General features: G+C 44.8%; 3 long non-coding RNA genes across 10 annotated transcripts; all 3 read left to right on the top strand.

Annotated features, from left to right (window-relative positions):
- Nucleotides 1-25,243: 25,243 nt before the first annotated feature.
- LOC110352192 (uncharacterized) lies at nt 25,244-27,158 on the top strand. The gene is made up of 2 exons (XR_002400788.4): nt 25,244-25,631; nt 26,256-27,158. It is a non-coding gene; the product is annotated as an uncharacterized lncRNA (long non-coding RNA).
- A 23,222-nt stretch (nt 27,159-50,380) lies between these two features.
- On the top strand, nt 50,381-66,755 carry LOC106016170 (uncharacterized). 8 transcript variants are annotated; one of them, XR_002400761.4, is made up of 7 exons: nt 50,381-50,505; nt 51,271-51,420; nt 51,522-51,646; nt 52,537-53,561; nt 59,845-60,079; nt 60,307-60,383; nt 61,704-66,755. It is a non-coding gene; the product is annotated as an uncharacterized lncRNA (long non-coding RNA). The 8 variants fall into 8 exon arrangements; XR_002400760.4 differs by having other exon boundaries at nt 60,304-60,383; XR_002400765.4 differs by lacking the exon at nt 61,704-66,755 and adding an exon at nt 60,540-61,113 and having other exon boundaries at nt 53,002-53,561; nt 60,304-60,383.
- Nucleotides 66,756-67,953: 1,198 nt separating this feature from the next.
- Nucleotides 67,954-83,815, top strand: LOC110352188 (uncharacterized). The gene is made up of 2 exons (XR_002400759.4): nt 67,954-68,220; nt 82,668-83,815. It is a non-coding gene; the product is annotated as an uncharacterized lncRNA (long non-coding RNA).
- The last annotated feature ends 60,364 nt before the right edge of the window (nt 83,816-144,179 follow it).

Here is a 144,179-nt window from a genome sequence, read left to right as displayed (position 1 = left end):
AATCACATCCATATTCCCGGGTCTTTGTTACGAGTGATGGTGCAATAAGTGTAAAGAATGCAGCTTGCAGTTTGAGATCCCAAGATGAATTTGCAGTGCTGACAGCTAGAGAAATCATCTCTTGATTTATAATCAGAGGAAATTTGATACAGGAGTCTCTGTGAGAGGATAAATGTGTCATTTTTAGAGTCGCTTTGACTATAACCCCACTTTAATTGCAGAAAATACAAAATAAGTGCCAAATGGAAGTATGAGAAGCAATTTTTTCTGTTCATTACTGACACAAAATAAGCCGTGAGCTTATCCTTTCAGAGACTGTAAATTCAAAACACCCTCTACATTTTAAGCCCTATTTCCCTAGAATGAGAAGTAAAACATATCTGCATACTGTAACAGTTATAAAGCTGTAGAAAAAAATCTTTCTTTTCGCTAAGTAAGATTGATAGGCATTTTCCACTAAAACTTAATTTCAAATGAGAATATAAATTATAATTTTATATATCTGCCATGCAGTAGGAGCCTGAATATTCTTAATCACTATGGACATATTTGAGATTGTTCAGGAGAGAAAAAAAGAAGACCCCAGCATTTAACAATAGTTTTGCTAAATAGCAATCCTTCCAACTGCATTTTGGCAAGCAACTACAGCTTGCAGAAATCAAGTAACCATGGTGTCTTAGTCATCTTTACATCCTCTGGGATCAAATGCAGTTTAAATAACCAGAGTTAAAATAACTGGCTTTGGAAAAACAGTACAATCCAGCAAACATACCTTTCTGTCAAGACTTTTTTTTTTCTTTCTTTTTTTAAAGAAAAGCTGCTGTTTCTTACTTCTGTAAGGGAATTTTAAACACAGAAACTATATCTTCAGTAATAAACTTTAAGATACTATCTAGACTACTCAAGTTTTAGACTTGTTTGGATTAGGAAAATTGGAAGCGTATGGATCAATTAAGAATGAATTAATGTGACATTCCAGCATGAAAGAGATGCTCAGAAACCAATTGCAAAATAATCAGTTTAAAATGTCACAGAAGTTTAAAATGGCTCATAAAAGAACCAGTGGTGAAACCTGGCCTTCAATGAAGTCAGAGAGCTTTAAAACGAGCTTCAGTGAGGGCCAGGTTTTCAACCTCAAATATTTTGACTTCATACCACATTTGCCCCAGCTTGAGCAGCAGACCTCCAAGGAAAGCTAAATCCTGGAGCTGCTGAAGTTTCAGCGTGGTGTTAGAAAATATAATCCATCTGTAAGTGGAACATTTAAGGGAAATTACAAATAAGTGGATATGTGACTGAAGATCTCTATTCACCTCCAGTTCACTTTGGCTGAGTCCTGCCTTCCACTCTTCTGCCTGCTTCTGCTCCTTTGCTTGGGGCAGGATTCAGCAGTCATGGGACTGTTGCCTCTTTAACGTGATACATTTTTTCAGATAACTTCAGCCTCCAAAATCCCTGAAAACTTACATTTCAAATATACGTGTTTGTTCTCCACTGTTCTCTGACCTTCTCTTCCCTCCCCGTTTTAGCTCATCTTTCACAAGCCAGTTTTCAAGGAAGCTCTGTCCCTGCAAACACACACACACACATTTGCAAGCTTTGCAGACAGACTCTGTAAGGCCAGAGCCATCAGTTAACCATACACGCTCTTCCCTCCTCCCAGCCCACCTCTCCCCACTTGTCTCTGTTCCACTTTCCTTCCTGACACCCTAATTGGGGGCTTTAAACTGTTAACTCTTCAGGATATAAATTATATCATCTTGCGTGTTTGTACATTGCCAAGCAGAAGAATAGTAACTGCTCGCCTTTGCTGGCAATCCTGTGACACCTTTTGTAAGAGGGTGGAAGCTCTGGAGGTCTAATTAAATTTCAGTGTGGATGATCACATTCTGCTTTTCTAAATTCCTTCTGCTTATCTAAATTCCTCCTGTAGTTACAACCTGATACAATATTTCTCTTCACTTCCCACTCCAGCATGCTGTGTAGTGTGACTGTGTGCTTTTAAACAGCTGCTGCCGTCCTTCCCAGAGCTCCACTTCATTAGTGGCTAACACATCTTCTGTTTATATAGTTTGCGATGTGAAACACACATCTCCCTGGATTTGTATGCATGTGTGTGAGAGAGATGGAGTACTTTATTAATATGGATTTCTTTAAAAATGGAATAAGACACTGATTCTTAAACTACGCTCCACGGAGCACTTGGGGATGGCCCATTAAGAGCTGGTATGTCACATGGTGCTGATTTGCTCTGTGTTTCCAGCTGCTAAATTGCACTGTGACACTGCTAAATATACGTTAAATACTTTCCTAATGTTACTTAAGCAAGTAAATTGCTTCCATCGCCTGAAGGAAGTTCTGCAACTGCAAGCATTGGGGAAAGGAAGGGAAATGGTGATCAACAAGACCCTCCTGCGGTTTGGGACAGCCCTCTGAAAGCATCCAAAGCATGGGGTGTGTGGCACTTCATCACAACTGAGCCTCTTCAGGGGAGGGGATCAAGATGGGCAGCCTCAGGCTGAGGTATACAAGGTGATGGGTCGCTTGGAAGCCTTGTGGGGGACCTTCAGGGGCCCTCTACCCAGACGAACGGCTCACCATGGTGCAGCTGAAGCCAGAGGTTGTGCACAGGGCCAGTAAGTGATGTATGAAATCATAGCCTCTTGTATCACCATAATAAAGAATCCATGCCTGTTTATTTAATGGATTTGAGCATTTTCAACAACTGCTGCCACTGTCCATTTGCCATTTCTTTCCTTCCTTCTTTTTTTTTAAAGCAAACCAACACAAAGGAAAAAAAAAACTTGCAATTCATGCTCTGCTCAACCTGCCCTGACCCTACAATAACGTGGAAAATGCAGACTAACTATATAGTAAGTGGAAGTGCTTTCTAAACACATGCATCTCTCCCCATCCATTTTAAAAGGACCAGTCAGAGACAGAAAATAAGGAACTTATTGCTAACATCTAGCCTATCTTCTTTGTCTCCAGCCAACTCCCAGTATCTACAGGGAGTTTCTACTGTTGTAGAAATAAGCCTGTGCAAAGAGAATGTTTGTTATACAACTGTACAAATACACACACATAGCTCTGCGTGGACATGCCATGGTAGCCGACCAACTGCGTGCTTGTGTGCTGCATGTGCTTGGGCAACCCCTAACAGATTTGGATGCCCAGTCCATGCACATTTTCCTGCTTTTGGTAGGCTTGTGCCTCTTTGCTTGCACTAACATCACAACATGTACTAGGGCTGTTCAGAGTAGCAGTAGAAGTTTTGTTGGCTTTAGCTTTCTAAGTGAGCAGTTGGGTTTTGTGTCCTGTTACAGAACAAGGACCACAGATCGCTAACACGAATGTTTGAATCTTGTACACTTCCACTCTCATTATGGTGTTTGTCACAAAGATGAATTAATGTTGTGCCATTTTCAGTTCTCATTACAATCTTTGTCATGAGATGAAATATTAGACTCTTAAAGTCTCTATGAATCATAGCAGCATGCTCTACTATGTTGACCTTTTCAATATTCTGTGTTTGGACTGGTTGGCATTTCCTCTCCTCTTCCTCTGCAATAGCCGCACTAAGCTGGTGGGCAGGCTGCACTGGGCTTGCCAATGAAAATGCAGAATCCTGATGAAGTCAGCATTGCACAGACTGTGCATGTTTTGAGGAATTCATTGCAGAACGTGAAGTCTAATCACATTGCAAAAGGAAGGACCGAAGAAATGGGCCCATGGGAAGCCCTGCTTGCTGCTCCTGTAAAACACATGCACATGCTCAATGAAAAGAAAGTAGCTACGGAATAGTTGTAATGAAAAAGAAAAACAAGTCCCCAACTACCAGCTCTCGTTCGAAAAATAAAAAAGATCACAAATCTGTTCTTAAATGGCCAGAAAATTGTCATCCAAGTTCTTTATTTTCCAGTGCTAGGTGTGGAATTTCCTGCTTTCTTTACACTAGCTGATGGTATCAACACCACGCAAACAATGGCTCGACTGGGATATTGCAGTGTTCTCCAGTGTCCTCTCATAGCTCCTGGATGAAATCAGTCCAGCAGAAACACTTTTAGCAGCTTGTCACTGCTAAAAGGAGGCTTTCTTCAAAGAAATTAAAACATTGCCAGCAAGCCAGGGCAAAATGCATAGCGTCCTCGTGATATGGTCAGAATATCTCCTGCAACAGCACAAGGATCCTCTTAATGCATGTTTGTACAGGGGAAGGGAGGAGAGCAGAAGAGAACTGGAGCAAATGTCCCATGATGTGGTGAACCTAAGATAGAATCTGATGTAGTCTAGCTGCTCTACAAACAAACCTCCCACGTGCTGCAGGTGGAGGAGGCTGCCACATTAATGCTATCAGTGCATGAAAAGAAAGATGCTTGTACAGGTACTCAGGGAAGAAGAAAGCCCAAACAAATTCCCACCCCTCAGGCAGGTCACTTCAAAGGTAAACGCCACCACAGTCTCTCTCCATTCCTGACTCTTCCCTGCAATCACAGCTCAAGACATGCATGGCTGCAGAGGGCCCTCAGGCCCTGAGCAGAAATATTCAGTGCTTCTGGGGAGGGCACAGTTGCAGAAACACAATCCCACTGCTTGCTTGGTTTTGGGGCCACTGTGGCCCATGTTAGCCTGTCCTCATCAGGGCATGCAATCCATCCCTGATCTGTTCTCGGTCACACGCTCACTATAACGAAGCCTATCTTTCAGTGAAGATTTTCACACACTCATTCTGGTGGTATAACCCCAACTGTTTGTATGATATGCAGGACCTCTTAGGAAAACACTGGAAATTATTCCGTCCCTTAGCTGTCATAGAGGAGGTCAAAGGGTTCAGATGACAGTCAGCTTAACAGCTCAAGACGCTGCTAAAAAGCCCCCTCTTCACTGCAAATGTGCGTTTCATCCTTGCTGCCAAGTGGTGAGACAAATATGTGACTAAGGACCCCAACCAACCCCACATCCCTCATAATTCTGTGCACATTAATGGGCGTTTTAACCCATGTGCACTGCCAAGGGCCTACGGACCAGTGCGCAGCTTGCATGAACCCAGCCTGGAGTGCAGGAATGTGACCATCTCTGGGGGAGGCCATGCAACACATCCCAGAGCCTCAGGCTGGGATGTGTAGACAAGAGCCTCCTCTGAGCGGCTGACATGCTCTGGCCACACAGAGGAGTGGTAGGGCCGCAGCATCTCTGCTGCAGGGTGCAGCAGCCACCTCGGGCCCATCCTCAAGGTGGGGGCAGGGGAGAGCTGCTGCCCCATGGCTGTGAGGGAAAGACCAGACTCGACCCAATATAGCAAACTTTGGGATCTTAAGTGTCTTAAAACAGTCAAGGGTGCATGCAGTGTGCTGCTCCTGTCATTAAATATCATGCACGCCTGTGGGTTTTGGTCCATTTGTCATGTTTGTATAGCTCAAAAGCCTTTAAAAATAGGACGATTCATTTATAGAACTTAAAAACTGTGAGCCTGCCAAAATCCCACTATTTTAAAACATTCTGTGAAGTAAAAAGTTAAATGGGTTGGAAAATGTATGATTTTAGTCCCTGTGAAGGATCGTAAGAGCAAGAAGGAAGGGCCACGTGGCATCCCAAGGCGGCAGCAGACAGCCCAGGCCGGAGGCCTGCCAGGAGCGCGGCCTAGCCCTGAAATGGCTCTGGCAGCCCCCTAAGGGCCCTCCTGGCACTTGCCCTCCCGGGGGATCACCTCCCCTGCAGTCCAGCCAGAACCAGGCTGTTCTAGGGCTGAAATGAACTACACACAACTTCAGTAGCAGGGACGTCTCTTTTGACATGAGTGGCCCGAATCAGATCAAAAGAGCAAACTCTTTTTAGATTAACTGAAATCGGAGTTCAGTGTCTTTCCAGAAAGGCCACAAATCTGACACAGAGACTGACATGTCACTGGGGAGCTAAATTAAAGGTCATGCAAGCTTTCAAAACAAAACCTGAATGTTTGGTTCAATGTAATATGCTCCATATGAAAGCTCATGAGACCCCTGATTGCCAGTGAGACCGCAGCACTTGGGCATGCAGGTGATGCTCTGCATTACACTTGCATCCTCAGAATTAAAATCCCCCCGCACCTTCCTTCTCTGCGTTAACCCAGAGGCTGCAGGACAGTGGTTTCACAGTAACCGGCTTTAGCACATAAAAACAGCCAGGCTGTGCCCTCTGCCCTGCCCCAAACTGGGAAGCATTCACCTACAGGAAGGTAAACGTATAAAGCCGCCCCTAGCCTGGGGAAGGCCCATCCCTGCAAGTCACAGCTCCTGTTATGCGAATAACATAAAACTAATGGCTGCCTGAAATGGTTCCCGCCCTCCTGCATGCCTCCTGCCCTGTCTGGGAGCAGAAGAGAGACTGCCCCTTCCTGCAGGCTCTCACCCTCCTTCTGGGGTACAGCCACTAAATGCATTCTCACCTTAAGACTCCACGGAAATTTCAAACTTATTTTCCTAAGCTCAGCCCCCCTCCAGATGGGATGTAGGGCTCTGATAAGAACTCTGGAACAGCTGGAAGGGAACGCCAATCTCTGCCTCTGCCATTTAATTTCTTGGTCCAGCAGTGTCACGCAGCCCTGACCTTGGTGGTCTGACAGTACACGTTCCTTTCTGCCAACTCTGCTGTGAACCGCTGCGGTGTAATAACAAACAACTGGGAGGTGATAACCTCTTAAACCAGCCCAGCTGAGCAAACATGAATAAGAGTATTTACTTCTTCCAGCTGAGACCTGCACACTGGTATCAAAATGCAGAAACTGAATTAAAGTGCAAAGCAGCACTGGAAGCAATGCCATCAGATAGCTGCACAGAAGATACGAGTGCTGTGTGTAGGTACAGGCCTAGCCAGTCTAAGTCTTTCACACTGGTTGCTCTCCTTGAAATAGTTATGTCAATACAACCTCTCCTGTGGATGAATTCAAGCAAGAGGCACCTTTGATGGGCAGCACATTCCCCTTTCTCCTCAGGAAAGTGTTCCTGCAGAATAGCTGCATCAATACACACACATACCCCCCAGCCAGAATCCTTATCCTACAGATCTAATTCATATGTATGGCCCAGGTTTTGAAAAAGCAGACATTTCTTGTGCTGGTGGTCTCTGTGGCTGCTTCTGCCTCCCAAGGAGGTCGCTGGCTGGGCTCCTTAGCAGTCATTGCTATCCACAGGGCTGGCCTTAGAAACTGGGGTCCACCAGTTCATAAGACTGACACACATGACAAAGTTAAATGCTTAAACAATATATCAAAGCTACATATAGGAAAGCTGTGCTAACCTCCTGCTGTCAAAGCAGAGCCAGGGGCTGCTCGCTGGTAGCCTACAGATTGGTTTATAGAAGTTCTTTCAGCACAGAAAAGAACACTGACTTCCTTACCCCCAGCTCACTGCTCCCTAGATACAGCAAATGCTGAGATCCTCCTGCACCAGCCTGTAGGACTGGCAGTGCTAACAAGGGGCTCACACAAGACCCTTCCAGCTCCACAGCAATATTTTTTATTTAAAATCCAAACACACAGCTCAGTGCAGCGCTAGCTGTGAAGTAATTCTTCCCCCTTAAGCGAGCTCCGTCAGTGTTTTCCCTGTTCTGCAGTAACAGACCTGAACATATAAACAACCTCACGGCACGCTCTGGGTGAGTCGGTGCCAGTCAGTAAGAGCCCCCCTCCGAGAAGACACTACAGAAAGGAATACTTCTAATTTAAAATCCTTGTAAGTGCTAGAGACATTTAAAGCATTAATCAGCAATTAATACAAATAAGAAACTCAATCTCTCACATCATTAATACTAATTATGCTTTATAGTTGCATTTTCTGAGTAAGATGACAGGCAACATGCATATGGAGGAGGCTGTTTGACAGAGGTGTAGAAATGGGAGGCAGCTAAATTGAAGGAGAAAGCAGAGTGTCAGACGTATTAAAAGGCCCTCAGTTTCCTTGAGCAGGGGAAGGCATTTCTAAAAGAGCTGGAGTTGGGTCCCCAGGAAGTTCAGGAGCTGAGTGAGGGCAAAGTGAGACTCGGCATGGGTGTCTCAGGTGCTGGGCAGCTGCTGCTGGGAGAGCTCCTCAGCTGTGGGTGTTTGGTACCTGTTGGACACAGACCCAGGGCATCGCCAGTTGGATACCAAGCATCAGAGTAATTCTCAGAAGTGTTGGCTTCAGCTTTTGCCACAAGGAATGTGACACTGGTGGCTCTGAGGACATCGGTGATGATGCTGGGAACAAATGATGTGCAACTGATCCAGTATTTTCATACCCTGCCTCTTTAGCAATGGATTTCCTGTCCTTTGTGGTGAACTTCACCAAATACCACTGAGTCCCTGTAGAAAGAGCTGCTACCTTATGCTGGGAAGGTGGGGTTTTTATCTCTCAGTGTGTTTACACACAAAATGATGAGCAGGACAAGGACTGCTGGAAAAATCGATCCCACATTAATGTGCTCGTTGACAAGTTCCTACTGTGCTACAGTGGGAGACTCTGGAGGGAATTTCCATCTAAAGCAAACAAAACACAAACTAAAGATTGCATATACACCACTCCTCAAGTTAGGACTACTCCTAAACACATACTGCCCCCTCTTAATCTCATTATCTGCTCTCACTTTACACCTTGTACTTTCCATGTAGTCAGTTCTTGTTGCTGCACCGCTCTGGTGCACCACACCACATGTAGCTTGTAAGCAAGAATGAGAAGGTCCAGACATCAAATCAGTGATGATATGCATAAAACCTCAGCTTACTAGTCAAAGGCAATCTGAACTATACTTGTTACAAATGCCTTCTATCTGGATTCCCTGTTGCTTCCTTTGGCCTGGCTCCAGCTGCTTGTACTGACAGGAGCAGACTTCATTCAGGAAAGCTAGTGAAAGCTGGAGAAGTCATTAGACAGGTTGTCTCTGCCCTGCCCAGTGTTGTGCTAAATTATACCTGTGAGGCTGCAGAGGCATTTGGTTTGATTTATTTTACCCCAGCAGGGAAGCCAATTCTGACCTGGATTAGCGGTGGCAGAGCGTCTTAACTATAAGCTCTTGAAAGATGGCCCTACACAAACATATTTCAAGTTCATATGCGGTCTCTGGCCTCCCTATGCAAAGGAAAGATATTCTTTGCATCATGAATAAGTACTAAAGAAAAACACAATGAGAAAGACATTTTGCCAACCAATAAAACATAGCTAGTCCAGATAAGGGGGAAGGAAAACAGGAATTACACCTCAAGCTTGGCAAATGCTGTGTCTAGTAGTGATGACTCAACCCTTCAGAGAACATTGTGCAGGCAGAGCCTGTCCTGTACCAGGACTGTGCTTACCTCTTGGTGTGACAATAGGGTTGTCAGATCAGGGATGAGGCAAAATCAGGGCAGCCAAACAGACGCACACAGTGGTGCCCTGTGCTCAAGCTTCACGAAGGCATTGCAGAAAAGTAACATCTACGGTTCCACATCACAGCAGCACTCTGCTGCTGGCAGCAGCCCTGCAGAAGACTGAGAGCATTTCAGCCTGAGAGAAATTCTGTACACTAGCTTTAGGCAATGGACATCATGCTGGCAAGAAGTAGCAAGGCTTCTTATACTTGGCTCTGTCACCGACCTGCTGTGTGACCTCAGGCAAATCACTTCACTTCTGTGTGCCTCTTCTACTTCCCGTCTTTCATCTGTCTTGTCTGTTTGACTGTAAGCTTTGGGAGGGGGATTATCTCTTACGATGCGATGAGTATGCAGCACCAACCACAGGAGAGCTTTAATCTCTGTTGGGACTCTGAGGCACAGTGCAAAACCTACAGCTATTCTGTAGTCCAGACTGTCTACATTACCATTTTGCACAGAAGTGTTGCAGAGTGGTCAGAATGGGCGACTGCTCCAAGATTTGCCAAGCCAGCATTTTTCAGATCATCCAGCATGTACCCTGGCACTCTGCCTACTGAATGGGCAAGGCATGCCTCCCAGCAGACCTTCTATATTTTCATTTGGGTTGTTGACTCTGCATGAAAAGTCAGATTATGAACTGGCTGCTTTGCCTTGAAGATATGCTTTGAATGTGCTTTCCTAGTACAATGGAAGAGCCATGCTGTAAGAGGGCTTCCTCTCCTACATATGACCATGCCAAGTGCAAAAGAAAATGAGCTTTTATATTTCTCAAAAATAGTTATAAAGAAAAGGATTACTGGTAATGTGATGAGTACACCCCACATATACAAAGTACTGTAGAGATACCTAGTCCAAGAAAAGATCTGACTTGTAGATGCCCTAATGGGACAGGCTTTTATGAGCAATAGAAGATGCACACTGACCACAAATACAGCTCTGACCATCAATGTGAGTGAATGGATGTCCATGTGTGTGTCTGTGAGCATGTGTGTACAGAGAGAGAGGAAACAAGAGAACAAGACTGAAGCCAACGTGACAAAGAGAAGTCAAAAAGAGGGGTACCACAGGCAGAAGAATCCAGTTGCTACCTTGGCCTGTTGTGTCCCACTTTTTTTTAACAAATTATTTCTATCAGGTTTCCTTGCAGAATCATTGTTCAAATCCCTTACTCTTAAGCATTCACCTCTACTTAGCCTTCCTTCCAGTTTTCTAGAACAAAGAATGCGATATGCCTCTTGAAACTGCTCCTTTATGATCCAGAGCTGACTGAAAGTTCAAGCTGCCCTCAGGCAGCTTGGATCAGCCCCATGACACCTGTAACACTCCCCTTGAAGAAACTCACAGGAAGGCAGAACTTTCTCCTCTGTTACTGTATGCTTTTTGAACTTTCCATACAAAATACCCTTCTACAAACTGCAAAGCAGCTTTGGGCTTTGCTAGAACCTGTAAAGAACAGCTGTCAGCAAAGACAGCAGCTTGTGTTATCACACAGCACAATACTCTCCACTGTTATCATTTTGCAAGATGTGCTGCTTCCCGTTGTCCCATTTGTGAAGGTGCTTTCTGGCTTTCCCTCGCTCTGTTGTGACAGCTTTTGTCTTTGCACCACTGGTGCAAAACTAAAGAGATCTCTGAACGAGGGAGCAGTTTTGTTCTCCTGCAACAGAGAGATATGCCAGGCTTTTCAGCTAAAAAATAAAATATAGGCATGTTTTTGAATCCCCTTTTGTTTTTCCTAAGTTTTACAACCTTACTTATCTGTAAATAAAATCACTATATATATTTTTTTTTTCATAGCATGCTGCATAAATATAACTTCATGCATCTGGGAAGCTGACAGCTGCCCTATGAGATAGAGTGTGACAGTTTAAAATCAAGGAATCAATCACTGAGATATAGCGCCTGTATGCCATTTCCACCAGGATGTATTGCAGGATCCAGGAGCTCGCTATTTGAGATATGCCATCATAACTCTGATAGATTAAAGCACCACATCCAGGAAACAATTGTGCAAGAAAAAAATGGTGTCATAGATCTGCCAGGTTACAGCACAGACTCCAGGAGCCAACCAGTGGAAGGCAGGGCTGTATCTCTGCTCCCAGAAGCCGCCAGAGCAGCCTGATGACAGTTCTGTTCTCAAACAGCCCCATTATGACCTAATTAGCATACATGAATTGCAGATTTAAAGCATTAAAGTGATGTACAAATCATTAATTTTTTGTCAAATCCATGTCAGCCTTGTGTATGCCTTCCTATTTTAATGTTGCATGACAGAGAAAAGAAGTCTAATCCTCTGTATATAAAGAGGAGAGATTTGGTGTAGCTGATATAATGAGATCTATTTAAACAGGGGATGTTTTGCAGCTTTGAGTGTTTCTGCTCAGAGAAGAAAAAATGCCATATTTGTCCCATTAGGGTTAATTGTGAAAGGATGTAAATATATTCAAAGCCCCAAGGGCAGTTCTACATGTTGTCTGTATGAAAGAGAAGATATAAAGCTTGTTTTCTATCAAAACTTCTTTTTAGTTTTGCGACAAATAAAAAGAACCACATGCTCACATAAGATGGACCCGATTTTCAAAAGAGATGAGCGGCGACATCTCCACTTGAAGTCAACAAGAGCTCTGAGCACTCAGAAAAATCAAGCCCTCACTTTGAAAAACAAGTCTGAGCCATATTGTCAGGAATGGCATACAAAAAAGTCAAGAAATCAAAAATACCAAAATCAAGCCCACATTGACTCCAGTGCAGGCAGAGAATCACTGTAAAAAGTGAGAAGGACTACTTTAAAGTGGCTCTTCTTAAAATATCTGTGCTTCATGGTGTCCCTGGGAACCCAAGATATCATATGCAAGCAGTCTGTGTTTAGCTGCTCTCTGAACCACCAAATAGTGTTGGCTCCTGTTTTGGGGAGGGTGTCCATCTGTTCTGGCCTCAGGGGCTGGATACCTGTTTACTATTCCACTTCATATCCCGCCCTCCTATTTTGTCTCCTTGGCTTTAAAAGGGGTCTTGCATCATATGCTCAGAACAGATGATAAAGTCCCTGTTTTGAGCTGAGAGCACTGTTCACACCTCGGGGCAAATCCTCCTGCCACCTCTTTAAAGTATCATCCAAGTCACCTCTCGCTGAGCCAATGCCACAAGTGGCATTTCACAGGCAGGACCAAACAGCAATATTCTGCAAAACAGGCATTCATATTGGACTGACTGCAATCCAGATGCAACAACAGAGGTCTTCCGTGACTGTCTACTCATTTCTCACACAGGCTGGCCTGGGGATTGATTAAATTCTGGGGAGTTGCACAGGAGTTAGGTAAGAGGGATAGTCTGGGCAGCTATGGTCAAGTATTTCACATGTCTATACAAAAGTATATTGGTGGCATAATTCTGACAAAGCATAGACCTCCATATGCTGGCTGGGAGTTTCATAAAGTATAACACTATTAGGCACCCAGTTCCAATTTATCTTCCATGGGTACTGGAACTCTCACCCTTAAGCCCCTTTGAAATCACCTACAGTCCCAAACCAGCAGATCTGGCCAAGGTGGGGGGGGGGTGTGTCTTTGTTTTAGATCTGTGCATTTCTGCAGTCGACAGCACTCCTGGGCAGATGATTTCTCTTACAGTTCACTAGAATGACTTTCCCAGCAGCAAATAATCAGCAGTATAGCTCATCTTTTCTGACAGGAGTTGAGCAGAGAGATGGCTCTCCTCGGGCTAGCAAAAAAGGGATATAGAGGAATGAAAGTGCCATTGAGAAATGTGTTGAACAGAGAGGCAGCCTGTGTCAGCTCTGCACCTGGGCAGATGTTCAGCACTTACCTCTGAGTGTCACTTCAGTAGCTTACATGTCTGTCCGCTGGCCTGCTATCCCTGAATGACTTGTGTAGACAGCCTCAGGACAGTTTAGGACAGTTTCATTGTCCTCGTGTTCTGGAAAATAAAAAGAAACAAGCCCATGAATTAAATACACCATTATTTTTCTGCATTGAAATGCTGGACGTTTGCAAAAAGATGAGGATGGCTTCCAAGTGCACCTCCTCACATTCATCTACATGGCAATAGCCCAAATCAGCTGAGTTTGGAGCCAGACTGTTTTCCAACCGCCATGGCAGCAGCCAGAAGAGATATATGAGGATGGAGGAAGCTGGTGTGGGTTAAAGTTAACTTTGGGATTAACATGCTGGACTGGGTTTAAAAAACTGAGACAGCATACAGTTTCATTAATTACTTTTGCCAATGTTTTAGGAGTCCCACAGAGAACAGGTTTTCTGTGGACCTGGGAAGAGCCTTCATCTGTTAATGAGGAATCAGCACATGGGGATCGTAATCACTCATCCCCACACTTAATTTACATTTTTCGGAAGACTTAAAGAATGTGTTGTGTGTGTTGCAGTGATACCTGGTCACTCTTGTTCAGGAGAAGAATATTAGCAACCTTCGGGGTAAGGACAAGAGAGCATGCAAAAGGCTCTGTGAGGAACCAGAAATGGGAAGGAAGCATTTGGATTTCATTTTCTCTTCACTTCTTGCCAGAATTTGGGGAGCTCCTGAATACGGTGCAATTCCTCAACAACATTCCACATTTGCTATGCAGGAAGGGTTATTTGAGGAATGGCTGGCAAAGCAGGGAGCACTTTGGTAAGGAATGTGTTTTACAGAATGGTGTTTTGCGCTCACTCAAAGTGAAAGATTTTATTTTGTGTAGGAACGCTCCCTGCCTGTGACGTTGATGTGTTCCCGTTCATTTGCAGTCTGCACACCGGTACTGTCCTTTAAAGTGAAAGGGGGAAATGGAAATCACACAAATTGAGAGACTATGGGGAGAGCAGAGGACATCTCTGACAGAGCCAGTGCTCAGCAGTGTGCATAAATGCGAGAGATGAAACTAAAGGAGTCTCAAGGTCCTTGTGAAATTAATCGCTGCGCAAAGGGCCAAGGCAACTGGGCAAACACTTTTGTGACAGCCTTCCTGCAGCCCCGGAGGGACTCTGGGAACACACGGGGCTTGTTCTGGCCTTCTTTCACAACCTGGAGTCCAGGGGAACACAGTTGCAGGCACTGTCTCCTTGAGGAAATACCAGTTTGAAAGTTGACTGGCAGAATGTAAATGAACTTCTGAGCCTTGCAGACCCAGCTTTGGCCTCCCTCCTGCTGCTAAGGACAGGCTGCTTGGCCTCTGCACAGCAGTGGTTTCGTTGCTGCTTGCTGAGCTCCCTGCCCTGCTCATCATTTTCTTCTCTTCGCTTGCTCACATGGAGCACTGTCCAGGACCTAGCCATGCAACCTGAGGGAGCAGCTGCAATGCCTTTCAGGTGCTTCTATCTCAGGGGGAACCTGCACCTTCTCCAAAATCTCCAAAATGGCTCCTTGGCTGGTAACTCCTGAGCTCAGGATCTCGTGGAGCTACAGGAACAGGATCAGAATAAAAAATCCTCTAATGAAGCAGCAAAATCAGGAGTTATGTCGGCTGACTCCAGGGGCTTGTTTAATTTCATTAACTTGATAGTAGATGCAATACCTCCTGCAGTAATTGGTATGTTGATCTAGTCCCTGAGCTCTTGTATGAAAGAGGAGAGCATAAGATCTCCATTTCATCCCAGGGCTCAGATGAGCTAGCCCTGTGCTGCACTCTGTTAGTGATCTTCAAAAGGCATTATTTATAAAAGTCGCTTTCTGGGACGCTGTTCAATCCATGCCCATTATCCATGCAAATTCCTCAAGCTGTATCGGGTTAGATAGCTGCTGGTATCATAGTTGGAAAACCAACCAACCTGCAGAAATCTTTGCTTAGTTCTTTACCGAGCACAATGAGGCCAGGATTAGTCAGTCAAGGCACTGGATTAGCACTGCTGGTAGCCATGGCAATTTCCATTTGTGTGACAATCCATGTCACCTTTCCCATTAAAATTCAGCTTAAAATACCTATGAGAATCCCACAGTCCTCTCTGAATCCCAGGAATATCACATTGCATCATTCAAGCTAGAATAAATCCAAACACATCTGAAGCTTTATTCAAATGAGGTGAAGCCACAGTCAGTCCAATTAAAGAAGAAAAGCATTAAAAGCCTGAGAAACGAGCTGAGTGCATTCTAATTCTGTTCCCGGTCCACCAAATGGCTTGCCATGATTCATTTTGTTTCTAAGTCCTGCAGGTGCTTTAAATAAATAAGGATGTTGTTCCCTCTGGTTCCTGTTTACTCAGTAGTTAAGCCTGGAAGCCAAGCTTTCACCTGAACAGAGAGCATTTCTGGCGAGGTCATCCGCCTGGCTGCTCAAGATGCTGCATGCAGCTGCGGAGAAACCAAAGGCCGAAGCACCTACCCTGGCACCCCAGCCTGCTTATAGCTCCTTCTGAATTCCACATTCAGCTTTTCAGATAAAAATCAGAGTTGGATAAAAATCTTCACCTCAAGCCCGTTGAGTTTTGCCTCATTTTGCATAGTCACCAGCCAATTATTTTAACTGTGCTGCCGAAATTACTCGCGCAGGGGTGGAATTCAGACACACTGAGCTTGCAGGGTGTTAGCGGGGTGAGTATGGAAGTGGAGCAGGAGATGACGTCTTTCTGCATAACCTCCAGTCCTCCGCTCCGTGGTTGCTGACCCCCAGCTGAAGGGCAGGCACAAGCAGCTGGAGCCTCCTTACATCTTGATCTCATGCAGCTGTTTGCAGCTGACCCTGTGCGGCTGCATCCTTTTACAGCCAACGCCAGGTAGAGAGGAAAATATGAATTGTTGCTTCTGTATGTCCCACGGGCATTACTGCTTTAATTCAGTGCGAAAGGCCTCTGCTTCTGAGCCCTGCCCCACCAAAAGATCTCCGTTTTGAAATTCATCAAGTACCTCCTGCTAAAAGTCTGCACACGGGAGCTTCATTAAAAGATTGGAAGCAGACTAATAGGATTGGCTTGATCAAAGCGTGTAACAAGCAAACATGGCGCAGGCATTTTTATTCCATTATTTTGTGTGTTGTAATATCCCAGTTTTCCACACTGGGCCTCTTTCAAGGAAGTGACTGTTTGGCATGGTGAATTTTTCTGTGTGGAGATATACCCATTAAAATCTAAGCTAAGGTTATACGTTTGTTATCTACCTCTGAGTTATATCTTAGGGTCACCAGAGGGGAAGAATGAACCTGAACCCTGAAGAATGAGCCTTTCACATTGTTCCCTCCCCCTTCTGAAACACTTTTGCTCAGCCACCGTTGGATTATAATGCTTAGAGATGCAGCACATGCATACTAAAAAAAAAAAAAAAAAGACATAAAAAGATGCCTGCGCACTTGGGGACTGAAATGATTTCACACCTGAGCTGGGGACTCCTTTTTCTATAGCAAGGAATGAGAAGATGCTGAGCATCTCCAAATGCCACGGCAGCCGCCTGCCCTTTGGACAATGTCACCGCTTCTGCAGGGGTGCCTGCAGCCAGCGGCACCACCGGCGCCTTAGCCTGGAGCAAGCCAAGGTGGCCTCTTTGGAAAAGCTGCAACTGTCTGTGCCGTTCCCCAAAACTATGGCAGATTTACTCCTGGAAGTGGAATCATAGATGAATTCGTCAGGTTTTTAGATGTGTCCATCTCAACCCATAGCCCCCTCGCTTCTCATGCACAGCCTGCACCTGCCACAGTGCAATTTGCTCTTGTTTTATGTCTTGAATGTCGCTTCTCCTTCTCTGTGTCAATAGACAGCCTTTAGTTCTGTGATTCAAACATTTTCCCATGCTGTGCAATTGTGCATAAAAACCTTCTGCTCCAGATCTTTTGCTGAGATTATTTTTGTAGTTACATTGTTAGAAGAGTCTCACTCTCAACTATAAGATAAATAAAACAATTTTCTCGCCATCAAATACCTAAACCTTCTGCCCTGACATGGGTGGAGTGAAATATGGACAATAAAAAAATTGTAAGACCAAAAATCTTTATCCTACATGCACTTCCATCAATAACTTAAATTATTCAGCTGTCCTCACATAGATCATGCTCACAAAGAGTGCAGCTCTCAGATGAAGAGAGAACCTGATGAAAATAAATTGATTTGAAAATATAATTGCTTCGTATATTCTCCAATATTTTCTGAAGCCCAGGACTGTCTGGACCACTGTGAGAGGCTGCAGAGCTGTGAATGGTTTTCCTTAAATCGCTTGTGAGGTAGTGGGGAAGTTAGTTGATATGTTATGTACTCAAATGAAAGGCTTTTTGAAACGGAGCTCAAGCGAACTGCAAATTCAGATCAGCAGGGTGCCGATGCCCTCTGTGCTTGCTGTCTGCCTCCTTAAGAACACAGAGTCAAAGACTTCCAGCAGAGACATATGATCATCATCTCCGCACTGCCTCCTGCACTAGCAGACACAGTGCCCCATTGCAAAAGCCGTGTGTGACTTTGCAGGACACTGGGACGCTCTCAGGCACATCACCTCCCTCCTCCAACACAACCACAGCCGCTGCCCATGGCCCAGGAGCACTGCGCTGCCAGCAGCCCCAGCGGGCAGAGGTTCAACCACTAAATGCAGGTTTTAGAGCACTGAGGGGCAGCTCCCACCTGCAGCAAGGCCAGAGCACAGCCACAATGTGCCAGGCCACCTGAACCCCTGGTCTAGGTAGAAGCCAGCCAGCAGGCATTGCTGGGCCAGCAAAGAATTGAGATGGAGTGATGGAGTAGTGAGACTTGGCCCCTTCCCTGGAGCCCATCCAGGACACCTCCCTGCTCTTTTAGGCAAGGGGGTAGGTCTAGTGGCTCCTGACCATAGGACAATCTGACAGGTGACTTGCAGGGTTGGTTCACCTATCACCAGGTGCTGTTCAACCCTGTTTTAAAGGCTGTGAGAAGAGCGGAGACCACACCAGATGTGTCTACGTGATTAAATTCAGGTTAAATTCAGTGACTACCTATGTCCGTTCGGTAGTCACTGAGACACATTAGCTCAAGTTTGCAAGTTGTCATTGACAACCACGATGCCTGAGGTTCTTTTCTCTGCAGTGTGCCAACTAAGGGACAAGGAGAAAAAGCACCAAATACTGTAAATCTTCCCCAAAAACGGCAAAGGCTACAAATACTATGGGGGAATAGAGATGCAGCTCACAGAGGTGGAGATACAGAGATGAAAGAAAACTCATGGCTTGCCTTCTAGTGTTTTGTCAGATAAATTAATGTTGGTCATACACAACTGCACATCGCTTCTGAGTTTAGCCATATGATTTAGTAGCTTTTTTTAGTGATGCCATATGCACAGTCTGAAAAAGAAAGGCCTGGCACAGCTTCAGGAACAGTGTTTGTTTTGTGTGTGTGTGAGGGAGGGGTGGGTGGCATCCCTAGAAATTTTTATTGGAGCTGGGTAAATGATACTATTGTATACTGAAAATGGATAGGAGATGATATGCATGGTCTTAATTTGAAGTGTCTGTTGAGGCTCTGTATTACAGAAAGCTTTAGTTACTTCTTCAAGGAAGAATTAGTCTGCTTAAAAGGACATAACAAAATCTCACCTATCACCGTTTACAGACTGAACATGTCCAGAGCCAGATTCACTGGCAAGTATGTTTTGGCTATTTCACCCCTCCTTTGGTGACACAAAGCAGGCACGAGACTTTACAGCTGCTTTGTGTCACCAGAACAGGACACGTATGCTGTGCACAGGCCAGCGCACGGGCCAGTGAATCTGGCAGTCTGTGCGTACAAAATAATGCTCGGGAAAATAATTTTACAAATGATAAACTATGCCAAACTCTCTTCTTTCTGGCATTATTAATATCTGTGTAGTTATCAGACTGCAAATAAGTTTGAATCAAACGCAGCAGCACTTTATGAAAATAGAGTGTATATATCACTGTACATTGTGTATAATTGGTGCCATTTGAAATGATGAAGTGCTACTAACTGATCTTCATAAAATAATACTTTGCATTTATATAGTGCCTTCCATCTGAGATCTCAGAGCACTTTGCAAACATTACCAAGTTAACTCTCTCTGAGCCCTCTGAGTTCGCTGTTGTTCTCCCCCGTCTACAGATGTGGAAAGCAAGGCAAAGAGAGATGAAGACCATATGAGAACTGGGGCTCGGAGGGCAGGCACTGCCTGGCGGATAAAAACACACACACAACCTTTCTGTTCTAACAGAAGCTGCAAGCTTTCAGCACCTCTGAAAATCAAGCTACTTCAGTTGTTCTTTTGGATGCAAATGACCAATTAAGCTTAAATGATTTCTTCAAAGTCCTTCAGGAAATGTGTAGGAGAACTGACAAAAAAGATCCAGAAAGCTTGGCTCGGGGCCCTGTGCTTTGGCTGAGGGACTGTTCTCCGCATACCGCCTGACCACTGCGACCACAGCTTGTGAAACCTTGTTTTGCATTCTTGTGCTTCCCCCCCTCCACAGTCTCCAGCAAAAAAATAAAAGCAGAAGATGCCTGCAGCTTGCCAGGGAGTGCTGGAGACACTTCAAGGGCATAGGGCCTACTGCAAATGGGCAAGTTAGATGGTCCCAGCCTCACCAGATTTCTGAGGAGCTTCTGAAATCAGATCTAGTTGAATTAATCAATCTGGCTAAAAAATCCCTCTGAAGAAATGATCACACTGATCTGGGATGGTCTGGCAGAACAGGGCCAGGCACCTGCTTGCCAGTATGAGGATGGGTACAGGAACAGCAGCTGGAGGAGAGCTGGAGTGGCACCAAGCCATGAATCTGGGTAAAATGCAGCCAAGGCACAAATTCAGTTTAAGAAAGAAATTGGGACTCGGCCTGCAGGGCTGTATTCAGCCAGACATCAATGTCACTACTTGGTGCCTCCCGCTCTCCATTGTACAGTGCCTTATTCAGATCACTGGAGGCTTTGAGAGGTGCCTCGCTTATTAAACTGGGTCAGGGACATAAAGCGCTGCTCAGCCACCTGGGGATAGTCCCAAGACTCCGAGGAGGCCTGTGGCTGGATTGCCCTCTCTTTCCTGGCCCTGGCATTGCCGTGACTGCAGACTGATTCCCCCCATGCCCTGTGCTGGCACTGCCCCCTTTGTCCTGAAGTGCAGCTGCTCCTACCTCGCACCGCTGCACAAGGGAAGATCCCTCCTCACCTGGGCAAAGATAAATGGCACCGCTCCAAAGAGCGTGTGCACTCACATGGGGAATCGAGGAATAAAAACCAATAGAAGAAAGTGAATTATAAAAACCAGTAGAGTAATATCTCTTGACATGTTCCTTTCTACCATGCAGTAAGTACAGAACCTGCCACTCTATTTTACCATGGGACTTAATGCATTGATCGGATTAGCAACTTCGGCCTGTGTGTTCCATCTCCCTATCTCCCCTCTACCCTATTTTTTTTTAAAGACAATGCATTCATTCCCTTGTTTCTCAATTTATTGTCTGAAAGAAATATTTACTAAGCAAATGTGGAATGCATCTGAATGCTTTGCAGAGCTGCCAAGAGGTCAAAGGTCTAGAATAAAAATGATGCTGAAACAATAATTAATTAGCTGACATTCTCTTAGCAAATTTGCTTTGGGAAAAGCTATGGTAAATCAAGACAACAGGACAAAGTGACAGAAAAAATGAGTAATGACGGAAAGAGGGATAGGAAGAAAAAAATCCGCATGGGTAGATTTATTCGCTTTGGAAAATGATCCAATCTTTCTCAGCCATTGTTCTGGCCCCTAAACAAAAATCTTCTCCAATAAATAATTTCAAGCTGTTTTCAGTGACTAAACCACAAAATGTTCCATCCTGAATAAATTCTATTTACTGCATGCAAAACCGATTAGCATACTTCCAATGCATTTATAGGACTTCTGGTCTGCAGAGGCCATCTGTTCGGGGGAATTTCTGGAATAGCAGTATCATCTCTACAGCAGGACTAGCAAGAGGCCTGAAAGCACCATACTCTACACAGCTGTATAGATTATTTGGGAGCTGATTGGGCAAAAAAGAATTCGTGTGACTCAGTGGGCAAACATGTCATGTCTGCCTGGGCGGGGAACCTGCCTTCGCTTTTGCATAGGCAAGGAGGAGAGGAAAGGGTGGTGAGGCAAAGCAGTTGCTCTGGCCTCACAAGCATGAATAATAATCCCTCATAAATGGGTCTGTTTAAGATGTCATCAATGTCTATTTTTTTCTTTAAGGACCATCTTGTTCCAGCAGAGGTGGTGGTAAATGGTAGGGAGCCGTTTATCCGAAACAGTATCTTGTGATATGGAGCACCATCCCCTCTGCAATGGGAGGGCTGTGGCTCATCACCCCACCAATCTCCCAGAAAAGTAGCTCCAGGCAGAGTAAGGGAGTTTCTGGGAAGAGCTTTGCCTGAACAATTCCAGGGCATTCACCATGGCTGGTTTGCTCTTGCAAAGCTGATCTCAGCTGGGAGAGGCTCAGACCTCCCGGGTGACTCAGGGAGGCTCTGCTCCTCTCAGCCCCAGGTCCTCTTCCAGAAGAGGCCAACCTCTCTCTGTTGAGTTTGCAGGATCTCAGCTTCAGGATGCTAGAGTTGGCTCATTCTCCCTTCTACTGGCCAATTCTCCCTTCCATGTTAAAGTATCTTCTGTCAAAAACCAAAAATGTTTTGTCCCAAACCACCTGTTGCTTTATAACGTGTTATCAAACCCTGTCTGAAAACAGTATGTGCTGAACCTCCATGGGAATGCACCTGCCTTCCATGCTCCTTCCCTTGGAAACGTGACTCACCTGTCTTCATACCCTGTGTGCACCTCCTGGGACAGGCTGGCAGCATCTAGCGACCAATAAACGTACCGGGGGGAAAAAGAGAGAGAGAGAGAATTGTACTCGTCCCCTAACTGTTCACTGAATTGCAGTGAATTTGCCATGAAATTCCTGCAGATAGGTCATGGATACAGAGGCTGTACTCAGGGCACCGGCCTCAGAGATCTGTCCAGATCTGTATAGTCTGTATTGTGATGATCAGGACTGAAGAGCGCCAGAGGGAAAGGAAACAAAGGGGAGGACCATCAGCATAAGGTCCCAGGATATTTGAGAGTCCCTAACTGTGTCTCCTCCACCACCGCACACTGTTGATTGCACAGCCCGAAACTGGAGAGGAATGGGAGAAGAGAGCACAGTACTGTGATGGCAAAATCCTCTTTCATTGCTGCTGCCCCACGGCAGAAATACCAAGTGCTAACTGGTACCCAAGAGGCTGGCAGCAGGCAGAGCAAAGGACAGGTCTCCAAGTACTGGTGGCTGCATGCTTGTCTGCCGAGGAAACTTTATTCAAGGTCATGCTTTCCCCCTGCCAAGGAAAGCAGAGGTGTCACACAAATGGTCTGGCCCTAGCCAATTCAAATCCCCAGCTTTCCCTGGAAGTGGAAAGCTCAGCAGCTGTTTAAGACACCCTGAGGATGTCTGACCAACGTGCTGCAGGCTTGTTTATAAACTTCCTCCTATGCTTTGTGACAGCAAATGGATGTAATAAATACCATTCTGGGGAAGAAAAGCAAGGAATAGATAAACTTGAACAATGCTCTGCATGGCTATACAAAAACCTGCTGTGATTTGGAAGCTTAGATGTGCCCTAACATACTGCAATTATTAAGCGCCAGGTATTAGGAAAATCGCATCTGTCTGTATTGCGCAGCTGAATTAGCTAGGCTGGTCTCATTACTCAATAAATAGGCAGCTTTCATGTATTTCTCAGATCTACACATGTGGTGATATTTAGAAAGAAGTTGTCAAAAGTATTTTTTCAAAGGTGGTGTTTAGAGCTAATGCAAAGTACTCAGGGGAAAAAGCAATCCAGACTATGTAGGACTAAAGGATGCGATTTGCAAAGCTGCCTCGGGACTTTCTGACATCCTGCTCCTATTCAGGATGAATGTATGAATTGAAAAATGCAGCAAGGGCTTGAACTTCTTTAGATTAGGGGGATGATCCTGCATCTTAGCTCAAAGAAGATTCCTGCAGAAGAGAAGGGGAGTTCTATATGGATTAGGGGCGCAAAGCCAGGCTGACAGGTTGGCTGTGTACATGTTTTTAGGTTTCAATATCCTCATTATGACAATTGCAGATCTTCTGTCTCTCTCCCCACTAGGATTCCCAAAAGCAGCCTATTTTCACCTGAGTAAATATTCTGGTCCTGTCTTCATTTTCACACACCAGCGTTCCAGTTTGTGCTAGAAGCGCACCACGGTAGCAGTACTCTGGGGATGCTGCTCTAATAGATTCACGAGGTTGACTTGTTTAAGTGGGATTTCATTGTATTACACAGAGGATTTTTTCCTAAGGATGTGATTATTCCAGGACTGATCCTACTGCTGTGATATGACCACTTTTGGCACTGTGCATGCATGGCATGGGATTAGTCTTCTGGCACGGTATAAAATGACTTAGGCATGTTGTCTTACTTATTAGCATGTGGGTTTGCAGATCATTTTACAAAGGCAACAGCTGCAACCATTACTCCTACAGTTATGTCATAATTCGGTATGTCAAACACCTCTATATAGTGCAGGCAAGAGGAACATTTATTCGTCTCACTTGTCAATACATTTATTTCCCTCTTCTCATGATTTTCCTTTTTGCAGTAGTAAAACAATCCACTCTCTCCATACGGCCAGCTTTCCTTGGAGCCAATGTGAGGATGCAAAAGGAAAGAACCACAGAAACTATGGAGCTTAGCACCTCGCAGGGCCCTGTACAGGAGGGATTCACACAAATTAACGTTCTGTGTTAACCCTATTCTGTGCACTCTGCTCTGTGCACAGCCTCAGCCATTTACCAGAGTCACATTTGCCACGCTCACTGCCAGCGACTGCAGCTGCCGGGAGCCAGGATCCCCAAGTGCCCGGCTCTGTGTGGAGGCTGGGGAAGGAGCTGGCACAGGCCGCGTACAGCCCCGCAGAGGGAAGCCCTGCTCGCAGCCAGCTCGCTCTGAACCACTGCTCGTGAGCCCAGTAAAACCATGCACCAGCCCCAGCATATGCAAACCCTGCCTGCCACAGGCAGGATGGCTGCCATTCAAATAGAAGCAGTGTACTCGGACAAAAAGGGGAGCCTTGGGATCACAGGGCCTACGCTGGGACTCCAGGAACTTTGGGGAGTGCCGGGACACGAGCTAGTGGCTTCTGGCACTTACACCCCACCCTCAGCCTTTCTCACAGCACCGTCCCCACAGCACAAGCTACCCAGGTTGCAGGCTTAATGGAAAGGGGAACTCGCTGGTAAAAGAAACCCGAGATGACACATTTCTTCAGTTCCTGTTCAAGCAATAAAATCGCAGGTAGTGCCATATGTTCAGTGCGGCCCAGCCTGGGGGGCTAACACAAGGCGATGTCAGAGGCGAGGAGGTGGATATGAAGCTTTCCTCCTGCCCTTTTACAAACTCGGGTTCCCTCAGGAGCTCATAGGCAACCTCTCTGGGCGAGTTCATGCAGCAGCACGGCCCCACCATGGCCCCAGCTCCTCGGGGCCCCCTTCCTGCTGACAACACCCCGCACACAAAGCTCCACCAGGCCGTGCGAGCACATCTTCAGCCGCGTGGGGAAGATGAGCTGGTCCCGGTGTAACACATGACAGCCTTTCCTGAGGCAGCACATCTTGGCCTAAACGGGCCAGGAGCCTTCACAGATGCCACCTGCAGCAGGGCCAAGGATGTGGCAACTGCGTGAGAGCAGCGGTGAGGGGCAGCTGGGGCGGCCTCGTGGTGGCTGCCGCTAGGAGGAGGAAGCTTCCCCGTGAAGAGGCTGCCCCCAGGTCACGTCTGCAACAGGCAGGCACTCTGACTTGGCTTGGGAGGCCTTGAGTCCCTCCTAGCCAGCCCAGCAGAAGTCAGCCAAGCTGGCATTTTGCAGCAGTGCTGGGATCCCCTCCATCCCCCAGCTTATTTTTCTATTTGCTTTGACAGGGGGAAGGAGGGCAGATGGGGGTGGCGGAAGGTGCTCCAGACTGCAACCTGCAGCAGCTGACATTTATATTGTCTTTTAATTAAATAAGCCCCAGACACATGAGTGCATGCAAATTCCCGTGTGCCCTCCTCCTCTTCCTCTTAAAACCTCATTAGGGAAGAACAGCAATCAAATGAGGAATGCAGGGTTGCCTCTCCTACTGTCAGGCTGTTGCCTGCACAGCTTCGCCTGGACACAGGGTCACTGCACAACAATGCAAGGTGGCTACAGCTGAAATAGCAGAAATCCAGTACGATTCTCCTTTTCCTCTGCAATCAGTGTGCAGCTCAGGGGGCAGCAGTCTGTGCATTCACACACTGGGCTGTGTTTTCCAGTTTGGTAACAGCCTGCAGCATCTTTGAGCCCGCGTATCTACTGGAAGGCCCAGGTAATGTAAGGAGAGTTGCATTTGTGTTGCCGCATCCTCTGCTGAATAGCAATGCCTACGAGGCAAGAAACATCTTACTCCCATGCTTCATGGGCTGCTGTTTGCTGCAAGGCACTTTCCTTGCAGATTCAAGGCCTTCTAGGTGTCCAGAGGCCACCCCTTGCTCTACACACAAGTAAACGGGATCCCCAAGATCCACCTCTGCAAGAAGAGGAAAGCTCCACCTGCACAGCCCCTGCAGAGGACACCCCCAACAGCTGACAGTGGCCAGGGGAAGGTGCAAGCAAACAGCAGTGTGTAGGCTCAGGACTCGCCATTATTTCTAGTTACTGTTTTGTCCCGTCTGGAGGCAATTCAGAGCAGTCGTTACATTAAAGTCAGTCTTGGGACCACAGTGGTACAGGTGTAAGCCCTGAGCTAGCTTTGTGGTGAACGTACACAAATACACAAGTGCGTGTATTTGTGGTGTCCTTTGTGCTTCCTGACCAGCGCCACTCATCTGGCTTGTACCTTACTCATGCTTTTGTCTCACGGAGGTTCTTGTGGGGCTGGGCCAAGAGACTAACATCATCCAGGCCCCTCTGCAGGCAGTTCAGACCAAGTCTGTTCTCTTTCTTTCAGCAGGTGTTGCCCCTGCACATGGGAAACCCCCTCACAGGAGATGATGAGCAGCCGGAGGTAGAATAGAAGGATGCTCGCACTAACCTCTGGGGGGTCGGCACAGCGGAGAGAAAGTCCTTGCAATGATCTGCCAGCATTTTTCTTTCCCCACCGGGGATCTCAGGGAAGAAGGCACGGGGTCAGCGCCTCGGCTCTGAGAGGCTCTCCTGCTGGCCCTCCGGAAGCACTTGAGGGCCAGGTGAATTTATTTCCTATTGCTTCGTTTTTCCTTGCAGATCTGACAGCTCATAATACCTCTGGTGCCTGACAGCCTCGCTCTTCCCCAATTGATAAATAATCTCTTTCTGATTTGAGCAACCAAGGAACATCTTGAGCCTGTCACACTGGAGGAGATCCATCAGCCTCTCGTGCCACGAGTGAGGTGTTTGAAAAATGCTGTTTGCGCAGCCATTCTGGGGTATTAATTCCTGGCATCCCACTTTATTTTGATTGTTTCCTAAAGAACAACAACATACTTTAACTCTTTGCAAATGAAGCAGCATTCTGTTGTTATGGTAACTCAAGTTCTAAAAATACTATAAAGGAAAGACCACCTTTAATTGATATCACAAGAAGTTGTTATGGTAACTGGAATTTTAAAAGTAACTAGGTTAAACTCCATTTCTTTTTATCCAGAGCTCTGCATAAACAAATTCTGATTAAAATATCAGGTTTAATTTAATCAGTTAATTAATGTCACTAAATGTCATTTATCTTGTAAGTCTCATTTATATTCAGTGCAAAATTACCTAACTTGCTGAGTTCTAACTATTCTGCCTTCGGTCTGGTATTTTGGAGTTGGATGACTGTACAATTTATTTTTGGTCATGGAGCGGTTAAAAATGAACATGCTGCTTTTAGATCATGTGAACGCTTTTTCCTGTATTTTTCCTGGGTAGCATGGGTTTAATGCCATCAGGTAATCCTGCCATCAGGTAACCCTGCCAGAAAAGTCAAGTGTGTGCGGTCTGAATGGAGGCGCATGCTCTGCTGACTTCTGGAGCTGTCCTAAGCAAACCCCTCTCGAGGCCTTCTCTCCTGCTCTCCCCCCTCCTCCTCAGCGCCCAGACTTTCTGTCTCTGCACACTCCCCCCAGGCCGTCTCACCTCGCCCTTCTTCCCAGATCGCTCTCTCCTCCCTTTGCTGTCAGAACTGGCTCATCACTCTCCAGCCTAATCCCCTAGGTCGGCAGTGTCACTTCCTTCACTGGGGGTGTATTTTCTGCCTGTCTCTCCATCGCACTGTCTCTGCCACTTGCATCAGTACGTCTCCTTTGCTCACTCTTGCTCTCTTTGAGCTTCCCAGGCTCTCCCAAGCCTGCCTCCCATGTACCCCGATTTGCCATGACCAAACCCAGCTCTCTGCCCACTGCACTGGCAAGCACCTCTGTAACTTGTTTGTACCTTTTAACCAAATTTAATCTTCTTGTCCTTGCTTTCCACGATCTGAACTGCACAGCTCCTGGTTGCCTCTCAATCCTCTGTTCATTTTTCACAGATTAGTAGAGTGAAAGGCCAGGGAAGGTTCATTATGATCATTTAGCCTAACAGGCCACAGAATTTCATCCAGGAATTTCTGTGTCGAACCTGTAACTTCTGTTTGAGCGATGAGCGTGTCTTTTACAAAGACACCTAGTCTTGATTAAAAGACTGCAGCTAGTGGAGAACATACTACATCCCTAGATAGCTTGACCTAAAGATTTAACCCTCCCCGTTAAAAATAAATGCATCATATCTTTCATCCAAATGTGTCTAGCCTCAGCTGACAGCCCTTGGACCTCTCCATGGACTTCAACATTTGAACAGTTCACCTCAAGGGAAAAAATTACTACAGGTCAGCTTCCCTGTGGTAATCATCCCCATTCAGGCTCTTACCTGCAGCTATCTGCAATAATGGTGAGGTGATTTATTAGGGGAGCCTGGCTTCCAGGGAAAGAGGGATAAACACACGCTTGCAGAGAGGGGACAAACAGCTCCTGCAGAGCAGCTGGTACAGGGGAATCTAGTTTTCCGGGTACCTTGTCTGTTTGTCTTCCTTTCTGCTGGGGTTTCTTTCCCAGATGGAAGACTAGCATCAGATTTTTTTTTCCCAAATAATGCTTATACATGTAGGTCTCAATCAAATTACTCCTTAACCTTTTGGATAAGCAGGGAAAGGCCTGAAACAGCTTTTTAAGTCTCTCATTGAGAAGCAGAATTGGCAGGGCTGCAAATACTTTTTCCAGTTGTTTTTGTACTGCTATTCCATTTTTTTTGCATCTTTTCTGGATGTTTGAGAATGAGCATGGACACAGAGTCCAGCAGATCTCTCAGAAATCCTGTATCAAGAAGTGATGTGATTCCCTCCCAAGCCCTACTAATCCCTTTGCTTACTTGCCCAAGGATTGCATCAGCCCTCGTAGCCCCAGCTTCACAGTAGTTCACATTCGTTCATCCACCCAAAATAGCCCCTACCTCCTTTCCAGACTTTCTGCTTTCTAGTATTTGGTCCCAAACTGCAAATATAACCTGCAGTCTTGGTTTGTGTATACATGACCTTCCCAGCAGCTATATCTATGCGCCAGCTTTCTAAAAGAATCCAGTTTATGAAGTAACCCAGATCTTGCCGTAGGAGTGCTCTGTCCATATTAGCATCACTTATCATGCCCGAGTTGTTTATTTAATCTGCGCAGTTCACCAGCCATGCCACCTTCTTCCACCTCAGTTGTGACTCCTTTTGCATTTGCCTCCAAGCCTTCAACCTTGCCTCTTCCTCTGCTCTTAAATCTCCAGCCTTCTAACCCACACCTCTGAAAACACAACTTCCAGAAAGCACCCAGCCTGCCTCCTGAGCAGCACAAACAAATCACACCGTTGAAGAGTCCCCTTTAAAAAAGAAGTTCCAGACATTATAGCTTAAGGGAAACACACGGAAAACTGTCCCAGTCAGCCACAATATATCCCAGAGTACTGCATCCTCTCTCCAGTGCCGGGTTATTTATTCCATAAACTGTTTGGGTTGAGTCCCTGTCTTGCAGAGCATCTTGCACACAGTTAATTCTATCAGCGCATTATTATAAATCAAACAGCTTGCACATGCACTAAGTGGCTTGTAAACACACGCATGCAAACAGCTATGAATCAATCTACTTGCTTCTTTTTGATGTACTGTAATCAATCCATAAACCAATTGTGGGAAGGATTGTGTTTTGTTCTTATGAAATGGAAATTTCTTCAAGTGCAAGTGGTTGCATATCAAATGCTTCTCCAAAAATTAAGCTTTTAATTTAATCAACATGAGTTTTTAAAAATCTTTCTCCCTCACAGCTGCCAGCTAGAAACAGATTATACTTTAGACAGATTTTACTTTACTTAAAAAAAAAAAAAAGGAAAAAAAGAAAAAAAGAAAAAAAGGAAAGCTACCTTGTCTTCCCTTTAAATGCTTGATTGCCATTCATGACACAATTTGCTGTAACTGTCCTGTTTTGCTCCCTTACTGAAATGCTGAAATGCTCCCTGACTGAAATTTGCTTCCTTTTTACATTTCTGGCAACGTCTTTGCTCCCAGCTAATGTTGGTTCTGCTATTTTGCTTCCCCCACATGTTATGATCTTCAGCTGCTATGAATGGAGTTACCTGCTTTACTGACAGCAGCATATCATAACTGATGAGATTCACCGAATGCCTGAGAGGAGGATGTTAACTGGAATCCTACAACTTTACACACCAAGCTGTTATTATTTGTGATCGTGGAGTTTGTGAAGAAGCTACATCTCTTGTGCCACTCTTAAAAAGATGACCTGAAATCTTTAGTCACTGCAATTGTGGAAGGACATTTCTCGTGGGAGGAGGCAGGGAAAAGAGTCACCAAATAGTATTGTACAGGGCTGACACCAAGGAGTAAACAGCTCTGGAAAATCACAGATGGGCAGATTTACTCAGAGCTCCAGCTCAAGACCCACATCTTGTATCACACCCCCAGTGCCTCTCATTTGAGGATCCCTGGGAGTTTAGAAACTGCAGGTGATTTCTAATACTTTGTGTTTGAGGTGTGCATAGCAGAGCACCTGATCAGAACACGCAATCCGTTTTCTAAACTGTAATTAGGTTATCAGAACATATCCATCATTTAGCTTAGTCATTACAGATGACTGGAATCGATCTTTTTTTCCTGTGGAAGTTTTTAACAACCTTGCCCTTTTTCTGTTTCAGAGAAGTTTCAGGTTTTTGGCAGAAATCCAACCCCCCAATATATGCGTTCTGAAATACCTCTATGGCATTTGCAGCTTAAATACCTCCTGTTCCCCTCCTTCCCTGGCCCTTTAGCACCTTGGCTGTATCCCAAGCCTGGCGGTGCTCTGCCACCTTTCTGGCTGCCCCTGCTCTGGGGACGTGGCTCTGCTCCACGCGGGAGCAAGACCCTGCATGGGGCAAGGTAGAGAACAGCAGGTTTGGTGTGGGGCACCACGCTTTCAGAACCCAGCCATTTGGGATTTGTTCATATGCTTCTTTTTGACAAATAACAGGAAATTTCTGGTGAAAGCAGATACCTTTCAGCTTTGTTTGAATGTAATTTTCCTTCATAAAGGCATTTTCAGGGCAGATTCGTGGAGGAGCTCTGGCAGTCATCACATAAAAACGTGATTAATGCTGTTTGAGCATGAGGTCTGCCTTCCCGGGGAAGCCCAGCGATGGAGGTTTACGATGAGGTACATGCAAAGCTGACACATGGGACCCCTGCACACACAGAAAGGGTTTCTGACCCAGCACCTTCCCTGAAATCTTCTCCCTACACATACTGACTGTCCATTCATTGCAGAGAGGTGAAATAGTCATTACATGCTTTTTCCTAGTCCGTGTAAGGAGAAGTTTGAAGCCTCAGCCTGGGCAGAAACCATTAAATCAGAGAAATATTTGGAAGCATTGATCCAGCTGAACGAAACCGCAGCCAGGCTGAGCCTGTGTGCAGCCACTGAAGTTACAAGGGGCACAGCAGCTGGAGGACAGGCAGGGGAAGCCAGAAACTGCTCAGCTGAAGCCTCTCCAGACCATGTTTGACATGTTATTTATCTTCTTCTTTTACAGGTCTCTCTTGCCAAGGAAGTGGGGGAGAGAAGTACAGCTCAGAGAGCTGTTTACTTTCCTGTTGAATGAACAATTTTGAATGAGCAAGATTAGTCTACAAGGATGAAAATGCAATCCTGTCTCACTTAAACAAAAAAAAGAAAAAAAAAAAAAAAGAAAAAAGGGGGGAAGGGGTAAGAAATTAGGTTAGCTCTTCCAGAGACTTTCTACCTCCAGGAGAAGCAGCACAGCTTAATCTCAGCTGGGCCTCCCTCCCTCTCATGAGGGGCCTTCTGCCAGCCCCCAGCCAAGAGCCCCCAGGCCTGAGGAGCCCTTCAGGAGTGCCACGCATGGACGTCTGCGGGGCTGCAGCATCCACAGGCAACCCCCAGCCCCTGGGCGCTTTTCCTATCAGTTGGATGTCCGCCCTGCCCTGTGCCACCATCTGCCATGTGTTACTGGGCTGTGGGATATGGCCAGCCCAGCTCCTGGCCTCCCTGCCCTGAGTCCTTTCCCTGGCAGGGCTGCGGTGCACAAGGCCAAATCCACCCCGCAGTCCCCTCACCCTGTGCTTTGGGAGAAGCCAGTGGGAACACCATGAGTGTGACCTACACCAGGACACCAAAAGGTGTCCAGAAAGTGCACACTGCACTGGATATTGCAATAGCCAACAATAATCCACGCTGGTATTTTGCAGCCAGATGTGCCAGGTTGTTGTTTCCCCAAACACCTAGGTTAAAAGGTTCGGCTCTGTGGTAACTGGGCTCCCAGACCCCTGGGGAAGCAGCCAGGCCTCCCAGAACATCACAGCTCCTCAGAGCAGCTGTTCTGCCCAGCAACACATTTTGGATTTGGTTTTATTCTGCTGAGAAAATGCTTGTGAAGTTCAGTGCAGGCAACGTGCGGCTCCTGGGCGTATGCTAGAAGGTGATGTGCTTGCTTCCTTGTCCCCAGAGCAATCCCAGGGCAAACTTCCCAGCTACAAGGGCCCTAGATTCATTACAGGTTTGGGTTAAACCAATTCAGTACTTTCTGTTGCTACAAGGGCAGCTTCCAGCCAGCTCCCAACCTAACTGCTCACAATGACTGAAGAAAAAAAAGCCTCATATTTACAGGGCGCGCTGCAAGTAGAAGAATGGCGTTACATAAAGCATTTTTGCTCCTTCAGAAATGAATAATGAGCAAGATGAGCTGCCCAACAGAAAGAATTGTCCTTGATTCAGTGGATTAATTTGCTCGATAGCATGAAATAACACAATTTAAGGGAAATTAAAATTAATATAAAACATTTGTCTTCAGACACGCTTAAACAATAACATGGAAGAGTATGACGGTCAGTAGGGTGTACAGAGCTGTTTAGACCATAACGCTGCAGCCATCTTAAAAATGCCAAATACCATTTACATAATTTGCCTTATGACAACACAGTTGCGATACTGCTAGTGGGTAGCTACACGACCTTGTTATAGAAAAGCAGACTGACAACCATACCTGCTTCTGCTTCCTATTTTACCTAGCCTATCGGTAGCGTTTGCTTTAGAGCAGCACCCAGGAAGACAGATCAGGCTGCCTCACCATTTTCCTTTCTTGTTTGTGCTACACAGACAAGGGCTACAAAGATCGTCCTTGCCTTCAGAGCATTCACAGCCTAAAGACTCTTGCTCTGCCATGAAGTGCTAGACCCAATGGGCAACGTCCACAGAAACCTTTCTTTTTTTCTCAGTACATTTTTTTTGAAAATCCTGCCACTGCTTTTTCATTGCTGTATTAAGGGAGAACCCCTGTGAATCACAGGTCTCCTCTCCAAGTCACTTTTCTTCGTGCTTTGCACTTGCTCTACCACTTGGTCAGCGGATGGCACTCTCTACCTCGCTGGTGCACACACACAGTGTGGTGGAAATAAAGTTCCGGGGCCTCCAGTGACGTGCCAGTTCACATTCCCATGCCTGGGTAGGTGATCTGAATCCACAACCAGCCCCGGCAGCAATGGGTGGCAGATTGCCTTGAGCACAGCTTACCATGGCACACGGTGCTGCTAGCACTGTAAGCTGCTATTCAGCCGCCGCGGGCATGGCAGCATTGCCAGCACGGCCTCCTCCTGCCGAGATTAAGTCAGAGATAAATCACCATGGGTGGGCTTGAATACACTGACTACGTTTGTAAAGTCCTGCTGCCTAGCAAGCGGTTGTCCCTAGGCACAGCACCAGCAGGATTTATGGATGGATGGCCATGCTCCCCATAAATATTACTGTGCACAGCAAAGTGGGTAAATGTTAGAAATAATAATAAAGAAATCTATATGAAAGCATGACTCAACCTAATCACGTTCCTGATGCTTGGGACTCAGCATCTCAGAGAAACGGCTCTGTGATGGCTCACAGAGTGAGGAGAAAATATACTGCCTTCCTCCTAGCCACGGCCCTACTCAGCGCTTCAGCAGCAGGCGAGCTCCCAGCCAGGCACTGCACCAAGGGCTGGGTTCAAGAGGGATTTACACCGTGCCCAGAGGAGCTGAACGAAGAAGCTCCACTCCTATAGGAAACCCGCCCCCAGCTCCATCCTCCTAAGGCAGGGAGGCAGCAGAGGGTTAAGAACAAGTGACCTACGGCTGCTACTGGCTGTGCTTTGCTCTCACAGACAGGGAAACGCAGTCAGCAAAGAGATTTTTAAACTTCATTTTCTCTGTCTACAGGTGCCTGTCTTCCAGTATTAGTCTAGGGAACTGCACACCAATTACCTCATATATTCACTGAAAGTGCAGTACAATACAACTTATTGTTATATAGTGTCCTTGATAGAAAGCCCCATGAAATGCTTGACAGTACTATTGGGTCCATAAAAGTGTGCGTGGTCATGAATACATGTGAGGGTTCAGTCCCTGCTCTTGATTCCTGTTCTCTGCTGGAAACCACTCTGTTACAATTCTCTCAATTTCAACACGGAGAGGAGGTGGAGGAAGGGAATATCACAGCTCTGTGTCACTGTCTGCAAATGCACGAGGACACGGAAGGGCCATCCTGCCAGACGTGAGACAAATGGCCCAAGGGACACGTAGAGACACGCAAATAGAGAGGCACGCACGCTGACCCGCTGCTGGCACCGTGACCAGCCCGACCCTGGGCACCACCAGGGCTCTTAAGGAGAGGTGTCGTACCCCCATCGCTGAAGCAGACAGGACAGGATTCCTCCTGGCAGCGCTTCGGCTCAGCCACATGTACGGTCCAAGCAGCTTAATCTAATCTCTGCAGCGCTCGGCAAATGAAGAGCCTAATGCCATATCATGCATCACCTGTCTTCTCCAGCACTGGGCCCCCAGAAAAAAAAAATAATAAAATGTTCGCTTTCCAAAGTTCAAATTCTTTGTAACCATTTGACTAAGCCCATTTCTAAAAAACACAGGAAAATGTCAGTGTTGTGCTTCTATCACGAAGCAGCTGAGGCTGGATTCACACAGCCAACTGTGAGGCTGAAGACAAACTTAGCTGCCTGATGCGGCATCTATGCTGAAAAAACCTGTGAGAGATTCAGTCTGCCAGACGCCCTGGGCTGCTGTTTAGGGGATCTGTGTACAGTCAGCGGAAAGGGACAGGCATGAGGACAAACAGGCCGTCGGAGGATCCCGAGGTGCCTGGAGGACGGCTCCCTAGCACAGATGGAGCAGTCCCTGTGGACTCCTCAGTGCTGGGTCCACCTGTGGCAGGTAGGAGTCAGCACAAGGCAGGGGGACGTGTTGTCTTCCTACCCAGACACCGGCTCCCCTACCTCAACCCAGCCACGAGGTTCAGAGGGACCCAGCAGGTGACACTTGGCACCTTCTGTGGGGCAGCTTCCACCCTGGGTCCTTCAGAAGCCATTGAAGGCCCAAGGAAGAAAGCCAGCCATGTGCTGCCTGCTCAGACGCAAGGATTTTCCTTAGGTTTGTAGGAACATTTTGCAGAAATGAGATAGGAGAATATTGTAGAAAAAGTACCCAAGACTTTGATTTCTTCTTAATTGGCTGCACTCCCTTACGACCCTTGAATTTTCTTTGCAATAACCAAGGAAAGTATTAAAAAATCCCATACTTAATTAGGCCTGAGTTTCATCACAGTCCCATAGATTTTTTTTATTTTTTTTATTTTTAAAAAGGAAACGAAAACCTCAGTAATTTGCCCATGACTAAACTTTACATATTTTCATCCAGACAAATAGACAGTCATCTCCTGAACGTTTTAACAAGCCGATGCTAATGAACTACAACTGACAAATGTAAAGAAGAATGATCCCCTGCCATTTAAAAGGAAACTCCACTTCTCTTTGCTACGTGGTGCACTCCATAGTGCTGGGAGCCCTGCTGGTAGATGTCCAGACAGAGGATCTTATAAAACCTGAGCCCTGCAAAGAGTTTGTTGGGCTTTGGTGACTGGGCGGTGGAGAAGGGAGGGGCTCACTGAAACCACAGTTGAAGTTTGATGAGTTAGCAATGAAACTACATGGTGAAAAACATGGGGTGAAAATATTTTCAGGCTGACATTAGGTATGAAACATTGGTGAACTGAAGACTGGAAGAAATTTTGCTTTGGGTTGAAACAGTTTGGATTTGAGCAGTTTTGCTGAGCTATACGCAGTGTAAACAAGATCAAAATAAAATGGAAATCCAAAAATAAAAACGTCATGCTGAAGACAAAATCAAAGTGTTTCACTAGGAAAAACAGACCTAACTGAGACGATTTGAGATTCAGGGATATTTTGTTGAACACAGCTGGGAAAATGAAGATTTATTTGGAAATTATCTTGCTTCCATGAAATCAGATCACGTAATGCTTACCCAGGGCCATATGCAGACCTGTGTAACTCCAGTCTAGGGCTGATTATCTCTGCAGCTGAGGGCAGACACGGCGTATCAGCCCCACTTCTGAACATCTCCAGCCCGGTGCTGCCCAGGCCCCACACAGGGGTCTGCTGGGTGATGGAGCCCCCTCGCTTGTCTCTGTGGCTGCTGAGACTGGGCTCAGCAATTCTCAGCTGACCCCCCCCCCACACACACACATTTCCACATGTACAAAGCAAGGTTAGGCTCTAATACCTACACAATGCCCTTTAATTTCCCTGGCCTGGTGCTGACAATTGGAAAATGAATATTACACAGGCAGCAGAGAGTGGCTGCAGTGGTTGGGTGTAATCAGCATCCCTGGGCATGTCCAAGTGAGTCTCATCTTATTTTAATTCCGGTAATATTTCTGTTTTCAGCCAGCTCATTACAGGCACCTATTCAAAGCCTGGAGAATACATCTAAATTGAAAGCAGAAAAAGAAAAAAAGAAAAAAAAAGCATAATGTGCTGCCTTTTCACCTCCCCCTGCTTCTTCCCCTACCAAATTAACAGCAAGGACCTTTGGAGGCACCTCACGTAGGCATCCTTGTTATCAGAACTGTCCTGCAGGTGCGGATCGGGCCCTGAGGCTCACAGGGAGGTGCCCCCGGTGCTGGGTCTCTGGCTGGCAGGGCTCCTGGGCGCTGGGAGCAGCACAGCAGCCTGCTGCTCGGTGTGCCTGGCAGCCCCGATCTGCTGCACGCAGCCACGGGAAGCCTTGGAGAGCAGAGTATGGGCACAGAACAGAGGGCTCCTCCACCCCTCCAGTTCTTGTTTGTATCTGCTTGCCCCCTTGTTTATTGTCTGCTGAGGTTCAAAATGCATCTCAAAATGTCGGGGAGCAGGAAAAGAAAAGGAAGGAGAGAGAATTACAGCCTGCCTGTCTCTATTTTATAATGCATTTATGTGGGAATAGGGGAGGGAACCTGGGGCGTCACTTCTTATCTGGTTTGAAATACTTTTTTTTTTTTTTTTTCCATAAACAGAAAGGCTTCGGGAGGAGAATGCTAAGCAGAACGGAGAAGTGACACACCATTTATCCAGGTTTTGTTAAGTAATGAGCTCGATTCCTCAGTGATCAATCTCTCCCCTTCAATTAACAGCAATAAATTCCTCATAAAATATTCTAAACAGTGCTGGACTTTCTTCTTGCTTTACATTATTTATGCAGCATGTTTGTTATTCTTGTCCTTAAAGCAACTTTATATATTATGTCTTGTTTCTCAGCCAGAAAAACAACTTGCCACTGCAGAATGATCTCAGCAGTATGTTATCTCTGCCCGTCTGATCCCTGCCTTGTAATGCACACACACACTGCCCCTTAGAGGTGACATCCCGTCATGGCCACAGGGAAAAATCACAGCTACGGAGATATGTTTTGATTGCAATGTGTTTGTGCAATTTTAACCAGCTGGCTGGCTTACCAGAAAGAGAGGCTGATATTTTTTTATTTAGAACAAATGTCCATATTTTGATCTCAGACAAGCAGTGCAAATCTGGGCTAAATCCTTCGATTTCAGTACTGATTTTTGCTTTTTTTTTTTTTTTTTTTTAATTTTAATTTTAATTTTTTAAATCCAACATCAGACTCCTGACCCCTACTCCTTTTCCTGAAAGCTCTGGCATTTAAAGATACAGAATTGCTGCTGCGACCACCGTGCCCTTCCAGATGCTGCCAGGTACGGCCACACTCGCATTGCAAGAAAGCCCCCGGTGCCTGCAGGCGTGCTGCCATCCACCCTAACAAACAAGTATGGAAACGATGAGAAAGGAAACAGCAGGCTAAGCCTATTACTTCATCAATTTCTACAGCAACCACCAACCCTCTTACTGCTCTCCGTTCCTCTGCTCACTGGGGATGCTGCCTCAGCAAGGCAATGGGCATCCTCTTGGAAAGCAAGACGGTGACAGCCCGGCCCACCGCGGCCACCCCAAGGGATGCTCTTTCATGTCAAGTGCTCTCTGTCTCCTGCCCTGATGGAATAATAAAGGAAGCCTGTCTCCTTCTTTCATCAGCAGCTGCCTCTGCCCTCCCGAGCCAGGCAGGGTAGCAGAGACAGAGGGAGGTAAATGCTTTCTTGTGTCCATCTGTCTGATCTGACAGTAATACCTCTAGCTAGGATCCTACATTAAACAAACTGATGTGCATGTATCCCCTCTGCAGAGCTGGAGGTGGGGAATGAGCAGTAAGCTGTGTGGGACACAAAGCCATCAAGTAAGCATGCTGGTAAATGAGACATTTAATTAAAAATGAGCAGAGCTAGGAGCCTTGAGGAACTTGTGGGCTGGCAAAGAAATGTGAGCTGCTCCCCCAGCAAAAGCTAGCACATGATCAAGCCAAGGGACAGATTAAGATGAGAAATTTCAGCCTGCCCTTTCCCTTCCCAGCCAGGAGAAAGCAGGCATGCAGCAGAGGGCTGGGACCACTCTTTATGGCAAAGAAAATATTCCACAAACATGACTTGGCCCTTTCCACCATTTGTCCCCTTTGTAATGCTCTTAATGGATCCAAGTGGCAGCATCAATGCTTGTGTGGTTTATCACTTATCCGAGCAAACTGCTTGGCCTCTGAGGCAGCAGACTGTCCTCCTCCAGGAGTGAGATGACCACTTCTCTGGGCTGGGGACCTCACACAGAGCTGTGGACCAAAATGGGGAGAAACTCCGGGCCAAACAGTCATCCACCATAAAGCAGGGATCCAAGAGCCGGTGAGAAAACATCAGTTTGGCCCTGCTATGGCAGGAGTGAGGACAGTTCTGCTGAGAGACAGGGGAGACGAGGAGCCAGCCAGGCACAGAGAAGACCCAGCCCACCCTCCACAGAGGAAGCCAGGAGGAGGGTGCAGGGAGGGGGGACACAGCGTCTGTCCTCCTACAGCTGCAGGGGGCAAAGCACAGCCCCGGCAGGGTGGGAGACAGGCCCTTTGGTGGTGCAAGTAAACATCCTTGCTCCAGGAATTCAGATGATGGCCCTTTTGCAAACCATTACAGAACTGCTCTGCCTGGCTTCATGGGAGGAAGCTGGACTCATTACCTCCCATCCGATGTTCCCTTTCATCTGCGGCCAGGGTCACCCTGCAAGGGGAACACCCAGCCATACACCAGCAAAACAGGAGGGGGGGGTGTTTGTACGGGAAGAGTTATAAAAATGCTACTTTTCCTTGGGGAGAAACTTGCTACATGACATTTTAATGAGCAATTAGGTTCCGGGAGACTGTCACTCATGACGAAATGAACCCCAGCAGTGCTAGAGATAGAGGTCAGCAGAGGAAGCCAACCCATGAGGGCTGCCCTTCCCTCGAGGGGTGGCCGTGTCCCTCAGGCCTGCAGCTGGGCCAAATGGCAGCCTGGCCTGGCTGAGGGTGAGATTTACTGAGGGGTAAACCTTGTCTGCACACACACACGGAGGCTCCTGATAGAGATGTGCAAACTGTTGCCATACAAACACCCGACAGATTTCCACACCAGCCTTGAGCAGTCCTCCATGAGGCCTGGCCAGAGGCAGGAACACCCCTGAGGCTGCTTTTTCCTCAGGCCAAGCAGATGCCATCTGCATGGATGTGACTGCAGGGACGGAAGGAACCCAGTCACTGATCCACGCCCCTGCTTGCACAGGCAACACCACCGCGTGGATCCCTGCACTAAGCACACGAGCCATGTTACGATGACAGAACTGCTTCCCAGCACACCCTGTAAGGATGCAGATGTACCAACACACCAGCGACCATCCAAACTCTCCCCACGACAATAGCAGCTGCAAAATTTTCATTGTGGCTTGCGAAGGAGTGACTGGATGCAAACAACCCTCAAAGCTCTCTGTGAGGCTGTGCTGGCCACACCCTGCTCCCTGGCCTTCCTCCTCCTCCTCCTCCTGGGGAGAACAATGGGGCTTTGTCAGCACCAGGAGGAATGAGCACTAGCCAAGCACAATAGCCTTTTTTATCCCAGCTTCAAGGCATTTGTGGTTGGAAAAAGAAATGCATTCATCTTGTACGAGCGAGGAATATCTGTTAGAATTGGGCTTTGCCCAGAATTCTGTATGTGACCTCCAGGGAATAGATCTGAGCATGGATCACAGTCAAAACATTTTAGCTTAATCCTCTCTCTTAGCTTCAGCTAATTCTGAGAGCCCGCGCTCGTGGCTTTACCTACATTTTAATTGCAGTGGTGATTTAACATCTTCCATCTTGAAAGTCCTCCCTAAGTTGGGGAACCTCTCCATGCCACCGGGAAGACAGGTGGAAGCACAAGCTTGCTTACTTCTTGTGAACCAACTCACCTTTAATCCTGGAGGTCCATTCAGCCAGGAAAGAGTTAACACCTGCACCTTTCAGTGAACAAATTGGTTCATCCAGGAAAAAAAAAAAAATCCCAGAAAATTGGATGTTGGTAGATTATCCTTCTCCAGATCCATGGATTAGTGTGCTTGCAGAGGGCATCCAAGTGGAAAAGAATGTAATATCACTGTACGTGCGGGGAGAGCCTTCACCTCCACTCCAGCTCAATTACACATCTCTCTTATCACAGCTATCACATGATGCCTATCCTTATGCCTTTCTCCACTTAAGCCTATTACTGCATTTCTATTAAATACTGGGAAGCCTTTTGAAATCATGAAGTTTCTTGCCACAACGGATCATATGCCAGCTAAATCATTTTGTTTCCCCAGTTCTCCCCACTTTCTGCTCCCACATTGCTTCATTATTTGAGTATTTCCCTTTTAAGTGCAAGACATCGTGACATCCCTCCCCTCAATTTCTCCTCAGCACACCCACACAGGAGCTTCCACTTACAGCTCAAGTCCAAACCCTGATTCTCTTATGCCAGCCTAGAGCAAGAGACAAAGGCTGAAATACCAGAGGAGCCAACGAAATGCCTCTGGACACTGTAGGCTATGGGAAAGCTTGAAGTGCACGGAGATGCCAGGAGGCAGCAGAGCTGATGCCAGCTGTGCCCTGAACGCCCGACGCTTTCCTGCAGAAGACCTGGTGCAACCAGAGACATGGTGGCTGAACACCAGCAGCTGCAGTGCCAGCTCTTTAAGCTGTAACAAGTAACGTGGCAGTGTGATATTTCTTCTCAGGGCCCCGGCCTCGAGATGCAGTGACTTGGCTGACATTCTCCGCTTGCACTTTCTGCTGCAGGCTTTTTTGTTCGTTTGTTTGTTTGTTTGCTTGCTTGCTTGCTTGCCTTTTTTCCCAATTTATCCTTCACACTTACGGAACAAAGCTTGAAAACAAGAACTGGTATCTAGTTTGAAAACCAGAGGCTGATTAGGAGAAGTATCTCCATCAGGTCGAGGGAGGTGATCCTTCCTCTCTGCTCAGCACTGGTGAACTGAGTGCTGTGCCCAGGCAGGGGCTGCCCCATACCAGACAGACGTGGGCACACTGGAGCAAGCTCAGCAAAGGGACACAAATTGGGTAAAGGGACTGGAGCGTCTGCCCCATGAGAAGAGGCTCAGAGAGCTGGGGTTATTTAGCCTGGAGAAGAAAAGACTTTGGGGTTCTCAGGGTGTCTAAATTCCCGAGGCTGTGGGGAGAAAGAAGACAGAGCCAGACTCTTGTGGTCAGTGGCGCTCAGTGACAGGACAGGAAGCAATGGGCACAAACTGAAACTCAAGAAATTTCATTTAAATATAAGATTTTATTCTAGTTTTACTGTGACCATGACTGAGTGCAGGCACAGAGTACCCAAAGAGGCTGTGGAGATATTCAGAAACCAGCCAGACACGGCCCTGAGGGACCTGCTCCAGCCATCCCTGCTTTGAGCGGGGTGGGACTGGGCATCTCCAGAGCTGCCTGCTGACCTCACCTGTTGCTGGGATGCTGTGGTTCTGTAATTAATTTCTAGTTTTATAGCCATTTAAATTCAGGGGAGGAGCTGACCCATTCTTTTTCAGGACCTACGTCAGCAATGTTATGTTTTCCTTGAGCTCCAAGCCTCCCATTAAGTCAGCCCGATCTCCGAGACGCACACCACCCAGCCTGTTGGACAGCCACTTACACGGCTTCTCGTGCCACACGGGTGAGACCTGAGCATCACTTTAACCAAGCAGCCGAAGCTGCAACATTGCAATATGAAGTGCATGGGCAGTTTCCAGTGTGTATCTTGTATATTTGCTCAGCCACACATGAAAATGATCCTAGAGGTACAAAAAAATGAAGACCTGGAGTTCTACACGTGCATTTGTTCAAAGTTTGTTTCAGAGATTTGTAGGGGTATTTTCATCACGCTAATTGAGTTTTAAAGGTTTTACATTTCATTATCTTTTGAAAGTCTGATAAGAGTAATCAGTGACTGCATTTATTCTCCTTCATTCTTTTACCTGTTTGCTGCCAACAGAGATTTAAAAAAAAAAAAAAAAAAAAAAAAACAAACAAACAAACAAAAAAAAAAACACAAAACAAAACAAAACAAAATGCTTTCTTAGCATGAAACAAGAAGTAAAAAGCAGGAATAAGTAAAATAGAAGTATTGCAAAATGAATAAATAATAAATAAAATCCAGATTTTCCTCTTTCTTTTGACTAAAGCTGACAATCTCACATCACAGGTAGAATCTCTTCAAGAGAGAAACTGGTAAGTAAGGGCTTTGAGATGTTTAGGTTCCTAGTCTAATCCTGAGAGCTCTATATTGAAGAATCATGATGATTTTGTGCAACTTATGAATAATTGAGGAATTTCATCTGGCTTTTGATTTGAAAGAGAGGGAATACTTTTCATTACACAAATATATGAACCTACAAAATCACAAGTGTCTCCTGATTTGGAGTAGCTCTGCCTTCTGTGTACCTATTCTAAAATACTGCAAAGGGGTCTGGTTTCAGAGGGGAACTGATGAAAATTAGTCCTCTGAAAAACTGTCTCTGTGTGATGCAGCCCAAGTGCAAGGATCAGACTGATTCATCAGGTGAATACTCTCTGCAATACAACAAGCATTTGCCAGGGGGATCGTCCCTTAAATTCTTTATCCACTGAATTATTGCAGAAGAATATTTCTCCCTCCAGCCACATGCCGAGTAATAATTTGTTCACAGGCTTGAAACTAGGTTTGGAAAAAATATTCTAAAAAAAAAGGGTAAGAACGGAAAGTATTTTGGTTCTTAGAAGTTCAATATTGAGTGGACAGCTGTGGTTATTATTCTGCTCCTACCAGTTAACTATTGCTAAACACTAGAACTGATTAAGAAAAATATAAGGGCTCTTGGAATTAAAATAAATTCATATTTTCTCTTACTTAATCTACCTTTCTCTTGGCAATCTCAGCCTTTTTTTTTCTGTTTATACTCAATCTCCAGTTTGAGTACCATGATCAAGCTGCTGTGTCCCAAGGACACACTGCAATCTTGCCACAGGCTCTGTAGTTGGCTACCGTGGAATTCAGTGGAGTATCACAAAGAAAATGAGGCCATCATGTAAAAATCAAACAGGTTGTCAAGAAAGCAGTTCAGGTAGGCTGTCCTCCTCAAGTCCCTGTAGCCACTTTTGACCGAAGTCACAAGCTCCTTGGAAAAGAGAGCCATTTCTCAACATCTGCAACGTATCAACTATGCTGTCAGTGCTCAGCAAACAAATAATTAGAATAACAAATGGAATTGTTTCTATATATAATGTTCCACAAAGCTTTCCAAGAGATGCCATCTGGTCTGTAAGGTAGAAAGCTGGAGCCTGGAAAAAATTCCACGTATGCTTAATTTTACACCCTCAAACAGCCCCAAGGACTGTTCAAGTGCATAAAATTGAGCAGATATGTAAATATTTGCAGAGCTACAGCTCCATAATTGGTAATTTTGCATCTCCTGTATTTTTCAAGGATGTGGAAGGAAGGTCTCCGGAGGAAGGTGCCTTGAGGGTCAACAGAAATAAGCTGTGGCCAGCTCGTCTCCACTCCTATTCTAGTTCTTGGCTTAATTTGTCAGCCTCCTAAGCCCGCCCAGCTCGCAGTGGAAGGATGGCACATTCCCAGTGCTTTGGCATCTGAGAGACAGCAGAACATATCTCACTCCTGCTTAGAGCTGAAAGTGAAAATAGAGTGCGAGGAATCCAAAAGGAAGTTGTTGAATGCATGGCAGATGTTGTTACATTTGGCCTAGCAGTACTCCATGTGGCAGTCACACGACTGGTGATCTTAGCCAGAGAGGTTAATCGGGATGGGCACTCCCACCTGAGGGTTTTCTTTCAAACGAGAGTAAAAGAAAAGTTAGAAGTGAACTAATAACAGCAGGTCCAAAAAACCACACACACAAAAACAAAACCAAAAGGAAAACACAAAAAACATCCTACAACAGCAAAACCCACATTAAAAATAAGGCAAAGGGAAGCTCAGAGCTAACAGCATGTCTGTTGGGAGTACAGCACCTCAACAGCCCAGAAGAGACACAAAACCAAGACCGTAACTCCATGGGGAAGTAAGCTGAAAGAGACATCTGAAGACCACCCCATGTATCTCCATCCTACACTCCTGAGCTTTGGCTGGCACCCAAAGTGTCCTACAGACAAACATGGAGTGAGGAAGTGATACATGCTGGCATGAATCATGGATTTCTAGGCCATCATTTACAACAGGAGCTACGCCTGAGCAGAGGAGCATTACTCACATATGATTTATGTGTTTTTTACGTAGCTGTTGGGCTTTAATTATTCACTTGATTATCAATAAAAAATAAGCAGTGAGCAGCACAGAATGTTAACACGCCTGAAAGGGGCATGCAGCCACTTGTGTGAAACAAATGTGGACATGCAGGGAGGCATTCCTGTGCTGTCAGTGCTGGGCATGGGGAGAAATTCACCAGCAGAATTAGTGCATTTCTTTTCTCTTCCTTCTCTGTCTCCTCCCCACCCTTTCACAAACAAAACCTGCCAACCTGTTCATCAGCTCTGTGATGGCAGACAAATGTTTCAGCAAAACATGTGCCAAATATCCATTGATATTGGCTGAAATTCAATATGATGAAATGAATTGATGCTGGCATCCCATTTGGTGCAATGCAATATCTGATCAATAGCAAGTAATTGGACATCACTTTGTGTAGGAGAGAAAGCTAGGGCTGTTACATCACTCTGAGTTATGGATCATATTAATCACTGCCTAACTGTTTCATCAATGTAATTTCTTTTCATCAACATGCCGTGGCATTTAGAATGTTGGACATAAAACCTCTATACTGTATTAACTTGAAATTAAAAGCTGTGCAGCCCAATGAAGTGGAACATCACTACCATGGGTGTGAATAGTGTTCTCAAATCATAGCGCAAAATTATACAATTGGCACCTTTAACAAGCAGAAGGAAGTGACAGGGAAAAAAAAATAAAAATCAAACAGCAAGAACTCATCTGGACTGGGGAGGATATGCACTCATATAAGCCTTACCTACAGTTCCTCCTCCTTAATTGCAATCAATGCAGGACCAGCAGGGAGAGAAATCCATGCTTCTTTTCAGCCCTTGCTAGTTCACAGGTGTTTGCAACTTGTGAAGCTACCGAGGATGTATTAAAAGGGCAGCTCTAGGAAAGAAAAAGGTAGTCTCCTCACCCCCATTTCCTAGCATGGAAATATGTGCATCTCTGTCAGTGGTCATTTGGATTCCTGTTGCTTTCCTTATACGCTTTACATTTTGGCTTTCTTCAAACCTCTCCCTGCTCCAGCAGAAGCACACTTGTGGCGACTGGTAGCATGGCCTCCTATCAGCTGACTCAAAGTCACTTGTCTGCCATGCACACCAGCAGGAGTCCCTGCTCAGCATCTGACAGCTAAGGAAAGCTTTCAGGCACGTCAGCTGGAGAAGCAGTGCCACTGGCACTGCACACAGCCAAGGGAGAGAGATGCTGCCCTCTGAAGCTGTTCTTCTCCCACTGGGTCATATTGGGCAACCCATGCATGGAAAAACTGAGATCAAGGGACTTCAGAGAGAGCCAGTTAGATTGGGGTTTGAGGTCAGAAAAAGCAACTTGATGGCACTGAGTTCACCAAAAAACTTTTGGTGGGGTGCACTTTACACACCTACTTAGGCAACTGTCCACTGACTGCAGAGTCAGGCACTCCACTGCTGAACCTCCCACCACACTGCTGTGTTCAGTAAGGTCATGGCAGGAAATTAAATGAGGCCTGCACTCCTCTGCATAGACGTTTAGCCAGGCAAATATCAGCTCCGTGGCGGGGCAAGGCCTAGGCACATGCATCCTCCTACACTGTGGGAAATACACTGGGAAAAGCAAGCAAAGGGGTATTTAAGCCAAATCCACATCACTCAGGGAGTAGGTGCGTGTAAGAGGCTGAAGGACCCCATCCAAGCCCTCAGATCAAGTTGGCAGAGAACAGCCTCGAGTCTCCATTAGTCTTACTGCACAGAAACGGAGCAGGACTGTGTCCCACCTGAGCAGAGAACAAGAAAGCAAGTCAACAGCAGAAAAAAACCTGATGACAGAATCTTATTCTCAGAGCACCTGCATTTCCCACTGATACCAGAGCTGCGGGTGCCTGGCACTTCTTAAAATGTAACCGGCTTATTCATCCTGTCCTAGGTGAGAGCATTTTCTCTGCTCTTTGTTTGGTGTGAAGCCTGTTGGGAAAGACAGAATGAGCAGATAATAATAGTGATGTTTCAACATCTCCAGCTCATGGTTCCTTGCCATATTTGGTGATTGTTTTCTTTAAGCTCTGAACTCTGGGTCTGTGGGAATCTTTAGCTTTCTCTTAAAAAATGCTGTCTGTTCCTTTTGATGGGGTTGGAAAGGCTGAAAACCTGTCATCCAACAGAACTGAAAAATTATAAACCTAAAGAGAAGAACCTTAAGTGTGCATTACTTTTAAACATCCGTGTTTTTAACAGCACCCTCCTGATTTGGGGGAAAATTTTGCTATCAGGTTTTGAGTGCTGAATAAAATTGACCCACACCAAGGCTTGCAGTTTGGATAAAGTCCCAAAAGAAGCATTTGTAAACCACAAAAACCAACAACTTGGATTATGGCAAAATGCCTTTTTTGGATTTTTTTTTTTTTGTACTTCATGCTTCCAACTGGAATTAGAAACACAAAAGAAGTAAACTGAGTTTCAGAGGTGAAGGGGAAGGGGGACAAAAATTTCTTTTATTTCCACCCCACTAAGTAAAATATTTGCACGCATGACAAAACCTCATGTTACGGTGAGTTGAGACATTAATTTCCTCTGCGCTCAGCAGCAGACCTATACAGCGCCGTATAAAACAGGAACTGGCCTCCCATTGAAGTGGCACCAGCAATGTCGAAATTGAGTCTGTTCCTGAGACATTTAAAAACTATTTCAAGATCAGACAGCGCCGGTGCAGACAGGAGCACAGGGCTGTAGGGGGAAACAGCACAGGGGCTTTTTTCACTCTGGTTGCTTGGAAGGTTTAAGCATCAGTGGCAAAATCTTTAAGTCTCCCCTCTCCTCATTTCTGCTGCCGACACTTGCTGTCTGTGCCTTTAATGGTACAAGATAAATATGCAAATGTGAGGCTGTGCATTTTTTTTAAACATATTATGCCATTAAGGCTTACAGCAATCCTGCAGCCACTCTTCAGGGAGTGCTCCTTCGGAGCCAAGTCCATTGCAGTCACTGTCACAGAGCAAATCATCTGTGCACACACGTGCACTTACATACACAGCGCTCTTCTTTTTTCCACTTCCCACTGGTGCCAGGAGCACCAGTAGCTGTCTACTGATTTCTGCTGGTGTATTGTGAAGGGGAACTAAGCATACCATGGGCAAAGTGGGAAGACCCCTCTACAACCCCCACAGAAAGTCAACGGTGATTGCTGTGTAGATCCACCTACCTGGATCAAACTCCCCTTCACCCTCTATCTCTGGTGCCTTATTCTAAAACAAGAGCTATTCAGAGTGCAAGGACTTCTGCTCTTTGTCTGTGGAAAATAACCCCCCTATAACCCTTTTGTCTGTTCATGTCACTCAGATGATCAGCCACATCTTCTGTTCAGTGACAGCTTCACAAAATGCACCTATTTTAGAGTGCTCTGTTGTTTTACTCCTGCATTTTTAAGAAGGACTTATTTTAGCAACTAATTATCCTAACAGCCATAAAGAGATGGGGCCAAAAAATGTAAAGCAGCTTACAGAAGAGAAATGAAGACACTGGATTATTTTAAAAGGAAGGAGCCTACTACTAAATTCATTGATGCTCGTCTATTGGGGTAACCTGCCAGAAAAGGTCAAGATGTAATTAGGACGGGTGTGCTGAGTGTATTGTATCCCTAATGCATGAAAAGCTGTTAGGTCTAAGCTTTCTAGCAGTACCCAAGGCACATTAAAACTCTTTGAGGACCACAGAAGGAAAGTAGATTGTGAAGCCCTACCTATGGGCTGAGGCTTTGATTTTCTGCAGGGGCAGCACACTCTGGACACGCAAAAGAGTACGATGCCTTGAGAGCTCTTTCTCATTTCACAATGGATTTGCCAAGGATCTGGTGGGCAGCTCAACTCCTCATCTATAGATGCAATGGTTATTTCATCCAGCCAAACACTTTAACTTTTAGGAGCAGATGTCGGTATGTCAAAGAGCATTGTGCTGTTTGTGTATTGCTCTCAGTATGAGTACACAAGACGAGGTTTACAGACTGTTTAAAATGGTCTATATGGTATTTATATAGCACTCATCACCTGGGCATTCAAGCTTCCTACAAAAACAGGCATTAAACATCCTTTTTTTTTCCCCCTCTACAACCAACTAAATCATTTTTACAGGCATTTAGAGAGCTCACACACTCCTGTAATTATTGCCACGTTGCCTCTGTCATTCTCTTGGTCATGTTCAGGAGCACAATTCACTTCCTCCGGTATTAATGAGTAATAAATAATTCATACAAAAAATAAAAAAGGTACCTAACAAAAGAGACATGGGCATACTTCATGTGGTGACTGCATTATATCGTCTGTGATGTCGTTTTCTGTGGAAAAGCCCTGGAGAATTTAAGAGAAAATGATAACCTTTCTTTACATTCTGAACATCCTATAGAATAGAATACAATTAACATCTTTGTCAAAGAACATAATCCGGTAGCATGGCTCAAAAAGGTTGCAGAAGACAGCGCTCTGCGTTTCAATTCCAGAATAGAGTAGTATTACACTTCTGTAGACTCTTATTGGTTTCATCCCTCTTAACTTCTGTAGGCCTTTCCCGGGAGGGTTTGCACATGAGATGAGAAGAATGGCAGGAGAAAAAATACTGTAGAGAGACAGGAAAATGTCTGGCCTAAATTTGCTGCCAAAAGCTGTCTTGGGAGGCTTAGACGTAGTGGGACCATTCAGCTCCACGACAAAGGGGTCAGGTGTGCTCAGAAGAGGGTTAATAGGGAGAAAACAGAGAAACAACAGGAGAGTGCCCTGCAGATACACAATTAAACCGCTTTATCTGCCTAATAGCAATAGGTGGAGTACCAAGTCCCTGGCTGCTGCCACAGCCCCCCAGCTGCTGCAGGGCAGTAAATGACTAGACACTTTATCGGGGGAGCTGCCAGACTGCTCTTCATAGCCCGTGACCAGCTCCTTTGCCCAAGGGGTCCAGAGGAAGCATCTGGCCCTTAGATGACAGACAGCATGAATTACTCTGAGCACAGAAGGGTTCAGACATCTTTGTTCAGTTAGCATCTATCCATCCAATGCATATTGAATCATGCTCTATACAAACGAATCGCAGGGTAGCCTACCGTGAACACTCTCCATGCCCACACAAGCCAACCCCTTTCCACTCAATTGCTTTCTTACACCAGTCCTGGTATCAGTGTATCCCCACATAAAAGGGAATTAAAACCTTATTACGAGTTTGGCTGTGGCTGTTCAGCTCCATTGCTGTTTTTCAGAAGAGTGGCAGAAAGAAACTGAGAATGCTTTATTATTGTTGCTCAGTCTCCCTTGCTGGAGGGAGCTGCTCATGATTGAAGCTCTAAGAGGGATCCTGCGCTGGTGGGATGAGGGGCTTTCAGTGCAGTTTAGCAACAATCGGGGAAGCCAAAGGTTGGTTGGTGTTAGAAAATGAATACAGACTACGTTCTGTTAGACAAATATGAAAGGTAAAAACAGTCACCTGAAAAACACCACACCTCTAAGGCTGCAAACTCAAACACGGAGGTGGGAGACGTCAGAACCACACAACCTTAATTAACCCTCCTGTGTGCATGCATTATCTAATTACATGAGCTTATATTAGCCCTCCCCAGAGGGCCTGTGCCTCACAATGCAGAGGACAGACAAATAATCACTGTGTGAGAAGCTGGTCAATATTTTGCCTTCTCCTCTCTGTATGGTCCCAGGCTTATTCACTGAACGCCATTCGCTTCCTGCTGAAGGTAGGATTACTCATTTTATCATGGACATTCATGTCACATTCCTGACTTTAGCAGCTGTGGACCTCACATAAATTAACACACTTGTTTTCATCTATGTAAAAGGAGGGCTTGGCATTATCCCCATGTAGCAGAGATCATTGCTGAACAATTTCAATGAGAATTTCCATTACTCTCTCCGAAATGGTTAAAAAGGCAAATGAAATATGGTTTTGCTGTGAGAAGAGCCGCTCAGTTTTAATATGCGGTGCTACTGGTCCTGCATAAATTTTGCATTCTCTTTCTAACCAATATCCCCGTGCAGATACCCCCGTTATTCATAAAAATGATTAATTCATTTTCAGAATCTCACCAACTCCTTTGATTGAGTGGCCCATTGCAAGGTGTGCCCCAAAAACAGCCTTGTGCTGAGATTTCAGCTGACCTAGAACAAACTTCCTTGTACCACTGAAATTGACTTTCTTAAATTTTATTGTATGTCTTATTGCTCCTGATCAAAAAGGCTGACTGATTTTTTTTTCTATTTAATGTATCTTTTCTATGTCCTTTTACCACACTCTTTTACCACCCCTTTCCTCACTACACTAGCTAGTTTCATTTTTCTTCTGTCTCTCCCAACATAATATTCACGGCCTTGTTTCAGGCTCCTCTGCTTCAGAAATATCTTTCAGGAGGGGAAAAAATATATATGTATATGTTTTTTTCCTTTAACTTGCAAACCCAACAGTTTTTAGAAACACCTGTCACTGCTTCCATCTCTCCAATCAGTGAGCAGTGCGGGTGTCTCTCTCAGTGGGAGCTGACAATTTGATGATACTTCATCAGCGTGGGACTCCTGCTGAGAAGTAGATTGAGACAAAGGAAATGCCTCTCACCATTGGAACAAATAAGAAATCAGATTTTCTAAGTTATTGTTAGGTAAGTTCCCTTTTTTTTTTTTTTGGGAAGTAAGTCTGCATGTGTGTGTACTGGCATTAGTACTGACTAGTCCACTCCCGTTTCTCTCTCACACTGTACAGTCATTAATCTTACCAGCAGAATGACAGTCCTCAGGAAAAACAAAACAAAACAAAAAAACACCAGGCTGGGACTCAGGAGCTGTACTGAAACGCTGGCTTCACTACAGATTTCCTGTGAACCTCAGGTAGGGCATGTTTAAGGTCTCAATTCACAAGCCCAGTGCAACTCTTCTTTAAAATAATCAGAAAGTTTATCCTTTTCCTGGTGGCAGGTGTATTCTGGTTTGTATTTTCAAGACTGTCTGCATTATCAGACTGCTTTCTCTAAAATATAAAGAAGGAAGTCGTTATACTACACAAAAGTAAGCTAGTACTGAAAAGCAGGGCATGTAGGAATGTAGGGCAAAAGAGGTTGGGAGAGAGTGAAGTGCCGGCCCCCCTGAAATCAGCTGGAGGTTTGCTCGACAAATCAAGCAAATCAATCAAGCAAATCAATCAACCTTCCCACCCGTTAGTTGGGAGGGAATGAATGCCCTATTGCCTCCTAGATTGCTTGCAGTGAAGAGGGTCACAGCCTCTCTGCAGGTTGCCAGAATATTCAGTGCATGAGTGGCTGCTGACAAAATGCCCAAACTCAGGTCACAATGAGAATAACCAGCTGATGGAAATTGCTGTTGGAAATCCTCTGTATCATTCAGTGTGATGGAGTTCCTTTTTCTTGCATTATCGATAACGGGGACCCTGTAAAGCTGAGAGATTCAGAATCACCAGCAGCCGTCATCTGGACAGTAAGGGACAAGTAAGATTAGTGGTAGAGGTTACTCGTATACGTAGTGCCTCAAGGCTACAGAAAGCATGGTGTGAGTGCTCTTAGCATGATACAAGTGCTCTCTGTGCTCATACATACAACAAAGGAACTGTACCCAGTCCCCCTTTCCAACTGGGATGGTTTCTCACCCTTTGGTCAGGCACTGGGCAGCCCTCAACAGCCAGGACTAAGCCAATATACTGCAGGCAGGAGAAGCTGCATCTCTGGAAATTGCGATGGTCAATGCATGCTGCATTTCTTCTGCAGGTAGATGCTCTCTCAGGAGACCGTAGGAGAACACTGTAGCACCAGCAACATCAGTCTTGCTGGTGGAAGTAACCTGCCCTCCATCTCTGGGGCTTTGTGCTTGGTTCCTGCTGACCCACAGACACATATCTGTGTTTTCTGTAGTTTTGCTGTATTCCCTTGAGATCTTTCGTGGATGCCAAGTCCTGAACAACCTGCAGTACAGGCCACAGCTCATGATGTCCAGCTGACTTTTACTGCCATAAACAGGATGATATTTGTTTAATTTAGTGAAATAAATGCCTCTCCTAGCTGTTTGGGAAGCAAATCCCTCCTTACCCTCCAGCTGGTATTTGCTGTACTTGAGTGAGGCTGGTAAAAAGCTTGGGTTATAATTGAATGCTGCTATGTTTGTGCAGAACCAACAAGCTTTCTTAATGCTTCTTAGGGCTTTTTAAGCCAAGGAACTGCTCTTTTCCTTGCCAGAGCTCTCCAGTGCTTTAACAACATTGCACACAGCAGATCTTCAAACAGGGACAGCAAGCAAGACTGAAGCAGCAGGTACTGCCACGGAGCATAATAATACATTTGTGCAGGACTTTACAGAGCTTTCTGAAGTTTCTCACAACAGTCACACAGCGCCTCTTCGGTATTTACCAACAAGAACTGCCTGTGGTCCTGCAAGCACAGTGCTACTAAGTGGTAAAGCCGTGGCCCCCGCCTAGGCCTTCTCTTCTCTGTAGGTCTTTGCTATAATCCTTATCCCAATGTGAAAAATTTGGACTTTGCTGTTAGCAGGCATCCGGATAGCTCTACAGATATCCATGCTGACTAACTCCTGAGAGACTATTTACAATTCCAGTGCTTTTGAGCACAATGATGTTTTTTCCATTGCCTTCAGCAGCAGCAGGAGCAAGAGTTAGTACTGAGAAAAACTGCAGAGATACGAGGCCAAAACGAGTGGTGATTAAATGAATGGAAGCTTTCAAACAGGAATGAGACCCAAAATCCCAGATTTTGCCTCTTCTCATCCAGCTCCACAGAGGGTAAGTTAATAGAAATATGCATGCTTTGGAATGTAGTGCATATTTCCTCCTTTCAAAATTTATGGATGTCTACTAATTTATTCTCATCAATGATGACAAGAGGAATTCAGGCTGATGGCTGGCACTATACCGTATTAATTGCTTGCTTTGCAAAAAACATCTGTGCTACAGGGCCAAGTTCTGTCTTCTGCTTCTAGTTGCCTTAATTCTATGTATATTCCCATATGTCCTTCAGTCTCTTCCTCTTACTCTTCCCTCCAAATTTCCCCTTCACTTCAGTGCCTCTCATATTTTATGGGCTGTCTGATCACATGCCTAAGTCAAAGAGATTTCTTCCAAATGTTTGCTTTCACTCACAGCTCCTAGTTCATGTTAGGGAAGAACTGTATATAAAGGAGTGAAAAAGATGCGTTGCTTACATGTGATCCTAAGTCATCTTAATTAAGATGACTTCCTCATGAGGAACACTCCCTAGAAATGCCTATGGTCTGCAGAGCACCCAGCTGTTAAATGAAAAACATGCTAGAAGACCACCACAACTTTAGCCAGTAACTAACAACTCCCTCTGCCTCCAGGGTGTAACTGATGGATATTCTAGAGAGCCCCCTGTTGCCGTATGTGAGAGTAAATCATGCTTCAATTATTGCATCTTATAGTCAATTGCAGCACAGGGAACATGCTTTGCCAGCAGCTGTTATCAGCATACTTGGAATTCTTGACCAAGATCATTGAAAACCCAATATGAGAACAAAAGGCTACAAATTATATCCATAGTATGTTAAAGTTAAGACAGTAGGCTGTAAAATAAAGAGAAATCTTTCTATTAGATAGAGCTGTCTCAGAGTCACTTCTTCCTTTAGAAATCATGATCTACGCAGTTTCATAATTCGATGAAAGGATTTTGACCATTAAACTTAATTGATACTGAATTTAAAGGCATGAACTTAAATCATTTTGCCATTTTCTTTGACAATTAGTTTTTGGCATTGCATTTCTCTCTATCACTATATGAAGCAAAAAATCACAAGTACTGAGGAAGCAAGATTAGCATGTAGAAAAGATGAAGCACTGTGAGAAGCGACATCTGGGGCAATGCAAAAGATGTTTCAAGGAGTGTAAACAGGCAGAAGTAAAAACAGAAAATAAAACCTGACTTTTAAGTAAAATCAGCAACAACTTGGATTTATATAGTGCTCCATATGTTCTAGACGAATAACACCCAAGGCGTTTTAGAGTGAAGTAAGGTAGGAAGCATGCTCAAGGCGAGAAAGTAAGAAAATAATTAAATTTCTTGAAAATGTTTTCAGCTTTGAGTAGGTGTAATTCTTCCTTTTAGATGGCTGTTGGTAATGGTGCTGAGGTGCTGTTGTTTTACATAATTGGCTTTGGATGGAAGCCATGCTGCAGTGAAAGAGCAAAGACTGCTTGTAGTTAAAATGCTCATTCTGTTTATTTATTTATTTTTAATATATATTTTTTTAATGTAATGCTGCAGCAGAAGTCTGATTGCTTAGGAAAATCTACCTAGAAAGAAAGAACAAAAACATTCAGCTGTTTGGGAATGTCATTGAGCCTGTTAAGGACAAAAGCAGGCCTTAGGTGGGAGAGAGAAGAAAGTATACAATTTTCCCCCATTTTTGTATTTCTTACCACATCTCTAGTTTACAGAGGAGAGGACTGAGAAAAAGATTCTTAAAGGCTGCGTCTAGGTGGATTTCTCCATCTCTGTGTAAAAATTAAAAGAGCATTGTTGTACTATCTATAATAACAAAGGACTGTCAGCAAGAGAAATAAATACAGCACAAAGTAAACAGCTGCCGAACAGTTTCATGCATGAATCACGATCATAGTGCTGTGGTTATTATACAACGAGAAAACAATGAGTTGCACAAGTATAGTACAAAATGGAGCATTTCCGTTTCTACCATTCATGAGACACAGATCACATCAGCTAAGATTTGCTGGTGATAAATGTATGTGTCCCTTACTCCACTTCTTCAGAAGGGAAGTGCCATGCACTGTTAAATTTCTCACCCTCTTTCACCACGATTTTACGATTTTACGTTTTCCACAGGATAGGAGATCAGCAGGTTAGTCAGTTGCTTAGGCCACCACTGGTAAACTGCAGGTGGATGGCTATTTTGCATATGGGCATTTTTCTGGCCAGAAACTGTAACTACTGTTGCTGTTAAGAAACCTCCCCAAGCTTTCTAATGTTAAAACCATGCTCAGATCATGGGCCCCCAGTCCTAGAGGCCTGTATGACTGTACCTTCAAAGATGGGCCTTGGAATAAGACTTTGATTTGTCAGACTGCTGTGGAATTCCCAGAACAGTGAAGCAGGCAACTGTGCATGGCTACCTGCCAACAGCAGGGTTTTTACAGCTTACTAAAGCAGTCATCATCTTCATCATCACTTGGATTTATCAGATGTGTTGTCCTCAAGGCCTCTGTCAGAAACAGGGCCTCACTGTTCTTTATAGACAGTAAGAAGATACATAACAAGCTTCAACGAGGTTAAAAAAAAAAAAAAAAAATTATGCTTGAAAGAGGTTATCAAATGTCTTCTGTCTTGGAAAACAGTACTGCTAGCCAGCATTCAGTCTGCCCAGCTGGCTCAAGGGTACTTCCTGATTTCAAGGAAGAAAACCTGCCAGTTTTTGAAATGAATATATTATTATTATTATTGGTATCTTGCTTTTTAATCCTTCACTATATGCATAGCCTGATCTACATCAAAAAGGAAACCAGAAGGGTGCACACATGCTGCCAAAAGTCTGCTAGAAGAGGATTCTTGGCTAAAATTTTCAAAGCTGCTTGAAAGGATTTCCTGCTAACTTCAGTCCTGGAAATCTACTCTTTGCTGCATGAAGATAATGAAGAGGCTACTCATCAACACCAGCATTTCAATTTCCATTTTCTCTTTAAACTGAGGAATCTTAGGCCCAGAGCTTCCTTTCTTAGTGGTTACTTTGTCTGATGACTGTGGCTTTATGTAAGAGTTAGGGAGAGGCCAAAAAGCCCTGTCCATAACCTGGTATATAACAGAGAACTGCAGATTGTAGCAGTCCCTAAAGCTGCTTAGATGGACTGAGCTGAGCACTGTAATCTAGCTCTTAACGTCAAGGAAAAAGTATTCCCCACCAGTAGCTATCCATTATATGTAAGAGACAGCAAAAGATGATTGAACTGAGTTTTCTTATCTCATACATGATGATCAACAGAGGAAGAGTCATAATAATAATCTAGGTTAGGCAAGTAAGGCAGTGATTTTGTGGGGTTTATGTTTATCCAGGATGTGGAACAGATATAAAGTCGGTCAGAGCTAAGTTTTCAGCATGAACTGGAAGGTTAGAACTGTCTCTTACTTCTGCAAGGTGCTTCTGCTGAGTATTATATGCTAAATACTGCCATGAATATTTAAATTACTGCTGAGTTATTAGCTCTGATCAGGATGTAAATGATGCAAAAAGATAGTTCCTTGGGGCCAGAAAAAGTTGAGAAAGGCAGTCTTGAAAAGATCACTACAGATGAACAAAGCACGTAACAAACATCTCAGTTACCATTTTCTTACAATCTTATTTTGCATCCCTAATGAGGTCCTAGGAGTCGCATGAGAACCTTGCTCTAGTCCCCATTAACTTCTCGGTGCATCAGGCAACTAAGCCAGCTTATGGTGCCCTGCTGAAAAAATGTGACTCCTCTAATAACAAAGAAAAGCAAGGGCACAGTAGTTGAACATTCAGCCATAACGCTATTACCTATGCAACCAAGATTGCCAGTGGAGTTCCCAGAAGGCCACAGACTTCAAATCAAAGGCCACAACATGTTCGCGGGAACATACGTGTAAAGCCCATGATGCCAGCTCCTCAAGCTATCTGAAAGAGAAGCAGCAGTCCAGTGCTGCATCAGGAGTTAACAAATGACAAAAAGATAAGTTCCATAATGCATAAAGAAATACAATACAGTCTTATAAAAAGGAAACACGGGCAGTCTCCATTTTAAAGCACTTCGTATTTTAAGTATCCCTAGTACTCAAATAGCTCTTCTCTGGTTAATATAGCAGCTGTGATTCTTAAAGTTCTGTTTTTGCTAAAGCGTGCTGTCTCAGTGACTGCTACCAGCTTTCTCTTTTTTTGTTTCCCCATGTAGTAAACAAGGATAAAACATATCATCCTTTACGCATAGAAACTTTTTTTTCTTCTATGCACGTTGTGATTCTGACCACCCATTTCTAGTTAGGATGGGTAACCCAAAACTACAGAAATCTTTTTTAAGAACAATACAACAAAACTGAGTTACTTTAAAAAAAAATCTTTTGTGCAGGACGTAATGATTGAATTTATAACCTGATACTTGTGTGCTGAAGTTAGGGGTCAAGGAAATGTTATTTTAGTACCCGTGGAAGGAAAAAAACCTATTTTATGTTAATGATTTAGAAAAATTAGGTAGTGTAAAAACTTCCTTCCGTTTTCTAAACTGGCTCCTTGGGAAATGTGATAATGCAGAGTTTTAAAATACTTTAGAATTTGCATTTTAAAAAAAATGGAAATTGTGTACAAAGAAAAACACAAACATGTTCAGAATGCCTACTGCCAGCAACATCTTGGCATTTGCCAGTACTTAAAGGTTATGTCTGTCATGTTTAGATGTGGCATAAAGTCTTTCACCCTTTCCCAAGTAATTGGACATCACACTGATAGGTAAAATTGAATGTGTTATGAGCAGCTCTCCTATAGACTTACAGGGCTTATTGACAGACAGTGCTTGGAGAGAAGGCCTAATTTTATGCATGAACATGTCATGCTGGAATAATTATGCAACTGCTTGCTTTCCTTCCTCAGCACATTGTGAAACCCCACAATGGTTCCTGGAAATTCACACCTTCTTCTGGTTTTGCATAAGCGTAATTGCTGTGGTTAACACGGGACAATGGATTCAAGATATTATTAAGCTGAATGAAACATACAACCAAGAACAAAGAACAGAATAATTATATATATAAAATATTCTTGCTCTCAAGGTGTAGGAAACTGGCTTCAGCCTACACATCTTTTGTAAACAGTGGCAAATGAAAAACTGGTTCTAGCTGGGGAATCTATGGTCATTTGTTTTCTTCTCCTACTCTGTCGGTTGACTGATAGAAATGTGCAAAAACTGAGGTAGCATTTTGCCTCTGGTAAGCTTGGCTTATGGTCTTTTAGTTCAAGGCAAGTTTAACCAGTGTGAAGTATCCCATCTTCTTCTAAAATAAGAAATCCTTCTGGATCATAGCTGAAAATCACTGACAACTGACTACTACCTAGCTCTCACGTGAACAAGCTGACTGAACATTTACGGTTAAGAAAAGGAAAATGTTGGGGTGGCAAGGACACCTCTTGAGCTGAAAATAATTGGCTGCTGGGAGGATGGTATTGGGGGATGAAGGAGTATCCTTATGCTTTCCCTGTTCCTATTCTCTCCAGACATCTGTTCAATGCCACAGTTATACTTTTTTTTTTTTTTTTTAAACTGGTACATAATGTTCATGCCTATATTTCACATTTGGAAATGCATATATCAAACAGCAATACAAAAACTACCCAGGAAGAATGCATAATCTCTGAAAAAAAAAAAACACGACAGCATTCCTGTTACTGTTCCATTTCTAAATACAAAACTGACTACCATAATGCTGCTTCTGTTTGTATAGTGAGACAAGTTCATTTTGTGTGTGTGTGAATGGCATGAGTGACAGTCTCCCTGTTTTGATTTCTTTGCTGTTTAGGACTTCTAGGCTTGCACACCTTCTAGAGAAAGACCCAGGCAGTGCACGGCTGGCTTATGTCATCCTGTTTGAGACAGAATAAAATCATTTTGCTCTTGCCAATCAGGAATCCATTGCTTATCAGTGGCCAATTCCCCCCTCTTTACCCTTTTCACCCTGCTGTCAGTCTGATTCAGCTTGCCCTCATTCCTTCCCCTTCTCTGGTACACTCCTTTGGGTCCTCTCCCATGTGGCTGGCACCAGCAGTGGTGCTGCCAGAACACAGCTGCTCTGGGTGCACCATAGTGGAGCAAAGCCATCTCTCTGTACAACTGCAGCTCACAGAAGTGCAGATCAGTGCTGGCAGACGCCGCAGGGAAAGCAGTGAGTGCCCATGCTATGTATCCGTGGCACTTGTGCTCTCTGCTAAGGTGCTCAAGTAGTGCTGAGGTTGCAGGACTGGGATCTCTCTTAGCTTCATGTTTCCTGGTTCTCATCACTATTTCCCTTACCCAGTCTCCACTTCCTTGTTTTCAGGTCTGCATTTAGTCATCCCCAGCTCCAGAAGACAGGAGACACCGCGGAGCCATTTTAACTCAGCCCTGGGGGTGTCCAGCAGCGAGGTGCTTTGGCTGTGAGCTCTGGGGGGCCCCTTCCTAGAGCTGCAGAGATACCTCAGGAGCCTGAGGTAGCAGACCGGTCAGGCTCCAGATATGTTGAAGACAACAGGAATGAGCTTCCTCTCTCACGATTTCCAACCAAGGAGAAGCAGGTAAAGCTTTAAACTGAACCTCCAGCAGAACAGGGGACTGCTTGCTCGGGGTAGTAACTAGACTCCCTGTTGGTATTCTGCCACGTGAAGGACTGCTACTAGGGCAAACAGCACAGGGGAATGTTTGTTCCCTTCTTTTCCCATTACTTTTGAAGCATCACTACCAATTTTCATGCATTCCTTTTTTTTTTTTTTCTTTGCTTTTCCCATTTGCATTTACTCAGCAGCAACCGGAGCATATCCACTTCTGAAGTAAGGTTAAATAAATGCTGTTAGTTGATGACACAAACGCCTTCATAAGAAGGTAAGTTTTCTCAAAGCTGTTTGCCTACGGGTAGATGGCTGTTCTAATGGCATGTTCAATAAACATGCCATTATTTATAGGGCTCGTGAGATTATTCATATAATTCAGGTTTATATGTATAATATAATAGCAAGTTTAATCTTTTCCAACACCTAGGTCCCTCTTTGCAATTAGCAAAGTAATGCATCGCATCTGCCACCATTCTGCTGCTCACCCCGTCCTCATCTGTAACTTCTAAAAAAAGGATTGAGAGTACCAAGTCTTATCATAAAATAAATAAAAAGGAATAATGTCTATTAGTACCTGCCTCTGGATTTAAAAGGAAGGGCAGATTACTCGAAGAGAATACAAGAAAACTTTCCTTACATCAACAAATAATTCATGATGTGTATGTGGGTATCCAGCAACTCTATTATTGCAGTAGCGTGACAAATATTGTGAGAGGGACAGCAAATGGGATGTATCATTCTACTGTCTTGACAAAGATTATAGCAAGAACGGGAAACGGGACAAATGTAACTCATTCTGGAGACAGTCCCAGAGCTGTAATCTCATTTGTTCTTCAGCATGAATTATACAGCAGTGCAGAGGATGAGAATGTGATTTTCACCATGTTGTATACTTTAATCACTTTTCTTTGCTACTAAACAAATAACTCAATGTGAAATGCTGATAAATGGGGGATATTAGTTTTTGAACTATGAACTAAATGAACAGAAGAAAGCTGCAATGTAAGAGTTCTGCCAGTTCCATTAAAATTTGATATGGGACAAATTCAGCTCAGGTTCAGGCAAACAGGATTCCTGCAGATTTCTGAGAATCGTCTGCCATGTCCCGGAGTGGAGCTGGACCCATGCCCTTGCCTTCCTTAGCTTGGAATTGGGCCTTTTGGAGATCGTTCCAGAGCTGGGTGTCTGCTTGGTGGGAAGTTTTGATGTGGAAGCTATGGTGGAAAAAAATTGTGGTTGCAAAGTCCCATTGGACCTGACTCTTCTGGCAAGAATAGGGGGCAGCTTGACTGTTGTTTATGCCAACAGCTGATTTGGATGTTGTTTGGTGTGGAAAGACAACATTTGAAGCTCCACAGGGAGTTTAATCCAAGCTGAAATCCTTAGGTAATCCACTCTGTAGTAGAAGACAGCTAGGAAGCTCCCTAAGGTACATGTGGTTTTCCAGAACTCATCTTGTGGGTAAGGGGAACTTTGTGAAAGTCATTATTAAGGAGGGGAAGAATAGCTATTTTGTGATATATTTGTGTGATAAGCCATTTCCAGAGTAGCTTACGGTCCCTCTAAAACCTCTCTGTATGAAATCCCTTAGGTTTCTTCTGCATGCTTACCCTGCAGTTCTGAGCCAGACTGAAGAATGAATTTCCCATTCTTCCCTTTGTGTTTGCTGCTTGTAACTCCAAGGCACCACGAGCAGGTGAAGGGCTGACATGACCACTGGTGAATTAGGCTGCTATGACAACAGTGAGAGCAAAGAGACAACCTGGGCCCTGAATTTATGTAAATGGGATTTCCATGTTCCAGGTGGCTAGAGGGCTTGAAGTGACAAACGATCCTTCCTGAAGGTAGATGAGAATATCAGGACTCCCCCGGTGCGCAAGCAATCACGGCGTATGTGGGAAAGCAGGAGACAAAGTTTTGTTTTTGAATCTCAAGTGCACTGTGATGACAGTGCAAGCAGTGGAGTGGCTCGTGTGAATCCAAAATCAGCGTATGTGAGCACCAGAGGAACAGTCTGGGCTCCGTAGGAGGCTGCTGTGGTTTAGAGCAGAGAATTGCCTCTGAAAACTTTAGGAACTGAAACTCAGTTCTTCCTGTGCTGCAGGACTGGAGACAAAGCATTCCAAGACCTGCTCTTACAGGTGGTTCAACCCTGATCTTAAATTTTAGGGTCAGGTTCTCAAAATCAGTTGAACGTAGTGGGACATGTGCCAATGTCTCTGCACAAATCCAGCCTACACTGTGAATTACTGCAGACTGTGCATCCAGTTCCCCCTGCCTGCCTCAACCTGCCAACCTCAGTGGAGAGCTGCAAGGGTTGGCTGGTCAATGCTGTAAGCACAGCAGTGCTCGCTGGGCAGCAGCGGTTTTAGCCCCAGCGGGTGGAAGCTGGGGGACAACAGAACTCTTCTGTGTAACACTGAATCATGGCCTCACTGGTAAGCAGACAGCCTTTGAATGGACAAGCTTGAGTTCTGCTAGGGATCCCAGATTACACTTTGATTTCATCAGTTTACCGAGAAAGCTGCTGAGATTGGGCCAGCAAAGGAAGGATGCGGATGAGAAGGATTTTCCTGGCAAGTTGAAAGGCCTGGGAAGACAAAAGAATGTGTTAAGATTGTTCATCTTCTCTAGAGTACAAGAGCCTCTTTTTTTTTTTTAATTATTATATTTTTATTTCATTTTTGAATGAATAGGGAGGATATTTGGGGAAGCAAGAATGCTTCCTTAAACACAATTTTTCCAAGAAACTGACCTTTCAGGAAGAGCGGGCATGGACAATGTCCAGGGTCTGAAACACCATGGTGAGTTTTGAGTAACATGAGTGAAGTAAGACGGTTTATTTAGGATTTATGATTGCTCTAGGTCAGACCAAAATTTATTAGTCTAGGACTGTAATTCCCTTGAGTCCTGGCGGGTCTCCAGGCTGTGGTGATCTCAGTTTCTCAGAGGACAGATCTGAAAGCAACATGTCTCAAATAATGAAATATTAAATTCCTGTTATTTAAAGACAAAACCAAAAATAAAATCCTTCATTTGCAGTGCAACTACAAGACGCACCTCTCCACGCCATGCATAACAGCTGTAGCAGCTGGCGGCCAACAAACCTACACAGCCAGAAGTTGCCTTCTGAGGGAGGAAACCCCATTTCCTTTTAGCAAAAGGCACAAAATCGATGTCCTTTCCCATAGCAGTTGGCCACAGCCATGCCAGCAAACAGGGCACGGCACTAAGGCAGTGCTCAAGACCTCCCAGATGCTTTGGTCTAGGAAAGACTCCCCTCTCTGAGATAGAAATAAGAAAGATGAGTTGCCTAAAGCCATCTCTTGAAGGACTGAGCCCCTGGCCAGGCCCTGGGCAGGGGGAATCATATCAAAGAGTTTCCATGTACCCACCTATCTCAAGAGAAAGTATTCAGCCTCCTCCCCTCCCAGCCTTTCTTTGCTAGAAAAGTGCCAAAACTGCTACTGCTTCTTCTCCAGCCAAAGAGCAAAACTGGTGTGAAAAGCTCAAATGAGTTTGTTCACTCCAAATTTCATCTGGCTTCATGGCCATGTGCTGGAACAATGAGCTGGGCTCCTTTGCCTTCTGTGATGCCTGTTAAGTCAACTGGCTCTTGGCAAGGCTACTTGTGGATGGGGCCAGTTTACACTACCACGAGGTGTTTAAGTTTCTGAAACCAGGGCCAGAGTTTGGCTCCCAATGGCTGAGACAACCACCAAGACTGGAAGAAGCTGTCACTGTGCTAATCTATCACAATAGCTTTGCCTCAGCTGTCAGGCACAAGGGACTTGGATATGCTGTTTGGGATAGCCAAAAATTACCCCTGATTAACATAGCTGAATATTAACTTCCCTTCAGAAAATGATGGGAAGGAACTGTTGTGTTAGAGTAACGAAGCTGGCAGCGGTCTGTTGTGGTGTCCACATGCCCTAGGGAGACAGCAGTGAAATGAGGTGGTGTAACAAAAACCTTGTTTTGAATTCGGGTTTATTCTTTTCTTGAGTCCAAGTCCTCTGATTTCACAACCTGGCTGGAGACTGGACTCCAGAGGACAACAGCTCAGCATAACGCTGGCAACGCTTTCAGCTTTCTCTTCCCTTCCAAAATGGGCCCCTGTGGGCCCCGACGAAGGATCCAGAGGCTCCTGACATCCCTGCGAAGCAGCGTACACAAATGCTAGCTGCTTCTCCTCCTCTGTCCTCAGGTCAAGGGAGAAAGCTCAGATCACAGAGGTCAGATGAGAAAAGAGCCTGGTCCTAACCCAGGCTCTGCTCAGGAGCAGCAAGAGGGGTTTCTAGTGTGGGAAGTGTTGATTTCACTCTCTAAAGGCTTTGTGTCTGATATTAAAAGGATTTGGAGACTGCACAGATTTAACAGCCCTTTCTCTCTTCATCTCTTTCTGCTCCAACCTGCTTTTGGTCACTTTCATTCATCTGCCCATGGCTGGCTGCCTGGATTAGTTTTTTTATTGAATACATTTCCTTGCGTTAACAACATATGTGACAAATAAGTAATGTGACTCATCAAAAGGCACAGGAATGCAATGCTCCAGCTATTGAAGGACATTTAGAATTCAGCAACTTGCCACCTTTGTGTCAGTCCCAAAACACTGTATAATGTAAACAGACAGATCTGAAAGGAGATGCAGAAGTACAAACTTGCCCAGAACTCTGCTTGTTTTCATTCTCATTTTAAATAAGTAAACTGAAATGAAATCTACTGACACAGTTTTGGCAGTTTTGATTTACATTTCCTCTGAGGCCCAGTAAACATTTTCTCAAGATCTTATCTAGGGTTAAAAATATGTCTGTGTTCCAACACACACCTATAAAACGTGTCAAATGCTTTTGCCACAGTTTGTGCAAATACAGTTGTTTCTTCCCCTTTTACTAGGAAAACCTTCTGAAGAGTATTCAGAGGTGACATTAATTCCTTGTGAAGAGTATTTTTTTGTATACATCACCTATGCAACCTAACTGGCAGGTGCCTCTTCTAAAGACAGATGGGAAAACTCCTAATTTTGAGAGGCTAAGGCTAAAGGAGGATGGCAATCCAGTTGTGGTGGTGCTGGTCCTGTGAGCCTGATTCCTTCTGGCCTCACACACCACAGCTCCTGGTTATGTGCAGCAAGCATCTTGCAAAAGGTTCAGTTCATTTTCTGTGAGCTTTCTCAGGCATGGAGACAGATGGACGAGGTCACTGAGGAATGCAGAGGGTCTCTGCGGTGTGACTGGGGTCATCTTGGTACTACCTGCACTGGGAAATGGAGGCAGGAAGCATGCAGGACAGCCTAGGGATGGGAATAATCCCATCAGACATGGGGGGAGGAATGCCAGGTCCCTCGCTGATGGGGAGGTGGTGAGGCAAGGGCTTGACGACAGCAGAGGAGGTGGCACAGCTTGGGGGAAAGGTGCCAGCGGTGTGCATGGGGTGCAGATGCCAGCTTTAACAGCCAGTTCGACTCAACCAGCCGAGGTGCTTGCTGAGACACAGCAGCACGCCATCTGACTTGGCCAGAGCACTTCTGCAAGGAGCAAATGGGGGCTAACACACTCAGACCCAACATGGGGTATTGCTTTACGAGCCTGTAGGAAATGGGGAGAGCCTCTTCCTGCCTTACCACACGTTTTGTGCATCTGCACAGGCTTCAACACAGCCTGACCCTAACCTTTTTTCCTCACTACAAAATTCCCCATGAAGCCAACACGTATAAAATCCCCTGGAAAACCAGAAGAAATTCTCAACTGGGCTTCCCAGCTAAACAAGGCACCGCAGCAAGGACAACAACCACCCTGCTAAGGTTCACCCAGCTTTCTCCTGGGGACCTCCCCATCCCTGGATCCTGGAGACCCCCACTCTTGAAACAGGGTTTCTACTTTGATGTGGGCTGCAGAAAGGGCACCGGGGTATGCCGAGCTCAGCTGTTGTATCCTGTGACAGATTTCCTAACTGTAGCTGGGCAAGCTGAAGACAGACTGTCATTTCATCATTTTTGGACAGGGATCCCCCCTTTAACACTTAACTGTTATCCACATACTGGTATTCTGGCAAGTCTGTGCTCACGCTAATCTGTTAGGATGGTCCTGTTCCCACTCATAATGTGGCACAGTATGTCAGCTTCAACCAGGCAAGGATGCCAACCTCAGTTGGATTGTGAATAGCCTGCAGAAGAGCCTCCTGCTGGTGGAAGAAGTGCCAAATTAGGCCACATGCTCTCTCATTGGGATGCACTGTGCCCAAAGCTGCTTTGGTATCAATTATGGAGGGAGCAACACCCTCTTGCAGAAAAGAATGCATTAACCCTTCCATTTCACGCGCTCTGTCTCTCCTGTTCAATTTCCATGTGTTATTTCTGGTGTTTGCCTGTACAACATGAAGATATTCTTCTTCCATGACAGCTAAAACAAAGGTCAGATGTGGCTGTTCAGATTACAAGCCCCAGCTCCGATTGTTGTTGACTCTGGAGTTGTCTCTTTCTATTAAACCATTTGCCATTGAGACAACATCTCTAGATGCTGCAGAGACACTGACTCCAAAGACATCCTTTGCCCCCACTGGGATTACTGTCTTACTGCTCGATGTTTCTTAGCAGAAATCCTGTGGACTTTAGCTACCTCCAGAGAACTGGTGAGCAGGTAGGAGATGGGTACCCTGCTGCATGGTTCCCTGCTGCATGTGTCCCTCTGAGCCAGTGCAGCATTACCCAGGTCAGAAGAGCTTCTGGACCTGCCTTTTTCTAATCAGGATGATTTCTACAGTTTCAGGCAGGCAGCTGCATGAACAGAGTACCATACCTATCAAACTAAACACAGCCTGCCAGCCTCAGTGTAACATCTCTTCAACAGTCTCGCATTGGTGCTGAATTATAACTTGTTTTTCTACAGCCTCATAGTTGCTTCTGTCTTTTCAGCTACGATGCTGTTTGTCCTTTGTGTAAGCACCAGCTTTTTTTTTTTTTTTTTTTTTTTTTTAAACAATATGAATGGGGAACAATATACCGCCAGCTAAAATGGTTGCCTTTCCACACTCACTCACCGCAGGAACTCTTTAATCAGTAGTGTCAGCCAGGGACAGAAATCTCATACTTGAGAGATAACAGTTATTTGCTGGCAACTTCTTGTATGATAAGCCCAACAACTGGGTGATTACACAGTTCCTCAAATAACACAAGAAAATGATGCACCACATTTCCAAAAGTACATGTTGCAGCATCTGGAAAATTCATAAGAATTTTGTCACGTTTTTTTCTCCTCCTGATTTTTTTTTTTTTCTGTGCTCTGAAATCTGAATGTAATTTTGACATTTTTGAGCAATCCAACATCTTTCCTGCAACAAAAGGCTCCATAAAGAGTGTTAAGTCAATGCTAGAGACAAAGTGCAACTGATTAATGGGAGACAGTTTCTGGCATAACTAGGCTGCTTAAGGTCATGGCTAAACACTTTTTCATAGCTGCTTCATCCACTGAATTGCACTCGCATGGTTGCGTTGCTAGTTGAAAGGGAAATGAGCAAGTACATGTTGGTTGCCTAAATTATTAAAATACATAAGTTGGAGCAAAGCTATTTCTGTGAAAACCCTGCTAATGAAGGGAGACGATGCCTTTGCTGCAGTGAAATCAGTTTAAAGTAAACAGCTGTGAGAAAATGGCATTTCAAAGCACTGACAGGGTGTTTCTAAGGTGCAGAGGAGAGAGCTGTGAAGAAATAAGGTTGGTTTGCACCTGGGTGATGCACCTTTATAGCTAGGTGGAGGTATTTGGTCTGGTTTAAATGTGGATCTGTTCCAGCTATGCTTGGGGTTCGAGACCAGCCCAGGACACGTTTATAGACTTCTTCACTTTTGTGAATTTCTGTGTGATACAATAGCTACAGACACATAAGAAGGAGTATCTGCCATGCTAGTGCATACTCCCAGGTGTTGGGTTTTATTAGCTGCTAAGCTAGGCAGCTGCTGGGCAGGTACTTATCGGCAAAGGAGACCATCTGCCTTCTCCCTTTCATTGCAACTCCATGTTGGGTGCAGCAGTCTGGAGAACCACGGGAGGTGTGGGGTCCCAGAGGGAGGAGTGAAGCCCTACTACTGCTTAGTGAACTGCAAAAGACAGGTAAAACTGGGGGTGAAAAGAGTGCTAGATAGGAGTCAGGAGTAGATGCGGAATTTCATCAGTGAGACCTGATGGGCTTTTGCAGTTCAGGTCTACAAACATTGAGATATTAAGATTTCTACCCCTGTCGCAATATTATGTGGTATTTGTGCCATCTTGAATGGGTGGGTCTTTTGAGCTGAAATCTTACTCGAGGAGCTTTTGAATTATGTTTGGCAATTATCTTCCTGATAATCAAAAGACTTAGAGCTTTTTTGTCTTCATGTCCAAATCTGAAGTTGTTTTCAGACAGGAGTACTTAAACCTAAACACCTCTAGGTTCCTAACCTGCTATGGTGTGAGTAGGGGTCAGGATTTGTGGTTGTGGTCTTTTACTCTGTGTCTGGAGCAAGGAGTGCAGGCTGAGATTTCTAGCACTGGGCTGCACTCAAGAGAGGGGAAGCCATCTGGATTATTCTGCTTTCTCCTCTTCCCTCCTATCAGGTATTTGTTTTTCTCTTGCAATAGCAACAGCAGTTGTTGCTTTTGTGCTTGCACTACAAGTGAAAGAGAGACAGACCTACTAGCCTGCTGGATTTCATGGTACCCCGTTGGCTTGCGCTTGTGGGAAGGCAGAATAGACATTAATGGAGCTCAGATTCTCTCATCTTCATCTTGCTTCATCTCTGAAATTCAAGGTGGTCATTCCCTTTCTTTCCACTTAGAATTTACTGGTTCTTCCTCTTCCTTCTCTATTACTCTTACTTTCCTCTTCTTCCTTTCTCTCAAGCTAGATGCTGTACAACAAACTCAGGAAGGACTGAGTGTTATTTCTGATGTTTATAGCACAATTGGCCACGCTAATGCTTCCTGTATAAGCTGAAATCGGGCACTTCTCCAAGACAGCACGTAATGCAAACATAGCCTGGAAACTTTTTCAATAGCTCCAGCTAGAATCTGACTTTCTCTCTCTCTCTGAAGGTTGATCTTAGGGATCTTCATATGCAGCCTTTGGGTTTTAGGCCACAGGTAGCTTAAAAGGAAAATAAGTCTGGAGATTGCCTGTGGAGATTAAAAAGGTTGCTTCTGGCTTCAGACAACCACTATTCTTTATAAGTCTTTTTGAAACAGTAAATCTGCATTTATTCATACTGGGTGAAGTAGACAGCTGGCACTTTCTGATTCCAAGACAAACAGATCCTGTGGATTTTGCTGGCTGAAAAGAAGTTAATACTCCAGAAGTGGAAATCCACATGGTTCCCAACAATGAGACTGGTATCAGCCAAGCAACAAGATTTCAAGTGTACCGTGTGTTTGGCTGGCAGAGTCTGAGCTCAGTTAGGTTAGCGCTCATGTAAATTGATTTATTTTAGACCGGTTATCTGGGACCAAAATTCAACCTGCCGACATCTTGTTAGGCAAATATTTTTCCTCCTTTCCATATACAGCTACTTACTGTCTTATGTTGCTTTATATGCTAGATGTTAATCTTCTTGATAGTGATTTTCAGAGGTTCTCCTTCAGAAGGAGACTTGCCCATAGCAATGTATTTTGAAACAGTATATGAAGTTAGCAAATAAGAAATTCAGTAAGAAAAATATCTGCTTGGCACACATCTTACCTTTTCCAATAATGATTTTCATTAAAAAACCCTACAGTAACAGACAACCTCCACTATAAAGCAACTTGCTCCTTAATAAATAAGACTCAGAATGTGACTGAAATCTACATCATTTCTCAATTTCTCACGGTCCCTCTCCATCTGTTTGCCTCTTGTCTCCTGAAGGCCAATATCTTTGCTTTGTTTGAACATTGTTCAAGCTTCTTTAACTTGGTTGGGGATTGCTAAGTGCTATGCAATATCAATTAAAAATGATTATCTTGTAGTGTACGGTTTGATTAATGCTTATGATTCTCAGGGCGAAAGACTGAATTCCTGCATAAGAGCCTCCAAGTTGATTCTCACCAATTCCACAGAAAATGGAATAGTTAACACTGCTACTCGAGCTGACATATGGGGGAGTCATACGAGTTTGGAAATGAGCTGGAAAGTAGGCTGGGAATATTGCTCTGTTTCTACGCCAGTTTTTCCAATTTCTATGCACATTTCCTCCTCTGCAATAACATGGTGTAATTAGGACCCATTCTGAGGGCCATTCATGGAGAGACCGGGTCTGTCATTAGTGGAAGCATTATGTTGACAAATGGTTTGTATTGGGAGAGCAGTGCTTCCCTTTACCAGAGAAACCACTCTGTAGTCACAAGAAGAGCTGTGTTTCACTTGGCATGTTATCTTCTGTCTTTAGTGGACAGCCTCCAAAGCGGCACAACGTAGCAGAAAAGGTTGTGTTATCAGTGTGTCCCGTTCTTCTTGGGTGATACACAATTTCTCAAATGCACCAGAGTGAGCTTGCCTTGCACTGTCTTCAGGTGTCATCACTGTTCCTAGGACTTCATATTAAAGATATGCTAATGGTGCACAGGGCTTTCACCAAACAGGTAATTTGAAGTGCTTGAAGGCTGTGGTGATGGTGTTGTTACTGTCACAAAAACTGCAGAGCCATGATACTTTTGTGATAGTAATGGAGCCATGGGATGAGCTACAGAGCAAGCTACCGACTGGCTTCTTACATGGCTCTGTGGTTTGCTGAATGGCTTACTTCTTTTGCGGTGCTATGGCTAGCAGCCTGCAGGGTCGCCACAACAGGTGTGAGCTAAGCAGAATGCTGATCTTGTCCTGCTACGAGGGCTGTGATGTGCTGTGGAGTAGCCAGCAGATAAATGACCCTGTTTGGAGTTACAGGAGGGTCAGAAGTTGCAGGAGTACATCAGAAATGGTGTGCTGTGTCCTCATTTACCAAGGAAACTGGAAATGGCGTGCCTTCAGTCACAGAAGTGTAAATAGTAGGTTAATCCAGCTAGAGATGGTGGCAGTTGTCTCCAGGAATGATGGCCATCATGGGCTGTGGCACATGTTCCCTCTTCTCCCTGCCTGCGTTCCCTGCTCCTCCCGTGTGACAGGGTAAGTCCCTCCTTGCCTGCCAGCCTCCAGTGGAACAGCTACGACCTTTGCTTGCTGCTTCTGCCTTCCCTGGCAACTGCTCCTCAAGTGTGCTGGAAGAGCAGCACAAGGATTCCCCTGTACTCGAAGCATTTGCTGCACACAATTTGCCCTGCAAGCTAGCCTGTGGCTGAAAGATCTGCTTTTTCAACACGACAGCCTTGTTTTGTTGCCACTGCTTCTCTGTTGACATGTGTCAGACAGAAGAGCTAGCTATCTCCTCTCAATAGCCTTTTGTGGCTCTTCCGCCCCTTTTTGTTGTGAAAAAATCCCTAAATCCATTTCACTTCATCTGCCTGCAAGAAAGCATCTTGCTTTAACCCTCTGCTGGCTTTTTATCAATGTGCAGTCTCAGTACCGAGTGGTACCTCTTCATGGAAGTGGCAGCTGTGTCCCTCCTTGTAGGTCTGTCGCTGCCCTGGTCTGTGCCTTTCTATGAAATGCTTTCAGAATCCCACTTTCCTGGCACTTACGGCTCAATTTGTGCAGAGTGGAATTACACCAAGGCCTGCGAGTGAGAGATGCAACAGCAGAAGGCAAAGCTGGGAGTAGTGGGAGCAGGTGTCTGGCACCTCGTAGAGTTGGAGCTAGTTCCCTGACATTTAGAAGGGATAATGGCTGCGCTGTTCCATGCCAAGAATTGGGAGCATGGGATTTATCCAGCCTATGCCCACCTACTTTCTGCATGTGGACATTTGTTCTCCCACCCACCTAATTAGGAAAATAGAGTGCAGAAAATGAAGGGGCGGATTTGTTATTTTGTTGTGGCTGTTTGAAAGCAAAGTTTGCTTTGCAGCCTCACATTACGGTCCATGGAGGGACAGTATTGTCTCCAAACCTGGCATTAGTGCTGGCTTTCCGCAGGAAGTCTAATGGGAGGCAAAGCTACACCACAGACTGCGACTGCAGTGAGGGAAAGGATCAGAATCACTGGAACAAGCCTCCATCCCGAGAGTGAATGCTTGGGAGAAGGCTGCCATTGGAGATGGGCACAAATAACCTCTGGGTGATCAGGGAAAATGGACACTTTGCCGAGTGTTTCAGTAGATGAAAATAATTCTCAAAGCCAGAGAGTTTCCAACAAACTCTGCCTCAGCTGAGGTAACATTTAAAATTCAGCTTCCCTGAGAAAGTAACCTCAGGTTCCTTTACCCGTTCTCCTTCACCAGAACTTCCCTTATTTGCCTATCCTGGCTGGGCCACAGATAATTTGCTGTATAATAGCAAGGAATTCAGAATGGTTAGAGAGTGTCCAGGGAAAACCCATTCCCAAAATTTATCCAGCCAGCCATTACCCAGTTGCATTCACCCTTAGGTAAGTTGTTAAGCTCCCCTGGCAAATAGTGAAGAGTGGTTTTGTTTCACCCAAGAGAGATTCATCAATCTGAGCCACAGGGCCAAAGAAAAAGGGAGCTGGAAGGGATGCCAAGAAGGCTGTTTCCCACCCAGGGCAGGATTTGCTGTAGCTACATCATTACTGGCAGATGTCAGTCAAATTTATCACATAACTTCATCAGAAAAGGATGAGAGAGGTGTGGGATGGTGAAAACCTCTGAATTTGACAGAATACAGATCGCGTACTTCTCAGCCTGAGGATCTGCCCCTTCTTTGAACATCCCATCACGCAGAAACATGCCTCAACTGACAGGCAATGGGGCATTCAGAAGTGGGATGGCCTCGGACCCTCCTCAAGTGTCTGTGTAGGTTGTTGAGTCCAGGGAGACCTCTTACCATGCTGAATGCCACGCCTTCCTAACCCTGCATACAGAACACTCAGCGGGGAGCTGGGGTTTAATCCTTGCCTCCATTAGTAGTTAGTTTTTTCGGGATGACTTCCCAAAACTGAGGTAAATTCATGAGCCATTGCTGGGGAACAGTTATACTGCAAACAGCCTCTTATAGCACCTCTGTGATTCTAACCCTTCATTTCTTCTGTTTTTCTTATAAGTCCTTGAAAACAAAATATCCCATCTTGGCACAGATAAGGCACTCGTTCAACGCAAAGGAAGGATGATGGGTTTTAAAACAAAGGCTATGGCTCAATCCAAGTAAAATAAAATATTTATGTTTTTCTTCTGGTTCAGCTGTTGAGCTAAAAAAAAATCACCGTGTAAGCCTTTGAAAACCACTGGCCATCCCATTAAATTTGTTTCAAGTCTTTGCTCCAATTCCCCTTCCCACTGGTGGTCTTAAAGCTGGTTTTGTCACAGCAAGAGTCTCCTCTGCGTGGAGCCCGGCAGAGCTGATCTGGCTTAGTCATCAGCAAGGAGAAGAGGCAACTTCACTCATCTCTGCTGATAATCTAGAGTGTTTGTGACAGAGGATGCTTCACAGCATCTCAGCTTAGTCAGCTTCAGACTGTGATTATAAATTTGTGGTGTTTTTTTTCCCCTTTCGGCTCAGAGGGCTGTGAACAGAAAGGTGGAGACCCTTACTACCTGCTGGCTGAGAGCATGGTTACACCAGGCACTGGTGGTTTGGCTGGCAGCATCTCTTCCTCAGCTGCTTTCCAAACCTGAGCACGCGGGGTGGAAGCCATCAGGGTGTGGATAAGAGAATTATTCCTGAAGATTATGATAGTACAAATCCGTGTCAACTCCTATAATTATTAGGATACATATTCTACTATTATAAAGTCACCAAGATGTAAGCATTTAGACCTCGTAATATCACAAACCTGGCTGAGGTACCTAGATTCTCTCTGCAGTATCCAGGGAGAAACAGGCATTCAATTTCTCATCCAGGAAGAAACAAAGTGCAATTCACAAAAGCCAGCGAGCTGAAGATAGATGTATGTTGAAAGTTGTGCCCCCTTCTAGAACTGAGATACCACATTCAGCGCTGTCAAAGGAGACATCTGCTCACTTAGGCTTCACAAACAGCTGCTCTTTCCTGAAAGTTAGGGCATAAACTCTTCCTTTCCAGATACCCTAATTCCAAACCCCTTCTCACGTAGAATGGTGCTATTCCCCACCAACAGCACTGCCTCTCTCATGAGGAGATTTGAATCCATGTCTTGAATTCAGAGTGAGCTCTAACAGCCAAGGTGCATGCTACTGTGAGGTTCAGTTCCCTCTGTGAGAGCTGCCCAAGTACTTGGGAGCACAGTATTTACCTGGTGTTTGAATGGGACACCTGGATTAATCCCTTCTTATATCTGCCAGTTGTATGTTTTCCAACAACTGCTTAAAATAAAGTCTTACATTACATAAAGTCTCCTCCACTGAGGAGGCACTTTTGTTTTCCCCCATGCAAGAGGAAGTCAACTTAGAGCGACATCCTGCAGCTGTGCATGAGAGATGCTAGGGTGGGTGCTGAGAAATGGAGTATCGAGAGCCAGGGGACAGGACCATGGGCACAGAGGAACTTCAGGTGCTTGGTCAGGGTTAAGTCTTTCAGGGGGTCTGTGCCTGGGGGATTTGCACTCACAAATTGACTGGTGTGATTGAATTGAATGAAAGCAACCAGTCGCAGGGAATGCACAGCTCCTGCTGGCTCCCAGCTGATGAAGCAGACTTTGAATTAATGCTGAAGAGAGAGCTCTTGGAGATACAAGTAACGGATAAGTAATCTTGGAGATACGCGTGGGTACCGAGCGTGCTCGTGACTTGCCAAATAGTTTGAGCTGAGGGACAGCACAGGAGAAGGCCTTTCCTAATGTTCATCCTTCCCCCTCCTCTGAGATTAAATCCAGCCTGCACGCTATTTGTTGCCAGCGGTTTCCCACTTAGCAATAATCAGGCCATATTGGGGCAAAATATTTGAAATATGCAGCAACGTGGGACTTTGGAAAGCATCGGCATAAAATTACGCCTTCTGCAAAACCAAAGCGATGGATGCGCTGGAACTGAATAGCACCGGTTTTAATGAATGAGACCTTGGCTACACTTCTTGCTTGGCATTAGCCTGCCAAAGATTAAAACTTGTCTTAATTTCTTTTTGAAGTGATTCAGTGAAATTTCTAGCTTTTGGATTCAAAGAGCCATTATTAAATCAGGCTATAAATGTTCCAGTGAAGGTAACCAACTCCTGCTGCAAATGTGCTGAATAACGCGGATGTGAAGCTCAGGTAACCGGCAAACAGGCCGCCTGTTGATTTTCTTGTATTGTTGCTACCTGGGGTATGATTCTACTCAAGGAGAAAATAGGGCTCTTCTAATTAAAACAATTTGTGCACCATCATTTCACTTAAAATTGTCCGTGCCTTCTTGAAGAAGATTGACAATAGTCTAATCAAGTCTTTATTGGGGTTCTACAGGCTGGAGGAGAAAAGCAGGCAATCAAAGGAATTTCACAGTGTGCATGAGAGGCCTAAAATATAGGTGTTAACCTTGGCACTGGAAGTTAACAAGCAGTCTGATGCTCCACTATTTCTCCAGCTGTAACTGTGTAAGTGCTCAGAGCTGCTTCTTGCTGCCAGGCCTGGGGTGTGCATCTTTGTTTCCCTAAAGTTTTGCTGAAACAACAGCTGTAATCAGCAGCACCCGATTCCAGCTGATCAGGTCCTTGGCTACATGTGCTCAGGTACTTTCTACAGCCATGACCTCGATAACAACAGAAACCAGGAGCTCCTAACTAGAGGAGCATTTGGTCTTTACATAAATCTAACACTCTTCCCTAAATTTCTGGTAGAATGTGCTTTTGAACATATTTGCAGGTACCTTTCTGGAGAGCACGGTAATACTGTTGGTGCATATAGCTTTCTTAACTCCTGCACCTCTTACAAACAATAGATCTGAAATGGCTGCTTCAGCTGCTGCCCCAGAATAGCAACCCTGTAGTGGAGTGAAGTGGTTACCTGGCCACGCTAGCAGCTTGATTTTAGGAAGGAGTGCAAAATGCAATCGAGTACATCAGTTAAAAATGTAGGCCATAATGAGATAAGAAATCAGGATGCAGTGATCAGCACTTCTGTCCTGCAGCGTGGAACACTGCCAGCTTGAATTCAATGATACCTCAATCGATGAAAGAGTGAGAATCCTGAATATCAAATCCACAGGAACCGTGAATATATTTGTTATGATGTTCTCAACCAGTAGGGGAAGCAGGTGGGAATGTGAAAACAGAATTACTCACAGCATCTAAAGTGAGTATACTTCAAACACCACTTAGCATCTAGTCTAGACAAAGACAGGCATGTTTAAAATGGTCTTATCTGCTTGTGGTTAACCACAGCTGTTAATTGCGGGTTTTCCCAGTGCACATCCATTTGCAGCTTTGCTGGAAGGTGCCTTTGTAAAGGGAGTGCAGTTGAGGAAGGAAAACTTGTTGAGGAGAAAGATAATGATCGCAGTCATTGATATGTCTTGTCTAAATACCCAGGCTCCACATCAGAAGGGGTGAGGATTCTTTGTTGTTCTCCCATTCTTGTGGAATGGATTTGATCAGGCTGGGATGGTCCTTCAAGGAATGAGTACTGAGAGGAAGAAAATCATCTCTTTGAAGACCGCCATTGCTTTTAAACTATGACTTCCCGGGAAGAGGAAGTGTGTGAAATGGAGAGACATGAGAAAAGGGAAGGCAGTGAAGTGGAAGCCCACAGAAGAACAGAGAGAGACACTCAGGCAAAAGTAAGTCAGGAAGCTGGCGAACTGCAGGCACCTGAGCTCCTTTCTACAGAGAAAATAAAAACAAATCAAATCCTCCCTTCTGCTGCCCCTTGTAATTTTCCAGAAATCTTCTATAATTTTCCCTGGAGTCCCACGCTGACAGCTGGCAGATGCCAAAGGAGAGAGGGTCCCCAGAATGAGTGATGGCAAGGTCACAGCTGGAATGCCTGTGAAGATACTGATGCAGTGAATCGCAAGCAACTTTTGCTGCCACACAGTGGCAGAGAGAAAAGCTGCCATATGACAGATCCTCCTTTGTAGTTCTTGTCCAAAGATGATGTCTTTGTATTTTTATTAGTGTTGCTCTCTGGTAACAAGTGCACTGATGCTCAGAGATTAAAGTCATGGAGGAAGGGGAGGACCTTGAGTAATACCGTTCCTGCAGGCTTAATTTAGTGTGCAAGTTACTCCTCATAAACCACACAGCATTCTCATATGCCATAGGTTTATCAACAAGTGTTGCTAAGAAGTGCTTAAAAGCTTGTATTTCAGAGACAGCATCTGAATAGTACCTCTCAACACTGCCGTTGCTATAGTAAACCCTTGTTCTTAATTGAATACTACAGTAAATAATACTTTAAAACTGGAGAGGAAAATAAAAAGAGAAATCCATCAGGAGTTCCCTGAGCCACTTGAAATTACTGCTCCTTTTTTGTTGTTTTGCAAGCACGGAATGCATTGTGTAGTGGGTTAGAATAGGGACACCTGTATAACCGTGATGCTCTCTCAGCACAATTTCTAGTTCCTCAGAACTTTGCAGATGACGTGCTTCGGAGCACCTCCGTCAATATGGAAAATAGCTATTAGTGGGATTAAAATAAGCTGTTGTTTTCTTAAAATTATGTATATTTTATACCAAATTTTGGAGGCAGATAGGATGCAAAAAGTTGAAATGATCCTTGAAATGATCCATGCTGTAACTGCTGTCAGGGAAGTTACACTGGAGATAAATACTCCAATCTTTTCCTTGTTAAACTGTAATAATCCATAAGCATTGCAATTTGAGAGCTCACTCATGCTGATGGCAGCATTTGAGTGCCACAGAGATAACACTGTCCAGGACAGAAAATACAGGATGTGCAGAACTGTCATGTATGTGGGGGGGGAACAAGGCAGAAGTTGGTGAGCAGCTGAGAACTGCAGCAGTTCCTTCTTACCCTGGGGCAAAGAGGAGGAGGAGGAGGAGGATCCTCAAAGGCCAGATAACTCTTCAAGAGCTAAGAGAAACATCCCATACGTCATGATAAACAGCTGTGAGGCAGAAGACTTGCAGGCCCCTGAGGGGAAACAGAAGGAGCAGTGAGGTTAATGGAAGTAGGAGATTATGCTATCATAGGGTATAAAGCAGTGAAAGAAATTAAATGATACATGAAATGCTGTGTTCACAGTTACTAGCAAGAGGCAAACAATAGATTGGTATTTAAAGCACTGGAGTGAGAATAAGCTGATTTGGGCCTATTTCATGCTTTGATCAGTCTCTGTGTGTGTCCTTGGTCCTCTGCCTCATCTTCCCACCTGTATAATGGGGCTAGAGTTCTTTTGCAGGGCTCTTGACAGGGGCAAACATACTGCTCTTCGTGAGTTGTTCAGATGCTGTGGCAAGGAGGGTCATAGATGTGACATCTTTTGTAGACTTCTGCTCTCTCCAGGAGTGGAAGACACGCTTATTCCTCACCAGCTAAGATGCTTCTCATGGATCTGCATCCTCATTAGCAGACAACATCTGTTTCTTCTTGTAATTAGCTCACAGTTCAATAGGTAGCTCCAGTCTCTTTTACACCTGGACTACAATCAAGATGGAAATCACAGAAGCACATGTCTCCCCCTCCTCCCTCCCATCCCTTTTAAAGCAGGCTGAGTTACACACATTGTTAAACACCTAATAGACAACAACTGTGTGTTAGAGCTCTCCAGCACATGTGCGAAAAAATGTTTTGTTTTGTTTTTTTCCTTTCCTTTCTTGATGGGCTTCAGTTCCAATGTGCTTTGCCTTCCCTGGCTTCTGTGTTAGCCTCAACCCACCAGTCGTGGATTAGGCCATAAAGAACTGTTTCCAGCCACCTGCACAATGGCAAGGGGAAGTGAAGCGAGGGCTGCTGGAGGGGGGAGCATGCACCAGCTGGCCCTGCTCCTGAGGCATTATAACTGGATTCTTTGGGGCAGAAGGGTGTGAGGTCTCAGGTCATTTCCTGCCAGGTTTGCTCTGAATGGGAGGGGGATATGTAATTGCGCTGTCTCCCTGTACCATTAGTGTCAAGACTCATTAGGAACCCAATCTACTCAGTGGTGGTAGGCATACAAAAGAAAGAACTAGCCAAAGTCTGCAGACTGCAGAGCAGGAGTTGGTGGAGGAAGCAATTGCAAAATTCCCGTCTGGGTAATTAGAGTCAGCAGGGAATCAGATTGGCTACGGCAGGGCTTTCATTTTTCCCCTTGCTGTTTTAACAGGATTGGCAGGTGCTGCTTTATTCCAGGGGTGAGGTGATGTGCCTGTGTCATAATTCACAATGAGAAATGATCATCAATTTGCTGCCATGCTCCTGGGGTGAGCTGAGCAGACAAACTGTGATTACTATTGTTGTTAGTACCTTGTTAGCATGGAGCAGGAAGATTGTTGCGGGCAGTTGTCTATTAAAGGGGTAGGATCTGCACACACAAATGCATATTCCTGGAAGCTTAGCTAGATTTTGGAAAGTTTGGGACTGCTGGCTCTTTCATGCCCCTTATGCTGGGATCTATTTGATAGCAGTCAAAAACACATGACTTGGAAAATCTATCTCACGTGTAAAAACTGGCAGCATATTGGCATCCTTCATCAGCAGGATAATTTTACGGAGCAACAAAACAGTAAACCAGAATGGACACTCTTTCTTTGAATACTCTGCTTAGTACCGAACTGTTTGCTTAGTGAGAGATGGAATAAGACATAAGCAAGCTATTCTGTCTGCACGCAAGGTGCGGTTCAAGGCCTGGATCATGATGTTGTGAAATGAACAGAGAGCTTCACGCGGACTTCCCTGGGTTCTGGCTCAGCCCAGCAGCCTGCACGCTCTGCTTGTCAGTTGACACAATGCCTGGAAGGTGCAGCAGGGAGAGATGTACTATGACAACACGGATTTTGGGAAGAAAAGATTTTGTTAACACACTTACTCCACAAAAGTTCCTAGAAATAGAGATTTACATAAGGAATTGCCCGTGTTTACTAATCAAATTAAGGTTCTTGCACATGCTTTGCTTAGCTGAATTCCCCATCGGAGAGTCAGACCTTGTTCTTCCTACCTCAGTCCATCAACAGCCAAATTAACGCTTAAGGATGAATTTGTTGATGATGCACAAGTCAGCATAAAATACAGGCTGCTTCTCTTCTCTGAAACTGCATGGTCTTGATGCTAAGCTCTTGGGTTTGCTTTAAAGGATGAAAGACTTATTCCCCACCCCTGGCCAAAAAAAAGTCCTATAGTGATCAGTGGACTACTTTCCTGAGGAAAGCATAAAAGATTGGACCACAAAGAGAAAATAAATGCAATGACAAGCCATGCTGTTCTCTAGGCACTCTTCGGTAAAGCATTGGACCAGAGACAATTATTTCTGTCCAGGAAAATATGCCAACATCGCAAAAAATATTTTCTTGCTCTCCATGAGCAAAGCTGATACCTGTCAAGGTTTATTTTATGAAAAGTATGGAAGAGAAGTGCCAGTATTATCCTGAAGAGCTGCTGTTTGGACCCTTGTTTGAGGTGTGGACAGCCCTGTTGTGACCATGGCCTCCCCTGCTCTGGGATAGTGTTCTGTTGGCCAGGCTCTTCTGAAGCACTTCCTGAGGCTCTGCCCAGAAATTTCATGCCTAAGGTGGAACCGTATCATACTGGAGGCCTAATGACGCTGGTATATACCCATGCAAATTTTCAGCTTTAATAATTGTTTTTTTCCCCTTAAAAGAGCAATTTCACCTAAAAGGAAAGGGGAAAAAAATAATTTTAAAAAGAGAGATCCCTGCCAGCTCTACCCTTCAGGCTGCAGCTACATCTGAAGAACCTACCTGGAACACTAACACTGAGATGTTGTGTTTTCCTCTAAGCCTTTTGTTTGAGTCTCTGCACATCTCTTCAGCGTGTTGGGTCACTGACAGAGTAAGAAACAACTGCATGAAAAATGGCCCTTTCCTCATCCCAGGATTCCTGGCTGGAATGAATCAAGCTCAGATCTATAAGCTGCTTAGGCTTTCCAAGCACTCTAGATTAAATTATGGCAACAGCAGCTTTGCTAGCTGCTGATTTTTATAGCTAACTGTCTCTCTCTCAGAGCAAAAGCTAACACTCCATACGGATGTATCTGTTATTTCAGATTATTTCTCAAGGCCCATTTGGGCTACTGGCCATGGATGGTAGCTTGGAGTTTGACTGAGTCTGTCCTCCCAAGGAGAAAATGCAGGCTTGCTTCTCCATTATACCCCACCTCTCACTTAATTGACAACTCCTTCTGTCAAAACAAGGCTGACCCTCTCCCTTCCTACCCCTCGCACATCCTTGGCAGGTCTTCTGTCTAGATGGCTTTAAATCTGATTTGGGATTTGAGCGTTATTTGGATTAACTCATTAGTGGGCTCCATTCTGGCAAGCTTGCTAATCTGTGACAGTGGTGCATAGCACTGTGACAATATTACACTGAAAATGAGAAATCTAATGAGATTAGCATTTTATGCATTCAGACAGGGCCCGGGTGTTTGTATGGTCTGCAGACACTTGGTATGAATCACAGCAGGCCCAGGAGGGAGCAAAGTGGCTGGCCTGTAACACAGCACCCAAACAAAAAAAGGCGATTGCAATGGTGCGCAGAAGGAACCTCAGCTTGGTTCTGGGAACAGAACCATCTCTAGCCCTATTAACTGGCTGTCTCAAATGCGCTCCTGCATACAACCAGCAGGTTCCTTGCTTTTCACAGGGATGGAAGAGGGCTGAGTGAGGCCCAGGGGATCACCCTGCAAGTTAGTCCCACACCACCTTACTGGCGGTGATGGGGAATGCCTTATTGGTTGCTTTCATGGGGAAGAAGGCTGCTGACTTCCAAGTTGTTTTTACCTCACACAGGGACACAGAGCAAGTTGTGTGTGGCTACCAGGCTGCTCCAGTCTAAAATTACACCCACAAGATTAGTTGCCTGGACAAATTCCAGTCGCGCTTTTCCCCCTCAAAGGCGTTGTTTTTACTTCAGGTTTAAACAGAGAAGAAAAAGTGAGCCAATATCTGCAGCCTCCTTTGGTTGCATGCAGAGGGAGTTTCTGGTTTCTTAGGGCCATTTAGTAGAGCAAAGCAGCCCCCGTGCTGAGTGCATGGGCTTCCCCTCCTGTACCACCCAACCAAGCCTTTTGTAGCTGCCAAGGAGACAACTGTGGGAGAAGCTGGAAGTGATGCATCAGGGCTGGGAGCCACTGCTAAGTGCTGTCCTAGCCTGCCACCCAGTGCTGGTTTCTGGCACTCGGAGCTGCTAGTGTGAGTGTGCTCCATCACTGCAGCTGGTACCTGGCACGTCCTGGGCTGCATCTCCTTGGACCCTGCTGGAGTAGTCCTGAGTTACTGAACGAGACACTCAGGCCCTGCCAGAAGTCACCCGTGGTTTAAAATGGGCTGTCCTTGGAGAAGTGTGTGTCAGCACCTTCCTTGCTGAGTACCGTGGGCTCGACAATTGGAAATGGCTCCTGGGTTTTGTGCGCTCAGCAGGTGATGGTCTGTTCTAGTTTCTGGCTTTAGCGAGTGTTAAGCAAGAAGGAAAAGCTATTATTTCTCATATGTTTTTTTCCAGGACAGCTTAGGAGTGATCAGAGCTGCATAGTCTCTCAGCAATGGTGATGGATCCAAACCAAATACATCCACAAAACTGCTGAAGTTGGCAATAGTTTTCAAACTGGGATGATTGTGTCATCTTTATAAAACACCTAAGAGAGCTGGAGAGAGGTGATGAATCCCAAACATACCACAGAGCTGCCCAATCCCCGCTGAAGAAGGGGAGGAAAGAGTACTTCCTTGGGAAAGCACAGATGGTGAACACTGCTGTGGGGCCGGGCTGTTCAGGGAGAAGAGATGTTGCCGTGGCACAGAGGACAATTCTCGTTCACAGGACTCATCATTTCTTGATTCCAGAAAACCATCCTCCTATTACAAAGCTAAAAGTGCTGCTGGGGAAAAAGATTCTGTTTTGTAAATTTCTTTCGCAGAAAATCTGGGGTGGATAATTTAGGGAGTCTTTTTTTTTTCTTTTTTCTTTTTAAATAAAAGATGTCTGTCACTTAACCATCAAAAAAGCAGTAATTGAATAGTGCCAATGACAAAACAAAAATTGTAGGTGAAACCAATAGCTTTAATTGGGTAAATGAGGAAAAAAATCTGGTGTAGTCTTAGAAACTGCTGTTTGTCTGACTTAATAAGCAACAGTCATTGTTGTTTGTAATGGCATGGACAAAAGCTGCCACACCAGTGTTTTATTAGCCAAAGAATTTAATAGAGCAGCAGCCTTTGTGACTGTGGCCTGACACTCAGCCTTGACAATGCCGCTTGGATTTATCTAGGTGACCAGATATATTGAGCTTTGGCTCTGCAGCGTGTGTGGGGGGGCGGTGAGTGGTCATTTTTCTTTAAGTAGTGAGATAGATTTTGTTGCCAACTCAAAAGGAAGGGGAGGAGAGGAAAGAATGTGATGCGATGGCCTTGTTTTAAAGCGTGTGAGGTGCAGAGAGCAGGCACAACACAGGAAAGGGTGAGGATAGAGGGAGAAGATGAAGAAAAACAAAGGCGTATTTACTCTGAAGGGTGCTTAAATGCCATTAATATATATTGTAAACCTTTAAATGCTCTATTATTCAAGCATTGTATTAAGTGGAATGAAAAAAAAAACCACTGCTACTGATTTGCATTTTGTTATTAATTCAGAGTAAAAAAGAGGAAAAATTGTCAGCAAGGTGCCTTAGCGAATCTTAGCATAATAGTAACAATTCATGTATGGGAAGCAAATACTTAAAAAAAAAAAAAAGGAGTAAAATGAATAGAAATGTAATTCAGAGCAGCACTAGCACTTCATCTTCATGTAATGATATGGGCAAAGCCTCAATTCCAGCTCTCTGTGGTGAATTATGTGACATGGTAGAGTTTGCACGACTGCAAAAATAAAACACCATCAGTTATAACGTCCCATTAGGAAAAGGTGATGTAATGAATTCCTCTTTCACGGCCTAGCAATGACACATTTCATTCACGAGGTTATTTACCCCCCGGATAAAATTCATAATCTTTCTCATAATATGAAAATATCTCCTTAGATACATTTTGCGGGGGAATCTCATTTTGCTGAATGTATTTTTGTCAGAGCTGTAACGGCAGCGAGCCTCATGAATAGGAAAGCTGCACTGGGAGCCAGAATACCTGGGTTACGTTCCTGACTCCGCGATGACCTTCTGAGGCACTGGGTGAGCACCATCAGCCGCTGGGACTCTTCTTCCCATATCCCTTCTGATTCCATCTGTCACAGGTCAGCTGGCATCGTTAAGACATACCTATTTAAGCTGTCTGAGCCAACACAGCTCGTTCGGGGTGAAACATGTTGAAGCCATTTAGCGTCTCTGACAGGAAGGCAATCTTCACTGGGAGATGTGATACACGGCTGGGGAGAGGCCTGAGTAGTACAAGGTTAGGAGAGGACAGATGTCCAGAGCCTGAAGACAGCGGCTTCTTGAGGCAGGGGGTTTTATGAGGAAGGTGCACGATCCACCCCAACCTCAGCAGGAATTTCTGGATGCTCCAGGAAAGCTGTCAATAGTGTGGTTGCTTTCTTCTGGCTCAGTGCACAGGTTGTGATGTTATAAAGAAGACTGGCCTGTGTGGGCCAACTTTGGAGCTACTGTGCGTGAAAAAATTAATCTTTAGTGGCTTGGCTGACTCTCATATTTTTCTGGACTAAGGTAGCAAAGGAGTGAACAAAATGCAGTCTAGTACAGAACTGCTTTTAAAAGAAAGCTGTTCTAATTTGATCTTTTTTTTTTAAATCCTGAAAGGAGGCTTGAGAATTCTTAAAAAGCTCACCTGGAATCACAGTTGGCTTGCTGTCTACAAAAACCCACAACATACAAATCATCCCAGAACAGGCCTTGCAATTTATCACACTATGTGGCATATCTGTCTCTACCAACAGGTATCTGCTAGCACATCTCCACAGGTCTGTAAATATTCAGGATTTACATTTAATGAAAAATACTGTCTCTGTGTAAAGAAAAGGTAACAGTTTATATGCAAATGTGAAGGTGCTATCATTTTAGTTATCTTAGTTTAAAAAAAATCAAACTGTGGCCTTCACTCCTACTTAAATATAATAAAATAAAAAAATCACTTTCTCTCCAGAGATCCAAAAAGCTGAATATATTTTCCTAGCTGATTGATGCTTTTCCATTTATTTTTAAATGTAATTTTCCCCCGGTAAGGAATTGTTCTCTTGAATGTCAAGGAGGAAATATTCCCCAAATCATAGGCTTGGATTGGCTGGCTCGAACCTAATGAGATAGCTCTGTGGAGAGGGGGTAGGCCAGGGAAGCAGAGAGCGGAGTGATTTGTCACACTGCTTTTCCAGCCATTGCTAAAGAGCTGCTTTGTAATGCCCGCCTGCCAAATCTCCTGGCCACAATCAAATTACTCCCTCCGCATGCACGCACATCCACACCCTCGCCCTTTAGATCTATCACTGACAGAATAGTTATTAAACAAAAACTCAGCCCGGGGAATTATTAATCGTCAGGCTTCATTTCTTTATCAAATGTTGTGGCCCGGAGGGAGAGCTCTTTAAGCTTTCAGAAAGACCATAGCACATTAATCACTGGAAGGAAGAGGGGTGTAGGCTTGGCATTTGTAATACTTGTCAGATCAGAAATGGGAGATACGGAGATCAAAAGAGATGTCTACAATGTGGCAGCTAAAGGGTTTCACTTTTCTTGTTGCTCTTCCTTGTGGACTCTTTTCTTATTGTTTGTTTTGGGATTTTGGTTTTGCTTTTCTTCTTCTGGTCTTGTTCCAGAACTTACACTAACTCTGGCCCAACACACTGCCCAGGAAGAGAAAGGCCAAGAGTTACGGGTGCTGTTTTCTGTGTACCCTACAACAAAATGGTAGTCACTGCTTTTGAACGCCAGCCTGCTGTAGTGTGGCACTTGTCCGGGAGCTGAGTGGGCCCCAAACTGTCAGGGAGCTACGGGTACTTAGGTGCTTGTCTGCACAAACAAATTAATGGAGATACGCAGCACTGCGGATCAGTCCTCATACACATGCCTGACTTCTTGAAAGTTTAATACTAGGTTCGCTATTACATGTAACAAACCTGTATATGCACATATGCTCCTTTAAAATTACTACAATCACAGCAGCTCTAGACCGTATATATGGAAGATTAAGCCAATATTGGAGACTGCCTGTGGCTGGAAGCACTTACCCTGTGATTAGTCAGAGCATCAATTAACATTGACCTTGTTCACTCTAATCCTGAGACCTTTACCCCTGTAGTATGTGGGGAGGTTGTTACTCCTGGCAGGGTACCTTGTGAGGAATGTAATGTAAGCTGCTGTTCGGTTGACATGCTTTTTCTTATGAAAAGGATGGCATAGCAACTGAAGCAAGTAGCCTTTATTGTAACACTTCAACAACACTGCGCTTTGCAGTCCAGATTCTTCCTCTACCACTTGAAGAGATTCTTCAAGCTGCTGAGAGGTGGCTTTGCTCCTACAAATCAATCAAATTTGCATACACAATCTTTTCTGCAGCAGAAAACTGACTGACTTCTTACTAATACCTTAGCTCAAAACACACAGTCGTTTTAGCATATATTGTAAACACACTGTCCACTTCCACCATCACCTGGAAACAATTATCAAAACAGCCTGCTTCTTCAAAATAATATATGTATAAGTATATACTTAAGTATAACACAGAGTATGACTGAATGAAATCTATTAAAGTGGGTAAAATCAACATAAAGATTTTGTAAATAAACACCAGTTTCCCCTCGCATAAAAGTTTTTTTTTGCACTAATTTCCTACCAGAACTATCCAGAGTTTTGGCTGCAGTGAGAGCGCCGCAGGTACCTGGAACGTCCCTGTCTCACAGAAACATGTGAAACATGTGAAGGGGAAAAAAATCTGTACTTCGGCAGTTGCAGTGAGGATCCCAAGCTCATTGGAGAGTGGGCTGTGTGTTAACATGCATTTTATACTGTGGCTGGCAGACAGCCTAGTTTTGTACAGCCATGCTGTTAGCTGGAGCCTCTAGGCGCTACTGTAATATAAATATTCTGGAAGAATAATAGGGCTATTTGTGGCTCTTGAGGGCAGCTAATGCGCCTGGTATGCAGCATGTTTTTCAAACCTTCATCTCTTATTTTTCCAAGCATCCAGGAAGAGAGAAGAAACAAACCACATTTTCTGCACACAGACAGAAGGAACAAGAGGAGGGATGGATCACATCAAATGGATTCTGAGAGCGCCACAAAACACTTGTTGCGTGTTGTCCCGACACTGCAATATGATATTTGCATTGTGATGTTTTATCAATATGTGAGACGATCTGTCTCCTTGGGAGTCTTGGGAGTTGGCAAGGCACTTCCCAACTCAGAGTCTCACTTCTTTCAAAGGGATTTTGCCTGTACGTGTGTAAACAGAGGCCAATTCTTTGTCATCTCCAGAGCAATCTGTGTAGACTTAAGCACTGCAAAACCTGAATGACCCACCACACCGCAGGCAAACAATTCAAATTATTAGTTGTACTCCCAAGTATATCAGCATACAGCAAAGAGCGTATCAGAACACCACTGTGAATAACCATCAAGCAGTCTTCCTAAGGAACAGCATGACAGAAGAATGTGTGGGCTACGAATAATAGTCAGTGAGTCTGGTTTGTCTGTCAAGAAAACTCTGAGACATCCATATTTTTGGATAAGCTTTGCACAGCAGGAGCTGCCTGTGTGTGTTTATTGTTAATTGAACTCGGCACTAAAGGAATTGCTTCTGTCTCATTAAATGCGTAATCCTCCGTGCGATACTTTTCTTTTGGTTGTTTTTAGAGGAGAGGGGAGCAGGCAGTAAACAAAGTGTGCTGTATTATCATTTTTTCCCCAGTTTGTAATCTTATGAGAAAGAACATGAAGATGACCAATCTCCTAAATTACACTCCTATAGGGTGGCTTTGCTGTTGCTGTCAGGAATATTGTAGCAAGTACTCAGAGAATCTCAAATTAGTGGGATTTGAGCTAGGATTCTGCAGTAAAACAGGAATTATTAGAAAAGAAACTCTGTGCAGTGATTAGCATATTTTCTTTTGTTCCGTCAAAGCAGTTTTTCCACCTTCCTGCGAGGAGCTGTAGGTGAAGTCCTTCGTGGGGACCTGTTGTCAGGGTCTACACACCTTTAACAGCTTGCAAGACTAATAGATCACAGGAAGCTTTGCAGCTCAAGCATATATTTGGTCTTGATTATTTTCAATTAACAGTGTTTTTGCTTCCACTAGCTCTGTGCTAGTTTGCTCAGCATCTACATTCACAGGGTCTCTCTAGCAACAGGTTCCTCGGTCTCAGTGCTTCCATGGCATCAGATTACCTCAGGTCAGCTGCTCCACGTAACTGCTCTCCGGCAATGTCTTGTTCCCTTATGGTTCGGCTGAGGTAATTTACTCTTCTTTCAGAGCGGAGTACGTGACCTCAAATGACACTACAATTACCAAGCGATAAGATCTTGCAGACAGGCGCTTACTCTGGAAGAGCTGATAGATGCTAACACACCTGGGTGGCTCTTTCAGGGGCTCAGCAGAGCCCACAGCTGCAGTGGGATCTGCACTTTCCAGGCGAGGGGGTGGTATGGGCCTGTGAGGGGGGGACAGAGGGCAGGTGGCTGGGGATAAGGAATTAGAGAAGCCTTGAAGCTGGGCAACAGACAAATCGCTTCTAAAGCATTTATTAAATTTCTTTTATGGGCACTGAAGCAAAGTTTTATCACTTTCTGCAGTGCATGGTTAAAGGTAGTGGCTGATACATCGCGACTCAGGCTTAGCTGCAGATTTAGAAGAGCTTTCCTCCTGTCTATACCACTGCTGTCTGCCCTGTATCGAACAGCTCCTGGTAGCACCAGCCTGGCATCCCTGCCTACGGCAGGGGTTGGAGTTATGCGATCTTTAAGGTCCCTTCCAACCTGAGCCGTTCTTTGATTCTATTGAGTGATGGTTAAAAGCAGGATTGTGCAGGATTTGTCTGCTCCCAGGGCTTTGGTTTCCCAAAGGAAAACTTCCTTAAGCGTCTCAGCCTAAATCATTAAGCCTAATGATAGTTATTGTTGCCATTGCCAGTTACTTCACTGACTAGGCTTTTCCCCTCAGAAGACCTTAATTTTTACTTATATATACACACTTCATAGATGTCTTTATGTATAAATAAATCATATATAACATATGATGTGTAATGTGTACACACATTTATTCCAAAGCATGAGTTATTTCACAGTGGCAAAGACACTTAAAGATACGACTACCCATAAAGATGCTGCTGTGATGCAGAGATAATGCTCTGTTGTTCCTTCTGACAGTCAGGAGTAATTCCTGGTGTTAGTGCCTTCTATCCCTGCCTGTTAATTGTGTTACGGTAACACTTAGCAGAGCGAGCTGAGATAGAGTCCTTGTTACAGTCAGTGCCAAAGAGACATCTAGCAAGGCTGTCCTCCCCCTGCAATGCAAACAGGGGTTGGCAGAGGACAGGGAGAGGAAGAGATTCATTAATGTCACCAAGCAGGTGAACAAGAGTCAGAAACAACCCTCCCCGGGACAATGCATGCTCTACTGGAGCCGTAGATTACTGCTGCCACTGTGACACACACATCTTTTTGTACTCATTTGGTGGGCCACCCAGGAGCCACATCAAGGTGTTTTTTTTTTTCTTTCTTTTTTCCATTTGTTCCATTATTGCTTTCTGCAGTTGTTTGCCAGTGATTTATTGTCAGCAACTGTAAGACCCCGTGTAAGGACTGGACTCTAGGTTACATCAGCTGAGAACAAGGTGAAATGCTGCCGAGCATGTGCCATGGAGCCGTCTGTAACACAACCCCAGAAACACAGAGTGGGGCAGAGCTCTCGAGAACTCACAGCCAGTGCTGGGTCCACCAAGTGGCAATCCCGTGATAGAGAAATGACTGATACCACATTTTCCTAAATGCGGGGGGGAAAGGAAGGGAACAATGTACTTTGGAAAGAACTGCTTAAGCTACACCCTTGGCTGCAACCCCTCCGGGGAAAAAAAATAAGAGATTTCAATGAAGACATCATTGCAATGTGCAGAGGTGTTAAAAGAGAAACAGCAAAAATGCCAGATTGTATGAAAAAAGGAAGAAGGAGAATACAGAACATCCTGAAGTAGGATTACATCGATTGGTGTTATAGCTCCAACTAACCGACGGCATTCAGCCTTGGTTGCTTCATTTCTAAATGGCCACTGCAGAGAGCAAGCCAGACAAGAGCCTAAGAAAACTATTAGACACAGCATGGAGGAATGAGAAACTAAGCCAGATGAAGTTAAAAAAGAGTATGATGACTTAATTTGAAAAGTGCAAAGTAATAGAAAAGATAAGAGACACGAGATAATGAATTCCATTCTGTCCCATGGCCTAAATGCAAGTCAGCTCTTGATGAAATCAAAAGGCACAAATTTAATATGGATCAAAAGAAATTTTGTTTTGAGTGCAGCACAAGGGCCAGATATCTTGGCCTGACTTTTGTGTGCCTGGCACAACTCAGTGCAAGACAGAAGTACCGCAGCATTTTTGAGCTACTTCTGCTCCTCTCTGATAAGAGGAGCCCTGCTTTGTGTCCTGGGCCAGGCCTGCTGCTGTGGGACAGCAGGGTGCAGACTGAAAGGGCTGCTCGGCCAGCTGTACGCCCGCACAGCTCAGGACTGCCCTTGCTGACCACTCCAGTACTGCTGCTTCAGAAGCGCTCATCTCTCCTTAACTCCTGCTGCAGACACTCCTGCTTTGCAGCATCTCTCCCTGTCACATCTGCAGTGCACTTTCCTAGCCTTAGGTTTCTCACACTCTCAAATGCATCCGAGCTAGCAGTTGCCGATGTCAGTTGAGTAAACAGATCTTTCAAGAGAAGTGCTTTTTCATGTTGTGTTTTGTGTAGCTAGATAAACAGCATTTTTCACCTTTTGTTAGTGTCTGAACGATGTAAGCACAAATATTGCTGAGGATCACAATGCCTGATGTATCTTGGGAATACATTATCCATCAAGAGTAAAGCAGAGGTAGAAGGGAGGAAACATTCTTAATAGCTACATCTGGTACGTATTTCATGACTTAGCAAATCTGCCTCCATAGGAGATAACCTATGTAGCTCTGTGTGGCCACTGTCTCCAGTTATCTTGATTAAGATAATGTGGCTGGTACCAGGAATATGCCAGCAGCTTGAAAAAAAGCTGAGGTCAGGAAAACAAAACTTGAGACTACGCTAGTTCAAAGGAGAAGAGAATTAAAATCAAGAAGAATTTGGTGGATTTCCCTGAAGCGTCTCCATTTGCATTTGCACTGCTGTAATAATTTGGTGGTTGTTCGAAGCTTCTTTTCTATCAAACACTTCTTTCTGTCAGCTTGGGAGCATCTCTCTAAAGCTACCTGATTGGTCTTTGGCTCTTAGGTTTTAATTAGACACGGGAAAGGATTCTCTTAATTAGGGCTCCTGATTGAAGGAGATCTAGGAGCATTCCATGATTGTTGAAAGAGAGGAGGATTAGCAGGGAATTAACTCCCTGTGTTCTGGTTTCTGGCTGCCTATGGTAGCCTGCCAGAATTCACTGTTAATTGCTTCACGAACAGAAGGGACAGCACGGCGCCGTCTGGCAGTGGAAGCAGGCACTGGGCCTTCCTTGTGCATCCTGGCGGTCTCTTTGGAGGAAGGCACAGAGCCTTCATTATCACAGCGCTGCTGATCCTGTCCCCATGCCCGTACCAGTACCACAAAGTTACTGGGTGGTGAGCAAGAGTGTGAATTAGAATGGCACAAGCAAAGCTGCACCAGTGCATGCAATGAGACGAGGGGGGCACCTCACACAGAAGCACACGCTGTCCCTCGAGTAGGGGACTTAGTGCAAAGCAGGTCATAAGCACTAAATTTCCAGTCATGTAGGCAGTATCCCCACACGGAGCCCTGTATCTGTTGATGAATGGCAAAGGGCAGCAGGGGAATTCCTGCAGGGAAGCCCATGTGCCAGCTGGCAGAGTGGCCGGGGTAGGACGAGGCTGGACAGCTTTGTAGGTGAGTTTTTTTCTTAACTCCAGGCTTTCTACTCTGCACGTAAGACTACTTCTATGCAGCTCAAGGGAAGCAAGTGCAAAGCAGAATGAGGAATGCTGTTTTTTTTTTTGTTTGTTTGTTTGGTTGGTTGGTTGGTTCTTTACCAAGAAAGATGAAGACTGTTGATAAATCTGAAGACTTTGGTGGCACAGGGAAGAAAGAGATTTAGTCAAAGAAAATACCAGGTATCTGAGGAACTGTCTGCATTCAGATAATCGTATCTGCTAGGAAGTCAGTAACCTGAGAGAGCCTTATTTAATTCCTTGGAGAGAGGAAAGAGGTTGAATTCTGTATTGTCAGAAAGGCAGACGTGGGCCTTAGAGCTGCACTTCACAGAGGTAACACTATTTCTGAGAAAGAGTAATTTGAAATGGTCATCCTACAGGAACTTGGGTTCTATTCAGCTAGAAAATTTGAAGCATTTGAAGGAAAAAGCATTTGAAGGAAAAACAGAAAAAGTGCAATACCACAGACTGAATGGAGTTCTGGCCTTGATAGGCAGTGGGACTATTCCAATAAATGGGATATAGAGCAAGGTTATAAAGAGGACATGGCAATAACAATAACTGAGGTTAAGCAATAAAACAATGCAAGCACCAAAATTAGATTTTACATCTGCACATGAATGTGTAGAAGAGAGATGTAAGTCTGTATGTGTATGTTGGTAGATAAAATACTTTTCAGAACGGTGTGACAGACTTCCTGCCTATAAAACTCAATTTTGAAGTGATTTTGAAATCACTTTAATTGAAGTTATTAAGCTTCCAAAGATACACAAAATCAAGCTGGCACTGTTTTTTTATGTCATTCAGCCAGCTCAGCTCCAAAAATGTCAGTGCACTTTGTAACCCAGCCCCCATAACTGTTTACGATGGAGTGAGGTGATTTCGTGGGCCTCACAAATCAAATTGCCGTGGCAAAACTGGGACCATTGCAGAAGAATTAAAACTCTCAGCACTCCTTATTCTTGCCACTACATCAAACTCCTGCTTCCACACTTCAGCACAGTACAGCCTTCATTAGGAAAACCCACTTTAAACAAACAGATGAAGTGCACATAATATTTTTACTCCTCAAAATCTGGAATACTATATGCCATTAACACTGAGTCATTGAAATTGCTCCAAAATGAAATATTACAGTGTGTTGTGCCAATGCCTTAAAAGTCTTTGTGTTAAGGCTTCAACAAGAGAAACCAAAACAAAACTCCAAACCTGAAATTTCCAGTCCAGGCATCACATTTCAGTCCTAATGCATGGGAAATATCAAAGCATTATGAGCCATCATGTCCACACAGAGAGGCAGATAAAAGTCTAAAGCCGAAAAGATCAGACTGCAAATAGGATACACATTTAACTGAAGATAATTAACCACTGGAACAGATGGTAAAGGGATGTGGTAAATTAATCGCCTACAGTCTTTAAATCAAGATTGGATGTCCTTGCTTCTAAAAGAGATGGCATGGTTCAGCTATAAATTATTGGGCTTGATGGTGGTATCACTGGGTGATATGCTCTGGACTGTGTCGTATGCAGGAGGTCAGAGTTTATGAGCATAATGATCCATCCCTCCAGACCTTGCTATCCATGAATCCATTATGTTAGCTTGAAAAGTTTTATAGTTTAACGAAGCAGTTACAGACTGTTAGGTTCACAGTGTGCGGCTTTAGAAGTTTCTAAATACTCTTTCATTCTGTGTTGTAAAGGGTCTGAATTAATCTTGTTAATATTGTTTAAAAGCATGCAATTGTAAAATGTGAACATGCTTTGTTTTTAACACATTTATTGCTGTATCTCACTAAAAAAAAATCATGATCTTGAGACACACATGAATTGCGTATTCCCTGATGTGTTCATTGCCCCAGCTGTTGGGTGGGTAGGTGACAGAAAATTTCCTTCTCCACCTCTTTCTGTCCCTCCCTTGGGCAATGTGAAGGATGTGGTGTACGCCAGGGTAAATGGGTGCAACACACTTGCATGTCTCCACTTCTGAGTGCTTGAAGAGAAGTTCTGAGGCAGAGGCCTACTCAATCATTCGTGGCCACGGCTTGCACAGTCACTGAGGTGGAGGCTGTCAAACTCTCCAGCTTAATCTTCTGCTTCTGTCTTGGGTGGGATCTTTTCTTTTGTGGTGGAATTCAGAGCTCTTCTTATGTCTGTAACATCAAAACTCTGGTACCAATGGTGTCACCATGGAAGGGACTTAAATATCCCCGAGCCAAGAGCATGTGAGATAGAGGTCAGCTTGTGCTTTGGGTGTGCTCACCCCCCACTGCTTCCATGCACTTGGCTGAAATCTCGAGTCCCACAGTGAGACTGCTGGGGGAAGTTTCCTAACTCTGAAATGGGAGAAGTTGACAGGATTGAGAGCAGAGGTGTAACCTGGCTTTACTAGAAGGTTAAGGGATGACAGAAGGGAAAGAGTAGGCCACCTAGAGACCATTAGGTGGTCTGTCTGTGTCATGGGGCAGAATCCTTAAGGGAACAATCTGGAGATACAAATACATGTAAGATGATGTGGCACTACAATGTAATCAGGCTGCAGTTCTGAATGTTACTTTCTGCCAACCAAACTTCACGCCCTCAGTTTTACTTGCTTACAATAGCCTCTACTTCCTGCCCTGAACTGCTGTTGTGGTGCTGGGCATCTCCATATGGTTGCTGAATTTCAAAGCGTGCCCATCTGTGCTGATGCTTCCCGACATATATATTTTGTAAAATGTTTTGGGAGCATTCCTCAATACATCTTCAATGTTTAAGATCCCAAGGCATTCTCTGGGAGTTATATATAGAAAAGTTTGGGTTCTTCTCTCTCGGTACAGGACAAGGTTATCAAGATTAATGAAGCTGAGGGTCTCTGGTTCTCGACATCCTACTTTTCAATGAAGAGACACTTGAAGAGGTGCTCAAAGAGAGACTTCTGAGCTCTTTCTGAGTCTTAAACTGAGCACAGTAGAAACACCCCAAAATTACAATTTGCTTCTTGGTTCTAGTGAATTTTCATTATAATTCCATTATAATTCCATGCACATGCTAACATCTTTTGTGATTATGAGAAACAGCCTTGCGCAGCTAAAAGGCAGTTTTTCATCAAGCACCAGGGAAATAACATCTTGAATATCTAGCCCCTAATGCTGCTTAAATTAAAACAGTTTCTCTCCTCTCCTTTCTCTTAATTCTGATTGACCCTCTGTACTCATTTGAACTACATTCTTCTTGTATGTTTTGTCATTTATGCTCCAAGTTTATAGTCCCCTGGTTAGATAACCATAAACATTCAGCTCCTCTCATATATAACCAAGATTAAAGCTGTGTATACAAACGTGGCAGCAAAGCGGTATTTTTGCCCACTCTTGGATTGTAGATATATTTCTTCAGTAATGACTGAACAATAATTCATCATTTTCACTTTTTCAATCCCCACATAAATAAGTAAACTAAAACCACAACAAATATTTGTGCTGGCAACTGGCTATTGTACTTAACCCTCCGAGAAACCTGTTTGTACCTGTGAACAACTGTAGCTGCTGATTCCTTCCACGTACGAGTGATTGTTTCATTTGCACTGCTGTTAGGAGCTGTACAATTGCAGTGCAAAGCACTTGGACAGAAATGCCATTGAGGCAACTTCCCTCCATAGCATACTGTAAAGCATCCCTCATCTCTTGCTTAGGTATACAGAAATCTAATCTGCCCTGTACTACTTCAAGCTTGTTTATTTTCTGAATCCCACGCATGGTCCTGTACACACAGGTGTGTTCAGCTCCGTGTAGCTCCCACCTTACAGCAGGTGATGTGTGGGTGTGCTGTAAAGGATGCTTGCTGCTGTGCTCAAGCTCCCTGCACACCAAATGCAAACACCCAACTGCTGACTGAGGATAAACAGGATCATCTGACTTGAGACTTTCTGCTCACTTTCCCCTCGTTCTTTCCTTCCACTCTCTCTCACAAGAATTCTTCAGTAAGCTCTGTTGTCTTCTCATCCACTTCAGACCCTAACAAGATGCTTCTCACCCATAAAAACAACTCCCCGTGTCACATGTCCCACTTTAAAATGCTTTATGCAGCGCTCCTGTTCCGTACTGCACATTATCTGCCTCTCCCATTCCCTGCTGCACCTGCGGCTCTCTGTCCCCATCACCCAGCCAGATGGGAATCTGTATCCATCGCTCACACACACACACATGAACTTGCATGCACAGATTCAGACAGTTTTACCCCAAAGCTCTCCCCTAAGTTAGGTTACACATTGGGGGGGTGGGGCTGACAAACTCATGTTCTCTGTTTTCACCCCCTCAGACCTCTTTTTAAAATTCAGTATTCAAAACAACAACAACAACAAGAAGACTGAAGCTAATCTCTATTTCATATAATTTTGGGGTACAGACTTGTAGTATGCTGAATTACCTCGGGTGGCATATCACCTAGAAAGAGCTCTTTCTTCCTAAAAATACAAATAAATTATAACTCTGGCTGCTAAATGTTATGAATATACTGTTTTTGCAAGCTTGGATGTATAGGGAGAGGTAATATTTTGTAATGAATCAATTAATGTAGCTACCAAAAAAAGAAAAGACAAGATGATGGACACAAAATCTTTTCCTGAATGTGCAGGAGCCTGAGCTGTGTTTGAGCTGAAATTCCCTCTACAGTCAGTATTTTAAGGTGTTAATTCTCCAACTCCATGATGCAGCATTAGCCTCAGCAGGAACTGGTTAATTTTAGTGGCTGGAAGTTGTTATTAAGAGATAAATGCAGATCAGAGGGAAAAGCCCTCTTAAAGGAAAAAAAAATAAAAAAAATAAAACAGAGGATGGAGCAGTAAATGTGCCCAATCACAGTGGCAGGAGGAAGCAGTTTTCCTTCTAAGTCAAACCAACAGTGAGGTGATCAATCAACAAATAATAATATCACTGCAGAAAGGCCAACTTTTCTTCTTCTTGCCAGCCTCCTGTGAACATGGGAGAAGGTCTATGGGATGTACAGAGCCTTTGACTCATTCATGCAGAGGGCATGATTAGAATTAAATTCACTTCGAGGACTTTGTTTTTGTTTTCTCCTCCATCTCCGTACTGCTTCTCAGAACGATCTCCTGACCACTCTTCCCACTGTCTGCAGGAACTGGATGTTTCTCAGAGGACTACTAAAACTGGCGAGCAGCATGTTCCCTCTAGCAAAGTACTTCAGGTCCATCCCACAAGCAGTGCTCAGGGCTGCAGAGGCTCCAGAGCCATTCGTAACACAATGCTCACTACATGCTGTTTGGTTCAGATGGAGGATCTGTCTGTTGTGTGTTAAAGGATGATACCAGGCAATGTGAGGCCACTTCCTGACACCAATCCTCAGGCACCTCCGAGGAAGACCAGAATGCACGGTCTGCTCAAAAGATGGATGAAGGTGGAGGCCAAACAACCACCCGACTCCTTTAATCTCAAACCTATCTTGGCACTTGGGTAGTGCCAGATGGAGGTTCAAGACCTTAAGGCTACTTTGTTTTACACTGTCTGAAATAAAATGAAGGACGAGTTCCTAAGGATGCTTTGGCCCATGTGTAACTCTTGCTCTTGCTCTTTGAAGGTCAAAGGTCCTCCAGGTCAGGGTTTAAAGAATGTGTTTTTTAGGGAATTATTGTCTAGCATTATATAAAACACACTTGCCTAAATGGAAGAAAAAAGAAAAAAAATAAAAGGATTCCCTTACAGTATGGTCCTGGATGCATGGAAAAATCCTTTTAAGTTTAGAGTGAGAAAACAGTCCTCTCCTCCACTGCCATTAATAACTGCCAGGTCTGAATTACAGCAGCGTGGCCCAGCGAGTACTGGGCTTTGCTGTCCATCACATTTTATTCCTCGCTTTGTCATGAATCATTGCTATGAGATAATCATAGTTCATTTCCACACTTCTGTTTTTCTTCTCACTCCAGATCTCAGGAGCTGAGAATCTCTCTTATTAGATGGCTGGAATGAACTTAGACTAGGAGGTGGGAAGCTTTGCTGAAGGTCTCTACTTACTATTGTCATACGAGCAAATGCTGTTAAGCAGCATGGCAGCTGTTTGACCTGGATTTGGGAACAGGACTAATGGGAACAGCATCCTTACATTTTGCTCCTAACTGGCTAGGGAAAAAGAACATGCATGAAATATCTGAACTTAAATTGCTGTGTGTGAAAGATGGCCCCGTAACTTGAGACTTGGGACAGCTACAGTTGATGAGTTACACTAGCACACACTATTTATGTTAGTTGGGCTGAGTTGGTTTATAAGCTTTAAAATCAGGACATTGGCATTTGCACACCTTACGGTGCTGCTAAGAGTATAATTCACTAAAGGCTTGAGGTACCAGAAGCTGTGCTGCCCAGAAGCTGTCAGCTCAGTGTCTACAGCACACACACCCACAGTGTGTGTGTGAGCTCTGTGCTCATTCTGCGAGCACAGCGTAGACCTGTAACAGGAGGTAAGGACAGGGCTCACAACTGCAGTATTTATGGGTATTCAAGACACACCCAAGAGATTTTTACATCGTTCCATTTTGGGGCCACTGTCTTTATACATTGTGCATGCACAAGGAGGGAGAAAGCAGGGACAGCCAGCTGCTATATGAAATGTAGGTCTGGGTTCTGCCTCCATTTCAAATTACTGCATCGAGGTGGTACCCTTGCAGGAAGGCAATATAAAATGAGCATTTTTCTCTCTGACCTCAGATTGCTCAGGAGAACACTGGAGCATTGTGTATGGAGTAAACAATATATATATAAGTCCCTTGCATTATTCTCCTGCTGGGTGGGAACGTTTGTGTGTGTGCAAGTGTTATTTTTTAAGAGCCAGGGAAACAACAAATCCAAACGTATCTTTGCAGCTTTCTCTTTAGACTTCTGAATAATTGGGACCCTTATATATTTTCCCCCTGTGTAATACCCCAAGATGCAACTCCCTCTGGGAGTTCCCTAATCTGTGTATCAGTGGCAATCCTATAATCCCATATAATTGTATTAGTCTCAATAGCAGATTAGCTCCGAGTGCCCCTACAGACAAGGAGCTGTCAGCTCTGCTATTGTTTTCCTCTTAATGTAATTCTAGGCAGCAAAGAAGAAAAGCAGCTGAGAGCCCTCTGTCTCACATTACAGCCCACAGTTTCTAAACCAATTAAGAAAAAGGGATTTACAGTCAACTGGATTAGGGGCTCTGTTTATATTATCCCATATTTCTTTTTATAATACCTTCCATTTTCTATCTAGCCTTGTAATCAACTACCCTTTCCTCTGCCTTTTGAAACACCCATCCGTGTCCTTACCTATCCATTTACCGATCCATCTCGCATGTAGGATTTCAGCCATCTGTCTGGTTAACTTCACCAGCCTGCTTTATTGCATATTTGTTTAGAGGACACATGGCATATGAAGCATACCAAGTAATGCTGAGATTAAAAACGATGGCTGATATCAGATCAGTTTCAGAATGATCTCACTAATCCAAGTGCATTTTTGAGACAGTGTTTGGGCAAATCTCCCTGTTCTGCTAGCTAAAACATTTTACCACCATCCTTATCAAAGGCAAATAACCTTGGTATGTAAAGAGCAAGATAGTCATCATTTTTAGGCAGGGAAATGGTACCCATAAAATCCTGCAACACTCACAGAGGAAGAGGTAAAATGAGGCTCTGGCAGCACTGTGTTAATAAGACAAAAAATCATCTTGCCAGTTTGCTCCTTGTTATGATCACCTTATTAGTAGAGCAAAGATAGAATCTGATACATTTTTCTCATGGAGACATCCCTTTTGCTTTGACAAGAGGTAATGATTGCTGGAGGATGTGGGCTAAAATACCACTTCACCTGAGGACAGGCATCACTAACCGGGAGGCTGAGAGCTGGTCACCACTACGGTTTGTGCTTTTAAAAATACATACAAAAAGGCATGCGTCAGCTACCAATGGTAACTGTTTGCTTTTATTAGATCAAAATAAATCAATAAAATAAAGTTAGCACAATCCATACTGCACAGAATGTCTCTGTTATCATCCTGCAAAGTAAATTACCTTGCATTTCCTTGGATTCCTAATTCAGCATAAATTCCCACTAAGGGATATTAACACATTCAGGTGACTGTCATTTTATGTGCTTTCCTAGAAGGCAGCAGCCCAGCGAACACCTTTCTTTATGGTTTGTTCTTATGATAAAATTAGTTTGGGGCTGTCGTTTCTCCGAATGGAGATTCTTTTCCTATTGAATTCCATTTCTCAAAAATATTTTCCCAATCAGCTCAATATTTAAACAGGTTTAAATTTTAAATCTCACTGTACAAATCCACTTAGATTTTTAAATTACAGTAATACTTCACCAGGTTTCACTTTTAAGGCAATGTAATATGTATAATTCATTCCATGAATCTTAGATAAGGTGGATATTCTGATACAGTACAATTTGCTGCCTCGCAATGAAGCTTTACAGCGAAGGTGAGTTCTTCCACTTCAGGCTGTAGCTCTATTATAAATGGCTTTAAAGGAAATAAGAATGAAAAATGAGAAATGAAGTGTTCCAGTAGCTGGAGAGCTCCACAACCAATGGCTCTTTTAGCACTTGTGCTTGTTCCTGGAGTGCTTACGGCAAAGTACTGCTCCACCTCACAGTTTCCTCTGGGCAAGGAGAGTCTCATCGAATGAGTCACCTTCATTATATCTTTGAACCATATGTGTACAGAGGAAAGCTCAGGGAAAAGGATAAATGACTGATACTCTGAAAAGATTAGACGATGGCCAGAATATTAAAGCAGATAGGCAAAAATTTTCAACACCAATGATTATTTTTCAGGACTTCAACTTTTGGGACCCAAATGTAATGCATTTTAAGGTGGTTCTTTTTTTGCAGTTTAGTATTACTTGCTCCTAATACCACCATCCAAAAACAGGAAGAAAAACAGAAGTGCTTAAGATCCAAATAAGTACACGACCTAACTTTATGCAGACACCCTAGGCCTAGCTCCTGTAACAATACTACTCCAGCTCTTTCCTGATAGTTGCTGCAACACTGATCCCACTGAGTACCAGTAGAGGGTTTGCTAAAGCTTCCCAGTATTCCAGTAACGGTAAGTGCTTGTGACCCCTTTTGATAAGCTGTCAGCAAGGAAAATTACTCAAGCTGGACACCTAAAAATGGAGATACCCCAAATAACAAATTAATCTTGACCCTGGACCAGCTGGGTGCTGCTTGTATGACAGCAGTTGATTCAGAAGCCAGATGGCAAATGAACCTTATACTGTTATATGATGATGGAAAATCATTTAGGATCCAGATGGAGCTGGATTGCCAGTTTGACAGTCTTAATGCAGGCTACTTAGTGCCTATTTTCCAACAGTAGCACAGTATCTCCAGTGCTCAGAAAGAGTTCTGCAGCAGTACTGGGGTATACTCAAGGATGACCTAAGGATGTAAGAAGGTGTCAGTAATAAGGTGGACAGTTGCCAACACCCAAGCATTATGCATGTTGTCAAGCCTTGGTTCTGGCCTGCCCTGTCAAAGCCAGAGCTATTAAAACCAGCGGTGGTGCTAGCTACATTTTTGCTGGTAAACATTCCCAAGATTTATTAGCACAGACACAAGTTGTGAGCATAGCTTCTAAAGCTTTCAGGCAGTAGCAATCTGGAAAAATTGATGTTTACACAGAAATCCTGTACCGTTCATAATTTGAAGATGCTGCTGCCATGGTGCATTTCTGTCAGCTTGCCCAGAATCAAATCTCATAGTGATAACCACGGAGGAACAGGAACATCCAGCTCATCATGTGGAGGTGGAATCAATTGAATACAAAAATACTTAGTTAGTAGGGAAAGGATGGATACTGGAGGGATTATAAAAGAGAACTTCTGTATCCACCTTCAAAGATATTACTGGAAACACTGCTTCATTTCTATACTACACTCCTGTTTTTAAACAATGACCACTTGACATTTTCTGGAATCTGTCATCTGCTTGTAAAATTTTGAATCTTACTTTGTTTGTCTTGAAAGGTTTGCGTAGAAAAAAACATTTGTGGTATGTTGACATTACAACAGGTGTGACCAACATCTAAACAACAGCTGAGGGCCATTTACTCCAAGCATACAAGAGACCAAGGCATGATTTTTAAAAGCTAATTTTCTGCTTTGCTTTTTTGTATAATGAAGGACTAAGAAGCTGTAATCAGAAATATCAGGACTGGAAGCTCTGGTTTCCTCTAGTTTTGCAGAAAGCCTTGCGGCATGTTTATCATTGCACCTATACTTACGCACTAGAAGTCAAGCCAGTGTTTTTTATAGGAAAAAAGGGCAAATAGTTCCAAATAGGCTGAAAGTAAACTTCAGCATCTGCTCACTGCTCAATTTCCAGTCTTGTGTTTTTTATGCTGTGATTTTGATAACTTCAGTAATCTTAGAGTTTTCCTGGGATGACAGTATTGTAAATTTAACCTATCAAAAAAACTGTCATTGGAGGTAGGGATACTCTTTAAAGAAAGCAAACATGTTTTCAGACCATGCTCCTGTATTGTAGGAAAGAACACAAAGCTTTATCTGCACACTTTGTCTCAGTCCTGAGAAATACACTGTCAACTCATCTTCTACCATGAATAATGTTGCCAATACACCGAAGCCTACTTCATAATATTCCTCCTTGCATTTACTGTACCTGTTCTCCTGACTGCAAAGTTTTTCCAGACAGCATTTAAACTTTTTTAACATACATAAATTACATTTTATACCTTGGACTCAACAGTTACTATAAAACCTGTAGGTAATAAAAAAATAGACAACCATAAAAGTAGATTTTTTACCTTGATTGTGATTTAGTTATAGCTTGGCTTTATGATTAATCTTGTGTAGGTTGTAAAGCACATGGATTATATGGCACATGAACCCACAACAGACAGCACATAGCAGCAATCTAACACATATCACCAGAAACCATTTAGAAGTAAATTATTTCCTGTTAACTAGTAAATGCTACAAACACCCACCTTCCACGCAAGTCTTGCTAGTTTTTTCAAGGCACACTGTGAAGTAACATGGATTGGATTTGGGCAATGAAGGAATGTAAGTATTTTTTTGAGCCAGGGGATCAAAATCTGAAGATGCACAGGAGATTTTGGTGTATGCTTTTAGTTATGTTTTCCATCTACATGATCCTAAAAATACTGCATTTGAGTTTCCAACAGCCTATGCTAGTGCAAAAAGCTGAGAAAGTGCAATGGGCTGTGAAAAGATGAAGCACTGTTTTCTAAATTCAAAAAAGGCAGCAATGCAGGTGAGGAGCATGGGCAGAGAGAAGCCTGCCGCCTGCTTATAGTGCTCTGGCTTTTAACTGGCTGTTCTGATGTGCCTGTGATGGAACAGATTTTAAACAATAAATGGAAACAAATTACATTCCAATTACACTGATGTAAATAAAAGTACTATAAAATTAGGTTTCATGAATAGAAATGCTTCTTCTTTCCACTCAATACCATGATTTCCATTCTCTTAACTCTCTCCTTGTTTAAATCACTCAAATTACAAATGTGTTTATTGCAGAGTTTTCTTATAGGTATGGACATGTATTGGTTAGCCTGTTATGTCAAGTAATCATAGATAACTGCTAGTTCTAATTCTCTTGCCCAAATCTATAGGTGTTCAGCTGTACTTTAGTTTTAAAGTTTTCCAAAAAAATCCCGCCCACAAAGGTATCTGGCATGAGCTTGAACTACCAAAACCTGTATGTTTTCAAGTTGTTGCTAACGTTGTTATTTTAGGCTCTGTCTGCACTTGAGAGCCCAGCAAGATAACACAGGGCAGAGAGCCTGGGCCTGGAAACTTTGTTTCCTGTGATGTTTACTAACATAAGAAGCAATAGCAAATTTGTGAATTTCTGTGAATTTCTCAGGTCTGTGCATTCACAGGACTCTTTCCCAGAATTGTTTCCCACTGCTGCAAGTAAGATGATTTTCTGTCATTTCTTTTATACTTAGGAGATACCAGGACTGGCCCAGGGTCTGAGGAGGACACGGGGCCGGTGCAGACTTACCTGGCCTGGAGGCTTCTGGCCACCTTCAGCTTTGTCTTTCTCCATTCCTTAGAAAGCCGTGTGCTGGCCATTAAGCTTTCAAGGAGGCACCAGCACCTGCCCTGTTTCAGCTGACTGCTTGCAGCACGGGGGTACGGAAGATGAAGGCCACCTTGGGACGTAGAGCTGCAGGCCTCCCGCCCTGCTGCGGGACTCGAGCAAGGCCGTCACTTCTCTGAGGGGCACCTCACACACGCCAGGGCCAGCAGTGAGGCCCAGGCTGATGGCTGTGGCTGGACAAAGCGCTGTCGTGCTAAAGTCTCTTCTTCACACATTCATCACTGCTGGCGGCTCCCAGGGGGCAGAGGGGCCCCGCGCCTCAGGCATCCCCCATCAAACCCCTCAAAGCGTTTTGGGGAGGTGCCCAGTGCCACAGGCAGGTGGCCCCGCTGAGGAGAGGGCTGCCAGGACCCTGCTGAGGTGGGCACAGCCGTGCTGAGGAGATGGATGCCAACGGCAGCGTGGGGAGACGGCCACCAGCGGGCCCTGAGGAGATGGGTGCTGCCCTGCTGAGGAAATGGCCGCCAGCGCGCTGAGGAGATGGCCCCCAGGGCCCGCTGAGGAAATGGACACTGTTTTCTTGAGGTAAACAGACGCCCCTGTGGGAAAATGGCCCCCAGGGCCTGCTGAGGAGGAGGCTAACAGGGCCCTGCTGAGGAAATGGGTGCCAGTGGCCCCCTGAGGAGATGACCAGCAGGGCCCTCCTGAGGCGGGTGCTGCCATGTTGAGGAGGTGGATGCCAACAGCCTGCTGGGGAAATGGCCACCAGGGCCTGCTGAGGAGATGGGCACTGCCCTGCTGAAGAAATGCTCCTCTGGAGAGATGGCCGCCGGGTCTCAGCTGAGGAAATGACTGCTGATGCCCCACTGAGGAAATGGCCACCAGTGCAGCGGGAAGAAGACACCAGGTAAGTCCAGGGTACTGCATGGCAGCCTCACAGGGCTGCAGGGTGGTCCAAACAGATTCTTCTTTGGGGCCCTTCATGAGTAAACATGAGCCACATAAGCCCTTTTTGTCCCTCATATTGACAAAACAGGGAGTAGGTCCTTGATTGTTGCTTTACTGTGGGTTTAAATTGTCCATTTCATAAAGTTATAAAACCTTCACAAAGTAAGGAGTGACTATACAGAGAAAAATCCTAGAGCCATCACACCCTACTTAAACAAGAAGGTGCCATTTACCAGCAAAGAAAAAGCCATGCTGTACTGAAATGCCTCCCCAGACACGGCTGCTTTCTTCAGACGCTGATTTACAGGAAAAGGTTGAACTATTTGAAATAATTAACTTATTTAATGAATTGAGCTTCATACTTAGTTTTCAAATTGTCATTGAATATGCTCAGAGTTTTGCAAACATACTTGCAATTATTTCAGAAGTGGCTGATAAGAGTTGTCACCCAATGCATTTCTCATTAATTGTTTGCTGCTCTGCTTGGAAAGCAGGCTGTTGTACCTGCATGCCTTATTGCTCAACTTTTCTGGTATTTCCTCAGAATACCCAGAACCCTTTTTTAGCTAGTTGTTTGAACAATTCCTCCACAAATAGCCACATGAATATGATATATCCACATACACACGGAGATATTAGCCACATTTGAGTGTTCTGAATGTTTCTTTCTCTTTAGCTATAAACCAGCTAATGTGAGTATTTGCAGAATAATGGAAGAGGATCTGTTTGGAAGTGGAGCTACCATTACAAATAAGTGGTTTTGTTTTTATGCAACTATTATCCCCTTTTCTCCTCCAGCTTACATTCAAGAAGTGCAGGGGTATTAAATATTGTGCTAATGTGTGATCATGCTCTATCAAAAAATAACACTTACAGTGTTAAAAATATGTAATTCTGACATTCATCTGTGTGATAAAAATGTTTTTCATTAATGTAATAACAATGGCCGCATGAAGAGGCTGTGGAAGCTCCTTGTGCTAGGACCATGAGGTCCTGGGCATGGTTCAGTGGGAACGAAGAAGCATGGTATAGATCCTATTGATTCTCCTCTACAGGAACAGGAAAATAGTGTCAATCTGTACGTGACAAGTCATGCTGTCAGTTCATGGGGGCTGCGTTTTTCATTGCAATGTGAAAAATTCCCAGAGTCTAGAGTCCTTCATCAACTGTGCGTTTGTATATATAAATAAGAAACAGATAATTCCTTTCTACTAAGTGTAGCTCCCAGAATGCAGATATATTTTTCATATCCACTTCCTTTCCCAAACACTTTTTCTTTCAGAAATTAAAAGCATATGAATTCAAAAGTATCTCAGAGAAGCAGCCAAAAATCAGGTCATAGGCACGCTCAGATGGTGGAGTCTCTATTACCGCTGTTGTTTGAATTGAGGAGATAAAAATCTCACTGAGTGGCTTTGCATTCTCTGACTTCAAACAATGCTGTTAAAACAGAGCAGAATTCTTAAGATTCCTGAGCAAAGCAAGGAAGGTTGCTTCTCCTTCTTCTGCTTTAACTCTTCTCTTCAAAGTCCTGGAGTCTTTGGGGTGTGGTATCTTATTTTACTGGTTGCTTTATAATAAGGATAAAGGGGTTATGGTGTTGGAGTTAAATATCACTTAAGAACTTCAAAGCTGCTCCTTTGAGAGAGGAGGGTCTTTGACTTTACATCTGGGTGGAGGACACACATGGAAAGGGTTACCATGAGAAACAGTCTTTCCCAGCTGCTGCCTGTCTTAAATTACTGTAGCAGGAGCAGCCACAGTCACTTACTTATGCCAAACATTGTTTTTTGGCATATTTCAGCCTGCTCAGTTCCTTGCAGGAATTCCCACAAGAGTGGAAGGGATTTCCAGCTTGTTGAAACCTCTTTTAAACAATGTGAGATGGCTCTGGCTGTTTCTCTAGCTTAAGTCAAGACTGGAAAATGGAATCTTCCAAAGTCAACAGCCATGTTAAGTATGAAAGGGGCTTGCCTGAGCTTGTGGGAACAGTTGTCTCCACACTTCGAGTAACTCTCTGTTTTTTTGACGTGAGAGACCCCTGTCTTTTGCATTAGATGTCTGTGTAGCTTAAATCATGTAGTAGCTGTGCTTTTGTCTTTTCTGTATTGTTGTTGTTATTGTTATTCTGTCAGCAAATCATTTTAGGTTTTTCTTAACTTCAGCCTTTCTATTTTTCACAAACTCACTAGACAGGTAGGACAAAAAGAAAAGCCTGAGCCCAGCTCCTCCTCAGTCTAACAGCTTAGCAAGGAAAATGTGTTTTAATTATATTCAGCTCCTGCACAAAGGGCTTAGTCACTCAAAGTTAATAAGGCGTAATGGCTTCCCGCCCCACAGAGCGCTCAACCTGCCATGCAGCTCCTGCTCTGAGGCAGCCATGTGATGGACAGAGTTGGGAAAGGCAGCAGCAGGAACGGCTTTGAGGATAATTGTTAGCAGATCTGAGTGTCTTAGATTTCACTTGTTCATTTGAAAACAACCAAGGCCCCTTTAACAGCACTCAGGAAAATCTCTCAGAAGAGCGGACTCCTGCTCCCAACAATTACTAGCACCATGTCTTCATTATGTTAGCTGTAATGACAGTTCCAGCTGCCTTTGATCTGTTGGTGCATGGCCTGGCCTGCTGTTATTCTGCAGGGGATGGCACCAGCATGCAGCTGGATGCCTGGGCAGGTAACAGTCTGCTCCGTGTTTCCCATAGATTTGCTAGCCTAGTCTGGACTGAAACAGGAGCTGCAGGAGACAGGTTCCCTCCAGTCCTTTCGGCTCGTGCTGTGGAGGGATGACAGCGACAGCTCTCCCTGCTTGCTGCTAGCCTGGCACAGCCCAAGAAGAGGCCAGGTCGAGGAAGGTGCACAGCCGGCAGTTGCTCATGGCAACTGTAATCCCCCAGTTTTGCTAGCTTGCAGTGCCCTGCAAAGCAAGGGCTCTCACTGCTGTTGGCTCCTGCTTTTGCTGAGAGAAAGCTGGGGGGATGGAGATGTCTCTTACTGTGAGATGGCAAGAAATGAAATGGGGCCTGCAGAATAGGCTCTTTTAGTACCACTGCTTGATGGCCCAGTGCCCATGTAGACAGCAGCAATGGGAACAGTGAGCCCAGCTCCCCAGGATCTTCCTCTCCAGCTTAGCTATCCCAGTTTGTTCTCCTAAGAGCATCCTTTGGGTGAGAGGGTTTGCTTTCACCTGTATTGCAGGGAAGCCTTGAGTTGGCTCTTAATTCGTCTGTTTGATGAGCTGGGCATGCTTCTAGGCTAGGCACTTGACCTGAAATCTAGTTAAATTGAAATGTCTGACTAGTCTTTCTCTATTAATCCTGAAAGGACACTTGAGGAAGTTACTGTGGGAGTATACAAGTCAGGGATTGCTGCAGGAAGTTCTCTTGGCTGGAATTCAGGAGGCCAGACTAGGTAAGCACAGAGTCACAGAACAGTAGAATCATAGACTGGTTTGGGTTCAAAAGAGACCTTAAAGATCACCTAGTTCCAGTTTTTGTCCACCAGAACCCGAAAATCTCTCTCTCCATGGGGCTGCTCTCAGTGAGTTGTTCTCCCGGTCTGTGTTCGTGTCTGGGATTGCCCTGACTCAAGTGCAGCACCCTGCACCTGGACTTGTGGAACCTCACTGGGTTCATGTGGGCCCACATCTCAAGCTTGTCCAGGTCCCTTTGGATGGCATCCCTTCCTTCTGTTGTATCAGCTGCACCACTCAGCTTGGTGTCATCTGTAAACTTGCTGAGGGTGAGCTCAGTCCCCCTATCTGTGTCACTGATAAAAGTATTAAACAGCACTGGTCCCAAGACAGACCCAGGGTAGGCCCAGTAGAAGAAATCTATGAACCGTCATGAATGGAAGTACTGGAAATGGGTTAAAGATAAATCCTAGATAAGCTTATTCCTTTATTTTTTATTTTTTGATAAGTAAACCCTTTCTTGATTGTAGTAAATGCCTTCTTAGGTGATCAAAGGAATTATTTTAAAGGACACTGCTTACTCACAAAATTCATTATGGTAATGCTCCATCATGCTTTGCCAAGCTGTTCTCGCTTTGATCTGTTGCTGCGGCCTTTTGTCTGTTTCTGCAGTTAATCTACATTTTGTTGGTGTCAGGTGTTTTTAGGTTTCGCATCTCTGTTTTATATCATAGTAGCCCTACGGGATTAGAGAATCTACTTTTAGAGTTGATTTCAGCTCAAGATTTAAAAAAATCATCCATGATAAAAACATAAGGAGCTCTTGATTTCTTATTGATAAGGACCTTTAATACTTTTGAATCCCATAGTACTATCTAGTAATCTTTGATTTCTGTAATTCAGTATGCTAGTCTCATACTCGAGCAGGGATTTATTTGTCTATTTTAATGGCTCTGACTTATTTTGATAGGGAGTGTTGTGGTAATTTGTTCTTGTCAAACAATTTGGGTCGTGTTATATGACATGTTCCGTATGAGTCAAATTTGACAAAAGCCTTTTCCTTTAATATCTTCAAATTACAGCTTTTCATTGTCGGATCACTTTTGTTCTAATTTATTTTTAGTGGATGTTAGTACTTATGAATGGCAGTGAGATTGACAGCCCTAGACACTCCTGCCTACTATGAGAAGAGGACCTTGATAGCATAGACATTACTCAACAGACAGCTTGAAATATGATGCAATGACAAAAATCAATAAGATACTGTAATTCCTGGCTATGAACTGTACCCAAAGGACAGCTTAGGTCACAGGGGTGTGAGAGGAGTACTGTAGCTTTAAAGACAGAAACAACTCTTTGTAAACTGATGAGATAAAATTTTAGTGAAGTGCATGCAGCAGTCTAGAAATCTCCTGTAGTGCGGTTAGGGGTGTATTAACAGTTTTGTGTGAACAGCTTTTTCCTCAATAAATAGATAATGCATATATACAGTTGAGAGCGACTGCAGAGAAATAAGTCAATGAAGCGGTACTAACAGGGTAATTGCAACCAAACACGAACTGTTTGGGGATGACAAAAGGACGGGATTTTAGAGCTGCAGTTTTCCAGGATGCTGGAAAATTAGCATCACCCTGGTAGCTCATCTGAGAGGAGGGGTGATGCTAATTAGCACGGGAGTGTTATAATAAGAGTTCATTTAAGAAGTAGCACATAAGCCATGAAGTAAAAATCCCACAACAGTTTAGAGTTCAATATTTTTAGGGATACCAACAGCTAATACAATGGAGTTTCTTTTTGAAAAGAGGGTGTCAGGCAGTAGGTGAAACCATTCTGGAAAAGACCCTATGGATAAGAGAAGGATCTGGCTGAAGACTCAAACTGACACGGAGGAACAAAACGTGATGGCAGATGAAGGTGTGTTGGCAGACACAGAGCAGAACACATGTGACTTTGCTTCTCCCTCTCACTGCAGTTTCTCCTCAGAATGGGTGACCACAAACGAGCACAGAATTCTACACTGAAACATGCCATTAATTTACAGAGTGGCATTGCAAAATACATCATTTTTTCTCTTCTGTTTCTCATCCATCATTAGTGTGTCCACTCCCCCCCCCACACCCCCGAAATGACCAGATGTTTTCCACTGAGATTATCTCAAAGATAACATGCTTTTTTTTTTTTTTTTTTTTTTTTTTTTTTTTTTTTTTTTCCTCCAGAGTAGTTACAGCTAATTTAGGACCCAGCTGTCCAGTTAAACCTTCCAGGGCCCTAATGTGACAGAACCCAAATGTGTGTGAGGTTCAAATTCTTTCCTCCCATTTGCATCTAACTGATTTGAAAACAGCATCAGTGTTGGCTTGTTGGAGTACAGGGATAGACTGCTTTGACTTTCACATTTAAGACCTTGTAAAGGGAGTTTCTCCAATCTAAACACATTCATAAGTTCTACGAGTTCTTTGACACCAGGAGGAGAGCTAGATGGCCTGGAAAATTACAACTGGAGTAACATGGGAGAAGAGGAGGCTTTCTAGTAACTCTGCACCCCGCCTGGATGAGCTAATAGTTTGGAACTACTTCAGTACTCTGGTAGACCAGGTTTATTTATGGCCAGACTGCATTTTGTGGTTTTGAAGGCATATTTATCTTCAGAAGTCTATGAACAGTTTTATCTGGAAAAGGCTTGAAGCAGTGCTAGTTTGGATGTTTGTAATGAACCACATGAATGTCATGAAGCTGCTCCCTTCCCTCCCTTTTTCCCGTATGAATTTTGAGTTGAGCTTTGTGCCCAAGGGGCTTATATCAGGGTTACGCAACGGGCTTCAGCCACAGCTAGGTTCATGGGAGAGAGACAGCTCTAGCTTGTAGCATTTTCCAACCAAAACCATGCAGGTGATTGTGGCACGTTTTGCCAGTGTGACCTGTAATAGGATCACTTCTGATTACTAGACATTGGATTACCTGTATATTATAAAGATAAAACCTATAAGAAGCAATAAACCAGGCTCTTCCAAGCCTGATAACAACATGTTTTTTGCAGATCTGTAATGTTGAGGGGAAGAATAGCTGGGTGGCATTTGGATGTGGCCTGCTCTTTAGCATGCCAGTGATATCCAGAGTGACTTCTTTGGGAAACGACTTCAGCTCCCTCTGTCTGGTATTTGTGTTGTCCAGGCTGCTGGAGTACCTGCATGCAGAGTGCTACCTACATGGCGCTGTTTCATAAGACAAACTGGTGAATCTTTTTCTCATTTTCAGCAGGCCTGCTTATACCTGCAGGTGGCGAAAAAGGATGCTGGGGGAAGAAAAGCAGTGCACAAATCTTTTAGCAGCATTTCAACAGATTTGGGAGAGTTGGAGGGAGGGGAACCACAGGGATGATGCAGTGAAAGTGCAACCACAGAAGGCATGCCCTACCTGAGACAGTTAGTAGTAAATTTTAGGCATCAACACCAACAGCCACAAGTGTATGTTGCGGTCAGTCTCCCTTTGGTGTGTTCTAGGTATGTAGAGTTTCTTAGCCACTAGGCTCACTGATTTAGTGACCTTTTAAATTATTTGAAGCTGGGCCTTCGCATCTGTGGGGTATCCTTTTGTGTTTGTCTTTGTGCTGGTACCCCTGGCTAACGCTGCTGGTGGAGCTGCTCTTGTGAGTGCTGCCCATCCCGTTTCAGTTGAAAGGAGGGGCATGGCTAGCGAAGGCCTGCTGCCATTTAAGCTGTAGAGGTTCACCTGGCTGGCTTTCACTGAAGTGGTTTAGGGCATGCTCGTGTGAACAACTCAGATGATCTCCCTAAGTAGTACTGTCTTCCCAAGCTCAACAGGGAATGTGGTGGGGAAGTGCAGGTGGGAGAGTTAAATCCTGGCTGCCTTGGCTACTGTCCCCAAAGGACCTTTTTGCTTTAGACTTATCTTTCACATACACCCCAAAAATACTGGCGGATGGTAGGAGGGGGTGACATGAGGTGGTATTTTCACACACAGCCTGAATGCCTGCACGGTAGAGTCTAAGGGCTTCTTCATTCTGTTTCCCATCTGAGGCAGAAGCTGCAAGTCTGAGCCTTTCTGAGCACGGAGGTGTGTGCCTGCCCTGTTTGGCTCCCTGGCAACCCCCTGACTGCCGTATGATGCTGCAGGCAGCTGGAGTGCTCCAGCGCTTTGTCGTTTTGGTGCAAGGGTAGGGGATGGAACAGCAGTAGTTCTATAGCATGCATGCAAACTGTCTCCAGAATTAGTACTGCCCCTCTTTATTGTTACCAGTAAAATTAAACTGATGAGACAGTCATACGTGGCAGGTTTCCAGCTGTCTGCTCTTCTTTTGATGGGATGGAGGGATTGCCCTTGGAGCGAAAGGGGGTTGGATGCTTTCCAGGAGGGACAGAAAATCCTCTTGTGACCACTGTGGAACTGCAGATGAACCTACCTGCTGCTGAAGGGAGAAACTTACAGTAAATGCAGCAAAGCAGGGTGAGGGGAAATAAATCATAGATTATGGTGGAGGACATCCCCTTTCCTCTCCTCAGCAAATACAGTGTTTCATCATTTGCATTCAAAAATAAATGGTGTTCATGCTTCTGCCCTGCATGCTAAATAGGAAACGTCTGACTTGTGCGTATTGGAGTCACAGGACTCTGATATATTCCTGCTCTTGGAATTCTAGTTTCTTACCAAGGAATACAGTGTGGGAGCAAATATGCCAAGAAGAATATATCCAGGCAGAAAGCAGGGACTGAAGCATTTAATGTTGCCCTAGGTCACAACATCACTTGGGAAAAATACTGTGTCATTAGGGCTTATCTGCGCCTGTGAGTAATGAAGTTGACAGCCTCTCCCTGTTTGCCCATGTGATGGGTAGGTTTTTAAGCTACCAACAGATTTTGAAAATCAGGCATCAAGTTGTTTTCTTTTTTGTTGTCTTTTTTTCTTGCAAACTATTGTACATATGCACTTGGAGGAAGGTAGCTGCTTTGAGCTTGCCAGGGGGAATGTGTTCTCTCCAATACAGCCCGGAGAAGATTTCATGATAAAAACTGCTTTACTCCACTCTACTCTTCAGGGAGGCTTCAAGCAAGGACACGTCTGTTTTGCTCTGTCCTTGGTTCTTCCCTGGGCAGTGACCTCACAGAGGGCTACTGCCCATCTTTAAGGGCTCTGAACACCTTGGCTCAACCTCTGTATGCAGAGCATTTCCAGCATTGTTTGTCTGTTCCCTCACACAGCAGGTCTGGGGCAGGGGCAGGGGGCCTTGGCCTGTTAGGATCCAAGAGAGAGGCCGTGGTGCTGAGCCAGAGCTAGGCAGTGGATCGTGCAGTGGGGCTCACCCGTCTGTGATCACACGTATTCTACAGAGGAGAAGGGATGAGGCCAATCCACGGAAGTACAGAGAGCCCTAGGTAGGCAAGCTGTGTGGTGGTGTTACAGAGGGACTCAGGCACTCACAGCTGGTGGGACTTAGCTGATGTTGGAGCACGTGGCTGCTGAGGAGCTCTGCTCTTTTCTTGAACCCCTGCGAAGCACTGCCTCTAACTGGGACAGTGTGATTTCCTTTAGGTCTCCTCTAAGCCAAGCAGCAGTTAGAAACCTGCCTCGCAGCAAACCTTTTCTTTCCAGAAACAAAGGCCAAAAAATCTTTGAGTTTGGGGGTGATGGAAACAAACTAAAATCAGAAGAAACAAAAGGTGATTGATACTGGGCTTTTGTTCATCCTCTGCTCTGCTTCATTTCAGCTCAAGCATTGTGGTCAATTAGTGGTAAACTGAACAGAGGGCTGTAGTTAGTAACACGTGCATTTCTAGTCTCTGCTTCAGCTCCCTGCCTTCTCTGTTCCTTTGTGTCTGAGCAATGAACATGCTTTCAGGTGTGAAGTGCTCTGTTTCAACATCGGCACTTGCCAAAGCTGATCTCCAGTTGCATTTGGCCTTGATCTCTCATTCAGTACTTCCTAAAAAACAGAATGGAAGCTCTTAAGGAGCCCTTTTAAAATAATGCTGAGTGGTGATTTAAGAAGGAAAGGCAAGATCGGGAAAAAAAAATAAAAAGGCATTTCCTTTCAATGTTAAGTAATGCTTCTGTGTTCTAATGGCTTTGCGAGTCAGGCAGTCACTGTTGCTTGGTCCCAGCTGGACACTAATTCCTGCTGGGAACCTTGTGGCAGCTTTCAGAGTGCTCTGAAGCTGAATCTGTAATTGTGGCTCAGAGCAGGTCAATTCTTCTTCCTTTCTGCAATGAAACTTGGGTTCCATTACAGACATGAAGACCCCTCAGTGCACTAGCAGCGTTAAAACAGCAGTGCCTGCCAGGCACCAGAAACCAGAACTACACAGTATGGTGGCTGGGTTTTGGATAGAAACATTAAACTAAAGAAAGGTGCAAAGAATAGAGCTCAGAATAGCTGAAAGCCTCTTTTCTTCACTTGGTCAGCCTCATATCAATGGCAGTGAGGGCTTTCTTGTCCTTGGGAATATTAGGCCAAGATTAAGAGCAACTTTGAAATATTTCTCAATTTTTTTGAACTGTGGCTTGCTGCATTTTCTTCCCACTCCTGTTCCACTACTACTTTTTCTTGCTTAGATGTGTAACTCCAATTCAGGAGTGATCTCCTGAGCAGCTGCAGTCTCTCAGGCAGTGGCACAATTTTCCTGCTGGGAGAGTGAGTGGATCATGTGGTCATACCATTCGATGGATAAAAGAGGATGGTTTGTCTGTCATTAAATCCATGGTCAATTATAAACTGTAGAAGGATGGATCTCAGTTGTACGTCTAGTCAGCAGCCAATCTCTGAGTTTGCATGTCCTGCCCGAGTATTGCAGGTTTTCAACTTCTAAATGTGCTTCTTTGTCTCCCTGCTTCACCGCTTGACACACACCCACCCACAGAAGTACTTTACTTTCACACTGGTATTTCTTCTCTTTTACAAATGCTTTTGAGAAGTAAAACACTCCAAGTATTCTAATTGGAATCCAGACTGGATTGGAAAGGAGCAATTCAAAGCTGCCATTTCAGGCTTCTGCAGACTCGGGCAGGTCTTGTAAGCAGTGATGCTTATATTGCCTTCCCACAGTTCCTGTAGTGATCGTTATACCTAGAAGCATGCTTAAAAAGCAAATTGAGAGTCTGGTATAAAACTGAGATGTCTGGCTGTTTTTTCCTCTTCCTTTTGGGAAATGAGAGTTTGTGTTTTATCACTTTTTCTGGCCTACTCAGGCTAAGAGGTGCTTTCATATTGATTTCAAAGGAGTGATGATTTAGGCATCTTTTATACTAAAATGGATGATGTCTGCTTCCACTTTAAACTGATGACATCTGTGACTTCAGAAGCTTATATTCAATATTAAGGATTTTATTATCGGGTCAGTGCTGCATTAAAGTAACTGAGACAGCTAAACTGTGCAGTAGAATTCTTCTCAGGCAGACTCAGCGTATATTTCTCTTGCCAGTGCACAGAGCACGGTCCACTAAGTTTTTGAATATCAAACCACAAGACACTACCGCCTGCCATTTAAAAGCAGCTGTTCCCATAGGAGAGCTATGGAGTGGTGGACAGCAGCGCAGGGATCAGATGTGCTGTCATGTTAATGGCTTGAATTTGCAGCATGGTGCTGCTGAGCAGCCTGCAGAGATGCTCTAACTCATGGTCCCTGGAGAGTGTTTGGAGGAGGGAAGTTGGGGGGGAGCAGTGTAAACAAGCCCCATTGGAAGTAAGAATAAAAGCCAAACAAAATGGGCCAGTCTTTATAGGTAAAGACTCTGCAATCTGTACACTGAATAATGCAAGGCAGCATTATCCTCAGCCTGTCACTGAGGATGTCTGTTGCATTGCAGTCATCTCCCAGAAAAGTCTACTCCCATTAATTTCAATAGAAGCCTTTACAGGGCAAGCTTATCTGCCACTGGATTTTTAACTCTGAAAAGCCTTACTAAACTAAAAATTTAAAAAAGGACATGGCTTTCTAACCCCCAACCCCCTCCCACTTCCCTAACATTTGCCTTTAAGATGATAATGAAATTGCATTCCGCTCTAGGCAGCAAACCCTTTGAAAATGTATATCCTCCCCCAAACCATTCCATTTTTCCCAAATGTGCTAGAGACATTGTCTCATGATCCGCAGTAATTATCTTGACAGGTCAATTATTAAAAAAGAAATTAAAAAATTAAATTTAAAACATGATACAGGAGCTTGGCTGCTGTTTCTCCTTTTACTGCTGTTACTCTGCAGTTTCTCTTGGCACCAATTGACACGGGAACTGCATTGCACCAGAGTGGGAAATTATCCTCCCCTATCTTGATGCCAGAGGAAAGATAACCTCTAGGCAGCTATTTCTCTCTGGATTTGTGGGCATTCAGAGCAGCAACAGCCCCTCCTGGCACACGTGTGATTACAGTACCAGGGCTAGCTGCAGTAATCTGAACAGTCATTCACTCCTCCTGGCCTGCTTGAAGGAGCTGCCTATTTAGGAAGGAAACTTGGCACGGAAGAGTAAGAGAAAGGACAGAGATAACTCATCTTGCTTTAATGAAAGGAAGAATAGAAGCAAATGTCTTCCTTGGAGGAAGATAGATGTGAATTTCCACCAGTTAGATATTTGATCAGTTCAATAATATCCACATATCAAACCTTACGAGGATTTTTTAAAGAATCTCTTTGAGCTCGTAGGACAGTAATATATGAGTAGTGTGTACCTGCAAGATTCATACTAACAAGTAAGCGCTCTGGGGGAAGTAGTTCATCTGTTAGTTCATTTTTCTTACAAAATTGACGTTAACATGCATTATTGCCAGATAAATACTTCAGCACGTCATATAAGCAGCTATTGAGCAAGGTACCAACTGGAGCCTTTAAGCTTCTCTACCACCTGAGGAATGCAACATCAGGAAGAAATTGGGTCCTCAAGGTGCCTTTCAAGGCTGACTGAGAAACTCACTTGACAAAGAATCTCCTGAAATCTTGTTCTCTGCTCTGCCTTGCTCCTCTCCTGGGTCCTGGGATAATTTGTAATTCAAGCTTGGAAAGAATCCTATGCTATTTCCCTCAGACTTATTCCTTCCATATGTGAAATCTAGTCATTTAAACACCTCATCTCCTTTCATAACTGAGGCAGGAAAAAATAGCCAATGATCACTGATTGAATCCATATTTCCATAAAGTTCCAGTTATTTTGTTTGATGTAAAAAAAAAAAAAAAAAAAAAAAAAAAAAAGAATTAAATGAAGGTAGTTAAAGGAGTAAGTACACTTAAAAAAATACGGATGGTTGTGGCAAATGAATCTGTACTAATCTGGACTTGCAAATAAATCCCTAAAAACCTACTGGCCACATTCCTGGGGTGTGATATCAAGTAATGAATTTGAAACCAGAGACAGGTTTAGTAGTAAGTGCTGGTTCAGCTTCACAGAGTGGGAAGCAGCCCAGAATGAGTGATGATGTATTTTGGCTTAAAGCTTTAAGAAGAGCACAGGATGAAGATTGAAATTAAGCTCCATTACTTAATTACTTAGGGCACAGTAGGAACTGAGGATGATCAGTATCTTGGAGCAGTATTTTTCAAACTTTTAGGAGCTGATCTCTTCCTCACTAAAGCCAGTTGTGCATCTTCAGTGCTGCCCCGTGTGGTTGAGGACCTCACCGTGTTTCAGGTCTTCCTAGTGCAATACTCCTTCACCGTTCTCACCGAGGAGCTGATGGTGAAATTGAAGGTGCTGCAGTTCAGTCTGAATTGGCTCGCTTTGAAATGAAAAGAGCAGGTCATGCATCTCAGAGCTGATGTTTCAGGCTCTCTGCAAACTTCAGCAGGAAATGAATTGATTACATGTGAGTTATGTTTGCAGTCTTTTTTTCACCATCTGAAGAACTACAGAAAAAAAGAAGAAAGCTGAGGCTAGAAAATCTTTGGAAGGCCTAAGCGTTTTTTACATCTTCCTTGAGAAATGGCAGCTACATTGCCAACTGGTTGCAAACTGAGTAACTTTTAAGCTGCTTCCACTTGATACAAAGACAGCATCTCTGCCTTCAGAAGCTCGTATCCCATTCTGAGGATGGTTTTGCTTTGTGAGTGCTGTCGCTAAGTGCAGGGAACTGAAAGGAACAGCAGAGCTTTTCCCATGAAGTTAAAGTTGGTGTTTCCTAGCCTCCTACCCAGATTCTTAAAGCAATATGTTTGTTGACCAGAGACTTTCTGAAACCAAAGGGGACCCTGGCGCATTCTGTACAGATTGTTGAAACAATGAAAATGCCGTAATTGCAGCTGCATGGTAAAACACGAATGGGTAACGCTGGGGAGCTGAATTCTAGCCCTGTTCCCTCTGCATGGCATGTTTCCTGCAGCAATCCCCAGCTGAGCCATCTGAGGAAGAACAAGATGCTTTTTCCTGCATCAGCAAACCCATTGTACATTTGCAAGTTCCCAGGCTTAAACAATCCATTTTTTAGCTGTTGGCAGTTGAGCTGGAAGGCACATATCCCACCTGCCACCAACTTCCCTCTTCTCTTTTCCACACGTAACTGTATTTTCTTACCTGCTCTAGCAGGGAGATCAACAGCAGAAGTCTTAAGTACAGTTCCACTCAGTAAAGCACTTCCAAATGAGTTCTGCCTGAACCCACCCCAGCTGCCAGAACCCATCTCTGCAGTCACATTTAGCCAATGTGCAGCAGATTGGTGTGGAATTGGCCTGTGCTGTGTGGGAGAGCTCGCTGCCTGCCAGGGAGCAGGGACTGGGGGCCTGTGCACAGTGAGACGAGCTCTGCAGGGCCGGGGCAGCCGCCGCTGCTCCCTTCTGTTGCAGCACTCTCCAGCAGGAACAGCAGAGAGGAACGGGGTGTTGGCACAGCCCTGTTTTCTGCAAAAGGCAGCCCATAGAGAAGGTGTCTTTCGTGTTGAGGTCTTGAATGGCACTAGGGACATAGTGAGTTCTTTCCTGGCTGTGTTAGGTCAGAGGTTGGACTGGGTGACCTGGTCTCTTCCAACCTAGATGCTTCTGTGAAATCCAGCACTAGGTTTGCAGAGGCAGGAGAGCACTTCTCAGCTGTGGAGTTACAGTGGACTGTTCTACAAAGGGTATTATAATCCAGGGGGCATTCAGCATTTGTAAGTGTTCTCAAGTCTCCCCTAAAATGAAGGAAATCCTTTGCAAAGCACTAACAAAGAGCACATTGGGCGCTCTGTGTTGTGCTTGGTTAGGCAGCTGCCTGGCTCTCAGGCACAGTGCTGCTGGGTCACCAGGGATGCCGGGGCCCTCAGCAGACCCTGTGCTTAGCTCCTTTCTGCTTAAGGGTCCTCTCTATAAAATGGAACTTTCCCCCATCTGCCAGGGCTGCAGGCAGGGTAAGTTTCTTGTGCCTGCAGGAGGTGACGAGCCTGCTAGGGCGTTTGTGGAGTCCCTGCACGCAAGGCTCTTACAGACGATGTGTGGACAAGGGTTTCCTCGTTCTCCATCCATGCAGAGAAGACAGCCTGGCAGTACTGCTCAGCAACGGGAGAGGAGGCAAAACTTACTCTGCTAAACTGAGCTGAGGGAGTGAAATTAATGAGAGGGAATGTGGGTGCAGCTGGCACATAATTTACCTCTTAAAAAACGTAGCCTGTCTGCCTTGCCCTCCCCTGGAAATTACTGTATTTTCAAAGAGGTGAAGACTTTTGCTGTAGAACCAGAGATTGCAGCTGCACTCGGACCAACCTTTCTAATGAGATGTTTAACCAATATAAAGTTCAGCCTACCTGATGTAGTGTCAGATGGAGAGGCCGTTTAACTTTGCATTAATTATGACAGAAGTCTGGGGACAGGAACCCAAGCTGTAGTCTTGGCTGAGAAGGTATCAACTCCTAATTCGCTGCAATGAAGCTTCAGCTGTACCACAGACATGGGAGCTGTGCGCGCCTCCTCTTTTACCAGACTGAAGAAGAAAACGCATTGTAATAATAAAGAAATAAAAACATCCCTTTTATTAAAGCCTGACCACCCTGACCTTTATGCAATGCATTATTGACAATTCCGTTAGCATTTGTTTAAACTTAATTTCCCAGAGCAGGACATGACAGAAAGTAAGAAACATTCATTTCAATTGTAAAACCTTTCACTTTAATGCATCTCTGAATTAATTGGGCACAGTCTTCATATCAAGTAAAATAAATGGGCTGATAATTGATTAGGACCTCGGGGAACAGTGAGCTCGGATTGGCTAGGAAAAGAGAAGTGACCTATAAAAGGTCAGGATTTTTTCAAATCGCTTTTTTAATAAAGCATGTTGATGAAGAAATTATCTGCAAGGCTGAGATGAAATATTCTGATTTGATGTATGCCTTCCGTCAAAGGGGGAACTGTATGTGATGTGACTTAATTCTTGGAAGACTTGAGATCCCCCTTAAAAGGGGTGAGTTGGGCTCAGGTGGCAGGAGTACAGCTTTCCAGCTAGGGGAAAGCCTTTCAAAGCTCTGGCTGACACTGAGGCCCTGTCTCACGCCCCATCTTGCATTTGACCACTTTTACTGAGTCATCAGAAGACTTTTTTTTTTCTTTTTATGCTTCTGGCTCAAGTGTCTATCCCAAGGGGACTTGGCCGTCGTACAAGCCTCTGCCTTTCTACGAAGATAACCAAAAAGTACCTGCCAGGCTTCGTGCTGTGCTGGTTGTATCGATTAGAGCACACCGCTCCAAGGCATCTCTTCTTTGGCCTGGGTCCCAGCTAATTAGTACAGCAATAATAAAAAGTTGAGCCTTACCTGATGGACAGCCTCCATTTCATCCACGAAGGGGCTGCTCAAAAGGGTATGTTTCAGGGAAAACTTCCACTGCCAATGACCATGTACCCACTGCCAATGTTATATGGTTCCTATTTGAGTTCTAATGCTGTGCATCGCTGTAATGCTTTATCAGCACCTGGGAAGTTGCATTTCCTAAGGGGAGGTACAACAATGCTTTTGGTGGGTGAGCAGGTATTCAGCATGGTCTGGTCTGGCTCCTGGGAACATCTAGTTTTTAGAGGATATTTGAGTATGTTGTTAGTGTTGTCACCCTCATCCCAGTGCAGGGATGAGAAATAGTTAGATACTTTCATTTTTCTGTGCTGTTTGCTGTCAGGCTCTGAGAGATTTAAAACGCCTCATTTTTGTTTGTGGAAACATTGTGAAGACTGATTGCGTCTAACGACAGATCCGAACTGGAATCCCAAATTCAGCCGTGGAGGTGTTGGAGATCTCAGCCCATCCAGAACCTGAGCTGAATGCCTTATGAAGACGCGCATTCACAGAACAAACGGCTGCATCCCTCACAGGTGTTAGCTCCTTACAGCCCCACGGGAGAAGAGGAGATGTGCCTGTGTCCATTTGTGACAGCTCCTGAGTGCAAAACATTCTGCTGGGGGTTGTTCTTGCCAGCAGAGCAGCGCGTGAGCTGGAGTCAGTGAGACGAGGGCACGTGGCATGGAGGTGAGCACCACGTGCCACCGCTGCGGGGTGCAGAAGCCAGGAGCAGGATGGATCAGAGCTCACCTGGCACAGCCCTCGTGTTTTGGCTGTACTTTGCTTGGTTTGTTCAGCAAGAATCCCATTATTTCAGACCCCTGATGAATCCTTATATTTCCCTGCCATTTCGTAGCCTTTGGGCACTGATTTCTATTGTTTCAGTGATCTCTAAACAAAGGGACATTAAGGATTTCTCTCCCTCAGTGGTGCGGAATGTGGCTCCAGCCCCAAGCTTCAGTGGGGCCTGCGGGAGCCCAGGCCCCTTACGCAGCACCTTCCCCCGGGCACTCTTTCTCTGGGAGCTCTGCACAGCACATTCTCTTTTTGAAACTTCTTTACAGGAAAATCAAAGCTCTTTTTTTTCCCTAATACTTAGCTTTCAGAAAGTCGTGGTTTCTCAGAAAGCTCGGGTGGGGGCTTTCTAAGCAAGACTGGGCTATGAAAGCAAAAAATGCCTCTATGTCCAGAAGCGGAATGGGTGCCCCTGTTGATGAAGTGTAGGACATATACTGGGGTGCCCTGCTTGGTTTTGGGGAGATGCACATCACTGCAGCAATATGCTGCCCTTCAGTTGGTGGCAAGCTGGTGTGTAGGTGGCAAGCCATGTTGGCCACCCCTGGGAAGCTGTGGATGAAGGCAGTCGGGGAACAGACAGGGGTCTCTGCAGAAACAGCATCCAGACTGCAAGTAGCATGCTGCCCCAGCTGCAAGTTACCCAGGGAAATGGAGTTTGCATCCTAGGCAAGCTGGGCTTGGACTTCTGAAGTGGAAGCAGCAATGTTTTTGGGGCAGAGACCTTACCTGCAGCTGTAACTTGTAAGATGGGCCCTTCCCCCTTCTGGGAGCCACAGCTTGTCTTTCCTTAGGCATTCCCACCCATGCCACAGGTCTGGTTTGCTGGTTTGTAAAGTGGCTTGAGAATTGCTGTAAATTATAGCTCAAACTGTTACAGAAAACCCAAACTGCTGCCAGGAGTTAGTTCACAAGCAGGTCAATGGTACCTACAGTCAGAGCTGGAGTCGGTGGGAGAGGGTGGAGAGCGGGGGACTTCTTGACAGCTCTCAGAGTAAGTCGTCTCCAGAGCCCCCTTTGTCTCTGAAATGACAGAGGCAAAGAACTAAAAAAAAGAGAGAGAAGAGGAGCTGGATTAGAAATGAGCAGCATTTGGATTGTCCGTCCTGTGGAAAACTTCGGCATTTCAGGACTTTTCATTTCTGCTTCGGACAAAATGCTGACATTTTAACTATTGTTTTTTCAGAGAATGGAAATTCTGGCAGAAAAAAAAAATAATGAAAATGTTGGAATCTTCCATTCTGCTTTTCCAAATGAAAAATAGGGGCTTTTACTTTTGTTTGAGGCATAGCCAATGTTTTCTTGTACAAACTTCTTTGATTTTATAGAAACTGCTTTTCTTTACTTTTATTCCTTGTCTTGCCTTTCTCTTTTATTGTCTGTTCTTTGCCTTGCCTTTTTTTCTCATTCCCTTCCCTTTCCTTCTATCCCCTTCCTTTCTCCTTTCTTCTATCTCTTTTTTCTCTTTTCTCTCCTTTTGTCCTCTCTTCTCTTTTCTTTCTGCAGATTTTTAACCACCGGGCTATGTTCTGTGTTCCACAGTGACCTCAAGCGCTGTGCTGAGGAGCTGGTTCAAAGCTTTGCCAAGCAGTTCCCTCAGCCCTTAGATTTTCTTTTAAAGTCCCCTAGTCAAGTGGTAACTGAGCTTAGTCCTAGCTGAAAGATCTCAGAAGATCACATCTTGCAATGATATGATTCCAGGCATGAAACAAGTGTACTGATATGTAAGTCACGCTCAGCACTACTCTCATCCATCACAGGTTGAGATGCTGTCCTGTTCTTTTCAATAGCACCTTAGAACTGCTGCTGCACCAGAGGAATGTAATCAGATGCTGTGTTGGCAAGAGTATGGGAAAAGGGTTGCAATTTGGTGTACAGATACAAGCATGCTCCTCTCCCGTGAGAAGTAAGGGCTAAAATGCAGTATCCAAAGGGCAGTTGGATTGTGGTTTTGTAATTCTAACCCAGAAAAAAAGCCAACCCTGACTTCCACATCTTGTTGTACAGTCAGCGTTGCGTTAAATGGCAAGGGATTATTCTCTGCTCTCCAGGAAAGTCACTTATACTTGTGCAAATAGGGTGTAGGTTCCTCATGTACTACAGCAGTGTTTTGCATTCATTTTGCACTCTGCAGGCAGAAGAGTGCCTGTGAGAAGTGTCCTGTGTGAGAGCCAACCCTTCCCTGGCTGTTACAGGTTAGCAGGCACAGGAACTTCTGCATTTTTAGACTTTGGGATAAAGCTGATGCAGTTTGGCTCTCTTTATTTAGTATGAGTATGGGTCAGGCAGTGCAATTCCTACCTGACCTCAGGGGCAGAAATTCTTCTGTCCGAGTTTTGTATCCTCAGATACAGACTGCCTGGCAACACATCCCCTGGGGGAGTTTTGCTTTGGCTAACTGACAGAGTGTGGCCATTTTATTGGTCTTGTTTTTCAAGACACACTGACCTGGGAGAACTTCAGGTTATGTGCCGAATTTAAGCTCAGTCTCGTGGCATTCCTGGGATTATCCCAGGTTGGTTTTAATCATGCAGAAAACTAAAACAAAGTCATCAAATTATTACTCCCTTAGTTCTGTTGACAGAATTGCATCCTTCCCTCTCTACAGGAGAGGACCTGTTCTGATGATCTGTCCTCAGAGACAGATAAAACTAAGAGGATTCAAGATTTATTTCAAGGGAATTTATTACATAATCAGTGAGACGTTTTGTGAGTCGTTTACTGGAAGTACATGTGCCAGCATCTGAAGGCAAGCACCTAGACATCCTTGTAGATTTAAAGATAACTTATGACTGATGAAGTAGTGGAAAAGTTAGTAAGAGGATGGAATGGAAACATGGCTGTGCATCCAAGGAAAGGGCCTCATCCTCTCTGGAGTATTTTGCAGTTTGTGTCCTCTGTGGTTCCTACTGCTGTGCATTCTCTGCTGCTATCCAGACCTAACTAAAAGACTGACCCGTGTCCTGTGAGCAGTGAGCTTTGCTGTCCAGAGGTTGCCTTCCTGCAATGGAGGTGGTACAACCCCGGAAGGGATTTGGACATATTGTCTGGTACAGACTTTATTCCATGGTGTGGTGGTTTTACCGTGCTGGGCAGCTAAACCCCACAACCGCTCTCTCACTCCCCCTCCTTTAGATGAGGAGGGGGAGAAGTAAAGCAAAGAACAACTCACGGGTTGAGATAAGGATAATTTAATTAAAGGGAAATAATTATAATAATTAAATAAAGACTACCATGAACTAAACAATTTAACTAAGGGGCAATAAAAAGGGAAAGGGGAAAGGGAGGGGAAAAAGGGAAAATAAAAAGAAGGGAGGAAAACAAACAAACAAAATAAATGAAGGCTATATGGAAGTGCAGAGGAAAGAAATTACTCTCTACTTCCCACAAATGAGCAATGATTGACCACGTCCTTGAAGCAAGGCCTCAACACACGCAGCCGGTGTTCGAGAGGAGGACCAACGTCTTCCAAACGAGAGCCCACCCCTCCCCTCTTCTTCCTGTTTCCACCTTTTATTGCTGAGTGTGACACCACATGGTATGGAATATCCCTTTGATTGGTTTAGGCCAGCTGCCCTAGTGATGTTTCTCTCCTCACCTTTTGCCCACCCCCTAGGAGGGTTAGAGAAAGGCCTAATACTGTGCCACTGCTGCTCAGCAGCAGACACAACACTGGTGTGATACCACTGCTGTTCCAGCTACAAGTACAGAGTACGGCACTGTATGGGCTGCTGCCGGGAAAGTTAACATTCCAGCCAGACCCAATACACATGGCCCTGAAGAACTGAGCAAAAAATACCTGTGCTCGTGATCCATCTTGGCTGGCTAGATGTTGTGTAAGATCCCGTGTACCTAGATTGCAGATATATTAGCCTGATACGTCTTTGGATCAACTAGCAACCACTTAGGCATCCCTGCTTAGCTCGCTGATAACTACCGTCCCTCCTGTCTGGAAGGACCACGCAAATCCTGTACTCCAGCTCCCTGTCCTAAGGCATTTTAACCTAAACATGTGTTGTTCTTTGAAAACATTTTGTCTTAACACTCTTAAAAACCTGCAATGGAGGTCATTTTACAGTCTCCATGGGAAATGTAGTGTGATGCTACACTCCTGTCATAGTTCTTGATAATTAACCTAGAGTTTGTGGTAATTTCAACCTATTACAACTCATTGTGCCCACCATCAATGGGAGAGCAAACTCTCCCTGTTTTCTCTGAAACTGTTCTTTCTGCGTTTCAAGCCTGAGCTCAGCCCCCCTCCATGCTGTCTTCACTACACAAAGCAACACTACTTATTGCAGTCTTTCTGCTCTTTTTTCTTGTCAGTCTCCTCCTGTCTCTCCAAGATGTGTGCAGCTCTTTTAAATAAATATTACTTCTGTGGAGGCCTTCCCAATAGTGTTTGGAAAGATTATTTCATATGATATGCAGATGATGCTGTTATTTGTAAAGGATGATATATGCCCTTTTTTCTGTACTTTTTTTTTTTTCTTTTTCATACAGAGATGCTCTAGCACTGTCAACTCGCGTTCAGCTGGTGATCCTTTCTTACAGAGCTGCTCCCCAGCCTCGCTCTGTACCTGTGCAGCTGATTGTTGCTGGCAGAGCTCTGCGTTGTTTGCAGATATGGGGGTGTTCGCCCCAGCCTATTATCCAGGCCCAGTGAGAACACTAAATCATCCCCCTGGAACCTCACTAGGTCCAGCTTTTAATTTAGACAGTGGATGATTTTCTGACCGAATCTGTGCAGCCTGTCCCTTAAAGTACTTTTGTGTGGCCCACATTTCTCTGCCTTCTCTTTCAAAGTAACATGTCAGTGTCAAAAACCTTACCCAAGTAAAGTTCTATGACATTTTCTCTTTTTCCCCTAAAGCTGTTCCCTGGCCACAGAAGGAAGTTAGATTGGTTTGACGTGCTGTCTTTGTGACAAATGCATGTTGGCTATTACTCATCTTTTTTTTTTTTTTTTTTTTTTTTTTTTTTTTTTGAGGTATTTAAGTAATTTATTAGTTTGTTTCAATATTTTTCCAGGAATTGGATTTGAGCTCTTTTACTTCTTGACTCCTCCTCCTTCCCTTCTTTTGAAGATCCGAGCTTTCTTTTTGCCCTTTAGCAGTTTTCTAGAGTCTCAGCCTTTCTTTTGGGTGTCTTGGTGCTTAAAGGCAGCTTCAGACAATTCTCTAAATGTCCTAGGGTTTTCATTAAGCCCAGCTGATCTGAAAATATGCGAATTATCCTTCTACTGTGTACTGCAGCCTCAGCATGTGTTCAGGACTTTGTTGTGCTAAGTGCTGGACACAAGTAATAAAGATAGTTCTTTCAGCGAGACCTGATTAGCTGCGCATATGGATAAGCGAGACTAAGCAGAAGCTGCTGGCCAGACAGAAGGCAGGTTAAACAATGAAACATTCCTCATTAGCTTAGAAGATAAAAGTGTCAGCTTGTGCATGGTCTGGCCATTATCAAACGATTTGCAGGCGTTCCAGCAGGGGGGATTTTCAAGTAGGAGTCAAAAGAGGACAGTGTTTTAGCTGGTCTGCCTTTTTACTCAGATCTCTAAAGCAATAGGAGAGGGCAGGCGTAAAGACAAGGAATAGGAATGGGTGTTAGGGAGAAATGGTGAAGAAGAGATCACTTGGGCTGCTAGGCAGGGCTGGGCAGAGCTGGCAGCACAAGGCAGGGGCTCAGCAGAGGTTGTTACAGCAGCCCGTGCAGGGACAGGCATCCTGCCACTGCGTCTGCTGGGCTCTGCGGGGTTTTATTTGGTGGCGGGTGGGACTGGCAGGTCCTTTGGGCCAGTGTCACCTGGAGCCCGCTCAGATGTTCTTCTGTCACAGCCCCATGGCCCTGGGGAGGTGCTGTGAGTACAGCTCAGCCGTGGCTTGAGTGAAACCTCATTTTGCCTTTTCTTTTCTCCCTCATTTAGCATAGGGTTCAGCTGGGCGGATCTGACCAGAGGGGTTGGGAGGGTTCGATTTGGACTGGCTGCCTGCACTCGGCTCTGCTAGCTCCGTACCCAGCTGCTGCTGCTGCTGCCTGCCAGCCCAGGGCACCACCGGGAGCTGCCGGCCTCTGCCTTGGGTGCCTGGCACCGTGGTGGCAGGGCAGGGAGATGCAGCGCGTGTCCTGGCAGGACGGCGGGCTGGAGCAGGGAAGACGTTGGAGCTGTGAGAGGTCATCGGCCAAAGGTGGTTTTGACTCAGAGGATTTGGAGAGCTCAGGGCCCTGGCAGGAGCTAAAGCATGGAACAGTTCAGAGATACCACTGCAGGCTCAGCTCAAACTGTAGCCCAAAGTGGCTTCAGAATGACTAACCCACCCTTCTTCTCCCTGTACACCTGAGACTGCTCTCAGAAATTAGTTTAATTCTTGATTAATGAGTTGTGAGCCACAGGGGGTAATTAGTCTGCTAATCACCAGGCTCAGCAACCTCCCTGGCCGCTCAGATGGCTCCGGATGGCAGCCCTGGCACTGCAGCAGCACCGAGGAGCGCTGTTAGCGTCGCCGAGCTCCAGCCCGGCCGTGCTGAGTGGTGTCGGGACCTGAGCTCCTTCGCACCACCGGGCTGCTCGCTGGGGAGGCAGTGTCTGCACTGGGCAGCTCCATTAATTAAGTCATTGTTTGTTGCCGTATAACAAGAGAGCAGAATGCACCGGTCGAAGGTTTCATCCCACTGCCCGGAAGGTTTAAATAAATAAAATAAAACCAAGGGGTAAAGCCTCCTGGCCCACGTGTTGAGCCAGGCTCCCATGCTCGGCAGGCTGCGGCTGGGCCGTGGTGCAGGTGTGCTCTGTCGTGGCGACACACGTTTGAACCAGGCGCCCTGTGAAATCCGAAAAGTGCACTTCCTCTGCTTTGTCAGCACGGCTCCCCTTTGCCTGCAAGGTTTTTCAAAAGCGTGAGGGAAATGACTCACCCAGCAGAATGTGGGAATTATCCTGTTTAGCTGCTCTGCTTTATCCTGTCAGAAACGCGCGATGAAAAACCTCTGGTCACAGGAGACCAAAGGGGCTCCCACCTAACTGACAGACACCAACTGCTCGAGAGCACTCAGATCCTGTTATCGAGAGGAGCCTGACCTCTGTGCTGCACCTCCATTTATCATCATTTTAATCCAATTGCAAGTCTTTTTGAAAGTCTCCGTGTTCTTTCATCCCTTTCCTACTTTCTCTTACCCCAAATGTTCTCTTCTTTTCTCTCTTTTTGTTTACTTTTAAAACCCTGCCCTCCCAAATTTTTTTTAGTCTTCTAAGTTGGAAAGGGATACATTTTTAGAGATGATCCCGGGCCAAAACCTCTCTGTTAAAGCAGTATAAAGAGAAGATTACTTCACCAAAATCAATGGAGTTAGTCCAGCTTTAGCTGTCGAACTGGGCAGACTTCAGCTGGCTAAGTGACTTTTTTTTTTTCTTTTTAATCTTCAAAGTGATCCTGAAAGGTGCCAGACAGCAACTGAAAAGAGTTTACTCTTGCAAGATAAGGCCCAATTTTTTCCATCTCCTGTTTGTCATTAAAGTAGTAAGTGTAACTGTGCCAGGTATTTTATACTCCAAGTGAGAGGTGGTTCTTGCCCATGAGGTCTAAAGCTTTCTTCAGGGAGGTATTTAAATGCCTCAGCACTTGTTAAGCGGTCAGGGAGATTACTTGTGGTTGGTTCCTCTATCTGTCTAAATGCCTTCTGAATCAGTGCCCAAAAGTTGGGGGAAAAACGCTATTGTCATTCCTAATTTTCACTGGGGAAGAAAATCAGCTGATTAAATTCCTCAGAAATCAGAGCAAGCTTCAGCTTTTTTTAAGACACAGTTAAGAAATTGTGCTCTTCGCTTCAAATCTTTCATGAATGATGCAAATGGCTCCATGAAACATCTCAATTTTCACTGTGTCAAACACTGGCCATGCTTTGCCCCTGTGCTCACTCCGATATTATCAGCACACATCAGTGTTTGCGCAGTGTTACTGAAAAGTTGCTGACAATGAAGTCATGCTTTCTGAAAGCAAAACAAACAGCAAATAGTTGTACCATGTTTTTGTGTCAGTATATTTTATGCTTTTTATCTGAATGAGAACTGTGGTTGCCAACAAAAAATTGAAAATAGCAGTCAACTAAAGGTAAGCTGAGGCTTAGGATGGGCTGAAGTCTCATTCTGGCTGTGCCGTGGGCCTGTGCTACCTCTTTCCCTTTCCCTTTCCCTTTCCCTTTCCCTTTCCCTTTCCCTTTCCCTTTCCCTTTCCCTTTCCCTTTCCCTTTCCCTTTCCCTTTCCCTTTCCCTTTCCCTTTCCCTTTCCCTTTCCCTTTCCCTTTCCCTTTCCCTTTCCCTTTCCCTCCCTTGGTGAAAGCCTGGGAAGGATGGAGGTAGGGAACTCTGCCCTTTGGTTTGGATTTCTGGAATGTGATTGACACAAAGCAATTTCTGCAACCTTTCAGGGTTTTCAGTTGTATCTAGCTCTGGGTTACTAGTAAGTTGTTTTTTTTGTTGTTTGTTTGTTTGTTTGTTTGTTTTATCACCCCTGTCATGTGTAACAGACAAAAAGTTATTCTGACTCTGTATGAACTTGGGTGGAAAACCATACACCATTCTCTCAGACCAGTGTTTGTGATGGGAAAGGTGATGGCAAAAATAAGGGTGAAACACCAAATACCAGCACCAAATACCAGGACACGATATGGGGCGAACTGCTAAATGGAAGCTGATGAAAGGAAGGTTTACAACCACTGCCACCCATGGTGATGGGAAGACTGAACTTTCCCCTCTGGTTCCCCTTCTCTTCCTGGCTGCAACAAAGCTAATCTTTTTTGATGTTCAAAAATCAAAAATATAGGTCTGATGACCCATTGCGCGTGAAACAACACTGAAAGTTTTCCTAAGCAGTCTGTAGGGGGAGGTATATCTCTGCTGAGCTAGAGCATCCCTACGCTCCTTATGCCTGTGGTAGTTTGTCTTCAGATCGGGGTCCACTCCTGTCTATTTACCTCTTTATTTCACAATTTACACCATAGAGCTACAGTAAAATTCCACCACCAATCAATACGTAACACGGGTGACAAAATTAAATTGAAAATCTCTAACAAGGATCATCTCCACTCAGCCCATTCTTTCAGGTAGGGAAACCCACAGAGCGCATAAACAGATTACACAGCATCTTAAAAGCAGTGCAAACGGAGTTATGGATTTGCATGGTAAAAATTGCACCTTACAGGGACATCTCAGTTGTCACTCACATTAAGATATTCTTGGGATGTAAGAAAAAAAGGAAGCTTGAATTATTTATTCTAGCAGGATTTAAATGGTTTCCATGCAAACTCTTCTCAACAAAGAAGACTTAATATATATCGCCCTTTAAAGCAATCTTAATAGAAATGTATTATTTAGAAGGCCTAAAACCACAGAATTCAGGAGAAGTGTCAGCTATCGCATGAAACTTAATATTGATCTGACTGAAAGGGGCTTGGGTAAAGCTGGAATCTTGCTTAAGAGATCAGCTCGCTGTTTGCATTTGCTGCCTTCCCTGACAAACCTGCGTTGTGTTGCTTGATATTCCCATTAGCACCGCAGCATCGGAGCAGCCGGGGGAGAGGATTACCTCCAATTCCTCCCTCTGCATGACAAGCAGAGCATTCCTACTCGCTCCCAGTCATTTTAGCACCTGTGCAAATCTACTTCTTAAACCGAAGGCAGTTCAGCTTCCTGTGCTTTGCCGAGGCAGTTAGGGGGTTGTAGAGCTTTTCTTGCTTGCCTGGATACTAAACAGCATTAAATAGAACTGCAGGAATTCGGCACGGCTCTCTGGGCCCAGGCTCAGTTTGTAGTGAGGAAAACCGCACAATAACTGCTCTACCCAGAAACTGAGCGGGTCTCTCAGCCAAAAATAAGCCCGGAGCCCCATGTTGTGACTTTAACAAACACTTCTGCAGCTTCCCTTGCTGAGCACATTACGGCTATTAGAAGGCTTCTTGGGAGACAGAAGGGAATAATTCTCAATAAATAATTTAACGATTCTTTTTTCCTATTCACAAACAGTTGTGAAATTCTCGCATTGATTCATTATTTGACATTATTTTCCAGTGAGTTCATGGAAAAGTACTGAGGTTTCTGATTGTGTCAGTTTGAAATGTAAGAATTAACTGTGCCTTCACACTGTGAGCTATAGAGCTAACTGATACAAATTAAATCCAATAACTCGAGCTATACAAATAACAAGGTGTTTAATAACGTGCAAATGTTGCAGTGCAGAGCACTCGATTTGGGCCGTGTATGTTAGCTCTGCAAGTCACCTAATCAAAGCTGGGAGGGAAAATCACATACCTCTGGTGGCTAACAAGTTCTGATTTGGATTTTAGCTGGGAAGTCTGAGTTCAGTAATGCCAACCCACTTTGAAAGCATGGCTCTACCTGCCAAATATGTGTTGTAATAACAGTGTAGGATAGTTCTGGGATTTCCTGTGGGTCTTGTTTTTCCTGACTGATTTTTTTTTTTAAATCTAAAGCATTGGGACCATATATACTGGTCATATTTTAAGGCAGAACATATTCTCAACCCAGCTCTACCTTAACCGAATTTTTCATGAGGGAATTCATTAGAGTTTCTGTACACTGGAGCGATTAAAAAGCTTTATTTTGTGGGTTCTTTCCCATGATCATAACTCAGAAGAATTGCAGAAGGTATTTGCTGGACTATTTAGTAAGGGCACACTTGGCCATCAGTGCCCAGGGAGTCTGCAACTTTCCTGAAGTCTCTTAAGCTCTCAGGGGAGTTATATAGGATTTGGTTTTCTTTCTTGTTTCGGTGTGAACTCAAATGTACCTGAAAATATATTGAAGTTATGAATCACCTGGATAAACTGCAGAGTTTATGGCAATAAAGGATATTTTTCTGCTCATAGTAACCATCTTAGCTGCTGACCAGGACTTGTGACATTTTGAGCTAGGCTGGCGTGGTTCGCGTTTCCTCACTAGCTATCGGGCAGGTACCCAAGCCCGAATCTTTGCTGTGGCTGCTGTAGACTGAAGCACTTCAGTAAACCATAACCGAGGTTGCCAGAGACGCTGTCAAGCGCGCAGCATTGGTTTCAGTGAAATTTTCACCTGCTTATTCCAGATTTGCACATGGCTCCAGCAGTGAGGCTGTGGATGTGGCTGAGCTTCCAGTCACAGAGCTCTGTGGTGTGTCGCTGCTCTTGTCTGCTGGGAAGAAGCCGTGGGCAGGTCCCAATGAACTGACCAAAACATGAGCCAGACATCCCAGCTGCTTTGGAATCACCTTGATAATTCGTGCGAAGGTGAAAGGCTTCCTTGAAATCCAGCCATTTGCTGTAAGACGCTGTTCCTACAAATTTTCCTACAGGCTGAGGCAGGGACAGTACAAGGCCAGGGACTCGGTGCAGGGGTTTTCTGGTGCCTTCAGAGCAAGTGACTGCTCCTGTTCTGTTACTGTTGTTCACAGCTGGGAAATTACCAGCATACCTGTTCAATGAGGAGCAGAGAAGCTTAGCCTGGGACTCTGCAGCAGAGTGTCAAGTCCATATGCCATTCTTTGGGCATGTCTACATGTTTGCTTTGCTATCTGAAGCAAGCCACTTGGCTGGAAGACTTCTGGACATGTCTCTTCTTACCACATCTTCCTGTAGAAGTTATTTTTGTCTATAATATAATACTGTTATTGCAATCTGTCTCCACTACTGACTTGCTGAGAGCTTCCAAGTTACTCCACCAGCCTCTGCACCCACAGGCACGGCTTGTCTAGCAGGTACTGTGCCCCCGGTGGGCTGCCTCCCACAGCTGCTACGGCTGTCACAGCCACTGTGGTTTCTGCCTGGCTATTCTTAAAAAGTCATTTCAGTGGAAGATCCTCTCTTCTTTACTGCTGCTTGCTTCTTTTGGGGGGCACTGTGCTTTGTCCACCCTATTTATTTGTGTATGAGGGGATACAGAGTTTCTTTTGTAGAGGGCCCTTTTAATAGCAAGCCTACAGAGTGGGAAATCTTCAGTCTAGAGCTGGCTTTCACACAGCCCACCTGGGAGCAAAGTTAGACCTAAACAGCTGAAGAGTTGGCTCCTTTCCCCTCTGCTTCCTACCAGGCTCTGTGAAGGAACCACTGCTAGCCAGCTGAGGTGATCGATCCTGTGGGATTTGCTAACGGCAGTAAATCCTAAAGAGGAAGGAAGTGACTCTGGGCAGCAGTGCTGTGGTAGTACGTTGGTTTTTACAGTGCTTTCCTTGTGGTGTCCTTAGTCCTATCCTGGGCTATGTGGTGCACAGAAGTCAGGCAAGAACTGATTTCTAGAGGTTTGGGGGCTTTCTGAGGTTTGCACCTGTGCATTCTGTTAGGGAACATTGTGTTAGGCCTCTCCTTATCAGTAGGTGTTGGATATGTTATCTGTAAAGACCAAAAGCTCACTCTTCAACTTCTTTGCTAACTGAAATGAAAATATTTCCTTCAGGTCTTACTCTTTTGAACAAAAGCCCACAGGGTAGGTCATCGTACTGATCAAGAAAATTCCTTGAGGATTGAATGGTGGCTCCCAGTGTTACCATGGCCTCACTCAGCCCTCTTCTGTTGCAAAGCAGCGGGCACCCAGCAGGTGCCAGCTGGCACAGAGCAGAGCGGTGCCCCTGTGGTGACTGGCATTCAGGTGCCGTGTCTCAGGAACAAGTCTCTCCTGGCATCCTGCGCTGCTGTGTCCCTCCTCCTTCAAGTACCCTGAGTATCTCCTCCCTCCTATGTCCAGACAACAAAATGAGGCTTTGGGTTTCAGAAAGAAGGAGGTTTCTGAGGGCAGTGTTTTGGCACAGGGTAAGGCAAGTTCACACCGCCTGGGCCGAGATACCACGCTGTGTGACAAGGTGCCAAACCACACGGCTGCCGCAAAGGGTGCTTGCTCTGTTCCCTGCCGGTCTGCCTTGGGGGGGTGTTGCTGCTGGCTTTTCCTGTGGTACTGGGCCTGCTTCTTGGCTCCTGAGCTGCTGCTGCTTGTGGTGCCACAACCTCCTAGGGCTTTTTTCTGCACTGCTCTGTCTACAGCAATGCCACGTTATGAGATGCACGCTGAATCTGCTGATGTCAGCACGAAAAGAGGAGAAGGAAATCGTCTTTTTACTTAAAGTGTTGTAAATCAGCCCAGTAAACCAGACTATACATTATGCTTTTGTTACTGAGAGTTAAATTACAAGGAAATGAATGGTGCATAATAATTCCCCATGTCACTGAATTCTCCACTTCTCAGCAAAATAGTCTCTCCCGCGGCAGGTTGGCAGTGCTTGGCCCATAGCTGTGGAAGAGGCGCTCTCTAGTGGCTCTGGGTCTGAAAAATTGCTGCTGGGTGGTGGCAGAACAGCTCCGGAGAGATTCATCTAAATGCGGGGAAGGGTGATTATGACAGAAAGTGGTGTTTAAACAGGTCATGTTATCCCAGTCCGAGATCAGTTTTGGAGGAATGATACGTTCCCAAGAAGATGAAGGGGGTCTTTTGTATTCACTGCAGGCACTATTAGTTAAACTGTGAGCTTTGTTTATCATGCTTGCAGCCTTATTTCATCAAGGAGAAAATGATCACCAGTAACTCCATGTACTGAAAAGTACTGGTTATTTGTTTCCACTTGGCATCTGCTGATCAGCACCTCAAGAGCTGTGCTTCCTTCAAGTGGGTTTGATGGCTGAAGACTGCAGTGAGTGAGTACTGCTGGCTGCCTGCTGGAGATTTAACAACTCGGTTGGAATAGATCACAAAAACAAAGGTTGGAAACAGACAAAACATTTACCTAAGCACAGCTGACCGTCTCCATGTGCAACATGTGTATGGGACTGTGTACAGCTAGGTGTAACTAAACCTCTCTCTTGTGCCAGCTTTACAGATCTCTAGAGCTAATGCTGTCAACAGGGATCTTAAAGCAAAAATCCCGTCATCTGGCACTCTTCTGGGGGTAAGGGAGCTCAGAAAGGGGAAATCCTTCTCTCAGACTCATTTTCTCAGACAGAAAGGGCACCCAGGAAAAGGGTTGTGCTTGCAGCTTTACCTGCCCTGCCCATGCAGCTGCATCCCCCTGCAGAGCCTCTCGGTGCAGCTCAGGGAGGGATGTGTCAGCAGGGGAAGGCGGAGCAGCAGAGAGGCATGCGTGGTGCATCTTTTCAGTCTCCTCAGCTTGAGGCTAGAAGGTGTCTGCACTAACAGGAAACCTTTTTCTGATATTGCTCCTGTGGGAGAGGCTGACAACGAAGAGAGAGACCAAGGAAAGATTTAACTGGAAACAAGGGCTGGTACAAAAGTGCTGGGACCTTGAAGAGATGGTTCATGTCCCTTTGGATTCCCTAAGCATCTGCTAGTTTTGGGCAATAAGCCTTACAGCCTGCTTTGGTGGGAGAGACACTCAAGGGTGGTTTGACGTGTTTTGGGCAATAGGGCCTGCTGCAGGGTAGTGGTGTGAAGGAGAGGACCTAGTTCATGGTGTCTGGAGGTATATTGTTGACACAGTGTAGCACTAGCTCAGCCCTTCTGAATTCAGCAGGATCACAACACTGGCTGAGAAAATCTTTACTAGAGATACAGAACTTGCAGGCTGGATCAACAAGAGCACCATCCCTCTTCCTCCTAGCTGGATGCTAAAAAATTAAACTGCTTTAGAGCTCCTTTGTGGAATATGGTGACTGAGTTGTAATTTTCTAGGCATTGGAACAGGCTGCCCGGGGAAGTGGTGGAGTCACCATCACTGGAGGTCTTTAAAAGACGTTTAGATGTAGAGCTTAGGGATATGGTTTAGTGTTTGACTGTTCATGTTAGGTCAGAGGTTGGACTCAATGATCTTGAGGTCTCTTCCAACCTAGAAATTCTGTGATTCTGTGATTCTGTAATTTGGCTTTTGGAGCTGTAAGCTGAAGAAACCAATGTGCAAAGAACACGCTGATCTTACACACTTAGAAAACTTGGTGTCCATGCCATGTACATACACGCATATGATTCTAGCTGTGTGGGCAACAGGATGATATCTTCAGAGACCAGCAGTCAGGCTCACAAGCTACTACACCATCATCTTGGAAAAACATCGGCTCAGGAACACAAGCGTGTTGCAGTTACCAGACCCAAATGGTCCTCAGCCCAGCTCCTGGGTGGTGCTGCTGTCTTTGGTGCCACCCAAATGCATGTGAAACAACTCCTGCATTGCTCAGTTCTGCAGCTTGGTGTTAACAACAAGATGTGCCCAGTGCCCAGCACATGAGATGTACACTGCAGCAGTTTGGATGCAGTTTCATTTCTGTAGTTTGGCTGTCTCTGCCAAGAGGGAGAAAGCCTCCAGGGGATAAGCAAGGCAGCTCTGGAGGGCAGTTACTCTTCAGTTTTAATCTAGTCTTTCCATATTTCAGCAGACTTCACTTCGTGCTGTCTGTCTTCAGCAGCATCTAGCCTGTAAGAGCACAGGAACGTGTAATCAGGGGACTTTGTTGTCTAAGTACCTATTGTTTTCATTTTGCAAAAGGTGCACATGGATAACACGAAGAAATGAGAGATTAAAGGATGGGGATGTGTGGGGAATTGGCTGTCTGAGCTTCTAAGCAGAATGAGAGAGAACTCCATTTGGAAACCTTTCCCCCCTCTAATAAACACCGTAAGACATCGTTTTGTATTAAGAACTAATGTATGTGGCTCTCTTTTTAAGGATAAGAAAAGAAAGAAAGAAAATGCTTTGTTTCTCCGAGGCACCATATGTACCACATGCTGCAGTTGCTATGGTAATTATTCGCATTTTATTGAATAGCACTGCGAGGGGTTATACAGAAATGAATCTGACTGGCCAAAGTGCTTGTTAGAATGAATATGTCCAGTTATTTATAAAAGCTTCCATGAAGCACTTGAAGAAAATAAGTGTGTTAGGGAGAGGAAGGGAAGGAGAGGAGAGGGAGAGCGTTCATAAAGCAGGCACCAACATGGTAGCCTAACCTCTTTTCCCCTTGATGGCAGAGACGGCTCCCCGTGAGTTTTGGTACAGAAGAACCAGCACACTAACTTGCAGTTACTTCAGTTATTAAGTTGTTAGTGGAAGAAATGTGGAGTAATTTCTACAAAAAAAAAAAAAGAAAAAAAGAAAAAAGTAGGGGGGAGCCAAAGCTGGGGGCTCCAGCAGGACTAAAAGGGTCATCTGTGGTTTGCTGCACTTGAATACCTTTGTGCTTTCCTTGTCCTGGTTGGGTCAGACAAAGGGGCCTCTCTTTTTAGTTCTTGTGTGCTTTAAGGCTGGCTTTTCAAGGGGAGCAATCACCTCCTGAGCAGACTGAAATCCCGGCAGAGTGAGTCCCCTGTGAGATACCAGCCTCCAAGGCTTTGGAGTGAGCCAAATCCTCTCTGGCTGGAGGCTACAGCCGAAATGCGATCTGTAACCAAACAACTCCATGCTGGTGTTTCTCTGAAACGTAATGTTGCAGTTAATGGAGCTATCCATGCAAAAAATATTCCTAGGCAGTGTAAATAAATTAACAGGAATTAATTTAGCTAATTAATTTGATTGCTGTAAATTGATAAAATTTTACCAAATGCATAAATCATATCCGTGTATTTTCTGTAAGGAGGTGATTAGTGTGCCTCGGTGTCAGAGGCACAGATAGAGCTCGAAGCCTTCCTGTGGTTTAACCTGGAGAAACATGCTCTTCCAGTCACACGAGTGCAATGATGTCCTTGCACTGGTCGCAGCTCCAGAGGTGTTTGCGTGGATTGCCTGGATTGTCCTTGCAGTGCCTGGATTGCGCTGGCTTGGGAGGGATTTAATTAGGAAGGCCACTTACAGACCTGTCAATGCTAAACTGCTAATTAACCTTGGCAGCACCATTTCAGGGCACTTACCATCAACCAAACCTCTGCCCTGGTTTGCTGCATCTCTGGAGGGTCACCCGTGCCCTGGGGGTTCATGCCAAAGGAGTGCTTTGTAGGATCAGGGCCTTGTGTCAGGGTGCTGCAGAGGAGGGGAAGATTGGCTCGAGTTCTCAGGAGCGAGGCTACTACTGACTTCACAAGCTCTGGTGCTGCTGGGTCAGCTTTTAGTGCTGTGCTTGGGTAACCCGTGCTGCAGTGGGGCTGTGGTGTGTGAGTGGGGTTGGGAGGGGATGAGGCTTGCACCCTGTGAACACCTCAGTAACATCTTTGTTGTTAGAAAGCGTCTGCTGGTTAAACCTGCCGGTGGCACCAGGAGTGGGGAGGCTGTGGGCACCAGGCTCAGCAGCAGAGAATTCAAAATGGTATTTATTGCCTGTCTGAGAACCTGGTGTGAAAAGATGTGAGAACAAGGTACAAATTTCTACATCTTTTTATGAGTAATCCGTTGTACAAATGTAGAATGGGGAACAAAGATATAGATAGCAACTTTGCAGAGCTGTGACTCAAAGCCATGATGGCATCATAACAGAAGCAGGTGCACAAGCATATATATAGATGTATAGCACTGTCAGTACAACACGGACAATGCTTTTTTGCTGTACTTGGTACTTGAATTAAGTATCCAGTTTGGGATTCTGTAATTCAAGGTTTGGATTGCCTGGTTGGGAAGCAGAGATGACTGACAGAAACAATCACAAATTCAGAAATCATGGCTAGTGAGGGCAGGCTGAAGGGATTGAGGTAGTTGGGTAGTTGGTCCACCGGAGGGTACTTAGGGGAGATATGATATATCTACGGGCAGGAAAAGGTTTGCTTCAAAGAAAAGGGTATAATCTATTTTCCTTGCCCGTAGTAGAGACGAGGAGAAGGAATGGGCTTAAATGGAACACGAGGGATCCAAGTCCTGATTAGGAGAACCTTCTGCACCGCCAGGCTAGGGGAAGGCAGGGCACAGCAGGAGGCTCCTGTCTGTGGGGCACGGAGTGGGCAGAGGTTGTCCTGTTCGAGGAGGTGGAGGTAAACAATTCCTATTAATTCAAATTTCAAGCTTGCACAAGGACTGGGCCTTGGATAATGGGCTTTTCTTTCTGGTCGGTGCTTCTGCCTTGAAAGGGTCTCACAAGGAATTAAAAAAAAATCACAGACAAAGTAAAGTGGAGCATGGGGAAAAGGAGAGAAGAATTCCCTAAGAAATGGTGTGTGCCAAACAGAAGTCCAGCTAGGTTGGCTTAATGGGGGGAGAATTGCAGGGACGTCTTCCCCTTCAGAAAGAGGTTGATTTCTGCTGACATTGAATTCAACTCCCCTGTGAGAGTTAGGGCTTAGCTTTGGGATCCGGGCTCTGTGCTGTGCAGGCTGGGGAGAGGTCACTGGCTATGGGCAGGAGCCATGGCCCCGTGCCTGGGCCACTTTTTTAGGTGAAGAGGATGTCTGAAAGCAGATGTGGTGTAAAGGAAGAGGCCTCCCAGGCGTGCCCGGCACTCTGCAGCCTGCTTTCTGCTAGGACGCGCTTGGGCTCCCCAGGCAGGGCACTGGGGGTGCGTGCCTGGGATGAACCTCTCAGGGCTGCAATGTTCTCTGCTGAGCACAGGCTGAGCTTTGCTCCCAGGCCTCAGCTCGGTCCACATGGAGGTGCTGGCCTGGCCGGGGCCTCGGTCTGGTTGTGGGGCAGCCTCTGGGAGCAGCAGCCAGCTGGGGGTGATGGAGGAGGAGCCCACCACCAGGTCCCCAGGGAGCAGATAGCATGTCGTGCCACCGAGTAGCCTCTTCTGGTAATCAGGGAAACCACTTTAACAAGCTGTACTCGGGGGGTCTCCACACCAAGGGCTCTCCTGGCTCACGTGTTTGTGCTCGCTTCAGATGGGATTTCACAGTTGTTCTCTCCCTCTGTTCAGAGCTCCCCCTTTGTGCTACAGAGGAGGCGTGTTTTGTCTGGGCGCGGGATTTGGTCTGCCACCTTTGGAGAGCCATCTTCCAAGCAGATGGAAGCGAGATTCAGCAAGCGACCCCTGCAGCCTGAGACAGAGATGCTTTTTTAGCTAGCAAGCAGGGAGCTTCTTTTGCCTGCAAGGCTGTGTCCGTCTCCTCACCAACTCTCACTAATTATGTCAGCTTGTCTTTCACCCAACTTCCAGCCGCTCCTTTTCAATGCCCACATCTGTGACTACCAATTAACACACCAGCAAGTCGGCACAGCACTGCCAGGCAGCCCCCTGTAGCCATAATGGCATTCAAATACTGTTTTGACCTGAATGAATTCCCTTTGTTGGACACTTGGAGCCTTATGGAGGCTATAATCACAATGGTAGCCTTGGTGCCGCAGATATCACTTAGCGGTGATGTTCTGAGGACAAACAGGATTACAAAGCGGTCCGTATGCCCCGATATTCACCACTTAGGTCATTTAAAAATCTTTAAGAAATCATTACAGCTGAAGCGGAATTGTACAGTGTGTGATTACATGCTCGCTGCTAACAGCGAAGCTTGTCGCTTGCCATGAGAAGCAGGCAGCGCACGAGCAGGATGTATTTTTGAGCAGCATGTGACATAAATAGCAATCTTTGGGGGGCTCACCATTGAAAACATCACCAGAGACTCAGCTGCAATCTGAAGGGCTTGGTAAAGCAATGTTTTGAGAAGAGATTGTAGTTCAGCCCATGAAATATTTAGATAAGGCACTAAGGATGTGGTGCTCAGCTTCCCAGAAGCACGCAGGGCACCTGGCGATGCATTATTAACAGCTTAGGAGTGCGGTGCTGGGAGGGCAGGAGAGCAGAATCCAGAGGGATGGGAAGCTTGTGCTGGGGAAAGAGATTTTGTGGGAAGCACTCGGAAGCCCTGGGCTGGAGGGGGGTGAGCGCAAAGAAAGCTGGTGACTTAATAGGAGAGGAGCCTAGCCATTACTGCAGTAATGAAGAGTGCCTGGGAGGCATATTCAGGTTGCTGGGGGCAGAAATGTCAGAGAAAAGGATGCCTGAGGGGAGCTGAGAGGCTCAAGGAACTGATAAATGAAATGAGAATTGGGAGTGCATTGAAAACTTTTCACCTTTCCTTACAACCAAGTAATTATTGCCCTGAGAAGGCCGACTTGAAAGCTTAGGCCAAGTTTGTTGCTGAACGTCTGGCTCCCAAACACTGCCTGTAGTTACCTTGCTCCCCAGCAGCTCTTCTTCAAGAAGGGCTCCAATCTCCCTAGGTGCTGATTGCTTTGTTCCCAAGCTACAAAAGCTCTCAAGTGCCTGCTTTAAGCTGAGCAAGAGTAGCCCACCGAGCAGGAGCACAAAACCGCCAGTGAAGCACCTCAGTAAGCGGGCACAGGAGCCCTGGATGAGAAGAATCCCTCATGCCAAATCAGCTGCATCCTCTGCAGCAGGGCTGGCAGGGCTGAGCCAGGCTCAGTGGTGCACGTGGGGGACTGCCACCTTGGGGGCTGCCGACCAGCAGCCTCCCCGCACACTAGATAGACTTTCAAAATTAAGTCTCTGTCCTCATTTCCCAAGACTGTCTGAGCGAGTGGTTTTCTCAGGAAAGACTTCATGAGATTTTTATGGAGCTGGCGTCGTTTGAAAGCTAGTGACCTGGGGACATGCAATGTGTTTTTGAGAAAGTTAATGGGAGATCAGCTGACCTCTGCAGTCAGAAAGGGAAGGAGGGAAAAACACAAATGCCTTTGTGCTTTTAAGAGGAAAAGAAAATATTTAAAACTTCTTGAATATGTAAGCTTAACACAAGTGCAAATCAGTAACTAATTCTTTGAAAGGCTGTTTGGGGAACCTGTGTCTTCCACTAGTGCTTAAAGGCAGGGACCTTAAAGACAGGACCAAAAAGAAGGGAGTAAAGCATTTCAGCTCTATATTACAGCTTTTCAGGGCTGTTTTACTTTTATTTTTTCTAACTTGTGGAAAATTAAAGTAAGAACAAGTCACGTCAATGTCATATGTCCGTTTTCTGAGTGTATGCTCAAATCTCTCACCTAAGTCATTAATGAAATGAAAGATGACCCTGGACAGATCCGTGCTGGATCCTGCTTCAAGTATTCCTCCAGCTGGAGAGAGAGCCTCTAACAGTATGTATTCCTTTTGCATGATTTTAACCAGTCTGGCACTCATCTTACAGCAATTTCTTCGATGCTGCATTTCTGTAGTTATTTGGAACAGCATCAGAGAAGCTCACAGTATGTGCTTCCCCTGGAGGATCCTGTCGAAATGGGATTTTTGCTACATTATTCTGAATTGGTGTTGACAGGACAAGGTGCCACAAAGGTTGGGGCAAAGGGTGGAGATGAGAAAATGTAAGAGTCAGCATGAGACCTTGGCTGAACAGGAAGCGTTTAGAGATGCTGTGCTGAAAGCTGAGTGTAAAGCCTGTGTGCAACCTTGGTTGTGTTACTAGGGGCAAGATCGCAGTCACAGATAGCCCTTGGTCCGTGTGCAGGAAGGGGATAATATTCAAAGAGATTGAACAAGAAGTGAGGGAGTCTTGGGTTACAGTGAATGGCAAAGTCTCTAAAAAGAAAGTTGAAATGACAATACATTCTGACATGTACAAAGTAAAGGCTGTATCATGAACGTAGGCAGAACAAATAACAAACACTTTCAGACAAAAAAGAGAATAAGGAGCAAGCAGTGTTTTTAAAATGGTGAAACCGTTTTTTGTTTTTGTTAAAAAAAAAAAAAAAAAAAAAAAACACAACTTTTCTCTTTTCCTTTTTTTCTATATCTAAAACTAATTTGTCAAAACGTTCCACACAGTTGCATAGCCTGGAGCCACCTGAAATATGTAGATAATTATTTTTTTTTTTTGCAAATTGAACTTTTATTGAAATTGCTTTAATTTGATTCATCTTCAACTCTCAGCTGCTGAAGTGTGGACTGGAAATGTAGGCTTCCATGAGCTTAATGACGCAGGGGAAGAGGAGGAGCTGGAAGAAAGGAGGGGAGGGGGGTGAAAAGGAAGATAACATAGTGAGAGGGATAACAAAAATATTAAAAAGTTTTTTCTTGTGAGAATGTACAAGGGAGAGCATGAGGGCATGTGGAGAAAGGTACAGGAAGGCAGAGTGTGGGAGCAGCTAAGGAAATGGAGATCTGTAGGTGCAGTGAAGATCCTTTCCTCCCACCTCTCTTTTTAAAAAAAAAAAAAAAATCCTTTCTT

The sequence above is a fragment of the Anas platyrhynchos genome, chromosome 7 (assembly GCF_047663525.1).
Source record: "Anas platyrhynchos isolate ZD024472 breed Pekin duck chromosome 7, IASCAAS_PekinDuck_T2T, whole genome shotgun sequence".
Classification (NCBI taxonomy): domain Eukaryota; kingdom Metazoa; phylum Chordata; class Aves; order Anseriformes; family Anatidae; genus Anas; species Anas platyrhynchos.
Note: the sequence above shows the minus strand (reverse complement) of the source record. Positions and strands in the feature narration are given on the sequence as shown.